Consider the following 144,179-nt stretch of genomic DNA (forward strand, 5'->3'; position numbering starts at 1 on the left):
AGCCTGAAGGTGAAATACTCAAGGTATGAGTCCCATCTTGTTTGTGAATGTTTGCACAGCCAACATTTGAAACCATACCCAATCAATTTGCTTCGAATTTCAAACTCGTGTGACTGCAGCACCCCGAGAAGAGGCACTGGCACCTCAGCCTCCGCCCGCCCTGGGACAAAGCCCTGGGGACGGGTCGGTCCGGCCCTCCCGCCGGTGCCGGTGTCCCCAGGAAGCGGCAGGGCCACCGTGGCCAAGGCACCACTGTGAGGGACAGGGCAATTTGCCTGGGCCTGGGGAGTGATCCCAGAGATATTATTTCAAAAATACCTGCAGCAGGAATAGTGTGGCCAGCAGGATCAAGGAAATGATTGTCCTGTTCTTGGCACTGGTGAGGGCACACCTCGAGTGTTGCATCCAGTTCTGGACCCCTCAGCTCAGGAAGGACCTTGAGGTGCTGGTGTGTGTCCAGAAAAAGGCAACGAAGTTTGGGAAGGGTCTGAAGCACAACTCCGATGAGGAGCTGATGAGGGGGCTCAGCCTGGAGAAAAGTAGGCTCAAGGGGGGACTTCATTGCTCTACAAGTACCTGAAAGGAGGTTGTAGAGGTCGAACTCTTCTCCTAGGCAACCAGTGAGTATACTCGAGTCTTAAACTATGCCAGTGGAGGCTTAGGTTGGACGCAGGAATAATTTCTTTCCAGAAAGGGTGATTAGACATTGGAATGGGCTGCCCAGGGAGGTAGTGGAGTCACCGTCCCTTGAGGTGTATAAGGACAGGCTGGACGTGGCCTTTAGTGCCAGGGTCTGGTTGACCCGGTGGTGGCTCGGTCTTAGGTTAGACTCGATAATCTGAGCTCTTTTCCAGCCTCAATGGCTCAGTAAATCTGCCCCACGGGGCCGGGCCGGGCCGCTGAGCGGGAGCGGCACCGCCAGCAGCCATCTCCGCCCGGCCCCGGGGTGGGCTGCGCGCCGCCCCGCCCGCAGAGCCTTCTGAAGGAGGGTGAGGGGGCGGGAGTGCCGGGAGCGGCGGCCGCCCCCTCTCTGCCGGGGGCGGGCAGGGTCCCCGCGAGGCCGCAGCCGGGCACACGGCGGGGCGGCCGCGCCGGGCCGCTCTGGGCCCTGAGCAGGTGGAGGTGCCGGTGCCCGCACCGCGCCCTGGGACGCGGCTCGCACCGTCCCGGCCGCTGCCGTGCGGCCGCTGGTGGATGTGTGCTGTGTTATTATTTGCTAGTAAGGAACACTCGCTCCCGGGGGAGGTGCGGGGCTGCGGGCAGCAGGGCGGCGCTGCGGGCCCGGCCCGAACCCTGCGGGCGTTGAGATGGGAGCGCCTCACCCGGGGGAGACCTGAGCCCTCCGCGACCCCAGTCGTGCAGCTGCAGCGGAGGTCACTGGGCTGTGAGAAGAGCTGCGACCCTTACACCAGGGGCTGTTAACGAGTTCGACCCTTCTTCTGCGAAATGCGTGGATTTAGATGGCACTTGGTCAATCCATTTTAGCGTGGTCAGGCATTGGAATAGGTTACCCGAGAAGGTGGTGGAGTCACCACCCGTAAGGCGTTTAAAAGACGATGTGGCCCTGGGTGATGTGGTTTAGAGGTGTCAGTGGCCGTGCTGGTTTGATGGTTGGACTGGACAATATAAAATGTCTCTTCCGAACCTGGTGATTCCAAGATTCCAGAATCAGCGTTGTTAACAAGTGTATCCACAGCACCTGTACGCACAGATCCACATCGCGGGTGCAGGTCACTTGGCTGACCCTTGGCAGTGACATTCTTTGGGACGCGGGGAACCAGGTGGGGAGCTGTGCTGCCGTGCCGAGCCTTTCTGCCAGCAAATATATTTGCCTTTGTTCCATTTATGTGGGTTTTGTATTGGTGTGCAGTGCAGCAAACTGCTGTTAGTCAGTCTCAGTGCAGTCAGGAGATACCAGGACTTCTGCCTGCTGCAGGCAATTGCCTGAAATAAAGACTACAGGATTTAAAGTGAATTAATTTTCCTGATATTTACTTCATAGCTAAACAAGTATCTTTTTATGAATGGAGGTGTTTCAAAAACACCTCCATAAAGTCTGGTATGTCAATATGTCTAAAATACTTAAAGCTTAAACATCAATCACTTTTTAAGAAAAAAAGCCAAGATTACACTGTCATGTGAGTACAGCTTGTTCTGAAGTTCTTGTTTATGGGAAGGTGTTCACACTTCTTCCTGACACTGCATCTTTTCCTTTATGAGAAAAAAATGCCCAGGTTTTGAATTAGGGTTTTAAAGCTTTCAACAAAGCTTTGAGGTTTTAAAGCTTTCAACAAAGTCACAGCTGGCATTTCATAAAATTATTCTCTTAATGTGTGGCATTTTATCTTGTTCCTTCCTAAAGTTTTCTTTCCTGTGTAATTGCTTAGGGCAGATGTGACTTTGTGGTATAACTTGCATTTTAAACTTGACAAGATTGCTGTCTGGTAATGATACCAGTTATTAAGCAAATAAAAACACCTAGAAGCTGAACATCCTTAATACATTATTGGGAGTACAGAATATCTTTCAGGATTTGGCAGTATTTGGAGAAGTACAGAAAACTGGACTTAATGATGCAAATGAGTTTTTAGAAGCAGTCATACAATAACATGGACATCACCTTTATATTTACCTTTTGTTTGTCAAATTCTGTTGATTAGGTAGTATCAAACAACTTTAATAGAGAGGGTTAATACGTAGATATTAACCCTCTCATATTCAGACAAATTTAGTGGTTTCTATGCATAAAATACTTAAAAATTGGAACTTGTTAGCCTAGCAATGAAATTAGATAATTGATGACACAATGGATTAATGTAATATTGGATAGGGAATATGCTTAGTTGAGGTTTGAGGTTTTTTAAACAGCGTTTAGATTACTGATGAAATGATTATTGGAAGGAAGAGGGAATATATTTTATTATAGACCATTTATTTTTGTGGGCCTTCTTGGCATTTCCGTCTTGTAACCTCTTCCTCTTGTGTGTTTTGCTTTGGTTTTTTACATGTGCAGCTTTTAACCTCTGTCAGTGACATGTACAGAAACCATAACATCAGCTTCAGTCTTTAAAAGAATTAAAAGTAGTCTGTTAGGATTTTTCTCTGGGATCAAAAGTAAAATTGTGTGGCTGAGCAGTGTCAGGGACGTTCTGAGTCTGATACCTGTGGGTTCAAAGCCAAAACTGGAAAACTCCATTAGTGTTACTGTATGAAACAGCATTTGATAAATGCCAGACTTTAAAAACTGATTTTTTAAAATTTTTCTAAAAACAGTGAGCAGTAGGTTTCTATTGATTTAATCATATGTATCTGTATATGTATATATGTACACACACAGTCTAAAATATTCTAATAAATGAAATGTTCATGTTGGAACAAGTCCCTTTGAGTTGGTGACATAGCAAAAAGACAAAATGTGGATGTGAACAGTTAACTTTTTTTTGGTAAACATTCCATTGTATTGGAATCTATAGAAAACAAAAATGTATTTCTGTTATAGAATTGGCACTTCCAAGTGTGAAGACTTGAGGGAACTAGGGCTGAGTTTGTGTGTTGCAGTTGAGTTAAAAGGAGCAGATGATGCACCTCTGGTACTGCTGTTCTTGCCAGAGGTAATTGGAAAGACAAATATAATCTTAGAATTTGAGCAGGAATATGAAAGGTGCTAAAAGATGCACATAAAGTATATTGAAATCATTTTACTCTCAGGATTTTAACCTAATAACATACTTTTACATCTGAAAACTGCAGAAATTGAGAAAGCTGAACTAGTATTCTTAAGGCTTTAATTTCTCAGGTAGAACAAAATATGTAACTTTTTAAATAACGAATCCTTGAGACATCTTTGTGATTTTTGTTTCTCCTTTTTACTTTCCAACCACCCAGGAATGTGCTGAAACAGACACTAGAAGGGTGCTAGAGATACAAGGTAAGTGCTGTATCTTAAAAAATTTAAACTTTTTAAGCAAGTTTTTTAAAGTACAGCTTCTGTGGTATTTTTTTAGTGAACAATGTATCCCTTTAAGTTGTGCTTAAGGTTTTATAATCCTGTTAAAATGGAAGCTTTTCCAGAAGATCTGTTCCTATACAAACAGAAATTTGGTTATGTGTAGTACTTGTATTACATAAACTTAAGAACAAGTTATTGTGATTTTATGCTTTGGCCTTTGATATGAGTGGGTTTTAATCACCTCTTAAGATTATGACTTAAATACTTGTATGCTGATTAAACAATATTTTCTCTTTTTAAAGGACTGTCATGCTTGCAAGCCTTCACGATGTTAGCTGTTTTCCAAATGTGAATAGTTTTGATATTAAAACTTTGGCCTGTAGAACATTTTGTTTACTTTTAACAGTTTTTCTGCAGTGACTCAGGCTTGTACCAACACAGCACATCCAGAGGGACTCCAGACCCTGTGTGGTTTGGTTACATCAATCCACTTACAGATGAGGAAAATTCTCTCTCGAAGGGAATCACCAAGGGCTTTTAATGGTTGCTGATAGTGCTGTTTCAGGAGGTGTGAGGAAGGGAAGTCAAGCAGCTTAGTAAAACAAGGAAGTTGGGTTATATTGACTAACACATTCTCACTTCTGGAACTGTGTGCTTCTGGAGTTAAGCTGGTTCCCTGAATGGTGAAAATTCTGATCCTGCCCTTCCCTCCTCATCTTCAGTGTGGGAAAAAGGGGGTGGGACAGGTTGCCTGATTTTCAGGATAACCAAGACTTAAAGCCTCTTGATAGTTTCCACTGAGGCCTCCTAGATGAACCAGAGCATTGGTTCCAGCTCTACAGAAAAAGCAGACACTGCACACGACTGTCATGGCTAAGAGCTGCTCCAGAGACTGGAAGAACAAGATGTACAGAACTGGATATACACAGAAGGGGGTATGTATCTGTAGCATTGATGTATTCCAACAAACCCCAGAACTGTGTTAGGCAAAAAATCCCAACTAGAAACACTTAAAGGTAGGGGAGCTTCCCCTAACCTGAAGGCAAGGTGTGTTTAGGGTTGTGTGCAGGCTCTATGAAGAGCAGGTTTGATTAGACTTGGCAAACCAGTTCACTTTGCATCCTCCTTTAGTAAATCTGCAGCCTTTGGTTCTTACTGTGAATAAATCTGCTGCTTTTTTAGCTGCATGTCCAAAAAAAAAGATGAACCACTGAAATTAAGACTGTTTGCACTTGACAGCCGTGAATGTTTCATGTTTGTTTTTCAAATGAAGAAATGCTTCTTCTTATTCCGTGTTGTGCTGTATTCCTAGCATTGTTTTTAAACATTTTTAGCACCTGAAGTTCAAGAGCCAGACTTGCTCAGTGTTAGTTACAGAAGACAACTTTTTTCAAACTTTCCTTCTGTGGCAGAGATTGATGTCTACCACAAAAATCTTCCATATCCTGAAACTCCAAAGCAAATGCACATTACAGAATTTATTGAAGTGTTCAGATTACTGTTATTAAATCCAGATGTTAATGTAACAGTTTTGCACTTGGGCAATAAACTAGATCTCTCTGATTGTTGACTCAGTAGAGAGTATTTTAAGATTTCATATTTGGTACTTGGCTTAAACATTAATTAAATGTTTGAAAAGGGGCTTTTACCTGGGCATGGTGCCAAGAACAACAAAGTGAGAGAGAAGTCCTAGTTACGCTCAGTTTTGATCTTTACACCAACTAGTGAAACACAAATTAACAAGACAAAAAATAAAGACACAAAGGAAACCCACTGGTTTTCTGTCTTTCTGAGTGAATTTATGACATAGGTAGTCCTGGTTACATACCTGAGAAGAACATGCAGTTGTGTTCATGTTTCCACATTTTGTGTCTAATACTAGAAGCCTGCTGGAAGGCTAGGGAACAGTTGCTGAAAACTTGTTTACAAATTCTAGAGACATTAAAATTAGTTTCTTAGTCATTCTTTAAAAGAGGTAGCTCATAAAAATTCAGCAGAGAAATTCATTTTAATGAGTTCAAATTGTTTGTGTATTAAGTCTAGTTAATACCCAAAAATGGTTCTTACATCTCATGTAGAGGCAAATTTCTCAATATTTCCTACACAAAAAAGGTAGAAGACACACAGAATTCCAGCTACTGAAGTTCTGTTTAATTACATTGCTGCAATGCTTAATTTTGTTCCCCATATTTTTAAAATTGAAAATGTATAGCTTGGTAAAGTTGCAATCCAGCAAAGCTTTAAGCATGTGTTTCTGACACTAAATAGGTTGCACAAAGCCGAACACACGCTTAAGGCTTTTCGTGATTTAGAACCACGTGTTAGTAAAGCTTTAGAAAGTAGTGTTGTGACACGGGCAGAGCAGTGTGTGTGACAGTGTGTCTGTGGTGGCTGTCTCCTTACAGTTCTTACTGCTGGTCCTCACTGCCCCTGCACACAGAACTGCACTGCTACAGGCGCAACTCTGTGTGCAGGCGCTGTCCTACATTGGCAGGGGTTCAGTGTAATTAGGGGTTTGTACTTGACTGTTGTCTAAGGGAACCCCTGATGTCACCCTTAATCTCATGTTGTGTTTTTAAAATGCTGCAAAGTGTTACCAGTCTTCTTGTACATTGTGCATTGGCCAACAAGGCATGTTCCCTTGTGCATGAGTGGCTGGAAGTGTGAAAGAAAGGAGTGTTTGTACTTTTGTAATCTTCCCTTGGAGCTCAGGCAGGTGAGGATCTCAGGATTGGTGTATTCTGAGAATGGAACTTGCTGAATATACTGAGATGGTTATACAGAAACTAATGGGGAGCTTCCTGTTCATTGAGGTTGGCCTGAATTCTACCATTTGTGTGTTTTTTAAGGAGTTTTTGAATGGACTAATAAATCTCTCTAAACTATTTTTGAGTGTATTTTTTCATCATAAATCACTTGGTACACTATTTTCTTTTAGGATTTCCTCTTTAAAAATAAAATTTTAAACATATTTGTCCATGGAAAGTACAACTAAGACAGGTACCAAAAAAGAAAAGCCTTAAGGTTTGGCTAATGTTTTTGCTAATGTTTTTCAGTATATAATTTAAATTTAATTAAAGACAAGTTACTGCTTTATTTTGCAGTCTTTATTATTTCTGAATTTTTATGGGTTAATTACAGTAATGCTTCTTTGTGTTAATGTCAAATAATACAGCAGCACTCAAATACAAAGTACTGAGCAAATACTGTCAGTTTTTGCAAAATATAAACACATAAGGTTATGGGAATTACAAGTCTTCCTATGTGAATCATGCCCTAAATAATTCTCTCTATATCTTTAGACAGTTTTAACAACTTTCTTTGCCTCTATGAATAACGGAGTGTAATTTGTGATTTCTTCTGGAATCAGATCTCCCCTCCTCTGCCAGATGTTCCACCCTTCCTCTGTTCTGCCAGTTAAACCATTTGATGACTCTTTTACCAGGTCCTGCATCAGAAGCCTAATTTTAAAAACTTGTCATGCAAAATTGATAAAAGAGAAAAGTGGAATCTCTTGGAACGGGTGAAATGCAGGTTGTGAGAACCTGCTCTGGCCCACAGTTCATCTTTGCTGTCCTGGCAATGCTGCAGGCAGGAGCACAGGTGGGAATGTGGAGCCAGCCCAGCCGTTGGACATGGGGGATGGGTAAAACACTGGGACTGCTCCCCTTTGCTGCAGAGTAAACCACACTCAGAGGAGACCCTTGGACACAGTTCTACACCAACTGTTCCTCAAATACCTGGGGCAGGTGGGGCCTGAGGGTGGTGCAGAAGAGAATTCCATAGCACCTCCCATCTGCCTTTGGGTTCTTGCCATCAGCAGTAGACTTTGGAAAGCCTAAGCCAAGCCTTGTGCTGGCTGAGGTCAAGAAAAGGTTATCAAGGAAGGATGGTATACAGAGCGTTTTTGATGGGTAAAGCTGAGTTGAGGTGATTTAGTGATAGATGGAGGATAGAAAAAATAGAGAATACAGGAATAGAAATCAGGAAAGTGGATATTGAAGTGATCTGGGGAAAAAATAACTATTGTCTGACACTAGAAAAAGAACAATGAAAATAAACCAAGAGAAAAAACTCCTTGGCTACAGTATTTATATCTGATACCAGATTATATTTTATGAATTTTTTTTTAAATCACATTATCAGTATTTTCCAACAGAGTTTCTAATAAAGCTTTGTAGTATCTTTTAAAAATATTTTGAGTGCTGCTCAAACTACAAGAACTACAGAAAGTAAATGTGTGACAGCTGCTAAGTGCAGAAATTTGTAATCTACTGTAAACAATTTTATGTTACCATCTATTTCTTACTTATTTTTAAACAAGCAGCTTTGTATGGAATGAAATATTGGAACACAATAGTTTAACAGATAAGACTTCTTTGAAATTGGCCTTAGGCAACATAAACTCTCCTGACCCAGAGTTTCTGCCCTATTAGTCTTTAGCTCATTTCAGTAGGGAAAATGGAATTCAAGTTCATTTTAGTTTTGGAGATCGTGAGAAATTGGTTCTTAAAGTACTGAGGGCATGGACTGTGGATTATAGCATTAACTGTTTGGAACATCAGAGTTTTCAGGCACCATACTAATAACATAGTTTCTCTGATTATTTTAGAATATGGGTGTTGATCTGGAGATAAGGCTTCATCAGTTATGATCTTGGATCTGTATTTATAAAGAAGCAATAAGTTATATTCCTTCCTGTGGTTTTACCCTGTTCCTTGTTAGAAGAAATGTGCTTCATTTGAAAAGTAAAAATTTGGCTTCTGTTAAGTGAAGAGTGTAATTTTGTCTTTATCAAATTATTTATTATGCTGTTAGTCATAGTACTGTGTGTGTGGTATATCTTCCTGCTTAATTTCCAGTGTTTAGGAGTCTCAGGGCTGGGATTTTGTGGTTTGTTGTGGGATTTTTCTTCCTGGAAGTCTGCTTAACTGTATGGAATTCAGCATTCTTTCAGTCTGCATCCTTGTTGTGTCTATTAAAAAAAACCCCGACTTTAATTCTTAGGAAGATGCTGTAAGGTGTAAATCTAGTAGAAGTAATAAATGACATTATAATATATCTGAAGATATAATTGCATTCAGATTGTGACCTTTTGTCACTGCTGTATAAAAATGAGGCCATGTAACACAATGTGGAATTAGAAGTAAGAAACGGGAAAGAATATTGTAGGTGAACTCTAAGCACTTGGTGTTAATCAGATAAAGAATGCACAGTGCATAGCTGCTGCTTGAGATGTACTGCAAGTTGATTTATATATTTTTAAATGAAACATTAATTGCTCACCTTCTAAGTTTTTCTGTTGTCCATTAGCAGATTAAATATTAAAAGTTTTGTTTTCAGAAGTTGGGACTAACAAATTGACTGGTTTCCATGGGAGCTAATTCAAGTTACTGTTTGCATTGTTAATACCTCAAAGTAGCTGTGTTGGTCCAAGTCAATATGCAGCAGAAGGTTTGTGAGAGAGAGATTTTCTTAGCTCTCCTAAGGTTGTGTGTAGGGACTGCTTAATTGGGGACCTTCTGTACATGTCACTGAATTTCAGCTCGAACATAATCATTGTGATTTTTGCAAGATCCCCTGAATTGAAGTTGCTTGTAATCCCTAATTACACTTACATTATTTTGAATTAATGTCTGATTAGCACCTAGTTTCTTGCTAAATGTAAATAGTATGTTAAATTCTGTCCAATAGAAGTTGATTGTATTTTTAAGACAAATTTAACACCAAATATTACAATAATAAAATAATTACCATAATTAATAACCAAATTACAATAATAAAACTTTGCTAATCTTTGTAAAGTGTGTAGATGTAAAAAGAAGCAAAGTATAGATTTTTCAAGAAATCTCATCTACTAGAAATGATTGTGCAATGTTGAGTCCTGCTTCTGATAGGAGGTAGAAAGCAGCACATTCAATGGGAGGCAGTCCTGCAGTTCCTTCCTCTTTGATTTGAATCCTTGTGCTTTCCTTGCTTTGTTCAATTCAAGGGCTTGGTTTGCAGGCAGTAAAATAAACAGAGTAGCACCTGCAGCTTAGTCATAAATGGGAACATCTCGCAGTATCCAAGCAAACAAATGAAATCATGGAGTCATCTAACCTTTCCTGAAATGCCTTAAGAGCTTTACCAACATTCATTTTTAAGATGGACCACTATTTTGGCTATCCAAGGTCTCTGAACACATAGAGGAATTGGGAAAGATTATGATCCAATTCATTGATTAAAGTTACTAATTATTGTCTGAGCTGTCAAGTACATTTATTATACAAAAACAAACTCTTGGGTTATGATTTTTTCCTGTGTTGGAAACTTCAATTACATAAATAGATTCTTCTGGCTACACTTTGCTGGCCACAGAAAATCATGGAGCACATGGGACCTTACTAATTCCTTTCACAAAGTTCTGTCATAGACCAGAAGAACTGAACTTGCTATTGAGCAGAATAATCTGAGTTGATGTCACAATTACTCAAACACTCCTGCAAAGCACTTAATATTAAAACTGAAATTAAGAACTTTGGGATTTTTGCTAATTGGAATTCAAGTAAGTTGCTTTGGAAGTCATATGTCACTATGTTTCATTGAAAAAAAAAGTTATTTCAATATATGGGTATTTATGAGGGTGAGAAACTAGGAGCCTCATTAGTTTGCAAACTACACTAATGCAAATAGCACCTGTTTGGTTGGTTTCTTTGTTTCTTTGCCATGCTAAATTTAGGTGTAAAACTGACCTTGTGTTGCTTTGTAAACTCAGCCTAAATGTATTTGTTGCCAGTGTTAATGTCAGGTTTTTAAATTAGACTATTAAAGCAAATTTAGTATATTGACAATCGACATCATCTTCACAGAATGAAAAATAGGAATGACATGTTTAGATTTTTCTTGCCATTTGCACACGACTTATTTCCATATGTACAGTAACATGTAAACAAGATACTACTTCATGTTTTGCCTATTTAGTTTTAAGTATTTTTATGAAGCTCTTTATTTTAATAGAACTAGTGAGGATATGTGCTATGACAGCTTTGTATTTATTTAATCAAGTGGAACCAGCTGAACCACTTAATGTTGCCTTAAGAAGAGCATTTTTTATTAAGAATGTCCACAGAAAAGATGAGATTAAATCAAATTATGCCTGCTCATATGATGATTAAAAGTAAAAAGTTGTTGAGGACTGTGCCTGAAGTCCTTCACTTACAACAAGTTATGGGTCAATGTTTTCTACACTTCAGGTATTGTGGCCAGAATTCTGGTTGCTGCTGAGTGCTCAGGCAGCAGCTCTTGGGGAAGATGGACTTAGCTGTAGATGAAATAAATCAAATCCTCTCATGATTTCAGAGTTTTCAGCACAAATCTTTGTGAGCTTTGCTGCAAACACTGCAAGTTAACACAGCATGGCTTCTGTTCTATGAAGCCTTGTGTCAGTAGAAGGTAAATTGAAAGCTGTCCTCGGTTATCAGGGTTGGTTAATGGATGTTTGCTTCCATGCTTGCATGCTGGGTCTTAAACAGCTCTCTAGAGATGAGCATCTCTTGTGCAGGGTGGAATAGCAGAGCAGCTCAGACTTCTTAAAAATGGAGGTTGTTGACTGTGTGTTACCTTTAAGAGGCAGATAATTTTAGACTTTACTTTTGGTTTAGTCCCTCAGACTGATTTATTGATTTTGGTGCACACTGCGGAGTTTCTCAGCTGTTTCTTAAAGGAAGGTGATATAGTTGACAGTTTTATATAATCAGTAAACAATTTAAACATCACTTCTGTCTGAAGGTATGGGTTGTGTTTCGGTCATGACTATTGTGCATATTGAACCTTTGCTTTCTATATTTAAAATATTTGTAAAAAGTTTAGCATTTTGAATAAGTTCTATTATTATAATTTTAAACCCCTTGAAATGTGAATGCAGAAGATAGTTGTAATATTTACTACTACTTAAAACATTTGTATGAAACCTTAAGGTATTTAAACACTAAGTTTTACAGCATTGCTATGAGGTAGATTCTTTCCAGTGAACGTTTACGTGTAGCCCAGATTTCACGAACTCTTGTTTGAACGGGTTAGTTTGAGAAGGCAGTAATGTGAGAAAAGAATAGATAAATCATCTCTATGGCCCTGCACAGCGACAGGGTAGGCTTTAGTTTCCCCACACTTTAATAGAGCTGTGGGAGGCTGCCTTTATTCCTCACAGCCCCACACTGCAGGGTAATTCATTTGCACTTAGCAGGGCTCAGCTCCCATTACCAATTACTGTGATTTTTTTTTCCTGCCTGGAGGTAGCAGTGGAGGGAATGTATCATCAAGGATTCTCCTGACTCATCCCCAGCCTCTGTCCAGGTACAAGTAATTCTCTATACGTTACCTCGTGAACAATGTGCATTTGCCACTGTAGCTTATTCATTTTTCATTTTTGGATCAGTCCAAAGACTTAAGATTTAAAGACTTCCTCTAAAGAACTAGTAAAGAGAATGTCAATGTAGCAATATGCAGAAGTGTTAAATGAGTTTCTGGAGGTCTTTTGGTGTCTGTTCAATAGTATTAATTTAGCTAGAGCAGACAGTTACAAAAATTCAATCTCAGTTATTTAATAAAAGTGGACATTTTTCTGCAGTATTGACCAGCCCAGTCCAGGAGGACTCTGTGCTCCTGGAAGAAACATTATTCCAGGTACTGGAACAGTGAGAAGCGTGACAGGACCTCAGTTTTGTCAGATACTTCTGCACAGTGTTTTTTAAAGAAATGAATAGTAATAGTGAGTTTTCATAATGCATAATCCAAGGTGATTACTCATGGTTAGTCAGCTGCTGATATTTCTCATCTTTTTCTGCTTTTGTATAATTACCTTCATAAAAATAACTGTATGATTTAAATCCTTATTGCCCTATGTTTGACCACAAAACTTAATTAATTAAGTTTATCCACACTGTGTTTTAACTATAAGATTGCAGTTTCTCTTTCAATATGGTAGTTGAATGTCAGTTTTCATGTCAAAGTTCCCGTGCTGCAGTAAGGTGGTGTCTGTAGGAAGGGTGTCAGCCCAGCAGAGGTGAGGCTGTGCCTGTCCCATCAGGGCAGCCCTTGCTGCGTTTCTGAGCTCCAGCAGCTGCTGTGGCTGGGCTGAGGAGTGTCACCCTCTGTGGAGCACAACCTGTCTGGAGTTGCTCCAGGAGCTGATGGAGATAGAGACTGCAGCCAAGCCATGATTTGTTTCTGTATTTCTCTTTACTCCTTGCTGATAGGCAGCATGCTGAGAGGAGCCATCCTTTAAAACCCTGCTTCTCTTCCTCTCCTTGGAGTGGGTGTTCCATCCCGAGGGCTTGTCTCCGGGAAGCTCCCGTAGCTTCCAATTCCCGGACTGTTCAGTGAGCTGAATGTTCCCGACTACTTTGTTTATGTTCAGCCCTGATGTGTGTTGATTCTTGGAAGAAAGGAGAGACTGAGCATTCCAAGGGTCTGACCACTGGACTGGACTAATTTGTAGCCTAGGAAGGAAGTTTTCTGTAGGCTTGTGGAGGCATAGGTAGGGTCTGCTGCATTCTGAAAGCACAGTCCTTGCCCTTCTTCATGAGAAGGGAAGGGGAATTGCCAGGTCAGTCTCAGATTGTGACTTCTCACATTCTCTCAGGTCATTAGTGCCCACTGCTGAAATAGAAGGAATATTTAAAACTATAACAGCCCCCAAAGTGCTTATTGGCCTCAGTGTCAGAAATCACTGTTTCCACTGCACAGATCACCAGGTCTTTCCAGGCACTGACAGGGAGGCTAAAAAGCTTAATGCAATGGCCTGCCTTGGCAGCTGGTAGTTAACCTGCTGGATCTCACACTTCTAAAGGATTTTTTTTAGTGTTTTCTGATACATTGAAGAAAAAGGTAAGAAAAACAAAACAAACCCAACGTTTTACATTTTGAGTATTCTCCCCACTAAAGATTCCAGTGTGTTACAAACTGCTAGAGTTTTAAATTTTGCTGAGTTTTATAAATAGAGAAACTGAGTGCTCATGTTCACACCATGATTCTGTAAATCCTGTAGCTGATATTGCTAATATCTGATGACTGTTAATTCAATACTGTACTGGGTACAGTGACCCAGGTTCCTTGCCGGTGTGAGTGAGTGAGTAGTGTTCATGTCAGCCAGTTGACTTGGCCAAAGCGTGAATGCATTGTCATTCTTGAACTGTTATTTTCCAGCAGATTGCTAAAATAAAAGCTGGTTTACTACTGAAGTGTCATCCAGATTTCAGAGCTTGTGCCAAATAAAATACCAGTTCTGGTGTCTCAAGTAGCAGGGAAGTATAAGATGATAAGATTTTTCCAAGGAAATACATTTTGTCTTTTGAAGATAAAATGTTTAAAAATAAAAGGAGCGTTTGTCTTCAGCAGTTAAGAAGATAGCAACCACCTACAATCTGTGAGAACACTTACATAAGGCTCATACATTGTACAGGAGTTCTGGTTTGGCAGTGCTGGAACACTGTTCCTATGTACTTGTCAGGGAAATGTGAACCGAAGCCTCCTAGCAGTACTGGTGCAGATTCTATTTTGATAATGTATTCTAAAGGCTAAGTAGGAAAATAATTTTTTTCTGGTTTTCACTTTACTACTCTTAAACATTTTGCTGAATTCTGTGTTAAAAAAAAAAACCCAGACCAGCTACCTGTAATCATTTAGGACTATTGGAACAATTGAGTAATGTGATTTTTAGTTTCTGGAAATAAGTTGGTATTATGCTTTCCAACAGTTCATAAGCAGAAATGGTTTTCATACCTAGCAGAGTGATGGCTCACACAACTTTAACTTCAGGTGTCTTAGTTGCAAGGAAGGAAGCGAAAACCCCTTGAGTGACAACTGATTTTTGTCAGATCAGCCTGCTATAAAAGGTGCTTTCTTGGATTATGTTAAGTAGAATATTGAAACTTTAGTAGAATGGATTTTTTTAAATTGTGTTTTGCTGTACACGTTTTAACTGTTGAGTTTCAGTTTTGTTATTAATATACTTTGTGTATAGGTCTGCTTCAATTCAGGGGTTACACAGATAATGGTTACCCTCTGTAAATGCAGATGGCAAATCTGGAATAATTCTTTGGGATTGAGGAGGCTTCAAACAAATGAGAAGGGGAGGCAAATTGTTATCTTTAATATAAAATGTGAGAGTATCATGGGCTTTCCATTCTAGATCAGAGGTTTCTCAGTTTTGCACATGGTTGCTGGATAAAGTGTTTATTGTACAGGGTTTGATTTTAAACAAGGTGAAGAAATGTTTTCTGCTACTCATTTTTGTGTTTGCATTGTTGATGTACAAACAGTTGGTTATATTAGAAACATCAGAATGAAAAGGCTTTTGAGGACTGAAAATAGATGGGAGACATTCTGCATATCTTTAGTTGAGTTTTATGTGAAGTAAAACACTGCTGGTTGTAGGCTGCACCTGATGCTAAAGCAGTTGTATTCATCTGGAGCAGTTAAAATGAATGTGCTAGAAAATGGTAATGGTTTATTATCATACATGCAGCAGTGTAAAAATACGTTTACAGAGATGTTTACAGATGTCTTTTGTCCTCATTTATTTCTTGTTTGTTTGTTTGTCAATATATTTATACAAGTTATTTTTAAGTTCCTACATTAGTTTTTTCAAGCTATAAGGAAAGCCTTATGGCAAAGGCAAACTATTAATGTCATGGATGCCAAGTTCAGGAGTTGTCTTCAGAAAGTTGAACAGCTGAATCAATTCTGTATTATATTCTAATAAAATGAGATAAAATAATCAAATTAATTGTTTATATTTTATTATTGCAAGTCTTGGATTTGTCATCTTTGTAATATTTTTTAGAAGTTCTGTTCGTTGATTCATTAAGGAGCTGTAAGAATCCTAGTGTATCTATGCCAGATGTTCATGATGTAGGTCATTGATTTTTTTTTTCCCCCTACAAAAAAAACCCTTGAAATGTTGAGGGATGTGTGTTTTCCTTTTTGGGGAAGGTTAAGAGAATTTATTGTTCTTAGCTCAGAAATATTTCTGTAGTCTGATACAGCAGCAGTTCATAAGTAATAACAAAAAGAAATGAGAGCAAAATGTGATTTGAGATATGGGTAAAGAATTCGAGGAATTTAGACTTTCTGGGAATTCTAGAGTGTCTTTTGTTCAAAGATTATGTAGCAATGTAGCAATAGGGTTGTTCTAGAGTTAAAGGATCACTTGAGAACATACCTGGGTTTTTAGCAGCCTAGCTAAAAGATTTAGGAAAAGGGAAGTGCGGTATCTGGGACTTTACTGTGAACTGGAAAGTTAAAAACTAGGGTTAGAGTTCTGCATTGGAGAACTTTGGATTTAGAGGTTTCCAAATTATGACATTCACGTACTGTATGAAACCACAATAAAAATAGGGTCCTGAGAGTCATTATCATCAGGAGAAGAAATTCTGTCTGAACCAGGTAGGCAGAGCATTCATACTGAGGTTACCCAGAGGTGGTGAAATCACCTGCTTTGGAGATTTTTCAGAAGCTGACAAGGCAAGTTCCTGAGAGCTGGTAATCCCATGAGACGGGGGGATGGACTAGATGACCTCCAGAAGGTCCCTTCCAACCTGATCTATTAATGTTCAAACCACAGGTCAAGCACATTTTGTGTGGGAAGTCAAACTTGTTTTGAATTGTGCTGCTGTGCTGCAATCAACATAATTTAATTGCATGCTGTGTTCTCAGTTGGATCTGGACAACAAACCCACATTTCTGTACATGCCTGAAACAAAAATTAAGAGACGGACATGTTACCAATTCCGCAGTGCATTGTAGATGTGGTGAAAGATGTGGTTCCATTCAAAGCATGTTTACTTATCTGTCACGGGGAAAAAAATTAGTCAAAGCTAACCTGCTGCATAACAAATGCTAAGCCTTAGAAAAAGTAGGTGTTTCTTTTAATTTCATCTGGTTTGAAAGCATGAATACAGCTCACGTGGCTTAATCTCTTTGAAAAGTGACTCCAAGGCAACTCATAACTAGTAAATTGTGGATAAAATGCTGTGAATATGAACAGAAAATCAGCTAAATTTTCAGTTAAATTCTGCTCTGAAGAGACCTGCTTGGTTAATAATGTACTTAATTTGTATGAGTGAGTGGGAGTTTGAGGAGAGTGTAATGTCAGGAAATCGAGTGAGAGCTGAGTAAATTATGCTTCTAGAAGCTAAGAACAAAGAAGAAAAATCTTGCATAACAGTAAGTTAATGTGTCTTCATTTAATGTGAAAGCTCCAGTTGGTAACTAGGGAAAATAATGAAAAATATGCACTTAACAATGATAATTGTTCTATTTAGGTGTATATCAAGCAGTACTTGCTTATATTTCTTATTTTTCAATTCACACTTTCTGAACATCATTCTCTACCCTTGTGTAGGCCATTCTTCAGTGGTCATGATAATTTTTTGTCATCTTGGTTTTTTAAATATCATGTTAACACTTGAAATATTTGGTATTGATCATTGAAACATATATTGCACTTTCAAAATTCTGAATACACACCCCAACACGTGGTGTTTATATTCAGAATATTTGAAGTTTAAGGCTGAGTATGGCAAGCAGTTGTGTTTCTTAAGAAAGATAATTTAAAATTAACAAAAAATCTCACAATAATAAGACATTTCCTCATTTTTGTGGATCTTTCTAAGTTGTTAGTATTCAATATCATTCAAATTTCCAAGAATCCAGGAATAGGATATAATTGACGTCCATATTGATTTATTGACATTTTAAAGACTTGATAGTTCTAAGGTATAAAAAGCCTGTACCAGTAATTCATACTTCTGCCTCTCCTTACTGTAGATTAAGTACTACACTAATGATAGAAAGGAAGGATATAGTAAATTGGGACTTTTTTCAACTATTTGATAAGTAGCTAGTGTGCGATAAAATTAATTTAAAAATATTCATGGCCAAAAGTCTTCCTTGCTGGAGAGACTGAGGATTAACTACTTCTGATATAGTCCTTTGGTGGTGTGAAGTCCTGTATAAATACTGACGTTGATTTGGGATCTGAAGGAGCATTGTGTAGGGCTTCAGAATATTAAAAGCCATTTGTACGTTAGCACAATATAATAATTCAGCATTCTCTGATAGAAGCCATTGTAAAAGGGATGTTGTGCTGATATGCGGGTGGGAACACGGGCTGGGGCACAGGAGCTTCTGGACATCCATCGTGAGGGCTAACACTGGGTGATGTTTGTCAGTGTGAGCGGAGAAACTGTCCTGCTTTCTGTTAAATTGCCTCTGAATCCATTCCCTGACTATATTTTTGCCAACCCCGTAATATTTGTGGGAAATCAGTAGGTAGTGTCCATAGCTCTAAAGCTGAATAGTGCGTGCGAAGGAACTGCCCAAAGCCCAGCTGTGAGGCAGAGCAGTGTCTGATGTTTGTCGGTGTTGCCGGAGCAGAGAGTGACCAGGGCCGCGTTGTTTCCGCAGAGCGCCGAGGCGTGCCCAGGATGGAGCCCGCGGGGCCGGCGGACGGCGAGGACGAGCCCGGGGCCCCGGCGCGGCTGGCGCCCAGCCCGCACAGCGAGGCCGTGGCGCACGAGCTGCGGGGGCTGTCGCTGCAGCCCAGCCCCTGCCTGCCGCCCCTCACCGAGCGCAAGAATGGTGAGTGACCGAGCGACGGAGTGCCCGGGGGCGCGGAGCCGCGGGAGGGGCCGGGCCGTGGCCGCGAGGGACTCGCCACGTCCAGGTGCTGCGGGATGTTGGGAAGTCGGTCCCGGGAGCTTCACCCGCCAGGGCAGCTCTTGGAGCAGCAGAAGGCACTCTGGAACCTAGAGTGGAGTTGAGGAGATTTTTAAGTTTTAGTTTAAAAACTAGGTTTTAGTTTTAAAACTACAGCTGGTGTATACTACAAGTATTGATGAAATATTTTTGAGAGTTGTATTATTATCAGACAAAAAGGGATAATTTTCAATAATGGAGTTTTTTTCTGTATAAATAATACATAATTAATGTTTTGCATTCTATCCTACAAATTTTAATTCAATATTAGAATACTTCTGGAAAATATATTTTTTCTTAGTTTCCTGTAAAACTAAAATGGATGAGGTAGGTATCTGTGTTCTGTGAAACCTCCAGGATCCAAACTATTACTCATCTATAAGTTCAGATTTAGTAATTTTGGTTAATTTTGTTAGAAACAATTTTTTGTAGAAATTATGAAAGTCAGAAGCAAATTTGTAAAAGTGAACTTTGAACTTGATGGATTTGCATTTCAAGTAGTTGTAGTAATTTAATATTTTTACTTTTTACCAAAAATTGGATATTTGCAAGAGTATTTTAGCATGTCACTACTTTATAAAATCTATAGCAATAAGAGATTGCAGTTCACAGAAATACTGTGGCACTTAAAAAAATTCTGAAATGTTTAAGGGTATTTTTGGTAGGATATTTTTACGCAGGAAGCATTATGCTTACTGTGAGCTCTGGTAGTGATCCTTTAAACCTTTTGTTTACTTGAATGAGTCTTTTGGCAGTAGTCCAGTAGGAGGCTGAACTGTTCTAGTGTTGTTCTGCAGTGTTGTTAAGCTGACTTGCACAAGTTAGTACAGAAACTGTGTTTCCAGCTTTTCCAATGTCACTGCAAGGGTAGGAGGCTTCTGCTCTGGTTTGGTTTTGTTTACCATGGAGGTAATCACAGCATGCCTGGGTGAGCCAGCAGCCACTGGAGCTGTTACTACCTTCTCCTTTTTCACATTTTCCTCCTCTCCCCTGCCCTCTGCCCCAGAGATCCCAGTCACAGAGCAAAGCAGGAGTAACAGTTCAGGTGGGCAGAGCTCGATGGATTTGCTGCAAATTCTCATGGTTAGCTTAAGCTCCAGTGGAATTATTGTCCCTTGAGTTTACAAAGGAACATTTATATGCTGTGCCAACTCTGTCAGAGTGGTTTTAACTTCCAGCAGAGGATCAATAACAAAACAGGTGGAGTGCATTAGGAGCTTAAGATGTTCTAGTCACTTATTACTTGCAGGTATTTACTCCCTGAACAAAGACAAATAGATAATTTTGGGAGGTGGATGTTGTATGTCAGTCTCCTGGACTGTCATAATTTTAGGGCTCTCCTATTTCATTTGAGCTGTTTTCAGGTTCATGGCTGTGGGCAATACTGTATTGCTAATGAAACTAATTTCAGGTTCTCATTAGTCTGCATATTTCTGGATAATTAGGCAGTACATACAGTGCATTGATCATGTAAGCATGTGCCCTGTGTATTGCAGTGGTTTTCCATGCCTGTCCTCTGGAGGCCAACTCTTGCTCCGCTTGCTAAAAAGCAGCCAAAGTTCTTATTTCATTGGTTCTGCTCTTCACACTTGTCACCTCCTGAGTGATGACAGAGATGTGTCTGTGATTCTGGCAGTCTCATGTCAGCCATGGGTGTACAGTCCCTCTCATGAGCAGTGGGCCTGCTCACATACACGGAGTTTGGGAAACAGGCTCTGCATTTGCATCCCTGCCTGAAGGATGCCGGGTTGGGTCCAGTATGTGCTTTTTAGGCAAGATGCTGTGTCCTTAGGAAGGACAGCTTGGAGGAAAAGTGACATGGATGAGGCTCTTGGGAAGCAGGAGGGAGGTGACTGATGCCTGGGTGTTGAGTTGGGCTGTGGTGGAGGAAGGCTGACAAGAGTAGCAGCAGCATGGCACGGCCCAAGTACCAGTCAGAACAATGTGCTGCCCACACACTGTACCACAGTTTCATGAGCTTCTGTCTGAGAGCCAGGAGGTGGCAAGGGAGGGAAGGATAGGCTGTCTGCTGCTGACAGCAGGAGGGTGGATGGGAATGATGCTGCCTGCAGCTTTCCAGCCTGCTGTTTCAGAGCCAAGTGATGGGAAGGGATTGCACATGTAGATACCATCAATAAAAGGAAGGAGTGCATGACCAAAGCTTTTTGCATGCTGAATTAATACTTTTCCAGAACTGGTGAGCATGCCACTTTGGCTGGAAGAGGAAGCTGTGAAGGGCTGGGTGTGAGGAGCCATGCAATCATTATTTCCAGGTACATGTAAAACAGAAAGCTCCTAGCTTGTGTATTACAGCAGTCTCTCTTGGCTCTACAGTGGCTTCCTTGACTATCTCATTGTGCCAAACTCTTCTCGTGACAGGGGCTACTAGTTTCTGAAAAAGAGACATATAAGTTGCTCTTGTGCAGTTATCATCCACAGGTGGGAGCCTGGTTATATTCTTGTAAAATGAGTGGATGAATGGCTGGCACCTGTCTGGGCCATTGACTGCCCTTCAGCTCTGCATTTTGGCCATAAATCCCGTCAGAAGGGGAGTGTGCCCATTCCCTGCCCTTTGGTGTGGGGAAGCAGTTCTGTTCCAGGCAGTGGGGGCTGTGAGGTGTCTGCTCCTCCAAACTCACAGCCAGCACAAGAACGGGATTGCCTCTGCTTCTCTTTAGGGCTGTGCATCATGAACTGCAGGAGGACAGAGAAGGTGGTGCTGTGCCTCCCATGGCTGGCAGCAACTGTTCTCCACCAGAATTGGGCTAATTCTCGGAGAACAACCAAGAGTCTTGGATATTTTGTAGGAAAAAAGTCTTGGGATAGTGAACATCTTAAAGTAAAAGCAAGACTGGTAAAATCTCAATTAGGAGAAAGTAGTGCCCCTGGCTGTGTAAGAACAGGGACACTCAGGAGCAGGGACCCCGAGGCACCGAAGGTCAGGTGAGAATTGCAGCTTCCTGTGGAGTTGGAGAGCTTGTGGGATACTGTGGAGAATTCAGGGCAAGATGGAGCACACACACATGCACACACACACACAAAACCCAACACAAACCCAAACAAAAACAAATACTCCAAATGGTGTATATTGAGTCCTCCTAAGGGACCAGTCGAGTCAGCTGGGAGACACAGTTCTTAAAATAACTGAATGAAATCCACATCCTACTTAACCTAATGGTATTATTTAAATAAATTTGATGATCCAAGGGATTTTTTCTGGCATCTAAGAGTTGTGGTGTATTAGTTTGCCTGTTATCTCTTATCTTCCACTCCCTCAGTATGTAGCACTGGTAATGTGCATTCTTGGCATAGTTTTATAGCCTCTGAACAAATTCTCAATCCTCTGTGCAATTAATAGATTTGAACTGCAAATTTGATATTAGAGAATCAGGTGAGATTTGGGACATTGTTCTTGCATCTGTGTATGACAGGTTTTTCTCCACTGCTCTGAGATCGGTGATTAGGTGTGTTTTTTCCTCTTGTAATGATATATAGGTAGATTACTGTGCTTAGGATTTATTTTCTTGAGAGAACTGGGAGAGTCACAGTGTAGAAGAGATGGCTAGTGGAAAGACTAGAAAACAACAAATGGAAAACTTAGTTCTGATTAAAGTAATAGCTTGGCATGGAATATAATTGAAAAATCATCTTAAATTCAGCAGTTTCATAATCACTGAAAGCAATGAGATCTGGAAAACAGCATGCAGATACTCTGATTAACAGCACCACCACCAACAATAACATCAACAAGCCAAACATAAAAATCCCCCACAAACCAGAACTCAAAGGAAGTGTATCATGAAAGGCCTATCTGGATAAAGAAGTGCACAATTTCTGTAAGCTTACAGTAGAAATGTGTGTGTGCATTTATAGTGTAGTCATAATGTGTGTGTGCAGTGGTGGTCCAGAGAGGCTGTGCAATCTCCACCCATGGAAATACTAAAAATCAGACTGGGCACTGTCCTGGGCAAGCCTGTTCCAGCTGACCCTGCTCCAGCAGGACTTGGGCCAGGGGATCTCAAGAGGCTGCTGCCAGCCTCAGTGATTCTGGGGTTTGTCTTTCCCTTAAGGTTTTAATAGCCCATGGAACATCCAATGCAAATATTCTGTTAAATAATCTTTTCTAAGAACATGCAGCATATTGTAATTAATATATATTTGTCTTTACGCTTTGGTTTTTTTGGTGGTGCTCTGTTTTTTGGAGGGAGTTTGTTTTTGGGGTTTTGTTTGGTTTTTTAACGTGTCAGTAGAAAAACCAGAAGTCCCTCGGTCTTCCTGTAAATATTTGAATGTCATCCTATCTGTTCCGAGAGGAGTGCGCAAACTGAGTAGGTAGTGATTTCCCACTAAGTCTGTCTTTGTCATTGGTACTGCCAGTTCCCACAATCCTAGCATTCCCAGGCCATCAGTCAGTGTCTACAAGGAACAATTTTCAAATATTAAAGCATGTGAAAAGACATACAAGCCAAAACTCAGAGATCTCTAGGGACTGTGACCTCTTAAATGGAATATATTCTGACATTTTCACAGGCTACATGAAAGAATTCCAGCAGGGTCATTCCATTTGGTAAACTTCTAAACAAACATTCCATCATTTTAGTTTGATTTATAGATATTATTTTTTTTAATTATCTGCTTATTGTGAAGAGATTAACACAGGAGACATGACCTGTGACTGACTCAATTGAAGGCATCTGGTATATGTGAAATCCTGTTTGAGGGCCTGGCATTTGAGTGATTACAGGAGATACAGAAAGCATGTTTTCCTTTAAAGAGATCACTTGATCAAACTGTCTTATTCTGACCTTTTCTCTTGAAATTCCTTGTGCACAACTAAATGCATAGCTAGAGAAGAATGTTAATTTTAAATTCCACTGTATAATTGTTTTAATTTGTTAGAACTAAGTCCTAACTGCAAATGTTGCCGTTGAAGTGTCAGTTTGTGACAGAGTCACTACAAGAAGGTAACATGGAGCAAGCAGAATTGGTAATTTGTATGCAGCACTTATTATATGCAACTTTTGCAAATCAGAGGTACCACAGTGGATGACTAAATATTGTTCTCTACAGGATATATATATGCAGTTAAATGTAGATTTGTATAGTTAACATATACAAAAATGCACATTTTTATGTACTTTATATACACATCTAAAAAACATTTATTAATTTAGATGTCTATATGGGTAAGACCAAATGGAAGATAGTTTTCATTTAAGAAGTGAACACTGCCAACATATGTCCTCCCTTAAAAGGAATTTGTGTGGGTTTTAGTGGGAGTAGAAGAACATGCAGACTTATAAATTTGACATCACTGTAAGCATTTGGTATTTTTCTGGGAAGGGTGACTGAGGTAGATGGTGCCCATTATTTGTCTTGTTTGGGTCTTTTTTGCCACAGTGGTGGAGAATATAGGCAGAACAGAAGTCCCCCAAAACAATTCCCCTTAATTAATAATTTGAAGTAATGTTCTTCATGTTTATAGAAGTAATAGAATAAATTATAATAGGGGTTGTGTAAACTGATGCCTTAGTTTGTGTAGTTAGAGCACTATTTTCCTATGTGAAGAAATTATTACACCATGATCGAGAACTAGATTATCCTAATACAATATAAAGCACCAAGATATTCATCAAGGTGTATGTAAAGCCAAGGTGAAATAGATATTTGACTAATTAGGTTTTATTCCCACTTGAAAATGTTATTGTGGTAGTGAAAGAGTTTAAACACCCAAGGGCATTTGGTTAGATTTTGTTTTTCTTTTTGGTCGGATTGCAAAGGAATGAGTTCCATATGATGTGAAGAGTTGGAATGTACTGTTAAAGCAATTGTTGCTTAGTTACTTGGTGTTTAATAAGGTTGTGAAGCAGCTCCCAGTCAGTGATGTCACTCAGCACATCACTGATGCTTCCCCCAGATAAGGGTTTGTTGTGATGGGCAGACAGGCAGGCACTGGGGAGGTACCTGGGGCTGCATGTACTCCTGTACTTTGGAATTTTGGTTAATATCTACTAGACACTTCCACCTTTTAAATAACACTTTTGCTGTGGGCTGAAGGTTGGCAGAACACTGGAGTCTGTGCTGCAGAAGAATGGAAGGAACAAGCACTGATGACCTTAGATGTAAAGCAAACATTTGTGAAAAACTTGTGCAATGCATTGCTCTTAAAATGAGATTCTGGTTTATGAAACTGACAGAAATGTTCCATTCTGAGGCCTCTTTCTTCATTTCACCCACTCTTATGCAATATATTCAACTTTAATTGAAATTCAAATAAGAGGTACTTCTGCCCTCTGAAAATAATGCAAATTCTAACAGATTTCATTTTCACTGAAACTAGGAGCTTGTTGTGTGTCTTTTACTTCACCTTCTGACTTGGATACACTGATGCAGTTTGTAACAGAGTTCAAACCTGTAACTGAAAAATACAGCATACAGGACTTAAGAATTTTTTTCAGCTGAAAGAGATACTTTGGTTTTTGTTGCTTGATAGAAACCAGTCTCTCAGCCACAAGTTTTGTTTCTAGGTCATTATAGGTTTCTCTGTGATTCTCAGTTTCATTTTGCTATTTGTAATGTTAAAAACAGCTCATTTGAAACAGGTACATGCTCAAATTGCAGAGGTTTTATGTTCAATGTTTAGTTTGGAAATGAATAGTTCTCTCTATTACAAAACATTCTCTATTTAAATAGTCAGTAGCAGAAAGAGAAGATGAAAAATTTGCAATTTGAAAAAGTTTTCTGCCTGTTTTTAACAATGCCATCAATTTCAAATGACAATCCAAATTCCAGCTCACTTTTAAACACTGATCACAAAATCATTTCAAACTCTGAGTGGAGTTGTAAGATCCCAAGCTTTTTCTGTCCCAAATTTATATTGTGTAATTCATGGGTCGTTCTGTTAACTGTATTACTGCTAAAATGAAGAGTCATCAAAGAACAAACATGTTGCTATTGTTTCACTGATACTTACTGTAGAGGGTTTTTTGGGGTAGGCCAAAATGGGTGATTTGAATGGGAAGGTATTAAGTTCCCACCTGTAAAGTCACAATTTCTTTTCAGAGAAATGTGGAATTAGGGTCCTTTAAAACCAACAACAAAAGTAACTGAAATACAAAGCAGTTTTTATCTGTCAAAACAATCTTCAAGGCAGATGCTGCCCAAACATAGGCAGTGTGTTCAATGTACCAGTGTGGGGGTAGGGGTTCTAATAATGACAGAATTTCTGCTATTTCATAAGAGCTTAAAAAATTACCATCAGATTTGAAAGTGCATGAGTAAATCTGAGAAGTCCTTGTGGTGCTTTAGCAGTCACAGGTAAGAACGTTTGTGAACTGTTCTAGAGGAGTTACAAATTACAAAAGAACGATATTGTTGCACACTCAACCAGTCAAACCAAGGTATCAGTTGAGCTTGGATTAAGGTATATTCAAGACTGCTGGGAAAACAAAAGGCTGTTGGAATAGGAATATTCTTTCATGATGTGAGAGATGAATGTTATTCTTCATGCAGGGATTTAAGAGAAACTTAGCCCTGAGCAGAATATCCAGATATTCTCCATATTCACAGTATAATTGAATCTGGAGCAGAACTATTTCCTTCTTCAAATGCATCTTTTCTTTGTCTTCATTTGTTATGTCTATCCTCACCCAACTATTCCATATTCTATAGCATTTATTGGCAATGGCAGTATTTGGTTACATGAAAAATACACTGCGTCATTTTGACCTTTCATCTCTCCTCGTCTGTACAAGAATTTTCTCATTCTTATTTTTCATAAATTCTATAATTCCTGCTTTTCTTACTAAAGATTTTGCATGTTACTGTTGAGATTTTGATCAGACTTCTTAAAGACCTTCTAAAATTGTCATCTCTGTGTTAAGCTTGTATTGATCTAAGAGGTGAAATTGAAGCAAAATAGGAGGTATAACTTCAAGTAGCTGAAGCATAAGCACATTGATCTGCTGTGGGGTGGCTACCCTTGGAAAGGGGGAGGAGTGGAGAGCACCAGCTCCTGGCTAAACTCATCTTTCTGAACCAGAGAAATGCTCCTGAAGGCTTGAACTGCTCCCACCCAGCTGCTGTTACTGTGGTCAGCTTTCACCTGAGCACTGGGCACTCTCAATTTATATAAAGCACTGTAGAGGGATAGGCATGGATAGAACTTCCTTCAGAAATATGGTGTTTGAAGAAAAATGCCTTCCTCTGGCTTCTTTAATTACACATTTCCTCATTAGAGCGTGAAATTTTTTAAATTTCAAAATACTGTTTTCTGAATCATTGGGAAATCAGTCCAGAGTGTGTGAAGTGCACTGTACCCTTTTCATAAAACAATTTGTGCTGTTATGTATTGTTACACTGTTAGAATATAATTCATCCATCCAAACAATTAACTTCTCTCTTGGTACAAGAAAAATGGGAAGTTATAATCATTTATATAATTTATATAATCATTTATATGTGTGTAATATTCTGTTTATTGACAGTGTCAGAGTTAATGGGTGTTTAAGTTTAAGCAGTATGTGTTTGTATTCTGCTTGTCTCAGTTTTTATTTTCTGAATATGTGGAGTTTCTCAACAGTAGTTTTGTTTCTTATGCACAGTAAGTGTTCAGGTGCAGGCAGTGAGGAAGTTAATTTGATTTATGAAGGAGCTTTTCCACAGTATTTTTTCCTTGTGTTCAGTAAAAATCACTGCAAAAGCAAATGTATTGGAATAGTCTGTAACTTGTATTTTAAGCGGAACATAATTTAAGCTGATAATTTTTATACAAATGATGTGCAGACAATGGATTTTTAGGCTGGGAGAGTGGCCTCAAATCATTCACGCTGCAAAGAGTTTTTTGCCTGTATTGTCAGCTCCTTACATGTCAAGAGGCTGCTGGAGCCTGGTGAGCTCACACCTCCTTGGAGTCTGCAGTTCTGAGCAGATCTAGGTCTCCCTTCTCCCAGCAGCAGGGAAATGGGAGAGGCTTCCAAATCCTGCTGGCTGGGCCAGGCAGCCTCACACCCCGTGTGTCACTGCCCTGGCAGTGCACTGTCAGGGTCAAGAGTCAGTGCTCAGTGACTGTCTTGTAGAAAGACCCAAAGAGGAAAAGATGAGTTTTTTTTCTAGTTTCCACTTTTAAAAATTCTGTTTCTGAATGTATATAGATATTTTCAAATCTGATTCTATGGAAGTGAAACATTTTTTCTGAATGGAGATGTCCTTTAGAATTTCAGGGTGAAGGATTTAAAATACAAAGTAGAGGCATGCAAAATGTGTGCAATGATAGCATTTTTAGGCCAAAGGGAAGGGAAAATACACCTGCCAGAGTTCCTAGTTGACATGTAGAGACTCTTTAACATTATGTATAGTTTCTTTTCTCTAAGTACAGGAAATTAAATGCAGACTCGTCTGCTGTTCCCTTACGGCCAATGCCAGGTAATTAGAGGGGATCCATTTCCCTGAAATCTTCCAGGTTGACACTGAAGTTGATGACTCATGTAAGATAAATGGGATATGCTGCAGAGAATGGCAGATCAGAAGCTGTGGGAGGAAATACTCCTGAAACTGTTGGGAATAATGAGATGTGTAACTAATGCAAAAAGGAAAATAATAAAGTACTCGGGGCTCAGATATTTACAACAAGGAACAGAGGCTCTCATACTGCAGGGAAAGGCATGGAAATAATCACTGGTTTTCCCAGTTACCTCTGCTAGATAAATGTCTCTGGAACCAGACCTGGGGTTGGGTGGGTGGGAAGATTCCCTGACATAACTATAACTTTTTCAAATGCCGCTGTGCAGCTTTGTTTACTGGTGAAATTTAATGAGGAATGAATGTGCCGGTCAGGCAAAGATGAAATATTTCTGCTGCCTGCAGCAGTGTTCCGAGGAGCGGGGGCAGGGAGAAGGAAGGGGGCAAAGGGAGCGAGACCTCAGCAGCAGTTTGTCTTAGGTATCAGCGAATGCTCTCCAGCAACTGCTGGATTTATTTTTAACCGCTTGACTCATTCTTTGTCAGATGATTGACCACCGAGCTGCACATTGAAACACCAATGTGCAGAGGAAGCGAGCGTAACTACGGGCACGGGGGGAGTGTCTGTCTGGGAAGAGAGGCGGGCGCTGGGAGTTGTGCTTCACATGCTCGGCGCCCGCGCTGGGAGTGGGCTGCGGGCTCGGAGCGGGCACAGCGAACCGAGCCGGGCCGGGCTGAGCGGGGCCGAGCCGAGCCGAGCCGGGGTGGGCTGAGCCGGGCCGAGCCGTCGGGGCAGCGCCATGGGCGGCGCGGCGGCGCCCGGGCTGCTGCCGTAGGAGTCCGCGGCGGGCCCCGTGCGGAGCGCGCTGCACCGCTGCCCACTGCGGCCTGCGTTTTTTCGGTGCTGGATGTTGCCATTCTAAAGGATTCCCACCATGATCGATAGCTCCAAGAAACAGCAGCAGGGCTTTTCCGAGATCTTACCTGCAGGAGATCTTAAGCCGCTGAAGGAGAAGGAATGCCTTGAGGTGAACAGCCAGAAAAGTCTCAAGGAAGGTCAGTCACTTGCTGGTTGGGGGCCAGAGAATGCAGAAGTCCTGGGCACATTCAGTTCACAGCATGCCTCATGTAATGCTCTAAGTCAGGAAGAGTTTTTGTGCATTAAATGAGGTACTGTTTTCCCTCTGGGAAAAAAAAAAAAAAAAACACCCAAAAAAAAAAACCCAAAAAAACCCAACCCTCTAAAAGTTGAATTGAAATTTTACCTGAGACTAGTAAAATAATGATGATGATAGCTTGATAGGAATTGTAGTATGAAGAAAAATGAGCAATCAAGTAGTCTTTTCAGGGTATCATTTAGTGCTGAATTAATGAAGGACTCTGAAATTGTCCTGTAAATATTGCACAAAGTGCTTCAAAATCTCTCTATTGAAAAAAATATAATGAAATAAACATCATGAAATATGGCATGTCAAAATAAAACCCCACATACCTTTAGTTATTAGACATATTACTGCCCCATTTTCAACAGTGCTTTTCTCAGGTCTTTTCTTTCTGTGGAATCCTGTTCTCCTGTTATACTTTAAATTAGATTTTATTCTGGTTTTGAGAAGTGCGCTTTTCATACCACATTTTTTCTTTTTAAATGATTGGATTTCAACTGGGCATGAAATTGATAAAATGCACGGGCATTAGTTTCTAAATAGCAATAGTCTGAGAATATTTGGAACATCATTTAAAGCTGACAAATAGAACTATACGAGATTCATTTAAAGCAATCTTTGTTAGGCTGAGGCAATGCTGCTGCTGAGACAGGGAAATGGTCTCACTCCTGGCAGGCAGGATTCTTCCCGCTGGCCTGGGTGAAGGAGAAGGAAGAGACCTCTGGAGGTCGGCTGCCAGCCCTGCCCAGAGCCACTGACACGGGTGGGAGTTAACACCAGGCTCCTGCAGCTCTGGGCTCAACTCCAGCTGCTTAATCAATAGGACACAAACTGTATTTGTAGTTGACAAAATTCCTGTTTACAGCACTCTGCTTTTTTCCTCCAGATATCTCTGGATTGTCTGGTGATTCAGAGATTTCTCCCTTGGTGTGGTGGCAAGAGTTCTATATGAGGTCCTGCCTTTCTCAGAATTTACATGCTGGGTTTGTTTGGGGGTTTTGTTCATTTATTTTTTAAATTTGGACCTTAATAATGTTTAAAATGGCAAAAAGCTAGCTCATATTCAGTATTAAATTCAGTACCTGACAGGTCAGTTTAAAACCCCCATTACTTAGCTTTAGGTTGGAGCTAGAGAGAACACTGATCTTTGTGCACTGTACTGGTGCTGAAGGTCTGATGGGGACTGAGAGGTTGAGTGTTGCTGCCGGGGGCAGTGGCTGAGAGCAGAACAGTTCTGCTTCCTTTGTGGCAGGAAAGCGCTGACTGGGAGACCGTGCCTGAAGGACAGGGCCAGCAGTGGCCTCTGGCTCGGGTGGTTTTGTCTCTCAACTCAGAACCAGCCCAGTTAAAGCCCTGCTGCTGCTGAGGCTCTGGGCACAGCAGCGAGAGAGAAGGAAGCCACGAGGGTCAGAGGGGTGGGCAGTGCTGTAGGAAACAAAACCTATCTGGGGTAAGCTACCAAGAAATAAAGGGCAGAAAAACATGGCAAAACGCAGCACGGTGGGTAGTGTAGGTGGGCTGATGAGTAACCACAGTAATGATTATCTGCAGGCCTCTTCAAGCATGTCAGTTATGGAGAAAGTGGATGAAAGAATGTACATTACAGTAATGATGGTCTGTCAGTGTAGCAAAAATCCTGCAATTATGGGATACTCTGCCAATCTAAATTCATTAATATTTTAGAGCTTAAATGATTCAGTGCATACAAGAAGATATGTTTTCCATAATCACTACCTTTGCTTCCTTTTCTGTGTTTTAGTACCTGTTCTCCATTTTCACTTTCCCCAGTGAATATTGCTTGTTCTTTTATCTCTCCCAAGTTTGGCAGTGTAATGATTAAAATAATGAACCTCTTCTTGAGAGTTTGATTGACTACAGGATCTCCTCTTCCAGCCTTTCCTCCTTCTAAACCTTAGAAAAACAATAATTTTCTTTCTTGTGGTATATAGAATGGATTATTGAAAACACTTCAAATCTTGATTTACATCCAGAGGGACTAAAACAGAGCTCCATGTTTCCAGTTTATAATGTTATGAAATATGTAGTTCAGATATTTTATAGATTTTTTTTAAATCAGTTGCAGGTATTAGTTTAATCCTATTTGAATAATACTACAGGTAACAGATTTTAATTTTTAAAAACACAAATTGTACGACAACTTATTTTACAGAACAGTATCTTCTAGATTAGCCTGTGCCATTCTGTCTCTCTTTTTTTGCCCTCCTCTTTTCTCCGCCTTTCTTCTTCCTTAAAATGATGTGGCTGGTTTTGCCACGTGAATTCTCAAACGTTTCTTCCTTAGGACACAATATACTTAAAAATATAATCTGTGAATGATAAAACTTGCAAAAATTAAAAATGTAATTATGTGGAGATCCAGTAATTCAAAAGGTGCCTTTGTTTCATAAGCTGCATTGCACAGGTTTGATAAATCTAAAAATCCTGAGATAGTGCAGTGCTTTTTTCAGCAATGAGTACCTTAAGAGAACTGCAAGGTGCAATTTTTTTTACTTCGTATTTCTTTATAAGAAAAGGGATTTTTGATGGAAACAAAAATAATAACACTGTCTTCAGCAAATTAAGGACATTAGCAGTTTAGACTGCAAAGCTGAATTTTTTTCGTTCCTTAGGCTATTGATACACATTATAGCATCCTGTAGCATGGGAGGAAATCCTCTTAATTACCCTATTTTCTTGTAAACAGCTCAGATACTATTGTTGCATATTGCCTTTTTTGTGAAAAAAGTTCTTGCTTTTATCTGTCTGATCAAAATTACCTTTTGTATGAGCAAGGAACAAAGATATTTTCTGTCTCTGAGGTCAACCACACAGTGCTAACTAAACAGCTTTTTCAGAAATTCCTGTACCATTGACTGTGCCTCCTGCAGCATCTTGTAGCACTGTCAAGTAAGCAACCAAAACATTTGGAAAATTCAAGTGAAAAGCCTTAAATGTGCATACAAGTTACTAAGGAATATTCAGTGTCATCAAACAGTGCATGTATTAGGACCTGGGAATATATCTGGACTGCAGATTGAAAGGTTTCCAACAGCACTGGAGAGCTGAGGAAGTCTTGTTTTATAGCCTGAATTGTTTCAGTATAAAGATGGATGAGCTGTATGACACTCTTGAAGACACAGTATTAAATTGGTGAAACAGCTCAGTCTGGTGCTTAGGTGGGGTTTAAAAGGAGGCTGAATCCCAGTTTGTTTGCACTGTATTTTTCATATCATAATCTGAGTTTCAAAGTTACCAGTTGCCTGCAGGCTACTCTAAAAAAAAAAACTAGCCAGGAAGGAAATTTTATTTCCACCTTGAAACACAATTTCTTTCCGGGATTTGTTATGCTTTTTAAATTTACTGGTTTGTGAGGAACTGGAGACTGGCAAGTGCTGGAAACAGGATACAGGGTGGAATGAGTGGATTTCTCAGGTGTGCACTGGAATTGTCTTCATGCTGCCTGAGTAACAGATAACCAGGTGTAGTCAGGAAGGACTTCTTCCCCTCATCCCTTGCAATCAAATCCATGTTGCATGAGAATTGTTTATTCAACAGACTTCCTGCTGTTGCTGGCATGTTGAGTATTGATGATACTCTTGACCTCTTCTTCTCTCCTGCCCTGGCATGATAAAGATTCTGCTCTTGGTTTACTTGGGTTGGTTGGTTTTTATAAAGAAAAAGCTCTAAGTTGTGTTATCTGTGTTCAGAGGTGTTTTTATGACCCCTTATCAGTGGTAGTCCATCAGGTATATTCCTTGAGACACAGATAATGAGAAAAATACTGGCAAAAAAAGTGTTTTCCTTTGTTAATAAAGGAAGCACTGTAAATTCTGTGTACTGATCCTGCAGGGCTGTGCTAAACTCTACCATAAACAGTCTCTTTAATGTCGTGGGATAATTGTATGTCGTAAATCAGCACTTACTCCGCAGAATTTTCTTCTTCAGTGTAGCACTTAATAATAAATATACTGTAAGACCATTATAATAAACACATGCTTAACTACTTCAATAAACCAAGACTACCATGTACTAATTTGATTTTGTATGTAATCTGTATACAGTTAGAAGATGATGGTGGCTAACCAAGAGCTTTTAAAAAACTTGCTATGGCATCTATAAGATTTCTTGAAGATTTTATAAAAGGATTAGCACTGCTGCTGCCAAGAGCCAGGAGTATTCCCATCCAGCCCTACCCTGCTTACTGCCAGCCTCTCTCTCGTGTTGGCGTTAGGAGTCACACAGCCCGAAGGGAGTGGGTATTGCTTCTTTCATGGTGCTGCCAGGCCAGAGCACAGACCTGACAGGAGGCACCTCTGCCAGTGTAAAAGCAGCAGAAGCAGCTGGGGGTGGAGCGAGGCACAGACCACTGGCTTTTCATTGGTAATCCTGTGTTAGATCACACTGAGTTATGAAACCACATTCTGAAACCACCGTCTGCTTTGCTGCTCTGCTGGGGGATTCTTCTGTCCTGTCACATCCAACACAACACGTGGGAGCCTCAGCCTCCAGCGCAGGATCCTCCCTAATGCAGCAACTTCCCCATCCTGGGATCAGCTGGACTCACCCACTGAGCATCTGCAGAGTCTGGAGCTGTCTGCAGCAGAGTTGACTCAGTTCCATTGCTCACATCCCCGTTTGCAGTCAGGCAGCTCAGGGGCAATCCACCTTCCTCTGGCTTCAATTAATGTGTAGTCTCCTGAGTTGGAGAATCTGCTTGGGTGTGCATTTTGTTTGCTGTGCCTCGGAATAGCATGGACAATGGAGGGGCTTGGCTGGAAATCATCTGTCACCATTCTATGTAATGCACTCCAAATTGTCACCAAGGTAGAATTTAAACTCAAGTTTCATGAGTCCCTTGACAGTACACTTTTTGGCTAATAGTAGTATTTGAGGAAATGCAGATTATTTTTTAAAAAATCAGAGGTCTGCACTAAGCAGAGTAATACTTGCAGATTTAGAAAATGTTATTGTTAATATACTTAAGTTACGCAATTTTACAGAAAATGGAAATATAAGCTTTAGTTTGTTGAGACTTCTCACCCAAGATGGTAATGATTTTTCTCATTTTAAAGATGTAAACAGAATAATGAAGAGTATAGATTTTGCTTTTTACATATCCATGCACATACATATATATATATATATAATTAATCCCAGCAGACATCCCAGTAATTCATTTGAAGGCTTGTGTATGTTCTGGTTGGTTTCTAAGCAACATGTTCCATAGCAATAGGATACAATACAGATTGTCCTATATCCTAGTCATTTAAGCCTCTCAGCTAATGATATTGTTCTAGTTCATATGTTTGTTTGCAATGTTGAGTTTACGTGCAGCTCTCTTTGCCATCTAGGTTTTCATTTTCTGCTTTCAGTGGATGCTGTTACTGCTGGAAGCACTCATCTGAGCATCAGCACTGGCTGCAGACAAAAGCTTTATATCACAGTGGTATCATTTGAGAGATTTGGAGGTTCTGCAGGGCTTCCCTCCAGAATTCTGGAGAGATGATCTGAAATGGCCCTCAGTAGTCTCCTCTCATGTACTTTATACTTATACAGTACATTTCTAAGCTGAAATGGAAGTACGACTGAATAATTGTTTAAAATGAATATGCAAAAGAGCTGCTTCAACTTTTCTTAATTTTTTTTGGATATAGTCTTAGCAGAAAAATCACTTATACAATAATGGAAAAAAAGAACATAAAATTATATAACAAGCAAGTAAGGGTTTTTTTAACAAAAGCAAAACTAAGTAAAATAGTGACTTTTTAAAATTATATCCTGGCATACATGGAAGTTTTGAAGGCATTCACCCAGTGATTGGATATGACTGATACCTTTTACAAGAGGAATTGGTGATAAATTATTTTTGTTTTAAAACTAAGAGTATTTAACATGCTCTATTACCATCTTCAGGCTGATGGGGAATGAGTACCACAATTTAAAATGCATTTTATCTTAAAATTCCATACAACTTACAATAATTTCCAACAAATTCAAGGTAGCTATTTTCATGGTTGTCTCACCTCTCCTTCTTTGACATGCCATATAAATGAAGTGAACATTATATTAACAAATTTCTTACTTTGGACTAGTGGAATGTGTAATACCATGTGCAAACTACCATATTCCATAACCTTCCTGAATTATGTACCTTGCATATCACCTGCTCTTCTTTTATTTGCTACACAAAATATACTTCCTACTATTTTTTTTTCTTTGCAGAACAAATATTAGTGGGGGAAAGTAACACTTTTTTAATAGATAGAGTACAATACTTCATCATAGAGTTGAGGGAGAAACAATCTCAGCTCAGGAGAAAGCAAAACCTATCTCTGGAAGATTAACATACATACAGTTATGGTGTAAGAAACTAGAGACTTCGGGATGTGAGCAGATGGGGTTTGGGGTGCAGGCAGCAATCAGGATGCACTGAGCACTCGCTGCTCAGGTTCTGCAGTTCTGGAGCTGCTGCCCTGTGAGGCTGGGCCACAGTTCCAGGGCAGAGGTGATGCTGGGATCACTCCTGGAGCTCACCTGCGCCCGGTGGAATTCTCTGCTCTGTGCACTGCCACACGCTGGTGACACATTTGCGTTAAGGGTACAGCTCCTTCTGTGCCCAGCCACACTGCCCGGTGCCACTGCAGCCTCTGCCCACTGTGCCCCAGCTCCAAGGGGCACCGGCTGCAGAAGAGCTGTTGGCAGCTGGCAGAAAGAAATGGAGCCTTTCAGTGCAACAGCTTTTCATTTAAAGGAAACGGCCGTGTTTCCAGCACTGTCTGTTTCCATGGCAGCCGGCCTAGCAGCCTGCACTGGAGTTTCTGCCGCTCTTGGAAATTTCCAAGGGGTTATGGAGGAATGCTGGACATTACATTCTCTCATTTCCACTTGCAGTTTTAAGTGTTTAAATAGGTAATATCTGTTGGATTTTAACTTCAAGAGAATAATGAGATTATTACATACAGAACATAAAAAAAATCATGATGTGTTGTTCTTCTTCTTGCTGCCATTTGAAAGTACTGTGTGGTGTCTGCTGGACTTGTGTCCATGGTGAAATGTTTGTTTCAGCTGTGTAATTGGGAAATGGCAACAACTATTTGCTGTTTTATAGTACCTTCTATAAAAAGATTAAAATTTGATCTTAAATTAATAGGCTATGTAGTGAACTATGTTAGATGTGGAATTATTAGTGCTGGAACTGTGCACAATATGTGTTCTGTTTTTTTTCAAGGCAAGAAGCAGTGGTGAAAGCTTGTCAATCAGCGTAGATAGCATTGTTCCTGCAGGACAACTATTGATTTATTTTTGGCCTCTTTACATTCCAGTGCTTGTGATTATGTAGTACTACTTTGAGACTGCTCTTCTGTAGGATACACGTTACAGATTCGTAATAGGAATCACTTGCTTAGCTCTGATAAAAGCTGTTTGTTGTGGGTGATTTAATAATACACTTTATTTCACTCTTTCTGCCACTCACAGCAAGTAAGATGCCCAGGGCGCTCTGTCTGCTGCCTTTCCAGGGTATACAGAACGTGCTGTGTCTCCTCAAGCGCCTGTTTGTGGCACTTCTGCTCTCACCCCCTCGCAGCGCTTCAGCAGGAGGAGCTGCTGGTTCTGGTTATCCTCAGTCTCTGCCCCTTTGGGGCACACTGTGTCTGAACCTGAGCAGGTCTCCTGGTGTGAGGCATTGGCTTTATAAAAGTTGCTGCTTTACAGAAATACACTTCCACATAACCAAGTGCATTGGTTAACAGATGAGCTCCCCTTTCTGCTCCATTCCCTGGCTCAGAAGTGTTGATTCCCTGGTGTGCTAACACTCAAAGGAGCTGGAAGAGTGGGAGCACCAGCCTCTGGCACTCAGCTTTTGTGCTGGCTAAACACTCTACCTCCAGTGCAGTCACAAGACTTCTGCTGACTCTGAGAGTCAGATAACCAGATGTTCTTACTGTGAGGAGGGATTATGCTGTTTTGTTTTGTCAGTTAGTATTAAATAAGCTATTCAAGCTTTAATGATCATTTTATTGACTTAAGAAAATACATGGAAATTTTGGAATCTCTCCACCTGGCGTTCAAGTGTTAAAATCGTATGCTTAGTTGAAAACAAAAAGGAATATCCTCCCTTCTCCCTCAGTCAAAGCAGGAATTGGACTGACCTCTCTGTGCATGGCTTTTATTCAGAAGCAGTTCACAGACAATTTTTAGAGTTGCAGTGGTGTGAAGGAGGATTGCTGCCAGATAATGTGAAGTGCAAAATATTTGTACTGTCTTTTAGCAACTACATTTGCTCAGTAGTGTTAACATTGCCCTTCTTTTGCACATGTACTTTAAATAGGAGGAACAGTATCAACAATGTAATAGTTTTATCAAAACATTTTAATATTTGTTAATGTTGTGCCTTCATTTTGGAGATCACTTATGATTTTAGACGTTATGTAGGTAACTCCCTGATTTTAAAAGTGTAAAAGTGAAAGGTAAACTATCTGGCAGCAAGCTGAATGGAGTTACTCTGATAAGAACCATCTGTAAAACACAGTGTTTGAGTAAATACCATTCCAAGGGCAACTTTGCTTTGTAGTACCTCCTTCTCCTGTCTTTTGAATTCTCCCTTCCCCACATTCCATGATGGTTTGTCTGTAAATTGTTCTTTAAAATAAAGGGATGGGGGAAAAACAAAAGGAAAAAAATTCCAAACCCTGACCCACACTAGAACAAGAGTAAAAGAAAAAAAAAAAATATATATATATATGTATGTGTGTGTGTGTTGTATTTGGGTAATGCTTCGGTGGTTTTTAGGGGTTTTTTGGTGTTTTTTTTGGTGGGGTTTTTTTTTGTTTTGTTGTTTTTTGTTTTGGTTTTTTTTGTTTGTTTTTTTGGGTTTTTTTTGTTTGTTTTGGGTTGTGGGGTTTTTTTTTTTTTTTTTTTTAGGCTCTGTCCTCTTATCTCATCCAGCTTTACTAGATTTACCACTTTGTGTGTTACCGACTGTTCTGGAAATCTCTTGCTGTATGGATTTCCATATATATGATAAGTCTGTATTAGCTTTAATTACATTAGATTTAAACCAACCTGTGTTCTGTTTTCTCACAGAAATAAATGAGCAATTCTTTGCCATAAGTGGAATTCTCATCTGGCTCATCCTTGCCTCTGAAGATAATTTTATTATATTTTCCTTATTGAAAACGTGTGATTCAGTTTCCATGGCTCCCATCCTCCTGTCAGGCTGGCTGTTCTTTGAGCCACTTTTTGTGAGTCCCCATTTCCTTCTGAGCTTTTCACAGACCTCACTCCTGTTCCCACACCAGGTTCCCCTCCAGTATAGAGAGACACGTGTCTGTACCTACAGAGACAAGGAAGGGTCACTCCTGACTGTGGTGTGGCCAGCTGCTCTGACACCCTGACCTGTAACCCTGTGTGCTCTGACTAGGTGAAGTTTTGCAACTCACAGACAGGCGTTTCTGTTTCTCCCTTATAAACAGCTCTGCTTTTTACTTTGTATCACTGTAGGGGCTGAAAGTATTTTGGATCCTCTAGATCCTTGTATCTCTTTTATTGAGATACCAATATTGGCTTTTTGTTCTGATGGATTTGCTTTGGAATAGCAAAACCTTTTTAGCTTTCCAACTTTAAAAAATAATGCATTTAGGGGTTTTATTCAAGATTGCTTTCTATTTGAAACTCTTCTTTAATAATGCGTTTGACTGCTCAATATTTATCTTTTTAAAAAGTGTAGATATAAAACACTTTTTCAACATTCGTTTTGGAGTTGATTGCAAAAGCAAACATCTGGTTTTCATCCAGCTTGGTTTCTGTTTAACCTCCTTGCTCTGGTCAAGTCAAAATCTTCAGTTATTATCTTATACCATCTTTCTAACTATGAGTCATCTCTTCTTTAGTATTCCCCCTGCAGTGCTTTCCTATTAGTCATGCTACAGGCTGTCCTTTTCTTATTATGTAATATATAAGTTCATGATATTTATTTAGTATGTGAATAACTACATGTTCTATATCTTCTATATCTCCAATTTTCTCACTGTTTCTATGACTTGTCCAGATACAGATGGGACAACTTCAAAATCTTCCCTTATTGCTTTGTAATGCCCAGTGTAGATGAACAGATGATGGGCAGACAATGTTATGTGAGACCAAAAGGTTTGTTACGTGTTTTTCTTAAAAAATGCTAAAGGTTCACACGTGAGCACATAAGGTTTATGTGCAGGTACATTCTTACTGTTCTTCTCTCCCTTTTGCTCTAGTCTCACTGCATATTCTCTTTTTACACTGTACATTGTTTAGGATATAGTTCCGTTTTTAGTCTTTCTGTAAAGCTTAAGCCAAATATCTGACCATAATTGAAGCCACAAATCATAGATACATTCCTAAACTATACAGTAGGGCTTCCCATCATTTATATTTAGAATAATGTTCAGTATAATATATTCAATAATCATGTTCTTTCCCACTTGTGACCACTAATATTGAAAGCACATCCCTAGCAATGCTTAGGTAGTTACAGCTGAACCAGCTCCACCTACAAAATGGGCTTTAGGAGAAAGCTTAGTGAAAAAAAATTGTAAAAGAAAATTGTAAAGTCTGAACAGATCTGCTGTGCCACAGCCCTGAAATGTTTGTATTTGAACTCTCAGTGTTTGTGTGATACAAGAAAATAATATCCTTGTTTTCAGGACTTGCTATTCCCGGTCTTAATGCTTTAGCCAGAAGAATATCCTTCCTGTACTGCAGAACAGGAAATAAGCTGGTTCCTTTCAAATTCTGGAAACAATGAACTTTGTCCTTAGCTTAATTTTTTAGAAATTACATTCATTTTGATGTTTTGGACAATGCATTAGCTTGTTTTGCTTCCTTGTGAAATACAATAGGAACAGCATACCATAATCATACACCCATAATAAGCTCTCAAGTCAGAATTTCAGCATGTAAATATTACATCTTTAATATACTTTGTCTCTTAATTGTCCCTTGTTCAGAAGATGAAATTTCACTTTGGGGTATTAGCTATATGTGTCAAAGAGATAATGAAGCACTATGATAAATTGATATAGAAACAAGGGGAAGGGAGGAGTAGAAGAAAGAAACAACTTTTTTTTTTTTCCCCTTGTTTTCCCCCCTGGCAACAAAAAGCCATAGTCTTTAAAAATATAAAACTTTTATGTCTACCTCTTCCCCCAGGTTTTGTGGTTTCTGGTGTAGTATTTAATATATGTCACACTGGTTGACACACAGGAATGTGTGGGAAACATTGTATTCAATGTCATGCAATGTAAGAAGTTACCTCTGAAGTTCTATAAGCTGTTTTTCCACATTTGAGAGTATTGGATTTATTCTGTCCTTTAAATAATGATGATAACACATATCTCATTCAAAAAAACCAACATTTTCTGATGTTCAGAGACAGAATAAGGTGTGTTCCTGATTGTAACACTTTTTTGTTGTTTTTAAATAACGCAGATAAAATTCTGCTTCTCTTCAGTTTCTTGTGTTTCAGCAAGGTTTAGTTAAACCTTGCTGAAAATCAGTCTTTATATTAAAAAAAAATTATAAAGTCTTTTAATGTAAAGACTGATTAAGAAATAGGTCTTTATATTTAAAAAAAAAAACTTTAAGAAGAAACAATCAGCAAGACACACACAGAGTTTTCTTCTAAAATGCTCTGCACAGTTCATTTCTATTTCAGCACAGTGAAGTCATGTAAGATTGGCTTAGGACATGCAGCAAGGCTCTGTAATCATTATGGGCTCCAGTTTATGGTTTAAACTCTTTCTACCTCACTGTTTTCTTGATGTAAGCTCAACACTCCTCATGAGGCCTGGCTGATAGGAAAAGTGGATGCACATGGGAAGTACAGTCCTGGCATCAGATGAGACTGAGAAGCAGCAAACTCCAATGAAAGTGGGGATGGAAGTAATCCCTGGGAACTGTTAATAGCAGCTGTTCCTAGGATGGCTCTTGGGGGGTTACTGTCAGCTCTGAACACACAGCAGAAAGTATTTCTAAGGTTGCATACTTGGTATCATTGGAATGGGGGTTTTGCACTTTATGAGGATCCGTGCTCACACAGGAACCAATGTTTTCTTTTGTCAGTACTTCAGCTGAGGCTGCAACAGAGACGGACACGAGAGCAGCTGGTGGACCAGGGCATCATGCCACGTAAGACTTATGTCTAGTAATTTGTATTTCTGTAGTGTTAATTATGAATTGAATATATAAAATGATGAAGACGAGCATTTCTGTGAGATCATGAAAAAGATGATCAGCATTTGAAAAGACTTGTGGGATCCTTTTGCTAACCTAAGTGAGCATGTAGTGAATTCACTGTGCTTACACCATGCTTCAGTTAACATAGCTGTTGTGATGAAAATGCAAGGATTTGTAGACATAGTCTGATTCTGCTTTTATTTTCTCTATTTAAATAATTATTACGAGTTTACTAAATAAACTGAATTACTTAAATAAGTTGACATTAATAATAAAAGCAGCAGTTTTTAAAGAGTAGAATGACAAAGGTTGCCAAACAAGTGAGGGGTGCACAGAAAACGTGGAGAATCTCTAAGTGAATAGCACTGAGATGGAGCACTCTGCAATTTATGTTATTGCTAGGTTTTTTTTTACTCTTTTTGGTTATTTAGAAGCTGGACATCATTCTAAGATGAACATTTAAGGCCTCTGCATTTTTCTATTTCATTTTTGAATCAACACATAGTTCTTAAGGGAAGGTCCAGTTCTCTCTAATAACAGGAAGTATGAGGTATGGACAGCCAGAAAATTCAGTGGAATAAATTAAATTAAATAGGTATTTTGGCATTCTAAACCTTACCTCACAAAATTTCCACTGTGGGACAGTTTTGATAAGTAAACAAACACCTTTGTAGATAGTGAAAAAGTTAACCATTACATGGTAATAATCTGTTAAAATCAAATATTCTAGGTATTCTATATAGGAGTATTGCTCATCTCTGCTAAACATGGTGTATACAACTAGCACAAATCAATTGTAATCCTGCAAACACAACTCTGAGGTGGTGTTAAACACCCATACACACATTCGGGTTAGCATATTTCTTTCAAAAATGACTTCCTGTCCATTTAACTCTTACTCTCCCTTCACAGCTTTGAAAAGTCCAGCTGCATTCCATGAGCAGATAAAGAGCCTGGAGCGAGCCAGGGTAAACCACTTTCTGTAAACTTGTGATTAACATCTGGAAATGGAGAGTCATTTTTGTGATACTGAATTCTCTGAGTACATGGAAAAATTCTTACCATTACAGTAATAATGTGTGCTTTTATTTTGGGAGAATTCATTAAAATAAAATATCAAATCTGAGAGGAACTTCTCTGAGCCTTCACAGATCAGTGAGGATTAAACTTATGGGGGGGGTTAAAACATATGGGGGGAGGTAACCTCCAGTTAAGGATTGGATACTTGGGAAAATTATGCTTGTGCAGTTTTTTCTGTGGCAAATCTATACTATTGTGATTATGTGGTGGTGTGGGATCCAATTCCCATCTTGTTTGGAGAAGTTGGAAATCCATCAGCCCTGTTTAAGTGCTAGGAAAAGAGAATAAAGCAAGAAAAACCCCTCTACTGCCTGTGTTCTGACAGTGCTACCCCCCAATGTGAATGAAACTGCAACTATTCATTGATTGGATGTGGGTGATTTGTCAAACTGCTTTGAGTTTTTAAGTGAACAGTAGCTAATGGTGTTTCCTCCTTTCTTTTAAGACTGAAAATTTCTTGAAGCACAAGATCCGGAGCAGGCCGGACCGCTCGGAGCTGGTCAGAATGCACATCCTGGAAGGTAAGTGCCAGCTCTGCTCAGAGCTGCTCACAGCAGGGACTTGCTTGTGCTCTCAGTTATCCTGCTGAATGACACTTTGATGGGAATTGTTTCTAAAGGTTTATCTGCTCTATTTCTCTGCTTCTGCAGTGTCTGTGGTAGTCTGTATTCCAAATCTGTATATTACCAGACAATCTGTGGCAGTGAAGGTATTCTCAGCAGTGTATTTGTTTGCTATTGCATATTGTTCTTGATTTGTAATGGTAATTATAGCATAGGGTCTGTACATGGAGTGTTTCTATTGCTTCCATGTCCTAAAATGACCTGACAGCCTTGTACTTTCCCCTGGCCCTAAAGAACCTTTAACAAATGTGACTGTTATCCTGTTACCTGTTATACTTGGCTGCTTTTGATATAAGTGGAATGGTTATTGCAAAGACAAGACAATGTTGTTTGTCATGAAATTGGGGAACAATTGGAACAATATTTGAATCAATATATCCTTTTAGAGACCTTTGCAGAGCCTTCACTACAGGCTACTCAGATGAAACTGAAGAGAGCTCGGTTGGCAGATGATCTGAATGAGAAGATTGCTCAGAGACCTGGCCCTATGGAACTGGTAGAGAAAAATATTCTTCCTGTAGACTCCAGTGTTAAAGAAGCCATTATAGGCAAGTAGAAGTCCCACAGCTTCTGTTTGTGATCTACGTGGCATTGTGGAAGATAACATATGCTAAGTTTCTTACTACTTACTCTTTCAGCTTCTGAGACCTAAACTTTGTTATCATTTAAATAAAGTAATCCCATTTTTACATGAAACTTTGAAAATACATTTTTGAAAATAAAAATCATTACAAAGTAATCAAACATCTGTAGCCATTGCTCAGCCTGTCGTAGGTGTCTGTGTGCACTCCACATCTGTTGAACGTACCTTTTAAACTCTTACTAAAACCACTTCTGCTCCACACTTGGTTTTATTGATTCCTTGAATATCATTTAATATGGCTCTCATATTAAAAAACAATAAATACTTAGGTACCATATGTTTAGACTGCTGAAAACTGATCATTTTCCAGCAATTAGCTGATTCTGCCATGAATGTCTAAATTCAATTTGTGCAATTAAAAAAACCATTGTTTCTTTTTCTGTAAACATTTTAGCAGTTGGACAAGAGAATTACCCTCAAGCTTTGGATGATTTTTCATTTGATGAAGACAGCAGTGATGCTTTATCACCAGATCAACCAGCCAGCCAAGAATCCCAGGGTTCAGCAGCTTCCCCTGGTGAGCCAAAAACAAGTGACTCACCCTCACCTGTAACCCCAAATGCTGCTACATCAACACAGGTACAGTTTTTAAATGTTAAAATCTTCACAGTATGGTTTTTGGTCTGGCACTGTAGAAGTGGGGCATGGTTTCACATGGAATGAATACATCTGCTGCTACAAAGGGGTATCTGGGAGTCTCTTTTCTGCTTGGGAGTGTATAGAGTAGAACCCTGGCTTAGCTGGTGGCAGTGATGAAATTCCCATAGGCTGCAGTGAAGCCATAAATTCCCTGAAAATTCATTACGACCCACAGAAGATCTGCAGCTTTCCCAGAAGTTGTTTAAAAGGTCATGGCCATGGTTTACTCCAGCTGTTATTGATTACTTAATGTCTGTCTTCCTTCTGGGCAAGGTCTTGAACTCATTTAGAATTAAACTTAGCTGAAACAACAGTTGACGTCAGTTCCATTATCTTCAGAAAGTCCATAAAAAAAATGTTTCCCACATAATTTAAATATTCTTTCCTATAGTTTTAAAATACTGCCTAAGGGATTTACTATTTAGGAAATCAAAATAACAGTTATGTTGATTTTTCTGAGGTTTTTAGTATTTTCTCAAGGTACTTAAAGGAAAGTAACTGTGTTGTGGCAGTTAAAATGTTACCTGCATAGCAGAGCATTTAAAAGTGTGAGGATTTAGAGAGCTGTGGATTTGCTCTTTACTGCAGAAAGTAATGCAGAAGGCAACTGTGAAATAAAGTAAAAAACAGATAGCTCTTGTTAATGCTCCAAAGACTATATTGTCTTTATGACCATGGACACTTGACAGCTGAGTGGCTCAGGATCTGGTATTACTCTCCTTGGTTTTCTCATTACCACAGTAGATAGAAAAAGTATTGTAAAGTTTATATGCAGAAACAATGCTGGACGCAAAGTACAGCACATCCATTTTATTTCATTGTACCCTAACATACAGATTAAGATAGGAGTTGGATTTCACATAGAGAAAACATAATTTGTGTGGAATAAATTGAAAACAAACCACATGAAATTAGATTCCTGAGTAAGGAATTAGTTTCCTAATGAAGAGTTAAATAAAAATACTCAAAGCAATACACGCCAAAAGCTTTTCAAGTAGGAAGCATTAGAGAGATCTGTGATTGCAGAAACAAAAAGGCACTTGAACTTGATTGAAAAAGTGCTTCAGATAGAACTTTAAGCCTTTGCTTATGGATTTCATGTCACATTACAGCCACTTCTGTGCACACATCTAAAATGAGAAGTTGTTCTTCTACAGAATAAAACAGATGCTCACCTTGTTGTTGTTCCTTTTGAATTAAAAAATAACAGCACAACAGGTCTCTACAGGAGACGTGTCTGGGAATGGCTCCTTTATTCTTTTAATTTCCTCTGATAAATTTTAAATTTTATTACAAAAAAAAATACAAAGAAAGTTTTGAATAAAGTGGAGTGCAGCTAGAGTTCTTTTCAAGGCTTCCTCCTCCGCACATTTCCAGCCATCAGAGGATGTAACATAATTTTGAGAACCTTCAGCTCTTGTTGACTGATGACCTAAAACTTGCTTTAACCGAGTGTACTTGCATCTGGTAAGGATTAGGCATTTTAGTCATACTCTAAACAGATCAAGTTGGGGTATTCACAATTCAGAAGATATTATATAGTTATCTTCAAAACAGCTAAAGAATTTTGCTTGATGGCACAAGAATGACTGTTTCCTTAATACAGTCTCTGCAGCTTGTTGACCTGCTAGATTCTTGTTGGCATCTAGCAGAAAAGGTACAGAAATCATATTATTTGGAAAAGGGATCTGTTAAAATTGAATAATGACTAGTTTATGAAGTAATCAAGTGAAGAAGTCAAGACCTGTTAAATCTAAGTTTTTGAATTTAGAAATAAATCATGTGCATGGTTCATTGCCTCATCTAACACTTGCAGGTAAAATTGGGAAGTCTGTAAAAAGCTTTGTGTGTAGGTTAGGATAATGACTAGTGTAAGGAAAATAAATTTACTGTCTGGCAAGAGGAAAATGTTTAACACCATGATTTTCACACAATGTGAAAAGAGGTAATTTGGGGTTTTGGTGGTGCTTTTTTTTTTCTTTTTTTCTGTTGTGCATGTACAGAAAATAACAGACACTGTGTAAGATTTCAGATCCTTTCCAGAGCAAACACTTTGAAACCTAGAGATAAAAATAGAGACATTTGTGTCTTTAGCCTGCCACCATAAACTGACAGGATCCCAGGACAGGCATGTGCACAGTGGCTAGGAGGGCATGGTAAATCTGTTCCTCTGTGTGGCTGCAGGACAGAGGGATCAAACCCACTATTCAGTTTTGCTGGGTTATGGGAAGGCAGCTGTAGTTGCCTCTTGGCAGCTGATGGTTGGGAACACAGTGGGATGTCTAAATGAAACACGAAGATAAAATGGAAATCCATTACAAATTAATTGTAAGCAAAAATCTGAGAGCTTTGTTCATGCAGACTGCACCTTGGGAACTGCTATCCTAGAAATACAAAAGAACCAGGACATGGAGTTGCAAAATGTGTATCAGGTCCTTTGTGGTACAATCTCACAGAAAAATACAGGAAAGTTACAGGAAGAAATGAAACAGAAAGAAGTACCTGTTGGACTTTATTATAATGCAAGTCTTGGAATTAATTTGGAAGAAAAAGGATGTTTACTGATAGGAATAAAAAGAAGGGGCTTTTATAAAAGTAACATTATACTAGGTGATCTAATTGCTTTCTTAAACAATGGAAGTGCAACTGATGTCATCTGGCTGGATTTATTACTGGAATATTAAACACTAGGAAAATGAGGATGGAGATTACCAGAAATGAGACAGAAAGAGGGAAGTCCTGGGCTGAAAGGAAGCTGGTACCAGTGCTCTGTGGGAGTTGATCTGGGACATTCTGGTTTCATGTTACTGTTAACAACCTTGACATAAGAACAGGTCACCTAACAAAAGTAGGAAGGCATAGTCAGCACACAGTTGGATTGTTATTATGCAAAAAGAACTGGTTGGCTTTTAGGAGACAAATGCAATTCCAATAGAATGAATAGTTCTTGGAAAGAAAAATACACAATGCCCCTCTTTCCCATGACAAAGAAATGTGGAAACCTGGGGACTCTTGACTCAAGAGAAAACTGAGGAGGAAGAGAGTTGGGACGCAGTGTTCAGCAGTGGAGTCAGGGAGCTGCTGTGGACATCTTCTGTAAAACTGCAAACCTGTCAGAAGAGATGATTCCAGTGGAAGTGCTAATGCCACTGTAAGGATGCAGTGAGACCCTACGTGGAATATCCTGTACATTTTCAGTTACTTATATCCAAGAAAGACTTAATGAAAACTGTTAGCACAGTTAACTGTAACAGGTAAAGATAATCAGAGAATGAAAAATCTATTTGTGAGAAAAGAGTAAAAATTTCTTTGTGTGTCTAGGAACACAAGGACTGAGATATGTTTATGTAGAGTCTATATTCCATCAGAGGGATATTCACCACAGGAGAAAATAATAAGGTTTCTTTGAGACTTAAAATCACAAACCAATTTCAGCACAATAAAAATTTAAGATGAGCAAAATATGGGTTTACACTTCTGCTGGCATAAGATACAGAAGAAATGCGCCTCCTGGAAGGTCAGAGGTGGGGTTCTGTGAAAATACCATAGGAAGGGTGAAAATACACCTGCTGTCCTGCTGCATGGTCATTCTGAAACAAGAAGTTTGTTTGCATGTGTTGAAGTTTGACCTTTATGAAATCATTGCTTTTCTGACTGTGGGTGGTAAGACTCTCCTTGTATGCACAAAAATCTGACTCCACAGACAAAAAATATTGAAGGCCTCAATTTTATAGTAATAAAGCAATGTATTCTTACCTAACAAAGAAGTCAAAGTAAGAAACCATTTTATTTTATTTTATTTGCTGTGTTTGAAGTGCGCCAAAATGTGCCCTTATAGAATACTTGTACACATGTGCAGGAGTTCGGTTTTCACCATTCCTCCAAAAAAGTATTTTGTGAATTTGACATGATAGTAAATTGCCTTAACTTTTTCACATTTTTTCCAGTTACTCAGGCGGTCGATGTTTTTAATGTTTCTCTTTTTCCTTATATTTTTTTAATACTAGTATCCACCTTTAACCTCTCCAGTTCCTGAATTCCTCAAAACTCCCTCTACAATTGAACAGCACGTGACTCGTTCCACTGCTGCAACCACCCTGACCACAACCACTGTATCTGCAGCAAAGCCTGGGCCAGCGTTAGTGAAGGTGGGTACCTGGAACTGTGGCCCCTGAGGACAACATTCTTCATCTGTGTCCCAAACACACAGCGCTGTGTTTAATGGAATACTACACAAGTAAACTTACAGTGCCTGAAGCTAAGAACAACTTCTGCTGCTGTTCAGGGGAGCATACTGGGCTGATGACTCAAAGCTTTTGTGTGTTAAGGTCAGCCAGTAGCCCAGAGACCAGCTCATTATTCCAAGAGGTCCTTACAGTACAGCTGACAAAAGTTTTCAGGCAGAAATCTGCATTACATTGCTATGGAAGTTTTTAAGAAACAAGGACAATAGGTTTTTGCAATACAGATTTTCTACTTTCTATCTGCGTACTAATGTAGTTTTGTATGGAGGATAGTTGAACAGAAAGAGTCACTGCATTCATAGTCCACTTGTAACCAAAGTGGTGAACAGCATTGCTCCTTTTCCACAACTATTTTCTTATTGTTTCATGTATGAGCAGAATGCATTGTGAGGGAGAAGTTACTGTATCCTTGTTGAAGATCAGAAGAACATACTCAATTCTCTTTTCTGCACTGACTTAGCCAGCAGCATTGAAAACCCTTTCAAATACAGTTAGAGAGGGATTTCCTTTAGATGTCCATAATGTTTCATTTCAGTAATTTCACTGTCTTCAGCTGTGTTAATGAATATATGTATGTAGACTTCTACTTACCTATGTGAAATTAACTCAGTTAAATGCACAAGGATGACCTCTGGCAGTCATTTTCTAACATAAATTTGGCTATATCCTTTGAAATGACTGGATATGTACCAGCTTACTTAATGCAGGACCTTAATTCAGATGTGCCCCAAAAGAGGCTATCTGTGTAGTGAACAGGCATGGATCAACACAGCATTTCTGCTTTGATACCTTCTGTATGATTAGGTAACTGCCTTCAATTTTTCCCTAAAAATAATTCCAAAGAGCTTGTAAAGGAAGAGAGTTTTACGACTTGAGCATTGCTAATGAAGATAGTGCTGCCTGTAATTTATAGAAGTGTCTGTCCATGCTTTTAGTCTAGACCTCTGAGTACCTCAGATGTTTACAGATGGAATTTAGAATACTGGCTTTTACTTCCACAAAATGCTAAAGTGGCTTTGAACTTACCTGCTTAAGAAGAATGCCTCTTTGCAATGACAGGTCATGACTAGTAGAATCCCTTAGCTGTGCCACCTTTAAAAAACCATTCACAAACTGAGATTTGATGACCCCTACTTGTGCAGGGGATAAGCCAGCTGGAGTATGTTAACCTTCCAAGGACGGCTCATTTGGGGATGTTTTCAAGGGCAATTGTTTTCAGCAGCTCTCTACAGTAAAAGTGCTCTGGTATGCTGCATCTCTGAGCCATGCATAACTGCTTTAAGTGACATCTCTTATGGTTTTGTTTCAATCTTTTCCATCCATAAACAGCAAAGCCACCCAAAGAACCCAAATGATAAACATCGGAGCAAGAAATGTAAAGAACCTAAGCCAAGGGTGAAAAAATTGAAGTATCATCAGTATATTCCACCTGATCAGAAAGGTGAGAAAAATGAGCCACAGATGGACTCCAACTATGCTCGTCTGCTACAACAGCAGCAACTGTTTTTGCAGCTGCAGATCCTGAGCCAACAGCAACAACACTACAACTACCAGACAATTCTACCTGCACTGCTGAAGTATGTGAAGCATTGTTTGTGTCCTTTTAAGAAAAAAACATACACATCAGTTATAGGCTTAGGGCTTTAGAAGTAAACATGGTTTGCAAACATTAAAGAGACAGCTGGAACCCAAGAAAACTTCACGTGGTATTATGCATCACTGTGGGTATTACTCATCATTTAACAAGGTGGTGAGGTTATTCTCTTGTTAAAATAATCCTGAAGTCTTAGAAGCCTTGAGGTGGTCCTAGTTATTTTTATGTGACATGGAAACAGAACATCTTAGCTATCAGATGTGTTTTTTCTGATCAAATGCATGTTTGAAAATCAAAAGCATTTGTGCAAAATCAAGAAAGTTTTGACACCATTTTCACTCAAATGTGAGATAGGTAAAGCAGGAGAGAAGCTTGCAGACTATGTCTTTAACAAAGACATGCACTATTCCTGTGGGTTTGTTTATTTTTCTTTACATCAAATTCACAAACCACATTCTTGCAGTTTACAAATAAGACATAACAGTCATTTTAAATTTGATAAGATCTGTGTGTTGTTTATAGCCTCATCTCTAATGCTTATAGGAGTTCCTCATTAGTACTGATCTTTAGCACTTTTAACAGTGAGAAGTACACTCACTGATTTATAGGTAGAAGCAGTCAAAAAATAAATGTTTAAAGAGTTGCCAGCATCCCATAACAAAACAAAAAATTGACTATCTGTGGAGTTTCACTCTCATCATGTAAGACCAATCCTTTCCTAGAAGTCCTTAAAGTGTAACATGCTACAGTCACACAAGCCTAAATTCAAATTGACTTCAGCTATTTTTTAATGAGTTTTCACTGAGTTCTTTTTCTTGAGCAAGTGAGGCTAGAAAAGTTAAAGCTACCATCTGTGGTTGTATTTATAATTACCATGTATCCTAACATTTGGACTGGCGATGTTTCTGCCTGCTTGCCCACGCTTCTTATGTTCCATTTACTGACATTTCAGAAACATTTCTTCATAAATCAGCTGAACAAAATAAAAGAGCTGACTTATGGTACCTAGTGTAAATGGTGCCATTTTAAATTTTTTACCATTACTTCGGAATCTTTGTATGAGATTCTTGAGTACAGCTGATAAAAATGCATCATCTTCAAAGTGAACTGCTTTATGTCAGTCCGTACTGTGTGTGAACATTGGACATCTATGGAAGGGTTGAACCACAGAGTTCAGTACTGGGGGGTGGTTACTGATGCCAGACAAAATTAACTAATTGCCCTGGCTGGTGATTAATTTGTGTAAACAGAGTTTGCAGTCCATAGTGTTCTTCAGAGATACCATGACAATAATCAGAACTATGAAGCATAAATTGGTATGCTTATCTGCAAAACCAAACCAAAATAGCAACATACTACTCTCTGTTTTCTTGTCTGTTTTGTTTTACTGAAAATATGTAATATGTGTTAAGCGTGGATTTGTAAAAAAAGTTAATTTGTTCATTAGCTTCACAGACATGAGATTCAGAATCACAGCCTCTTGATTGAAAACATAATATATTTAGCATTCTTGTCCCTCTTTCCTGTTACTTGAAGGCCACTGAATGACAAACAGAGCAACAATGGGAATTCACCACTGAATACTTTGAACAACAACAGTACACCAACATCAGCTGCCAGCTCACCAAGACAGAACAGCAGTGCTCCTAGCAGGAAACCAGGTCCTCTACCTTCAAGCTTGGATGACTTGAAGGTAAAAGATAAGAGGGATTTGTCCATTCTTGTGCATTACTGTAATTCATAATTTGTGAACTGTTACTGTTGAGAATATGCCTGGTGATCTGTACCAATGAAAACTGTTCTTTCCTCCTAATTGGGTAGAATAAGATTGTCCAAGTTTTCATACACAACTCTCCTGGAAATATTTGATTGCTCATATGCATATGTTCCAGAACTGACATTTCCTTCCCAAAAAATTAGAAGAGGAGGAATTTCAGACACATTGTATTGGTCACTGTGACACCTTGGGTAAGCTGTGAGGTTCACTTCATGTGAAGTTTCAGCTCAGACAGATTTAAACACAGGAGCAGTAATTTCCTCATGACAATTTCAGTGTATCAGTGAAGAGGTTTAGTTAAGCAATATAAATGAAAAGATGCCCTAATAAAAACATACTCTGAGAGGTCACTGCTATAAATAGAGACAGAAATAAGACTGTAAAGAGAGAACAGAAAAGATCTTACCAGAATTCAACACATCTGAAAATGAACACTAAATTCCAGAGTTTCCTGAAGTTAACTGTGTAGACTGTTCAGGTTGCACTATGAGGGCATTGCATAGGATCTTCTTCTTTCTGAAATACATGAGAAGGAATAAAGACTGTGAGGGACAAATCTGAAGCAGCGTGTGGGGGTTTAGGATTCAGCAGCTGTAGGAATGTGCCAAACTTCAGCAGCAGCGTAGGGACATCTAGTGGGCAATTAATTCCTTTCTCTTTGCCTTTACCAAGATTTGTGAGGGGCAGGAGGGAGATTTCTTTTAGATTTGAAGGGATAAAAAGAAGAAAATTCAGAAGATTGGATTCTCAAGACAGTAATATATTGTCCTAAGTTAAGCCAATCTTTTAATATGAAATAAGTCTATAAAATGCAATTCAAACAACAGCGTTTGAAATCAGTTTTCCAGTCTTTAAATTTTTAACTAAAAACTTAAAAAGATATTTAAGTTAATACCTGGAATTGTGCTTTGCAGTGATTAAAGCTGTTCAATTACCTATTTCTGCACAATTTATTGGTATTCCTGCTGATGTGGTAACACTAACATAAGCCTTCCTTGCAGACCTGCTGATGGTGGTTTTATCACTGACTCAGCTAAATCAGTTCTGAGTAAGAGTTCAGAAATGAATTTTTGAAAAAGAGAAAAATTAGAACACACTCTCAAGTGCAGGGGGTACCAGACTGGGGGAAATAGCTGAGTCATTGGCTAGGGAGTTATTTAACACAAAATTGCTGTGCATTTTAGAGACGTAAAATGTATTGCTGTGACTTTTCATCATTTCCAAATCCAAAATACCTCCAAGTTAAATTCTAGGCTGGCTGAGCACTGAAATACTACTGAGGTCACTAGCTTTTGTTGTGTTAGAGGTAGCTCTAATATGCAGGGAGCCCCAACCCTGCAGTTAGCTGTGGTGTATGTTTATGATAAACAGAAGTCATTCTTTGTGACTGCTTTTCTTTAACTGATATTTTGAAGCATAGAATCAATTTACTCAAAACATTTGCACTTTACTTTGTCTGTAAGTTTATTGGAAAAAACTGAGAACGTTTTTCTGTCAGAAAGTAATTTTGACTGCTTATACTGTTTTTGAAAAGGAAACACAGGTGGCACTTAGGGTGACTGGTTGCTAATTAGCAAGAGAGCCTTTTGTGTTTGATGGGTCTATTGAATCATCAGCTGACCTGATAAAGTTTCTCAGATCTCTCTGTCCTGATGGTGTAACAAAGGGGCTCAGTGTGCTGCTGTTCACTGCTTTTATCTGCACTGCTGCCATTGTCTGCTGGTTTGCTTCAGATGTTTTTAGCTCAGAACTGGAGCTGTAGGTGCATTTTTCCATGTTGAATATTTATGAAAAAACATCATCAGTTTGCTGCTATTCACTGTACAACTGAACACTGCTAAGATATTGGCCACTTAAACACTGAAGTAAGTAGGAGGTCAAGGAAATGTGTTTATAGATAATGCATGCTGTCAGAACCCAGAGGTTTAATAACTAGCAAATCTGCAAATGAAAATAATTTTCATTATTAAGATGTAATAAGAATGCATGTAAGTTTTAATATTTTCATTTTTTATTGTAGTGTTTTGTTTTATTTTATTTCAGGTAGCAGAGCTTAAAATGGAGTTGAAACTGAGGGGATTACCAGTGTCTGGAACAAAAACAGATCTTATTGAGCGTCTGAAAACCTATCAAGATCTTAACAACAATGGGGTTGCTACAAGTACCTCTGTCACAGTGACCACTTCTAGTGGGGCCACAGGTAACACTGGGGAAGTGACTGTGGCATTTCCTGTTACAACAGTAAATAAACCAGTGGTTAATACGACATCCAGCTTCCCTCCAGAAAAAACATCTACTGAACCTGGCAGCAAAGCAGTAAATACTGAAATCATCAGCTCTCCCCTGCCTATATCTCCCTCTCCCTCTGAACAGTCGAGTCTAAGCACAGATGATACGAGTATGGCAGACACTTTCCCAGAAATGACCATGATGTCACCATCCCAGTTCCTAAGTACTTCACCACTGAGAGCAAGCACAAACGAGGATAACCAGAATCGCAGCAGTGGAAGCATCTCAACCATGGAGTATGATGTAGCAGAAAAGGACCGCAAGCTTCAAGAAAAAGAAAAACAGATTGAAGAGCTCAAAAGAAAACTGGAACAAGAGCAAAAACTTGTGGAAGTATTGAAAATGCAACTTGAGGTTGAAAAAAGGGGACAACAGCAACAGTCTCAGACTTTTGGTAACTCAGCTGCTTTGGAACAGAAGCAGTTCAGTGCTGCTGTCAAAGATGAAACTGCTCCTGCTGACTGCTCAAGTACCAGTCAATCTGTACCTGTAGCCAGCCATTCCTTAGGACAGTCAGCGTACACCGCTGGCCAGAATCCAGTTGCCAAAAAGGCAGTTGTTATCAAGCAGGAGATACCTGTGGCCAAAGCTGAACCTCAGAATGCCATTTCTCAGTTTTATGTTAGTCCACAGAGGCAGCCACAAACTGCAGTTGTTGCCCAGCCTCAAGCTCTATTAACTGCCCAAGGAACTGCCCAGCTGCTCCTCCCACTGTCTATCCAGGCACCAAATGCTGCCACTGCAGTGCAGTTACCAGTTGGAAATATCAAGTTGCAGGTAAGGGTGTTTCTATTTTTTTATCACGTAACCTGCATTGCAGTATTTCATAACTTAGTGTAAATAGGTAAATGTGCTGCTTGTAAGATTAACTTAAAAATCAAGCTTAGCCTGTTTCTGCTTAAGGGAAACAGTAGAAAAGCTTGAGCTGATCTTGTAATACCTGCTTCTAATACTTGTTTCTTTGCAACTTCTGTTCCTAGATACTCTTTCCTGAAAAGCAATTGCCTTACCATGTACTGCCTCCATGCACAATTTGATTTAAAGTAGCATATACCATCATTTTGTTAACTGCAAATTGTAATAGAGAGCTACAGTCTCAGTGCTTTATTTTGAGATAGGCCTGTTTGCAAAACATATGTGAACTACCTTGTGTGGTGGTGCTTCAATATATTTAGAAATGTGGATGCCAGGTTGTAGAACTCTCCTGTGGACTTAGAAAAAGAAACCATGGTTATGCAAATATTATTTCTAGGCTGATTATAGGTAGTGAATAAATACAGCATAAACCAAGACAGGCTGTAAATACAGAGGTATAGAAGTAATCTGACCAAGCTGAATCAGTGTAACCTGTTGGTCTGAGGTAGAATTAAGCAGTAATGCACTTCCTAGTGGCATTGTTGGAACATCCCCTGCCACCCATCATGGCAGCAAAGTATTCTTCCAGCTGCAGTGTGTCCCTGGCTGTTGTGCATGCTGTGGGCCTAGGCTTGCTGCAAGCCTGTGCAGCAGTACATCCAGCAACCTTTATGAGGGGTGGAAAGTTCTGGTGAGGATCTGCACCCAGTCTGCAGTGCAAGAACTGTTCCTAGAAGCTACAACCAGATCTCCACCTGAATTGTTCTAAAATCCTGCTAGAATTCTGTAACAACCTTAAGCAGCTTGTCCTGGTATTTTACTTTACCTATACTCCAGAAAGTTTTCCGCTATCACTTAAAATTGTTTTTCATGAGGTTAGACACACTTCTTGCCTTTCACTGGCCATTAAAAATGACCATGGTCTTAAAAGCAACCTTTTTCTTGCATTATCAGTTTTCTCTTCTGATTACTCAAGCCAGCTCTTACAGTCCTTTCTTACTGATATCTGCTCTCTCTGTCCCCTTTTATTTTTAGCATGTCCACTGGGCTCTCTCCAGTTTGTCTTTGTCTTAAACTCTGTTGGCAAAATAAACATCACCTTTTAGCTGGGAACTCCTCAGTACCAAACATAGTAACAGTTTGGTTTCCTGTACAGTTCCCACTCATCCCTCCCGAATACATGTTACTGCTATTCTGCATAAGGTGTGCAATAGATTTTTACATTATGTAACTTACTGTGAGATACAAATAATTCAAATATGTTATCTTCATCCTTTAGGCTCAATCACAAGCTGGAATACAGACCCCATCACAAATACCTGCTCCTATTTCTTCCTCTGGCCTGGTGCAGACAGCACCTCAGATGCATGCTCCACAATCAAAACAAAATACCATCACGCAGCACGCACTTGATCAGACCCAACAAATCAGAAAGGTTTGTGGATAGCAATAAACATTAAGATAAATAGTTGTATAATCTAGTTCTAGGCAGTGCTTTTAGAATCTTTTATGTGTCATCTGTGTTATATACAAGTGATCAAGTCACCTAACATCGGTACCATATTTTTCTGTGTGATACAATGGGCTTGTAACTCCTTCTTTTTCCAAAATTTTAGTCTGTGCAGGACTTTATTTTTCAGTTGCAGATAAATACATTGTCTAAAGACGTTTTATCTTAATGGTACACTTAAGGCATGACTCTTACTACATCCTTCCTCATGCTTGGCACAAGCGGTGTGTACCAGGTATATTCCAGTCAGTTTCTCTTTATTTGCCACTGGATCTAAATGGGAGATTCTCATAGGCAGTTCTTAAGTAAAAGCTTTTACTTATGACTTCAAAGATTTATTCCTTTATAGAAGTTAATTCTGGTTTTCTGGCTTTCCTTGTTGATTTCATCCCTCCTTATGAAGAAAGCTATGGACTCAGATCCTGAGGATGGTAATTCCAGTGAGTCAAAACCCTACCATACCTCTTCCTAAGGAATGCAGGGTATGATTCAGAGATCCTTCTCTTCCTGTCTACCAAAAACAGTCAGCTCTGTAATGTCCCATTCCAACACATGTTCCTCAGCAGTGGATGTACAGTTGTGACTGCCACTCCAGTCATGTTCATATGGGAACTGATACCAACCCATCAGCACCAGTCATCACAAAAGAAAAGGTTTTCTCCTCCTCTAAGCCTCTTCTAGACTAACCTCTATTATTAGGAACATGGAGATTAGTTTTGGACCTTTATTGCATCCTTATCAGTGGACAGCAAGGTTTTTCAACCTGCCCCTAGGGACACATAATTCAGAAACAACTCAAATTCCAAGATGAAGAGGGTCATTTTTACAGTGTATTATGTAACTGTTATATCTCAGCCTTTGAAGTTCTTATTTCAGTTTACAAAAGTGCGTCATTAACCCCATGCTCTCCTGTGATTTGGGGATTGTACCTGAGCAATGTGACCTTATCTGCCCTCTGCTTGGGCTCTTGTTGCAGATAAGAACTTACCTTAGAAGATGTATGATTGTGCTTTGCCATTCTCTAGAGAGCTGGGTAATAAAGGGGGTCAACAGCTAAAGGAGCATCAATACTCTTCAGACTGCTTGTTCAGTCTGTTTAATTTCATGGACATTGAGGTTATCCTCCAGAAGTCAAAACTGAGATACATCCAAAAAGCAGATTTAGTGCAGATTCTCTGGGATTTGGTGAGGGGCTAATCTTACCTTGTTAATGAAACAGGTCCTATAGAGAAATTTTCCAATCATCCTGAGGCATGTACTTGTACCAGAGACTGGCATCTTGCTGCCATTGCTGCCTCCAAGTTCCTTAAAATATCTGTAGGACATAACCAAGATCTGTACCCTCCAGCTCTCCCCTCTATTCAGATCAGTTGTCATGAAGACCACAGTTCCCAGCAGAGTTTGCAGCCTGCTATTGCACTGGTTTTTACATCAAAATGAAAATATTGATGTGATACAACAGATCAGGACATGCCTCATGCATTCAGCATTAGATCTACCTCTCTCCATCCATGACCTAAGATTTGTCACCTTTGTCATAAAGGTATTTGGGAGTGATACTGAATTTAAAACAGCCTTACGTGCTCATGCATTCATAGCTTCTCTTCATCTCCTTTTGACTCAAAAGTATGAGAAACAGGATACTGCTGGGAATCATTTGCAATGAGTATGTGCACTGCCAGTTGAAGAAATAGTTTCATATACCTGTAACCAAACTTATAGTTGATAACCTGTGTTCATCACTTCTAGCTTTTGCCTCTCCCTCAATCCTCATAGATACCTGTAGTTACTTTCCAAAAAAAATTAGAATTATATGGCACAGACAAACCATTCTGTCTTAAAACTGGCAGGAGAGGGCAAATGTGGATATATGTACAGTTTGTATCAGGTCAGGAATAAGCTCATTTGTCTAGACTGTCCACTAGATGGGGACATCATGGATATGCTATTGAACTGTTCCATACACTTTCCTTGTGCTTCCTTGAAAATTGCAGGAAAATGTTTTTAGTAATGAGTGATGAATGAAAGTATGTCAGAGCACAAAGTTTCTCTCAGAAACTAACTGTTCTGAATCTAGAAGTTATTCAGTTTAAAGGAAAAATCAGTATAAATAACATCCACTTAATAGGAAATTTAAGCAAGCAAGTATTTTAGAAAAAAAGTTCTTATATTTCATTAATGTAATATATCCAATGTTACCTTTTTCTTTTTTTTTTTTTAAATAAAAAAACCACAATCTGAGACTGATCTGTTAATCCTTTTCAGGTTTTTCCACCTGCCACATCAAATGCAGTATTTTCCTATCAGACTGCACCAGTTTCAACACCTTCACAACCTTTTATTAATAAAACATCAAACTCTAACATTCACCCTGGTGGTAATCAGGTCCCTTCTGTGCAGAATGGACCTGCTGCTCCCAACAAGGTAAGGCTATCCCAACAGTCTTCCATAAAGTTCAGGTTTATATTATTATTCTTATATAACATGTGACTGTTTACATAACGCACTTCACTCAAGGAAGAATGTTTTGTAGATTTTAATAATGCTGATATGTGCATGTGTGTTAGAGAGGGAGAAAGAAACTTATTTTATCCCTCTGGTTACGCTAATACATGGATTGATGTGACAAAATACAATAATCTGTAGAGCTTGATCCTGAATTCACTAAATTACATTATTTAGTCATTATTTTGTTATTTTACACAGCCTGGGTCTCCATCTCAAGCCCAGCCTTACATTGTTCAGCAACCTCTCTTCAACAACACAGTGTCCAAGACAAAAGATCCTCCTCGTTACGAAGAGGCCATAAAACAGACCCGCAGTATTCAGCCATCACACCGTGAGGTACTTGTTTTCTTTAGTCTGTTATAAACAAAGCTTTTCTCTACAATTACCAAAACCATTGCTTGTTTTAGGTTTTGATTTTTTTGGTTTGGTGTCAAGATTTTCTAACATACCCTGTCACTAGTTTCATAACTGTGTTTAACTACAGCACTCCTGTTTCATTATTCTTTTATTGAAGCAGCATATATGTAAGTAAGTCTTAGAGTTCCCAGTTGGTGATCCATCTAATTGGGATAATGCTGCTGTTGCTACTAACAGTAACTAGCCTTCAGATGACTTGTTTTGAGAATGTGTGATACCCAGACCTCACACTTAAGAGAGGAAATATGTTTGTATTTTCCAAAGTGAGTAAACTTGAGGAGAATCTGTGTGAATGTGTTTACACACACAGGCAAACATGAGCATAGGTGCTTGCTTAAAAAGAGTCTGCATTGAGTGATCTTGGTGAATAATCCTATGTAGTGCTTTGCCAGTATGAGTAATAATGGTTATTCCTAATTTTGTGCGTTTCAGAACTATCCCAGAAGATAAAACCCTGTAGCTCCTTGTGTTGGTTGGGTTTTTGTGGTGGCAGATCACAGGCACAGCTATGGGTGTCTAATGCCCTTTCCTGTGTCCTTGGCATGTGCAGGACATCCCCACAGTGAGGGCACACAGGTTGTCTTAGGTCACTCTATCACTACCAGTCAGCCAGGGGTTCTCTGCTAGATCTCCTGATGACAAATCATTTCCCATCCCTGGAGCATAAGCAATGGTTTAAAACACTTCTCCAGACCTTCATGAAAGTCTCCACTTTTTCTAGACTTTTTGAATGAGTGGGTTTGTAGGGGGTTTTCTTACCTTTTGCTTAAGGTTCAGTTATTTAGGGGATGGCTGTTTAGAACAAAGATGAGCAGTTCCTGAAAGCTTATTCCCCCCTTTAAAATATAAAAGAACATAAATCTACAAATTGGGGAAAAAACCCAGAGATACCTAATAAAATGCATCTTACGTGATGGACATTCACAGGCTATTTTTGAGAGACAGTAGAGCAGGGTTTGCAACCCCGAAGTGCTGCAGTTATTATTATGCTGGTACAAAATGGGGTTAGTAACTCTCCAAATATGTAGCTTCCTGCACCACTCTCTTAGGCTGCCTTCATGAAGTCTTTGTCATGCTTTTTCTATTTCCCTATGTACTAAAACCAACTACAGAGACTGCAAATATCTCTCCAAAGTATCTGTTTCCTAGATAGACAATTTCATATTAAGGATTTCAGTCTTTATTATAGGTTAGTACTTACATACTGTTGATAGAAACTAGGAACAATGAGCGTAGGAAAAAATACCATATGGAAGAGAAATAACCCTGTTCTCCTGCACTACAGATTTCCAGTGCACACAGTCAGCAGATGGATGATCTTTTTGATATTCTCATCAAGAGTGGAGGTAAGCTCACTGACAGCTGTATGATGTAAAGATTTAAAACCTGGTAATAAAAACGCGCTGCTATAATCAAATGAGAATTCTTTTAGGAATAGGAGTTAGAATCTATCTAGCCTGAATGAAGCTAAATTTCTGGAAGTTTGCTTAGTTCCTTATTAAAGAAAACAGTTGCCAAAACACATACAGTCAACCTGCTGTGGAACTTCATGCTTGCAAATTAGCTCAGGCAGACCTTTACAATAATCTCTACAGCATTCAAATGATTAAAATAACACCTTAGGTTGGCACAGACATACTTTATCAAAATTGGAAATTTGAGCAAGTCCATAACATGTTTATTGAAATTATAGAAAGAATAGAATAAAGTAAGAGTTAAAGCATGTTGATAGTAAAATTTCATTAAATATAACCATGTGTTATCAACTATAAACATCAAAGATACATTACTGGGAAAAGTGTGCATGAACTACATGGAGACGTGAATGAATAACAACTTTATGTCAGTTAAAATAAGGGAGCTATCAGAAAGGCATTGATATAACTAAAGTAATAAACAGAGTAGCTCAGCAGGAAGGAGGCTTTCACCCATAATTATGCTTAGTAGCCTAAGAGGCCATTACAATGGTGGGAAATGTTGTGGTGTCAAGTGTTTCAATTAATGGAATGGTTTGTAACTGCTGTCATATAAGGATCTTGACAGGAGCAAATGTCAGGGCAGAGGGACTGGTTCTAGGCAACTGGAAGACTAGCTGTATTCTAAACATCAGAGTATTTTTTTCTTTTTCAAAGCAAATTGCAAGGTCACCTGCAGAAAATGTGAGTAGACTGAGATAAGTAACTTGAGTACTCAACAACTCAAGCTAAATTAGTGATCATCTTTATGAAAAAAACAAAGTAAAGCATTCAGGGCTGTTGCACTTAATGTAAGTAAGCTCTGCACTGAAAAATGTTTCATTTACTAATGTACTTCAGAAGAGTGAGAAGGATGTGGGTTTTTGCTTGGAAAACCAGCAGAAAATATATTGTCAGGTATATTTTTTCTGCTAGGAACATCACTTGTGCTAGAGGATTTATTTGCGTATTTGTCTGTCTTGTTCTTTGGCTTCATTCATATCTAAGAATAAACAAGTTATTTCCCCTTATTGTTACTGCCACTGTCTTATATGGGACTTCTTGATAGAAGTGTAGTTTTAGATTCTAGAATTGGGAATAAATGCTTCCTAATCACATCATTTCATCTCATGGCCTCTTAATTAACCAATGTGGACAGTACTAAACAGGGATGAAACTGGAAATTGGTTTGGGTACTCTTCTCTAGACAAGAAAATGTGTTGGTTCCATAATTATTTCAGTTAACGATAAGAACAATAAATGTGAAGGAGGTTAAGGTAACATCTAGAGACACGTTCCTTTTTTCATCAATACTAATTGGCCGAGCTATCACTGAAAGCAGAACTTTGTGACTTCTTAAAAATACCCTGTTGTTCATGGAGGCCATGCCAGAGTCTGACGTATGTGAATATGAGTGGAGCATCAAAGTGACTGTTAGTGCACTTAATTCACTGTGGATGCATCCCAAAGTGGGCTGGAGTTTCTAAGTATGAGGACATTATGTCATCAGCTGTTTGAATTCAACAGTGCAGTTTTTTTATTACAGAGATTTCCCTTCCAATAAAAGAAGAACCATCTCCCATATCTAAAATGAGACCAGTAACAGCCAACATCACTACAATGCCAGTGAACACAGTGATATCCCGTCCACCTCCGCAGATCCAGATGGCCCCTCCTCCTGTGTCCTTAGAACCAACAACCAGCTTGTCTATAAGTTTGGAAAACCAACTTGAAGCCCTCTTGGATGGAACTTTACCATCAGGTAATGAAATTCCTCAACTGACAAGTAGTAATGAGGACAGAGAGTCATTTTCTTTAATTGAAGACCTCCAGAATGATCTGCTTAATCACTCCAGCATTTTAGATCACTCTCATTCACCCATGGAAACATCTGACCCACAGTTTACTACTAATAATTCTTGTCTGTCTCTTGACCTTCCCGATACAAATTTGGACAATATGGAATGGCTGGACATTACAATGCCCAGCTCCTCATCTGGACTCACCCCTCTCAGTTCTGCTGCCCCGAGTGTGTTTTCCACTGACTTTTTAGATCCACAAGATCTACAGTTGCACTGGGATTAAGCTATAGCCAATGAGAACACGACCTGCAAGTCTCTTTACAGCAGAGGTCCATAATTATACCATTCTGATTGCAGTTAACATAAACTAAGACAGTAATGTTTGCAAGAACAAATGCTTGAAGCTAATTCCTTATTGATTTCCAAGTTTACAACAGTGAATCACTTTATGCACCTATCAGTAATGCAGATCAGGGCCCTCTGAAAGCTGTATTTCACAAGTCAAGAAAGGATGATTGTACTTCGTGATTAAAAGTACCCCAAGGTAAATGCATCACAAATATTTAAGAAAGAAGTTACGTCTCTGACTTTGTAATGCTTAAATGAGCAAAACAACATGACTAAACTTAGAGTGAGATGTCAGTTCTCTGTATTGACCCAGTGAGCAAATGTCTGGGGGAGGGGAGATATCACTGCACTTCATTGTTCCTGTGGAAAGCCTGAGCCAGGTTCAGAACTAATTGTGAGGGCAAAGGCAAGTAGAAGCACTGGCTGGTTCAGTGAAATTTCATATATCTAGTCTCTTAATTTGTTCAAATTGTTTTTATATTTTGCTTTTGTGGATTTTAAAACACTTCCCCCATTCTTTAATCATGAGGGAGGAATTTAACTGCATCCAAAGGGATATTAAGTGTAACTGCAAGAAATCCACTGTAGCTAATGCCAGGTAATATTGAGAACACTGAATTTTCTATAGCAATGCTCTGGATTTAATAGCTAGGTTTTAATGTGTATATCAGACAGTTATTTGTATACTCTTTTAACTTTATATAGCTTATTTTTGTGAACAGAGGGGAACACAGTGGTCTTCAAACAAGAGATTATTATAATGGAAGTAAATATCCTATTTTGCTTTGTGTTTGAGGATATTTGTTAGATCATTGAATCCAGTATCTCAGCATACTAGAAAAGTTTGAGGAAGTAGAAAAGTTCAATTAATAGTGTTGTATACTACAGTCCTGCAAGCATCTATGCAAGAATAATCCCAATGCCCTCAATAAAAGATGTTTGTAGGACGAGATCAAGCTGCAGGGGACAGTGCTGACAGGACAACCATAATTTCATAATGAACACTCTCTGTTGAACAGCTTTGTCTGCCACTACATAACATCAGGGAAACCAACAGAGAAGCTGCTCAGTGTGAATCCTAAACACCAGGATCAGAATGTACTGTTTGTGATAAGAAGGCATATGCATATCTGAAACAAAGAATAGCAAAAATTAAGGTCTTACCTCACAGCACAGCAAGTGAATTTTTTTTTTGTTTGTTTTAAAGCCCTTAGTTGTTGTTTTCAGAGTCTATTTTGAAAGCAGTTAGAAAAACAAAAAATTCAAGTAGAACGAATATACTTTGACATTCTATGGTTGTCTCTCAGGTAATAGCTGTTAAATGTTGCCATAGATTGATGGAGGCTAATAATCAAACACAAAATTGGAATTTCCTATTAGGGAATTCCTAAATTAAGATAAAAGGAAACACTTCCCGTTTCCTGAAATGGGGAAATATTGTATGTTTTCTAGTCTGAAAACTGATTTCATTGCATGGTTCTTTCCTCACCAGCAAGTTTCAAAAATAAAGTTTTGTAGGATTGAATGAAAAAATGCCCCAAAGCTTTTGCCTACTTCTTAGAATAATGATACGTATCAAAGAAATACTGAAAACAGTAAGTAGCTGTTAATTCACTTAGCAACCTTCACCACATTTTTCGAAAAGAAAAACACAACACAATCATGTTAACATCAAACAAATACTTTTGTCAGAAAATGTTATGGAATTAACTGAAAATTTGCATCTCCAGCTATAATGCAGTCTGGTTTACTGATATGACAGAATTCCATTGGCTTCAAATAAAATAATGGATTACATCAGTGATTCAGAGTTTGAACTGATACCATATGTTTGCATCATATCAATTACAGCACTTTAAATCATTATGTATCTTCACTGGTTTTACTGGCCAAGAATTACTGTAATATGAAACTAAGTACAAGAAAACAATCTTTGGAGATTTTCACTACACGCAGTTGAAAGACATAATTCCTTATTCCTTCTTGCTGTGCCTACAATACTTGAGTACAATATTACATGTGGACTGTCTGCCTTAAGCTTTGATGGTATAGGACTTTTCAATAACAGTGAGCACTTAACATTCAACTTTTTGCATTCCTGTTCATCATCCTATCTTGGGAGCTGATACTTTGAGATACGAAGTGCCCTCGGCTGTTACGAGAATAAGAATCAAGGACTGATAGGAACAGCTCTGAATGAAATTTAGTGTTCTGCAGTACTGTCAGTTTATTATGTGTGATACACCAGACATCATACAATACATGTGTGGTTAGTTATCCCTTTTTTGACCCTGCCTCCTGATTAAATGAGAGGCAAGTAAATTAATTTTTAGAGGACAAATTAACCTAGAGCAACTGTACTGTCATTTTTGATGTGCATGTAAATAGAGCTTGAAACTGGCAAAGTCATCTTGCTACAAAATTACCCTTATTGGCAGTGTAGAATGTTAATTAATCCATAGGAATCTTTGTGCAAAAATAAACCCAAACAGTAGAGATGTCTTGTTTTCAGTACGGTATAGCTTTCTGCTCTGAACGTCTATTTGAAAAAAAAATAAATTAAGGGATCATTTTAGTTTCTGAAGTACAAATATTCTAGTGTAGGGAATGTGTGATTACTTTCCTGTACATTTCAGAATTATGTATTAAACCTTATATAAAATGGTTTGCTTTAGACTTTGTTCTGAAATGTGATATGTTTGCCATAGTTGTGTATGCCTGTTTATGGCAGAAATAGGTTTTGCTTAGACTTTTGTGTGTGCATGTTTTACATGAAAATTTTTGTAGCACAGATACATCTTAGAAATTTAATCACGACTGTGCAGTTTGACTGCACAGAACTGAATCTTTCTCATTAAGAGAACAGTTGCAAAGGAATGCACTGGCACTAAATTTGCCATTTAATGGCTGCAGTATACTAACAGAATGCATCCTATCAAATGTGGTGTTAGTGGGTCCTTCAAAATAATTAAGAATACCTTTTAATCAGTATGAAAATCAGAAGTTGGTTGTTTACACATCTAGACAGAGAGAGCTCAGACAATGTTTTACTAGGCTCCTGTTGCTCAAGAGGAGTCACATCCTGCGTTCAGTAGAGAAACAGAATTTACTGTGCACTTCTAGTGCCCTTCAGCATCAGTTACAGCAAGGAAGTTCACAGGCAAAATTTTGTTTAACATTGAAAATAGTTAAAAAAGCATTGTCATACTCTCTCTGACAATAAAATTAAATTATGGCAGTTGTTCTCTACAGAAATTTAAAATGTAATCCAGCAATGTGGGCTTGCAGACCTGCAGAATCAGAACTTCAAAAAGCTGAGGCCACAGCTTTTAGAAATGATCACTACTTAATACTGACATTTATTTCCCAGGTATTTCTAAATTCACCAACAAGAGTCATGTTCAGAGAAGATGGTGATCCAAACAGAAGTGTCAGCATTAAACTTTTCTGTTAGATAATCTCAAACATTCAGGTGCCTCAAAAGTGTAGGCACTGTAATCAGAACACAAGCACAAGCTGCTGAACTATTTTCAAGGCAGAGAAACTGCAGTTACAGGATACATTGAACTGGAAGGGCATTATGTAACCAAAACACAGGAAAGTTCACCGATGTAAACAATTATTATTTGGATGGCATCTTAAGTGTATTATTAAAGCAAACTCTATTAAAACTGGAAAAAAAAAATCTTCCACTTATCTCTAGTAAATGTTCTGTTGAAACTCTTGGTATTGTGGTCTATGAAAGCACCTTTCAGTGACTTCTAGACCATACCCCAGAAGGTATTTCATGTGAGATCCGTGAAATTGAGTTACATGTAGTATATACATGGCCAATGAAGAGCATCCATAAAACCTGAAATAATCTCAAATATTCCTTTTATACCAGTTTGCTAGGAATAAAGTGCAAAAAAGAGACACCTACATCATTCTGTAGTGTCCAATACTGAATATAAATTGTTTTTAAGTTAAAAGTGCATAAATGTATTTGTAGAAATCTAGCCAAAAAAAAGCCATTCTAGCTATGAGAGCAAATTCTCAAAAAAAGCAGGGAATGGTTAATAACTATATAATCACACTATTTTTATAAAATTATACAGCTCAGATATTCAAAAGACAGCCTAAAATAAATTATAATAATATAAAAATTTAAATAGGAACCAAAGCATTGCCATTTATATTGCCAAAGGAGGCACTTTGTATTTTAAAACATAGGAAATTAAGTCCCCAAAAGTGTTATCCATACTTTTTTAAAATTAAGGATGTAGATATTTTCAAAGCTGTTTTTGATGTTTAACAGTACAGATTTGTTTTTGTTGTTTGAGAAATTTGTAGTAACTAATAGCACAGGCTTTTTTTCCAGATAGGATTTTCTTCACAGTACTGCTTGCAGTAGAAATAACGCTAACCCTAGTAGTAGGTGTTTTTCTTCTTATTTTCATATTCATAATTATGTCTTAGCATCTCATTTTGTGAAAAGAAGAAGATAAACACCTGTCTCTGGGGCCCTCTTCATTTAAGCACTACTTTACTAAATGCAAATTATGGCAATCAGGGCGTCAGTTTATGTATTGCCTTTCTAGAACCATGATGCCTTTGTATTTGCTGTTTGCACCCCTAAAATCAATTCCATATGTTTGAATGCCATATGTTTTGCACATTGTACTGTATATATGTAATGCATACTGTATTTTTATATGTGTACTACATTTATCAAATATTTTGTACATAGTGGCAATATTGTAGCTACTGAGGAAATGTTTGATATTTCAGCATTTTTGCTAAGTGTCTCAAATAAAAAAGGAAAACTGTGTTCATTTGTCCATGGTTACTACTTAAAATGAAAATATCATTCTGACTTTTATGAGTCTGATACATTTGGCCTATGTTCTAAGTACCTTTCTCACAGAAAGGAGTAAGAATGAATCTGCACCCCCAAAGAATTATGGTTTGCCTTTAAAATCAGATCCAAAATCTGTAAGAACAGAGACTTCCTGTACCCTTGAAGTTTAGGTGTGGATTTCCATTATTTTTAGCAATTTTTTTATAGAGCATCATTTACTCATAGAATGGCCTGGGTTGCAATGGACCTTAAAGTTCATCTTGTTCCCTGCCCTGGGCAGGGACACCTTCCACTATCCCAGCTTGCTCCAAACCCCATAGAACCTGGCCTTGGACACTGCCAGGGATGGGGCAGCCACAGCTTCTCTGAGTGACTCAATCCAGTATCTCAGCACCCTCACAGTAAAGAACTTCTAATACCCAATCCAAACTTACTGTCTTTCAGTTTGAATCCCTTCCCCCTTGTCTTCTCACTGCAAACCTCTTGTAATGCACTTTAATACATGACTTTCCCAAATTCTTCCAAGGTTTTCAAGTTGTGTTGGGTTGTGAGATTTTGTATTTTTGATTTGCATTCTGCTCAGCTTCTGGAACACCTGAATGAATTTTTTCAGGAGTATGAGCTACGAGCTGTTTGCACAAGCTTCTTTTAAAGATGAAGCTTTTTCATTTAAATATTTAGTGTTACACTTCCCTTTGTGAAGGCAGTCCTGTACTAATCACCCACCCTTTCCTCATTAAAGTCTGTTCTACACTGATGACATCAGAAGTTTTGATATTTGGCCAAATATTAAAAACTCCATAAAGTAGTAAGTAGTAATTGATTAAAACTGAAAAAAATTAAAAATTACTAATAAACACTGTAAATTTCATATAATACCTTTTCTCTGTGAACTTTAACCATTGTAAAAGTTTGCAGGCTGTATGTGCCACAAACTTACTTTTGATATCATACACCAAACACAAATACTGCAAAACAAGTGCAGCACTTTTTGACCATGTATTTGTGCATTAAAGAAATTACAGCTGGAGTATAACAGAGATAAAGCACTTGTTTTGGTGCCAGCTGACAGTCTGGGGTTGGATTGTTTTACAGTGACAAAATATAAACACATAACCTTCTTTCACAAGCTGTATTCATATTACTATTTGATGTAAACACAAAACAAGGCTTGATAAAACTTGAGATTGAGTGAACTTTTTCCACAGACTAAACCTTGATTTTCAATAAAAAACTCAATTTATTCAAACATGCTCTACAGATGGCCATCAGCACATTTGTCTTTACTCTTCAATGCCATTTGCTCCTGCCTATTGGCTTGTTGCTTATTGTACAGCTGTTGCTAGAGGGACATATTTCTTAAAGAGTATTTGTAGTGTCTCAAGTAGCAGATGTTTCCTTGATGGCAAAGAAGTCACATGCATTTCCCCACACCTCAAAGTATAGTCTGCAACTTTACCAAGACATTCCTAACGCAAAATCAAAGTAACAAATTAGAGCTTCTGAGAGCCAACAGCCAGGGCTTGGGTTTTTTTTTCTTCAAGTGTTTACCCATAAATGAAATGAGAAACTCTAAGATAAATACTTCCCTTCATGCAAAAAAATTACCTGTGAGTCTCCAGTCTTCTGTGCAGAAAAAGGACTGCAGGGCCATTCTGCCATCTACTGCATCATTCTTGAACCTTTCAACCCACAAGTGCTGTGGATTAGAAACTAAAATAGTGAACAGAAACAATCTTACATACAGCTAAGATAAAGCCAAAGCTCAAGTAGCTGCAACTGAGGAGCATTCCAGCTCCTCAGCATCCCATAGCAAGTCTTTATAAAACTCAATTGCACCAAATCTACATAAATCGAATTGTTCCCCTGTATGTATCTCAGAAGAGTCAGGGAATGTGTTGAAAGGCCTTGTTTTGCACATGGAAACAGACACCAAAGCCTCTCCTAAAACAACTCCTCCATCTCATATGTGTGAGGCTAAGGAAAGAAAGAAAGAAAAAAAACCAACTGGTGATTATTTCTCCATCCAACAAAATCACTGACAGTGTCTTTTCAGCACTGGAGTCCTCTAAGACGTCCTTTTTGCAAAGCCACGTTGTGTTCAAAAGAAGCTTGTGTCAGAAGAGAACAGCCCGTAACGCACAAGGAGGATTCAGCATGGAGGAAGGGCTTCAACACCCAGCTTTAACACAAGGGTAAGGGCCAGCGTAAAAGACACTTCCAAACAAAAGTATCCAGACACCTAAAGGCAATTACAGTTTTTTAAAATCACGTTAACTTTATAATTATAAAAACTATTGCGATAAATCAGCTCACCGTTAAACAACACTTCGTTTAGACAGAAACAGTTTCTCCAGACACACTAAGGAAGTTAGGCTCACAGTAGACAAATTTTTTAAACCTTATCAAGCATTTCCTCTTAATCTGGTTAGAAGATCTTTATGAATTCAAATTGAAGTTTCTGTCTCCCCATACAGTTAAGGAAGAACCTGATCAATAGAAGTTGATTTACCATTAAATACTATTCCCAATGCCAAGCAAATACATTTATTACAATGTACTGTATTTGAAGACATAAAACCCACATGAATTCCACCAACAATTCAAACAGCCCTTGCACTCACCACAAAATTACCTCTCAGCTCACAAGGATCCAAAACCATTAATAAACACAGATGTGAGCTGCACAGGAACTGTGATGACAAGTTACAACTGGCAAGTATGGCACATAAAAGAGCATATTTTGTAATAAGCAAGTAGGCCAGAAATGGCATATCATCAGTCAAACATGAACGATTAAAACTGAACTCCTTTCTGCTGCCAGCTTGGTAATACTAAGAGGAACTCCTTCAGCCAGGGGAGATAAGTGGCTCTCTGAGGTCACCCTGTTCATAAACATTTCAGGTGTGAGAGTTGAGGGAGGCAGCTTCCACTCGTACACACCATCACACTTTGAAATGCTGCAGTGATTACACTGACAAGACAAAAGCAGAATACAACAGTGCTATTCTCATTTCCCAGCTTTCCATAGTCCAGATGAGAGCATGTGATGAACAAGACTAGCAGATAAATGCCAGCAAGCATTCAGATTGCCAGGCCATCAGTCATGCCCATAGGGACTAGAAACCAGGTCACTTTCAGGGCAGCTTATCCAAGGCAGAAGCAAACACACTTAACAAGGGCTGACTTATCCAGTAAGGTAATTTAAATTAAACACTTTTCACTGCAGGCCAAGCTAATTAAAATCACTCTGTTTAAATACAGGCAGGCATAGAGTAATCACAGACAAACAAACAAATTATAAGTTTTAAAGAACTAAAATATTTTCATACATTCAAGGCATCAAGCATGACTTTCCAAGATGAGAGTTCAAAGAACATTCCAAAAGGATACATAAGTATTTCCCTCCTCACGGCAGGGTGGTTCAACTAGACGACCTTTGAAGGTCTCTTCCAAGCCAAGTTATTTTGGTTCTGTATCAACCTTGTAACACACCTGCATTGCAGCACTACCGAATCAGTACTCTGATCTCAACAATGGCACCTCTGTAATATGTTCACATGCTTCTTCCACAAGGAAACCAAAACCACACCAAAAGGAATATAAAACTTGGATATCAAGCAACAGTTTCATGGAGAATTTAAACAGACCTCCACAATGCATTCAATGAAAACTAAAACCTTTGTTTTCACATCACATTTGTAAAAATCTAGGAGATCCCGTCTAGAATGTATCTAGTATCTTTTCTGCAATTCACAACACTGAGTTTTTTGAGGGAACAGCTACCAGGCAGCAACTGTGTTTAATTTAGTATTTACCATTTAGTTATCCAAACGTTTTGCATTCCTGCTTCTCTTCTTGGAGGAGGAAAATTTTAATCCCGCTTTTTTCTCCCTCTCTAAGCCGTGCTGGCCCGCTGTGAAGCAGCCTCTCGAGTGCCGTCTCCGGGTACCGCACCCTCACAGCCCCGGGGCGGACGCTGCAGAGGGCGCTGCCCTCGGAACGCCTCCATAGCCGGAGGGGACGCTCCTGGCAGCTCAGGGGACGCTCAGGGAGAGCGAGAGCCAGAACAGACCGGGAGCGGCGGCAGTCCCGGTCCGTCCCTCCCTCCCTCCCGTTCCGGCCCGTCAGACGCCGCCGCGCCCTCAGCGCCTGAGGGCCGCGCGCCCCCGGCAGGTGGCAACCCAGGCGCGCGCGAGGGCGGGCCGTGGGCGGGCGGGCGGGAGTGGCGCCAGCGATAGAAGGGCGTCAGGAAGCTCCCTTAACGCAGGCGCGGTGGCCAAGTGGTAAGGCGTCGGTCTCGTAAACCGAAGATCACGGGTTCGAACCCCGTCCGTGCCTTGGCGTGTCCGCGCTGGCGGGAGCTCTCCTCCTCCTTTTTAGGGGAAGGCGGAGCCCCGGCCCGGCGGCCGCAGCCGGGACCCTGCACGGAGCGTGCGGGCATGGCGGCTCCGCAGAGCTCCGGCCGCCGGAGCGCAGCCCAGCAACAGTAGAGCCACGCCCCCGGGCGGGTCCCCGCTCCCCCGGGCGCAGGTACCCAGCCACGGGTCTCGCAGCGGCGGCAGCGGCTCCTCCCGCTCCAGCAAAGGGTTTTGGTGAATGTCGTGCCAGCCCTGCCTCCACCTCGGTCATTCCTGTCCATGCTTCAGCGGCTGCAGGACGGCCCTTCTGAAATCTGCAGGAATAGAACAGTTTTTCTTAATTTATTCTTGCAGCCTAATCCTGCTTTCAAGAGATCCTCAGGTCAGCCTGAAGAAACAAAACATGGTTTGAAATGTGAAAGGCCAAGGTGACTGCTGAGGCCCAGTGGAAGTCATGCCAAACGCCTTTTCTACACAGCACTATTGAGGCAAGTGCTGGTGCCTACCTTATCATGCAGTCATTCCTGGGAGGAACAAGTGGAGCCTCTGCAGGGTCTTGTTTGAAGAGATCCTCCAGCTCCTTCAAATTCTTGTTTGAAGAGAGCTCTCTCCAGAGGCTGCAGCTATCAAAATCATCCTGTAATCCTCCAGGTCCCTTTCATTGGTTCACCCCCACCCTGCCACCATGTAAGTATTTATTAATTTGGTTCTTTCTTCTGATTAGTAAACCATAAGGTTTCTTCATTGTATCACCAACCACTTAGAAGAATTATTTGCAATCTGATTAGTGTGTACTTTACATTTTCTATTTTCTAATAAAAAAAAACCTCCCTGTGACACTGAAAATGGGTAAGGAAAGGGTGCAGTGGTTACACTCACAGGGGCCCAGCAGTGCTCCCCTTCTCCAGGTAAAACAAACACTGGTGCTTTGCTGATCCAGCAGCACCGTAAGTGGCCAGGAGGTCCAACTCAGTGACCTGACAGGACCAGGCACCAAACCCGCCCACACAGTTAAGGGTTGACAGCACTGAAACACATACTAACAGTGTAAATAGGAAGAGAATTACTCATTGAAGGAAATCTTTATTGATTCATGTTTGACATTTACTTACCATTTGAAATTTTACTGACCGCTATGTCCACACGATCAATTTTGTTCTCTGCCTGACAAATCTTCTTCTCATATTCTGCACCATTGTTGTCGGGAATATAAACTGTATATTTGTTGTATGAACAGAAATAAATGTCCTTAACTATTTACACTTTTTTGTAAATATTCTTAGATATTTTTACTTAGCGATACAAAGGACAGTGAGGTACATCCATGTCCCTGAAACTACTTTCATAGGAGGGTTGTAAAAACTAAATGCAAAAAATCAAATTCAAGGACAAAGCACATATCTGATAAATACTGCTTTTTGTTTACTACAGTCTCAGGGAGGGTGAAGATGAGCCACCTTGCCACTGATGAGTAATGCTTTCATAAATTCATGCTTGTTTTTTAGAAATAATATATTTCTAGGACAAAGCCAGGTATGCATAAGGGCTGTGGCTGTGTCTCACCCTCTTAACAATGGTTTGAGGCCTGTGAGCCTGTGTTAGATGACACAGAAATCAGATAACACAAAGCCTGTTTTTCCACAGTTTGCAGACAGAACTTATATTTTGTTGAGTAACATTGCTGAACTTTTAGCATGATGAACAATGTTGCTAAGTAACATTTCAAGACATGTCCTGTGGTTATCTACTTGAAATTAATTTTGTAATTAGAAAACTATCTGTGCACTCAAAGCCTAGGAGAAACTTGTGCAGCCCGGAAACAGTTACTCCAGCAGCAGTTAAGAGGTAGAAATAATTAACATATCACACGGGGCTACTGCCGCAATGGATTATGTTAAACCTTTTTTCAGTGTTGCTCTATTTACCTTCAACTTTCTTCTTTTTAGACAACACAATACCCAAATTTAAAAATCTCTCCTTTTAGGCCAGGTTTTCTACACCTTTAATCACCTTTGCTACAATCCCCCCAATCCTCTCCAGATGCTGCATATCACTGCTGAAGCGAGCAGCCAGCGAGGCTCAGCAGCAGCGCTCAGAGCGGGCATTTCCGCACAGCAGGGCTCCCAGGGAGCCCCAGAGCCGGGCGGGAATGTGCATCACACACGATGGCCCAGCAAAGGCCGGGCTGCCATCGCCACCGTGCCCAGAGGGGCTGCCATGGCACCACAGCACACGGCTCACCACGCTGAGCACTGACGGGCACACTCGGCCCTGTCCCCAGACCAGACCGGGGGATGTGAAATTTAAACCCCAAACTTCCTCTGTGCCCACACGCTTGGCAGCCCCGCAGCCCCGCAGCCCCGGCTCCCAAGGGCACTGGCAGCTCACTGTGGCACCCGGGCACAGAGGGTGAACCAACAGCCGGGGCTGGGGAATGCCAGGGCAGAATTTGTACTACAGTCATGTGAAATAAGTCCTCTCCATAACCCAGTTTCTATCATTACATAATTAAAAAAAAAAAAAAAATCCCTTGCACTGTGCAGTGTTATTGGTGAATGCAGAAGGTGAAGCAAATTTAATTTTATTTATTTTTTTTTTTTTCTTTTTTGTCGCTATAACTGCCTCTTGCTGCCTTTTAAATTCAATTTTAGTTGTGACAACCAGTATGACCAACAGAGGACAGCACATCCATTTCTTTTAATCATTAAAAGATCCTGAGCTGGAAGCTGCCATTCAGTTTTTCACTCAGGAAATGAGAGTGACAGGCAGAGTGGAGCAGTGTGCCATAAGTAAGCCAGCCAGATTAAAAAGGCCTTTTTGCAATTAACTAGAGCTGTTTTGAATTCCAGGAGATTACTTAAAGTAAATCTACTTCTAACCAGGCATTATTACTAACGAAACACTGTGGGTGCATGTCGGTGAAACCTGTGTCTGTATTTTGACACAATTGTTTACTGAGCACTGCAATAACAGTTAAAACACACTTAGGAGTAAAAGCACACCCAGGAGTGTCAGGTGAACTCAGCTAATTCCCCTTCAAAGCTGCAGACAGACAAGGTGTCTGTAACCAAGTTTTGATTAAATGTGAGTGTTCATAAAACACTGAAGTGAAGCCAACTCTACTGTTTTTATTGCATTTGATTTGGGGGCAGAGAAGACTGCAAGTCATAATGAAATTCAAAGAACAAACTCAAGGATTTCATGTGGCTGAGGGGAATTTCATTAAGGAAATCCAATTAACCTGCAAGAGTTGCACACATTGAAATCTATTATCTTCTCCCAAAAGCTGGCTTTGTGGTTTTTATAGCAACCTTTGCTATTCCTGGATAAATAATGCTTTATTACAAATGCACTGACATCTTTATATAATTAAGATTATAATAACATCTTCTTTTTTTTGTTTCTGCTTTGCAAACATTCAATTCTGCTTCCTATGAAACATATCAAATATGTTTTTAAAGAAGATATGAGTCAAGACATAATGGGTGTTAGACACTAGCACAAAGCAAACAGAGATTTAGGAGACACATGAGGAATAATGTGGCTCCTGACAGTGTGTGGGTCTGCGTTTGTCGGTCAGGGCCTGATCCTGTGAATTGCTGAACTGAATTAATTAAGAGCCTAAGATACCATTAAATCCACGGGGACTAACAGTGCTCAGCAGTACTCGGTGTTAAAGCCCTTAAACAAAAGCCAACCTACAAATTCCGATTCATGCGAGTAACAATATTGCACACATCTACAGTGGGGACATGAATTATTCACATCAGTGTAGCATGAAAGATGCAAACGGCAAAAGCCTGTTTAAAATAACACACAAACACTCAGTGTTCTGTGATATGTGGGAGGGTTATCATTTGGCCCGTTTTTCACTCATATGCATATTCCTTTTATTTGCTGTGTGCATAGGTCTGATATGAGGATGTGGAGAAAATAAATACAGAAGATAGACATCTAATAAACATTATTAGAAAATGAGGAAAGGAGGTTACTGATTAGCATTCTTCCCATATAAAACTATTAGATTGTATCGGAGAAATGTGAGTTAAGTGTTTTACCGTTCTTTTTTTTAACCATTATCTGATCAGAGAAGCATGAAAAGCACTTTATTGCCTTTTTTTTTTTATCCCTGTGCCAGGAGCCCTCTGCAGGAAGTGAAGCTGAATTTCACAAATCTTCCCTTTCTGACGTCTCCCGAATTTCTAGGAATACCCCTTCCCTGTTACTATATTTGGTGGTAGTTTCTAGGAAAAAAAATAATTTTCGGACGATCTTGGACTCACCACACCTCCTCGCAGAAGACTGTGCGCCCCGGGTCTCCTGGCACGGCCCCCGCGGAGTTGAGGAGCTCACGGCTGGGGCTCACAACTCCCGGCGCAGACTGCACGTCTTTGTAGCACTGTTGGAGGAATGAGCATGGAGAAGGAGTGGGAAGGGGAGAGGTGTCTTTGTGGTAACAATGAGTGAATCTTCTCTAGTTTTTTTTTTTTTTTTTTTTTTTTTTTTTTTCCTTGGCTCCTCTTTTTTGGTTTTTTTTTTTTTTTTTTTGGGGTTTTTTTTTTTTTTTTTTTTTTTTTTTTTCTCCCTGCACTTTTTTTTCCCCCTTTTTTTTTTCAAGGAAGAGGATCTTAATGAAAGAAAAAAAACCCTCTGGGATTTTTTTTCCTCTCCGCTTCCCCCCTCTCCCCCTCCCCTTGATGTGGCCTCTTGTTTAGCTTGTGGCGTGACCGTGATGAAGAAATGTTTCAGGGCGCCTGGCAGAGTGATCTTTTTATGTAATGAGTCAGGATTTTGCCAACGGAAGGAGCCGGCTTGGAGCGAGGACCGGAGGGCTGTCTCCTTTCAAGAACGGGGACCTGCCCGGCCAGCGGCTGCCTGTGCGCGGGATCCCCGCTCGCTGCGGGCGCTGATCCATTCCCGGTCCCGGCTCTCCGGGGCACCGCTGCGGGCACTGACAAGTGGTGAGTTGCGCTCTCCCTCCGCGCTCCCGCTCCGCGCCTCCCGCCCGCCCGCGGGGAGCAGCGCGGCCCCGCGACGTCCCCGCCGAGGCCGCAGGTGCGGCCGCCGCCCCGCGCCCCCTTCACCTGCCGCAGGCCGCGGAGGGTGCGCGCCGGGCGGGGCGCCGGGCCCGCCGCGCCCCGCGGGGAACGGGCGGTTCGCCGCTGTGCCGGCACCCTCGGGAGCTACAGGTGCCCGCTCCCCACGGTGTCCGCTCCCCACGGTGTCCGCTCCCCACGGTGTCCGGCCACCGGCCCCGTCCCGCTGCCTCCGCGTGGCTTCTGCGGCGACTTTCGCCAGGCACAAATAACTGCAAATGCGCGTGCGAACCGTCTGATCAGGTCGTGTGCAAGCCAGAAAAACCTCCTAAATCATCACAGCGTAACGTGTGATTAATAAATCACACATAAATAAGTCAGTTAAAATGTATGGTCTGTAGAAAGAGGAATTATTTAAACATTTCTACTTAGCCGGAATTTCCATCAACTTCTCTGCGTTTTCCTTTCAGGATGTATTTGGGGATTATAAGGCAGTTCAGCTAGGACAGCATTCTTCAGCTCCACATTTTGATTATCAAAAATAGAATGAATGTAATAGTGGCTTTTCAAGGACAGCAATTACTATCTTTTAAAGTAACTGACAGCATTAACCTACTTCAGCCATCCAAGTGTAAACTATAATGTTTTTTAAAATGAATTTTATATAGAATCTCTGTTGGGATTATAAAGTGAAGATTTGGAATATATGTTCCTTTAGTCTGTGAATTTCTACTTTTCCTCTCATCTTTGAAGGATTTTATGAAACATAATATTGAGGGTAGTAAGATGATGATGTAGAGCTGAATACTTGAGACTGTAATTGTTAGTAGGAAGAGACCTGTTTTCAAGTAAAGTGAAAATAATTTGTAGTTTATTGTACAAATAACAAATTTAGAAAAATGACAGATATTTCTCTATAATGTGTCAACTTTAGTCTGAAATACAGTGAAACAGATAAATAATAACTTGTTATATACTTTGAGAAGAAATCTTAGATATTTTGAGTGCTGGGTCTAATAACTTATTCTGTGTCATTTTATAGACACTTAGAAAAGGTGCTTCTTACCTGCTTGATAAATAGTTCATAAAATATTAATAAAATCAATTAGTATCTGTTAGCAATTCCTGCTGTCCAGAAAGTGAAGGAGGATGTATTGTGACTGGGCTATAACGTTCTCTTTTGATTAGTCTGAAAATTACCCACTCCATAAGCAATGACTCAGTTGATTTGGCATATCTTACAAAGATACTTTACTTACAAATTGAATCTTGGAAGGCTGTGGTTCCAGAGTCGGGGTTTTGGGGGCGAGATGAGCTTATGTTTTATCCAACTGGCCCACAAAGTCCCGCTTTTGGTGGTCACTTTGTTCTGCAAAAGAAAACAGCACATTATGGCTCTTACACTGGACAGTAAACTTAGTAGTAAACTTCTGCTGCACTTAGTAAAGGGCTATTATGCACTTTAAATAGATAATCATGTTCTAGCTTTAATGTTGTCTTCAGCAATAAAAAAGTGGATAGAAAATAAAATAATTCTGAAAGTTAAACGGAGAAGTTTTCTAACTGTTGGTGGTGTTTTTCTCTTAAAAAAACAGCAAAAGCTGAAGAAAAAGTCACCTTTCAAAGGGTGGTCATGCAATACAGGTGAATTGGGAGAAAAGACAGTTCCCAGAAAAGAGAGGCAGTTTAAACCTTGAAAAAATCTTTTAAACCCTGGTAGCATTTGTATTGTCAATCCCCGCCTCTTTTTTTTTGTTCACAACATATTCATTATAACGTATCTCTTGAACGTTCCTTTCTGTGTGTCTGTGTGTGTCCACATGTGCATGGTCTTTATCTGTGATTCAATTTAAAGACTGCTGATTTTTGTACTGGTAAAAGTTGTGGAATTTATTATTGTGAGTAAGGCAGGGTAAACCTGTTTAAGTTCATGTTACTATTTACATTTTTGTATCAATATCCTGAATAACTGAAGTATTATTTTTACTTAAAAGTTACACAGCTGTACTTTCCTCATGGGATTCTAGAAAGTGTTGAAAACACTGGTAGAGGTACTGAACTTTCTCGTGGTTCCAACTATACTGCACAGATATTTAACAGTAAATGAACACATGATACAAATTGTAATTTTTACAATGTTTCAGCATATTCACATAACATATATGCGGGAGCTCAGCTGGTGTAAAGGTGTCTGGCATAGTTTTGACATTTAATGCCAGCTAATCAATCACCTGCTTAAGCTACACATAAACATCCAGACATTCACATTGTGATCACATTGTCACTGCAGTCAGGTTAATTTTAAGAGTTGACCTATACAGACTGAATCAATTTGACTATTTCAAAAAGGCCTGGAAATTCAGCTGAAGTGAGACAGTGATACACTGTGAAAGCAAAGTTGTTGGCATGTGATTTATCTGATGACTACATGCAGGATCTGTACATTTATGCAAATGAATATCAGGATGAGTTATCAAGATTTTTCTATAGAATTCTCACATTTTACATTTTTTAGCAATATAATTGCAACAAAAGTGAAATAGGACGTATCCAAACATCAGTGCAACAAATTCCTCACTTGTTTAAGACTGAAATCTGATTTGGAGGAGCTTAGATTAAATAATAACTGTGGTGCTAATATGCTTTTTAGTTACTATTTTCCATTACAATAATACTGTTCAGAAGCAGCATTTATGAAAGATTAATTTTTCATAAGCCAATTAAGTTAAAAATGTAACTGTAGAAATTTTTTATTTTTGACTTATACTAGAGTAAATTAGTACTTAGTTTGTGAATACATTCCAGACTTGTCCAATCTTCCTAGCTGTCAGATTTGGATTGGTTTAATTCCTGTGGTTGCTTCTCTAGTATTCTGAGAATGTAAGAGCAGAGAATTAGAGATGAGAAAGTGGATCAATGTGAGGATCTTGCTTTAAGGGAAAAGAGAAACATATCCAAACATCAGCAAAGATCAGCTCTGCTCTGCTGAAATACCACAGTTGCTTCTTACCAACTGTTACTTAAAAGCTCTTAAATTAAAACGTAATTTTGTGCAGCTACTTCCAGTAAGATGTAAAGATCACACTTTGTTAATCATCTATTTTTAGATTATTTTTTAAAATAGATTCTATCTGGCTCTCTACTGAGGATATATAAAATTCACTTGCATTGCTTCTAGCACCAATAACCTAGCTATAGAATTAATACACTACTTAAATGATTAATAAGCAGTGTTAAAGACCACAGTTACGCTTCCGTAGGCCTCCCTCATACAATATTTTTATTCACATTTTTTTTCCCATCAATAAGCTTACAGAAAGAGCTCCTGTTTGTCTCTGGTGTGCAGTAGAACCAACAGCACATATATAACCAACAGCAGCATCTATATCTGCTGCTATAGATATCATGTGTATATTTTAATCTTTAAATGTATGTTCATTTTGTATGTTTTACTTAAATTAATGATGATTAGACAAAACATTGATAGATTTTCTAAACATCTGTGTTATAAAAATTTGATCTCTTTCCCTCACACTGGTTTTCCCAGCAGGTTTGCGTGCAGCTTGGGGTGCTGGCCTCAGAGCTGAGACTCCTGAAGTGCACTGTGTATCCACAGTATTAATAATTCAATATCTGGGATCAATCTATCTTGCTATTTGATATGAAAAAAAGAAATTTACAGAAGATAAAAAGTAGATGGTCTGTTTGTAATAAAAATTTAAATTTTCTTCAGATAAAAATGTAATTAATTATTGAAATAAAAATATTTAGAAATATCAACCCCAATTATTTATTACATTTATAATTTACGAAATTGAATGTCCTACTAGCTATCTTTCTATTTAGAATAAATTTAAAACTACATTTTCAGAATGACTTTTCTACATTTTTAAGCAAACCTTTAAAAAACCAGCTCACAAACACACTGAATCAGCAGAGGATTACTAAATGACCTAATCTGTTTACTTTTGAAATTTTATTGAAAGCAGTGAAAAGATCAGGATCTCCACCAGATCCTGTGGCATGGTTTGGAGGTTGCTCTGGGGCCTGTGTTTTCTGAAGCAAGGCCTCAACCTTTGACACCTCCTGATCCTGTGTTGCAACAGAAAAGTTTTGTGACTCCGCTCTGATCCAGACGCAGAAAAAGAGACGGAGAGATAACGACCCCAAGTTTGGAAACTCATGACCTGGAACAATTAAAATTTTTGCCTTACTAAAGGCTGCAGAATCAGTTGTCCTTTCCTAGGAAGTTATCCAGAGTTTTCCAGGGCAAGAACACAGACCCTCAAGGTGTGGTTTTTAAACTGTGCCTTGTTCTTTGCTCCCTGCTGCAGTCTTACACACCAGCACTGCTTCCCTGCGGAGAACCTGGACCTCCTGCCACAAGAAAGGTCTATGCAAACACAAACCAGTCTGTTCAGGCGTATTTTCTAAAGACATCACTCAGAAGATCATTTTACCTGCCCTGGAAATTGTATTTAGAAGCCTATGTAGCAAAAACAAAACAAAGTGGATTTTTGTAGGTGGGTTTAAAAGATTTGGGGAAAAACCACTGCTGTCACCTGGAAGCTGCACCTGTAGTGGAAGACATGGTAGAAAAGTGGTTCACACCACGTGGCTTGAGCTTCTGGTGGAATCAATGAATTTAAAGCATCATTTGCCCAATTCACAGTGCACATCAGTTAATAACTACACTAATCCCTTGCTGCAATGCCATATGCTATTCTCAGTCAAACAGTGCAAACATGTAGAGAATTTGGTAAAGGTATAAACATGGAAAAAAGAAACAAAGAACCAGGGGGTTTTGCCTGTTGTCAAAATGCCCAAATAGTTCCTGTTTACAAGGTTTGGGGGCAAGGACATTGATTCTCTATTCCAGTGTGAATGGATAGGCTTTATTCAGCTTGGGAATTTTTTTCAGGACCTTTCTTACAACACCTACAGAGTAAATAAAGATAATATCAACAGCAATAAAGGCCCATGCATTAGTAAGGTAACTGGCTTTGTGAGGTAGCTGACAGGACTACACGTTAGCAGTTGGTTCCAGGAGGTTACCCCTGATCTCTGACTCCCTGTTGGATACAAGGCTCTTGAATTACCAACACTTTTTTAAAATATTGGAATCATACTTCTCTACACATAGGCTCCAGGGTTTTGTTGGGTTTTTTTCCTGTTTGGAGCATACCTACTCCTAGCTCATCTCAAAAGAAGTCTTAAAAATTTGAGTCCTATGTGATTTCCTAGTATGCTGAATACTTACATTGTTAATATAAATGAAAAACTTTTAAATAAAACTATTTTGATATTTTCAGTTAATACTGTTAATTTTAATTTAGCTGTTATTTGGGGAGACTACAATTCAACAGTATAAAGTAGTATTGATGCATTTTTGCTATTTGAAATATCTCAGCTTCAGTCAGACAGTCCAAATCTTTTACTGCAATCATGGCCTTTCTATATGAATACATATAAAATAGTATCTAGACTATTAAAAAAATTACTAATTTTTAAAGTAAAGATTTTCATTTGCAGGTCAGGACAAGAATTAAAACAGAATGCCCCCCCCCCCCCCCCCCCCCAAAAAAAAAATAAAATGTGTTTTGTCATCTACAAGGCATGTATTGGCAAGGCAAGGTTGTAGGACAAGGTGAGAAAAATAATTTCAGGATGTTTCAGGACTGGCCCACATGCATCAGGAAAAATTAAGTGAATGCAGTAATTGTACTGAAAGGGCATTTCTAGATGTTACACATTGCTGCTGTTAAAAATTTCTGGTTTATGGTCAGCAAAATCTGGCTTTCTGCTTTGATGCTGCTGTTGTTTGTATTAAAGCTTTTTTTTGTAATCAAAGGCCTATTTCAAATCACACAAAGCACACACACCTCTGTCAGTAGGTGCCTGGATGCTGCTCTAAGTCAGAAGTATCTCCACTGAATTCACTGGATTTACATCCATAAGAAATGCAAGTGAGATCATGTTTAAATTTCTGGAACCTGAGAAAATAATTTATTTAATTTTTCATATTTTAACATGATCAAAGGGCAAATGTATTACCCAGAACATAGTATTAAATAACCTGAAAAATTGCTTTTTTTCTAACAATATTATTGTTATATTTTATGCTTTGTACTAAAAGAATCTGTGAAGAACATGCCTGTTAGGTGCTACTCAGTGTGGATTGTTTTAAAATAGTAAATTTTCATTTGGCATGGCAATTGAATGGGCAAAACTTAAAGTTCAAATGTGCTACCTGTTTTACTAATGATATTATAAACATGGATAATTCAGCCTACTAAATTTGGATTCCACTCTGTATTTTCACTCTGACTGGTCCTTCTGTATGTATAGAAAACTGCCCAGACTGTTCATTGGAAAATATAGTAAAATTGTTTAAAAAGATGTTCTATAATTCTATTATGTATAATTTTCTTCTGTAAACTAATGTTCACTCTGTCACTGAAGTATCCTTAAAAATGAGAAATGCAGGTCAACAGTTAATTATGGTTATCCTGGGGTTTTGTTTTGGTTTTTTTTTTTTCTTTTGGAGAGCTGAAAGAAGAAAAATTGTCCTGTATTGTCTGGGCTTCATGCAAAATGTATTTTGCTTCCCAATAATAGTATTTCTAAGATAGCTGCCTCAAAATTCACTTTGTTGCATGGATAGAACCATTTTCTACATCCAGAGCTAATGAATTAGAGGATCCTTGAAAAACTACAGTTTTACTATCCAGTGGACTAACAGAAAATGATGAAATCCTGAGGTATTGTTGAAAAGTTGTTCTAACTTAAAAATCTTTTCTTTATAGTTTCATTCTTGATGTTCCACAGCATTCACCACATCCTGCATGGCTTTTAACCGCAGGGAAAATGAGGGACTTTTGGGGGCAGATGTGTTTCCATTACACTATCATAATGCCCCTAAAAATCCTTATTGCTCTTGCAGTGTTCTTCTGTATTGCTGGGCCTGGTGAGAACTACTTGAAGACCTAGCTTATAAATACAGCTTTTCTCTAAAAACACTTTAAAAACACCACTGAGTTTTGTTTTATTTTGTTTGTCTTATATTATTTTTAGTTGTGTTTACTGTTGCTTAAAATATAAATGGCAAGATATGCAACCACCTGTTGGTAAATAAATGTCATAAGTCATAAATCCAAGAGACATGCTGATAACTGCATGGGATTATGAAGAGGGGTCTGGTTTGGCTTAAGAGTGAGAGCTTAATTTTTTTGGTACAACTAACTTGTTTTTTACATAAGAATTTAGCATTTTGTATCTAAAAATATGACAGATATTTTGCAAGCTAACTCAAATGACTGCTGTAAGTGAGCCACTGCTTTTGGAAACACACATCAGGCCATTTATGAAATTCATAGATCTGTTCAGTACATTTATTTAAAAGCACCGAAATATTAAAATCGTGGTTTTATACAGTCTCAAAATAAAATTATGATTATACCTGAAGAAGACGTTGTGGGTTGTCAGGTATTCTATGCTCACTCAACTCAGAAGGTCTTTGTGTGGCCATACCTCTTGCTGAGGCTTCTGAGGAAGTCACAGTCCATTGGGAATGCAGTCCTGCCCTGTGGCTCCTCGCATGAAGGGAGAGATGGCCAGGGATCTCCCAGGCACAGTTTATTCCTGCTGGGTGGCAGGTTCCCCTGGAGCCTGCAGTCTTACAGTTCTGGAAGGAGAAGGCAGAACACACACATGTAAACATGGTTTGTTGTTTTCTTGGTCTTGCAGAGCAATACATCATCAGTTTGACATGTGCAGTGCTGGTAACATTTATTTCAGTAGCTGAGTGTGGGGCACACACAATACTGTCACTGCTTTGTGTTAAATGTACTCTTGACTTCACTGACTCGCTTAACAGAAATTATAGATGGTGTCGCATGGTCCCTCTGACAGGGTCTGCTAATATCTTTAAATACCCTTCAAAATATTTGGTGACACAGGAAAGAAACTAACTGGGTGGATTCACCATAGCAGTTTAATATAAAAGTTTAATCTCCAGGGAGATGCTTTTCTTCATTCTCCTGTAGGAATGGGTCTTATTTTTCACGCAGCAAAATCTTACAGGTCAAGTCACGTCCTACAGGTCACAAAGCAGGCTTGCTGATATGACTGAGGCTCAGAACTTGTGCTGCGCAGAGAAATAGTACAGAAACAAGAAAACTCCTTTCTAGAAGGACAGAATGAGCAGTGTTGAACAATTTTGTATTCACAGGTCAAAAGGCTGGAATATGTCCTTCAACATAAAACACTGCAAGATGCAACAGCATTTCAAATTAATGTATAGACAGAGAATAGAAAACAGTCATTACATTAATTTGAAATTTTCACATCAATATTTCAGTGCTCCTATTTGGACTACTGATCACAAGATGATCCCTAGCACCTTCTGACATAAATGGAAGGTATAACACAGACTGGCTTGAGGCTTTTCCAGCCTTTATAATTACAGTTACATACAAGGTATGAAACCAATAGAGCTATTAATATTATGTTTTTATTCTAAACATGCCAAGTACCAAGGTGTATGTTCAGCATTCTTTTTATTTCCAAATGACACTCGTAGACTCTGCATCTAATGGAAATTTTTTTTAAAAAAAGCACACAACAGCAAATAGCATATAACTGTCATTTTGTTTTACGCATTTTTATCACTGAAGAATAAGCATTAGAAAATGAGAATCAAGCATAAGGTTTGAGATGTGTACTTAAATTTCTGAATTCAAATACGTGCTTCAAATTGTTTAAGTATTTAAATAATTTTGGTATGAAACAGTATGTCACAAAAATCTTTGGATATGATATAGCCTCAGAGGAAGGACTGCAAAACTCGTCTGTAAAACTGTCCACTGCAGCTAACAGCACATTGGGAATAGGCTGTAAGTAGGTTTCAGTGTCAAACATTTTGTAAAAGATAGTATTTTTTCTCTGTTTGTCTTCTTAAATATTAGCAAAGCAAAAATTTCTATTAGCCTCTTCTTAGAGATTTTAGTTTCTTTTAATTATAGGGCCAAGAGACATTAACTGAAACAAACAAATTGCTCTAAAACCTAGAACAGTAGCAAGTAGGTAATTTTTCAAATAGAATTTCCACAGTGGAAAAGATATTAGTGTATTTGTTATATGCCAAGAAATGAGTAATATGAGAATATTTTGATTCTTTTACAAAATGGAAGAGCATTAACAGCATTTTAGGTTTTTATTATATATAAAATTCTTGATTACCAACAGTCTCCTAATAGAGAAACAAAAATAGAAGAAAGGACATGCAAAGGACATTACCAAATTAAGATAATGTCAGTTCTGTTCCAGCCCATTCTGAGGGGTCCCTGTGCAGCTCCTGTGCTGTCACCTGTGGGGAGGTGACTCCAGAGCCAGGCTTCGAGCGCAGGCAGCAGCTCCGGGCTGTGGCACAAGGAGGCTGCTCAGGAAAGCTCGGATAAAGCCACCTCATTCCACAGTGGGCTAGAGAAAGAGGTGGGAAAGGGAAGTATTGTAGCAAAGGGAGTAGCAACTGCAAGAGAGAAACCACTACTCACATGCTGTAAATAAGTCTATAGAATAAATATAGAATGTAGAATAATATATAAAATATAGAATAAAGCAGCAGAATGTGGCCAGAAGTAAAGGGGAAGGAAGGATTCATCACAGCCTGCAATGGAGCTTTTCATTGAATGCTTAGTTATGGAAGCAGAAGTGCATAAAAAATAAGCTCCAGGAATAAATGGTCACTACTGCACTTCTCAATTATATTAAACTGCTTCAGACTTTGTTAATTTGTTGCTATTTATGGCTGATTAAATATGTGCAAATGCTTTTATTTTTCCTTAACTTTTGAGTGCATACAATTTTATTCCCATATTTAAATATTTAGTGCCAAGATTCTGACTAAAGCAGATCTTTATCATTGTATTATCAACAAGTGCAAATGTCAGTTATGAAGTCCATGTCTGACATAATTTCAGCTATAGCTGGAAAAAAAGTGTGTACATACACTTTAGCAACACAAGGAATCAATGAAAGGGAATAAAAATCATTAAAAGAAACCACATATTTTATAATAATACTTTCATCAAGATATGACCTATTTTATACTTAAGAAATTAAAATAGAAGCTGAAATGTTTGGAGATGATGAATTTATTCAGTAGTTAGACTTAACGGGTGAGATTACCCAATAAATAATTTACTGAAAAACTGGAATTCTTAACCAGAATTAGTTTTGTTGACTACTGGGGCTTGGGTTGTTCTTTTTTTAAGGAGAAGCCACTTCAAAATTTTCCTTACTTTTCCAATGACAGATTGTATTTTGTATATTCCCTTAAAAACAAAATCAACAGCCTTGCTGTGACTACCATCTGAGACTTTTGGAGCTCTCAGCTGTGAGAACAATGTAAATACCAAACAAGATTGCAGCAGGTTAATTTTTATTCAGAGGAAAGAATAAGATCTTCCTGTATAAATCCAGGGAATCTGTGCTAGTCCTTTTTGAAGTGCTGACCTAATCCATAACAAAATTATCCCATGACTGCAGTTGGCAATATTGAGAACTGAGTGAGCCCACAAGATTCCCAAACTGTAGTCTGAATCAAATGTGGACTTTGTGATATAATCTGGGCTCATACTCAAATAGTCTACCTTCAGTATTTTGATAATTCATATAAAATCTTATTTTATGGATTTATTCTAACTTGTACAAGAATGTCACCATTTTATTCTTTTAAGACTCTGTGTGTGTCTAAAACAAAAAAGGAAACAAATCCTTTCTTCAAACATACTTGAAATGAAAACATATCCAGAGTTCTGGTTCCAGTCTGAGCATCGGGAGGTGAATGTTTCAGCAGGAGGTTCTGGATTCAAGGTCTAGGCCCTGATTTGCCCTCTGGCCAGTGACAGGGAGGTGCCAAATGCCCTGACTGGGGCCCAGGTGAGGTCAGGTGGCATGTGCCAGCACTTCACCTGCCAGAAGGAGCAATACAGCTGTCACCCAATTCCAGAATGTGTTTTGGTCTGGAATATCGGCTCTGGTCTTAAACACTGTATCTTTCTGTACCAGCTCCATTCCTACCTCCTCCTTTCCAGATTATCTAGTTAATAAACAGAAAGTTCCAAGAAGTCAAAAAACCCACCCAAAAGCAGAGGTAGGTACAGAGCCACAGCTGCAATTTCCTGATAAGAGCCTTGCAAACATCCCGGAGGGGGCTGTGTGAGTGGAAAAATGACACCAATTAGGCTGCTCTGGCCTCTGGATTTTCATGTAAAGCAGGACCCGGCCATGCCTGCAGTGTCCCAAAGGCCACCTTTACCAGGCAGTCACACCACAGCGTGGAGGCAGTGTCCCAAAGGCCACCTTTAGCAGGCAGTCACACCGCAGTGCGCAGGCAGTGTCCCCCCAAAGGCCACCTTTAGCAGGCTGTCACAGCACACCGCAGTGTGCAGGCAGTGTCCCCCCAAAGGCCACCCAAAGGCCAGCAGGCTGTCACAGCACCCCGCAGAGCCGGCCCGGGGCCTGGAGCACCCCGGTCCCTCCTGCAGGGCCGCCCTGCGCCTCTGTCCTTTGTGCTGCAGCGGCGGCTGCTCAGCAGGCACAGCGCGCTGCACTTCTGTCGCTGCTATTTTAGCATTTCACTGATTTTTTCTCAGACGTCACCCACAAGATAGCAAGAGATGGTGAACTACTACATCTTGAGTTTCATCTCAACCAACTCCCAAAGAGAATTTCCTTTATAACTGTTAATAATGGAACTGAAAAACTGCCTACAACTCTGGTTGGCAAACAAAACAGTCATGCTTTAATGACACAGTTTTAACTGATTTCTCTAGGAGTTAATACCAGCAGAGTATTTATATATTATAAGAGTATTATATATTATTCTTTATAATACTTTTATATAGATATATATACTCTTTATTATATAAAGAGTATTCTATATTATATATATCCTTGAATAGCAAATCCACAGAGTATATTACAATTCCTGTAATAGCAAGTTTTATCTCATTGCACCAAAAAACCCCAAAAAACCCTTTCTAATGAAGCACATTATCGGGTGGTATTGACATTATTATATATTTTCATCTTTTTATGGAGACCAGAAGAATATATTTTCCTATTCTGCCTACAGAACACTTGAAGATAATTAAGTATTTTATGCTAAAGGACCAGAGTATTGCAGTATTACAGCAGAAACATTGAGTTTTAGATATATTTGGGAGACAGGGACTTTGTTTCTGTTCTGTATGATGATTCTGCATCTCCCAGTCCTGATGTATGCATTTAACACTCAGGTGTTAAAAGGTTGGAAAGAACAAATAATAAATTCAAGGTGCTGTACCTGATTTTGGAATATTTTTTAGGATGTAAATAATTATTGCCAGTCTTTAGCATCAGGAATACAGAAAAATTTGGGCTGAGAAAAGGCATGGGAACAAAAAAATAGAAGAGTAAAGCAAAGTTTCTAGACTTCAGGCCACTTGCCAGCTGCTCCTTACAACAACTTTCAATTCTGCTTCTTGCTTTGACTGTAGCAAAAAGATAAACATTTTCTTGTTGCAAGTTAACAAACACAGCCATGCGTGACAATTTGATAAGGGGTATTATGAGTTGTATCAGGAGTTTATTAGTTTGAGCAAGAGATAAACATGGTAGAAAGTTCTGATGTGCTGCTGAAAAATGAAAAATGACTGGTCAATGCCAAAAACAGTTCTGCTGAAAAAAGGGTTTCTATTCTTAGTGACTGGAGCTTTCATTGCTACAGACAATTTTTCTTTCTGTTTGTAGTAAATTCCTCAATGTGTCTGTCTCCTTTGTAAACTTACACCGCTGCTCTGTGGGTCTGTATTTTCAGGTGGTACAGATATAGCAGTCTGAATTCTACACTCACAAGAAAATCTGTTAGTCATGGCACAACAGGCAGAATTTGGTTTAGTGATGTAGTCTTTTCTGCTTGTGTCTTTTCAAATTAACTGTAGATGTTGAGATCTTGTCTCCATGTTTTTGTCTGTTGTAGTTATTGAAAACTAAATACAGTGTATTAAAGTATTCTTTGATTTAGCACTTGCCTAATTAAATTCTTGCCTGATTATTTTTCTGATGTAGGCATACATGCCTTACAACAAACTGATAGTGTTTGACTCTTGATGTTGTCACCAAATCTGTATTTGAACTAAGATCTGCCAAAACAAATATTAAAAATCCTGCCATACATCCCAAATGGCACTTTTAGTTTCCTTTTTGTAAGGCAATGCAGTATAATATAAACAAGGAGAAACAAAGAGATAACACAGCAATGTAGGATCAGAGTTTACTGGCAAAACCTGGATGTGGGTATATTAATCACAGATGATAAAAACTTAATCCTAGATTGCAGGAAGAGATCCTACACTGTAATGACTTTTTTTGTATCATTTATTTTATCCAACAATTATTTTAGGAAATTTTGGGGTTTTTTTCCCTTACAGAAGTAACCATACTATTCTATAGTCCCTTTCCCCCACTAAGACAGACTTTAAGGCACCGTTGACATTTGTGGTATGCCAATTTTTATGGCTCTAGAGAAATAATAATAACACATCTAGGAGAAAATTCTGACATTTTGTCTGGCAAATGTTGTTACACTTTGTCAAAGGCATAAGAACTTATTTTAATATCCTGTCTCACAATATGGGGTAAAAGGGACAAGAAAATTAGGATAAGATCAAATGTACATGTTAGCAAGATGTGATCAGTGACCAGTCAGGTAATATTTTCAGTTATTTGCAAGACTTCAATGATTCCCAGATGCTTGAAGTAGGGCAAGGGTAAGGACTAGGAACTTCTGGATTTGATGGTTGCTTGGCACTGTGGAATGTAGGTACCTTTGCCCATTGTATAAGAACTGTGTCCTTTGCCTTGGCTTCCCACTGGGAGCTCATGACTGAATACACTGACAGTCTTTTAGGACTTCTTCCTCCTTGACTGAGGGCACAGTCATGGGAGATGCATGTGCAGGATGTTTATGGGAAAGAATAAAAAGTTTTACAGCAACTGAAGGCTTATGACAGTGTCACACATGCAGATATTTGGTGAAAGTAAACACACTCCTGTCTGTTTTGAAGGAGAAAGAGCAAGGGCTTTTCCCCCCTCTGTTTTCTTAGACACTAAATCACATTCTGCTAAAAGGCAGACATTGTTTATGTGCAGATTCTTGGCTTTCTTGAAAATATTAAATTTTCTTGGTAGCATATTAATTCACCATATTAATATTAGTGAACTATGGGTTACTATTTTTGAAGTTGAGCTACTCTGAGGCTAATAGCACAGAAGTATTGCTATTGGCATGTTAGATATTTTCAATTTACTAAATAAGTTCAGTAATTTAATTAATTGTTTTTCACTCAGTTATTTATGAAATTCACATATTTAGTGGCTTATTCTGGCTTCCTCTGATTCTCCAGTCTAGAATTTTAAAACTTAGACAACAAACCAGACAGTGATATACATGTAAATTCAGGGGTGGGATATGGCCTTTATAAAACAGGGCACTAAAATTAGAGGTCTCTTGATACAGGAGACAGTTCCACTATTTAAAAACTGGTGCTAAGAGCAGTTCTAAGATTCAGAATGTGAGCAGTCTAAGACGGTCTGTAATGTGTACATTTCAATTTAAGTCTTTTGTGAAGTTAAAAGCTTCTTGCAGTGCAATGAAATTCCTCCAAAGGGTGTGTTATTTAACAGCAGTAGATGTTTGTGTTGTGACAATCAGCAGATATCTGTTTTGTCAAAGTCTGTGTTGTGATAATCAGCAGGTAACACATCTTACGAAACTACTGTACCTTGACTGTGGCATGAAGAAAGCAGGATACTAATGGATCGTTATGGGAATTTATGCAGGCCTGCATCATAAATAGCAGGCTGTGAGAATGCAGGAATAAGGAGAAATGTCCCAGATGAGCTGAGTGGCTGCCTACAGGAGCATCACACTGCTTAAAGAATGAACAGTCTTTCAGCTTCACACCAACTTAGCTGAGGGTATTTCCTAAGATGAATAGATCACATATGGCAAGCACAGAAAACAGACAGATAGATTTGTCTTCTGAAGTTTAAGATTATTTTGCTTAGTCTGTGCTGTAAGGAGCTAATAAAATGAAGATAAAATGGAAGAGAATATTGTTTGATAATATTTGTCTTAGATTGGGTCTGACAGATTCAATGTTTAGGGTAGAATAAAGCACATATATCATAAAAGATCACTTATCTAGCACTTTAGACTCATTTTCCTGTCTAAAGCAGATTTTTTTTACTTTTTAAATCAGGTTCTGTTACATTAGGTTGGGTGTCACACATCATTGCAAAAGTAATCTACAAAGGCACTTCAAGAACCCCTTCATTTAAAACAATAGGCCAGCAGGGGATTTTTTTGTTTATTTGTTTATTTTTTTGGAGGATGCATATTGGAAGTAGGCCCTGATTCTGAAACTCCTCCTTTCAGTACATGTTGTAGGGAATTTGGAGGAGGGGAAACTGTTCTGAAGTAATGGCTCTTAGGTGGTGCACCAGGAGCACTGCACAGGAATTCATCCCAACAAGCTCTGATGTTTATCTCTGCTCAGATATGTACCTCATCTGCTCTTACATCATGTATTCCAGTTGTGATTAGAATTACATAGAGTTCCTTCTGAATTTTAAAAATAATATAGTATGAATTAGGAATCCTCACAGATTATTATGAAACAGACATAAATCTTGCAATATATAAATTGCAAGAAATAAATAGCACCTTTGATGCAAAGGTGCTATTTAGTTGTACTTGTAGCCTTACCTTGTACAACCCCAAATATAATTTGATCTTCTGCATTTAAAACTGTACATTTCCATACTGAATTTGTTTTAATAAGAGATGTGTTAGTTAGGCATTGCTAAACACATATTATGTTCCTGAGTAATAGTTCAGTATTTATTACTGCAGTAAAAGAGCTCCAAGACACAAGAATGGGATAGCAGAAAGAGGATCTTCCCAAATCCATGCAACCCAAGTACTGTCAAAATCATTCTCTAAGTATGTGCTGCTTCAGTATGTGGTTTTTAATCATTAAAAAGTGCAGTCTTTTGTAACTTGAAGATAAGGACTTTAATGAGAATTTTTGTGAATGTATTACTTTCCTGTTACAATACTTGGAAGACTTTGTTAATCCTGTGTCCCCTAAACCAGGACATCCTAGTAAAGCAGCAAATGGAATGTAACAATGAATGGAACTGAAAGAATATAGTCCTCCTCTATGGAGAAAAAATACTACAGAGCCGACTGGTAAGTTCTTTACAGAGGAGTATAAACTGAGGAGAGTATTAGAAAGCATTCCTACAGAGCATGACTAGTTTAATTCTTAGTGAAGTAACAAATTTTAAAAATTTAATAAATCTTTATTAAGTGATTTTTGATAATATGGGAAGTACATCATGTGTAGTCCTATAAATGAAATATCTATTCCTACTTGTTTTTTAGATTTACAGCCATATAGATTGTTAGCCAAGGTCTAAATGTAAGTGATTAAAATAATGAGCAAACATTTCAGAATGCAGGTATCTGGTTCTGCCTCACAGCAACATATGGTCATTTAAGGAGCAAGGCCTAACCAGTATCTATTTAGTTATATACAGATATATAGATATATATACACTTATGGTTTGCATTAGGAGGTGCAAAGGAAATACGTCTTTTCTATAAAACCCACATTTTAATGTTTGTAGGGTGACTTAACAGCTTAACATCCCTAAGGATGGTGTCTGGTTTTGTAGGAAAGTCCAGATTCAGAGTAGAATCTTTCAAAACTCAGCAAATTCCTCTTTGAGTCCGACCTACCTCAGAGGCTTATCATGTGAGAGGATGAATAACTCTTTGACAGTACCATTACTCTTCACTGATAGATAGTCCTCATCATGGTCCCTAGATTTTAGGGACCATGATGAACTTACTCCAAAGTAAGGAGGGATTAATTATCCTTAACGTCACTAGGTTCCTTAGAGGATTAAAAAAATGAAAATCAGCACATTATTTTTCTTACATACAAGATCAGAAGAAATCCTGAGAAAAGGGGTATTCTAATATTGTCTCATTGTGGCTGCCTCTTCTATATATGGCACCACTTTATAAACTGCACAAATCTATTCCTGCAACCTACAGATACTCTTAAATGACAAAATAAAATTGAGCATGAATATAGAAAACATAATGCATTTATCATGCAGAAATAATTTCCACCTATAAACATATTCTAAATTGAATTAGACAAGGCTAATATCACATTAAAAAAAATAAAGCAGCTAGACATTTAACTCACAGGAAGTAACATGATCAAAGATAAAGTCTAAATGACAAAACAGTCAGTAATTGTCTCCGTAAAATTACTGGCAGTAAGATTTTTATGTCATTACTATCATATTGGTAAAACTTTCTACAGTATAAAAGTATACATTAAACATTTTGTGTTGTAAAAATCCCTGTGGTATGAGTCATAAAAAACCCCAGCAGAAACAGGTGTCTCTATTACCTGACATCTCTACAAGACTTTGAAATCAGAAACTGATCTGCACAACCATAAGTTTAGCATGCTTTTAAATAAGTAGATTTGTGAGACCATTTTACTTCTAATTAAATACAGCAAAATATTATTTTGACAGAACATTTTCTTCTGAGTCCCTATTTCTATATTTCACCCTAAAAATCACTTTTATAAATTACAAGTGTCACATAGATCAGTGTGAATTAAAAACCAAATCTCAATCTATAATAAGAGTCTTGATTTGAATAGGCTGTTTTGCTTTTAAATCAACTGGAAACCCAGACAAAATTCCCTTTAACATATGCAGTGTGCCTAAGCTGATTTTGGTTTCATTTCAACACAGCAAATAGTACTGGTGACAGGCAATAACATGAAACTCGAGAGATTTTGGCCGTGATTCTTGCAGAATCTGGAGAATTAGTAAGTCTGAAGTATGTGAAACCAGTACAAAAGTGAAGGAATTATCCATGCTAACTGTTTCATGCCTAATTATTTACCAAAGTGAAACATTTTTGCTATATTTATAAAACTAAAATCCCAATTCATACAACTGTACTGAACAGGAAGGGTCCCTCTCCTATTAAATGCAGAATGATTAAACATTGGAGACTGGAAATTCTGGTTGATAAAAATGGCTGGTGCCTGTCCCAGAGGAGGTTCTCTCTGGAACACAGACTCTGATAGCTGGATTAACACACTGAATAAATAAGAATGATGACTTTTTAGATATTACTGCTGGCAATTTCTTTGTACTCATTCCTCTGGAATACTCCTGGAATATTGGTTTTTGAGGAGAGGACACAACAAATTAACCCTAAATCCTATGCTTAATTCCACATTTAAACAGGCTCCTTTGCTGCAGTGGGAGTTGCCACTGCAATGAGAAATTGTGTGTGTGAGGGCAGTGTCCCATGGATGTGTGTCTGTACATCTCTTCACACCTAACACTGCCTGGGCCAGGCTGTGACCTTAGGCTACAAGGAGATTGCTTGACTTTCATATAAAAAAGCATGTTGCATGATAACTGGAAAATTATTTTTGCATTATTTCAGTAGTTGGACCAAATAAAGAGCTGTTGTGATATAATCCCAGAGAAAAATCTCAAGTACTTGCTTTGAGCTGCAGAACACTGTCAAATGAGTAGCATAATCCAGAAATCATCTAGGAAAACTGCATTTTGTCCTTAAAACTTACATTCAAAAATATCGCTTGTAGGTGTTATTTCACATTTTGCACAACAAATATGTTTCATTAATACAAGTGTACATTTTCACTCAATATTTACACTCTTCATACGCACCCATCATTAATGTTACTCTTACTCCCTATTGTAGAATGGATTTTTACCTGTAGCATAAGGTTTATCCATAAGCAACTGTTTGACTATAATAAATAATGTAAAAATCACATTTTCAAACAATTACCTACATGAATCACTAGTGGTTAGTGACAGAAAACAATGTGCTTATAGTTTGCTGTAAGATTTTTCAGTACTTGGATTGAAGTTTTCTGGCAAAATCTTCACTGCCTTTAATTAATTGTGATAACCACTTATTCACCAAAACAGAGTACACATACACAGTTCCATCAGAATTCCTCAAGTCTTTACCAGCATGGACAAATTGCAATAGAAAATCTTTTAAGGATTTACTGGAAAAGGCAAACTCAGTTGTTAGCCTAAGAGTCTGTCCTAAAATGCAATAGTTTAGTTAAAATATATAGGAGAAGCCCTCATGGTGCTCTCTGCACTTGACTGCAGCCAATACTATTAATCCTCTAATGTCATAAATACTGTAGGAAAGACATGCTAATAAAAAAGACAGCACTGACACCATTTATCATGTGTAGGAGTATATAAATAATGCAGAAATCTCTCTTGCTTTTACAAGAAAATCACCTTTACAACAGTTTTCTGAAGAATTGACTATAATTTCACTGCAAAAATATTTATACTCTGAAAAGTATTTTTAAATAACCACATGACTTTAATTCTCATTGTTATATCTGTCAGCTTTTAATGAAAGACTTATGGATGTGTTATTAGTGTTCCTGCTATCTGTTCTGTTTGTAGGAAGGTTTGATTTAATAATGAAATCTGCTCCATTTGAAAAATGCATTTCAGCCTAATGTGAGAGCTTTGTAAGCCTGGATTGGTTCGATATGTAAAATGACTTATAGTTGGGAAAAATGGGTTTTCTCCTAATTAAGACACATTACAATGAGATTGTTCAAATCAACTACTGCTAACAAAAATGCCCAAGTTACATATATTTAGAAAAGATTTAGCAAATAGCTGTTCTCTGATACAAGCCTACTGCAGAGCACTCTGTAGGGAATCCCACTCTGTGGAATTTAAAGGCACTGGTGGAATTTACAGAGTCCATACACCGCATTCCTAAAATGTTGATAAAGACTGAGTTTCAGTTACTTACATCAAATTTTTAAAGGTTGTCAAAATAAATACTGCAAGGTAAAACTCAGAAAAATGCAGCATTGTTTTTACCATAATCTCTATTTTCCAGGTATTTGTAAAATTGAGTTGTTCAGCCCATTTCCTATTATGAAGAAATCCTTTATAATTTTGAGTAATGGATTGTGGCAATACCCATTAAGAAGGAGACAATAAGTATACCGATGGCTTTGGCTCCAAAATCTAAATCCTAAACCTGTATAACATTGTAGAAGTAGTTTTTATTTATTATATATAAAGTGTTATTCTTCCCTGTGCAAACTGTGCTTTTGCAAGGAGCCCTGTAATCTTCATTGAACGTAATTCAGTGATGGAATTCTACAGAGGAACAGGACTGCCTGGATACAAAGCATGTAGAACTGAGGAATTTTTATTCTTTTTACTAAGCAGAAAATAAATAAAAGTATATTTTGCTATAGTTTTACAATTCTTGTGGGAAAATTTTGAAAAAATCTAAATTTTGTCACAATCCTTGTTTTGCTTTTTCTTTTCTTATGGGTAAAATATTCTATTCTGTTATTTAAAGCCGTGTTGAAAAGTGAGGTGATTCATGTCTGTACAAGTGTCAGGATTATGTATATTCTGTATATTTAGATATTCATAATGAGCATAACTTTGGAATGAGAATAAAATATGAATTAAATACTTTTCCCAATACAAACTGTACAGATTTTTGAAAGACTTTATAATCCTCACAAAACTTCTAGGGCCCACTTTTGTCTGCGGCAGACACCTTCTGGCACATGCACTGATTATATGAATAGATGCTAGTGAATAAAACATCTCTAGCTAATAGTACCAAAGATATAATTTATAGCAGCAATGGAACTTGCTGTATGTACTGCTATGGATTATAATTTTCATTGTATGACTTTTTTATTTCAACCACAACTCAACAGGACGGCAAAGGAAAGTGTGAATACACATAAATGTGAGATGTTGTGACTAAGCGCAGGAGTGTAACAATGGGAAATTTTTCCTACAAATCATCTCTTTGCATGAAGCTTTAAATGTATTTCCTCCACAGAACTCAAACCATCCCCCTGATGTAATATTGAAGTGAGTGGCCTGTCTGTGTATGTACGTTACATCACCGTTCCTTATAACTGCTTTGTATGATACACAACTGCACAGAAAGGAGTTTGCTGTGACCCCACCCCTGCAGTTCCCACAAAAGCTACCACTGAAACCCTCAAATGCCTGCCAGAAATCTCAGCACTGAGAATTCTAAGGAATTTGCCAGTATGGTTGTAAAAGAAGCCAAGAGGATCATCAGTTACATACAATGATTACATTTTTGCCTGCTGATATTAATCCATTTTTAAAAAGAAATGGAAACAATATGTGTTTTACTTTTCTCATGCTTGTGACTGCAAATTCCAGTTAAAAAGTGATGATTTAGGTTACAGCTTTTGTACTTCCATTTTCTCCTTCAATTTGTCAAATGCAGTGAGAGCACTAAAAAAAGGAGAGAAGAATAGAGGTGGCAAGGCTTCTAAATATAACCAAGATTGTTTATGTCAATGAGCTCTGCAAAAGGATAGTGTGTTTATGTGACTGTCTCAGTGAGTTGGTTTGCAATGCTCATTTATGCTGTGCATCCCTTATTGTTCATATTTCACAGGCCTTTTTTTCCCAAGGCTCTAAACATACATATCAAAAGTTTAATTATTAACTCAGTTTAGAAATTCAAGTATTGAAGGCGACTGATTCTGTCAAGTCAATATTTACTATTACAAGAAGGATTGGATTTCATGTTATGCCTCCAGATCTTACATCCAGAATTGTCCACCTACCAAACTGTGATAAGTGTTCATGTGTTTGGATTTAAGTGCTTAGATCCCATGGAAGAGCAATCAGGAAAATTACTAAAAATTTCTCAAGGATAACTCAGATGTTGAACATAAAACCCCCTCACATTTCATGTTACAATTCTCCTCACTACCATTTCTCAGGAATGTTCTGATTCATCCCTGTGGAACACGTTGTGTGCTGCAGTTTAACTTTGTATTTCTGTCATGGTACCAGCCATGTGCCAAACCAGCGATTTCCTACAGCCCGCGAGTTGCTCGCTCCTAAGCCAAACGTGTCCTGTCTGCTCCCATCCCTGCTGTCTGTCAGAATTGTAATTTTTTGTAAGATAAGAAAATCCCACTTTTACCACTGGAGAGCCAGGCTGCTTAGGTCACAAGATTCTCCTGGCTTAATCCTTGCGTATGAATCATGAACTTTCCCTAATAAGTACCGGCATTCTTCAGATGATCAAGCTAGCTTACGAAGGCTTCCAGAGCTTTCCACATTAATTATCACCATGTTTAAAGGATCCAAAGTAGCAGCTAATTGAGAATTATTAAGACTGTAAGTTGTTTATTCTTACTTTTCCTTTGTGTCCTCTATTCCGTACTCTTATTTGGGTTGATGTTGTAAATGGCAATAATACAACTCAGTTAAAAGAGAACAACATATGAAAAGGATTATGAAAAATATAAATTGAACTGAAAATCAGCTATATGAAAAATTGGAAACAAATTTGCTTGCTCTCTACACTACAATGGGTCAAAAGTAAGCTATACATGACCACAATTTTTGTTCAGAAAAAGCTTTTTTCTCACACTAATTATCAGGAAATTGTAAGATAACCAATCTAACAGTAAGCCTCTACTCTGGAAATAAATGACTTCTGCAACTTTTGCAGAAGCACACAAACTATTGAGAAGTCATAGTAAATACTATGTGATTAAGTAAGTATTCTGTTAGAAATAAATAAGATAGTGACTTTTAAAAGAAAAAGAAACTATTTTTTAACTTTTGAAAGTGGAACAGAACATTCATTCTGAGTACAGAGTACAGATTCAGAGTACAGAAAATTGCTGAAATAAGTCTGGACTTCTAAGTACTTTCAGTCTGGAAACTTGATGATCATGGGCACCTCAGGAAAAGATTTATATTCTTGCACTAAATTCAGATACTAAGTCTAGTAAAAGTAGAACAATTAAAAGCCTATTATGTTTAGCTACCAAAAATATATTTTTTTATCCCAGGATAAGTGTATCTAAATAAAGATCTAAAGTAAATTCCTCAAACACTATTTTAAGTGTGGCACAGCATGATAGGAAAAAAGTGTATTTTATATTTGGGAAAAATAAGAATATTTGTACTTAACTGGCAGTTAATTAACAACATGCATAGGTGGATCAATTATATATGTATGAATAAAAGGACACACCCAAGTCATAGTCAAAAACCCTTTGGGAACTTCTGTGAAGACAGCAAATATTTTTACAATAGCAGTGATTAAGCCTGAAAATAAAAGGAGAAAGCCCTGAAAGGAACACAGAAGTGAGTCAAAATCATTAGTGGTTGCTCTCATATTTATCATCCAAAGTGAGTCAAAATCGGCAGGCATTACTCTCTTATTTATCACTATATAAACTGTACTGTAAGAATGCAGAGAAGAGGAAATAAAGAAACAAGATTAAAAGAGCAAATCCATCTTTAATATTATTTCCAAAGAAAGAGTATTTGAGAAGAGTACTGAAATTTGAGAAGAGTACTACTAAAGAAGCATTAAATAGAAAGTTCTTCTTTAAGCACTCAAATAAGATCTGAAAAAGAACTAAAACCAGTGGAATAACATTCTAGTTTATGTTTTCCAGACAAATCCTTTGAAATTAAATTCAGATAAATACTGTATGCAGATATTTACAAATTTTTAAAATGCATAAAAATATCATAAAAGTTCAGTATAGACCTTTTTTGAGGCATAATTCAGTTGAATTGACATACTTGAACAAGTGAGAAGCTGAACATTAGTCTTGCTTCAAAGGACTTGCATAATTCAGCACCCAGGTTCAGGACCTGACTAAGTAATACCTGATTCAATAAATTATTTGAAGACACAGGGTACTGAGCATTGAATTTAATGTTTGCTATGTCTGTAAACAGATAAACAGAATCCTGCTCCAGAATTAAGGTGTCTCTGCAGAAAAAGAAACACTTTCTAGTTCTAGTAACTGTTTTCCTGACAGAATACAGTATACAGAAATCAGACAGAAAATCTAGCATCTGTGGGTAGAGATCTATGCCATCCCTGTCTCAAAAACCCATTATTTGTTAAGGATAAGCTCAAGTAACTTAAGTAAGAGCTACACAGAGATAATCAATATTTCTGCTAAAAAAGTTACTGAATTTTTTCCAGACTTAGTGAAAAACACTGCAGAGTCTTATAAACACTTCATAGCATCATGCAAAAACTTAAATTAAAATTTTAGGCTACCACTGTGCTGAATGTTTAGAGGAGAAGTTTAAAGTTCTCCAGAAGCTGTTCTGTTTGATTATTAACTCTTTTTGTCCTGTTCTTCACTACCTCTGAAAATATTTTGGGGTTTTTTTTATGGAAGGGAATCTGCAGAAACTGTTTCACAATTCATATTAAAAAAACTCCAACTCTAAAGCTATGCTTTCAACAAAACACACCATAACATCTTAACCTAATAAAGTACTGCCCTACTTTCGGATTCACAGACTTCCAGAAAGGAATAGAAATATTTTACTTTGGCACTGGGGCAAAATTACTTCCTAAGGGAAAAAAATTTAAAAAGTTACCTTATCTTGGTACTCCTTTCAATCCTAGAAACTGCAGAACCAGACTGTTTTGAGACGTGACAATGTACACGATGCAGATCAGTAATGGGAGCCACACTGAATTGCTGCTCTACAATGGCATTAAGTAATCGGAAAGGACGAAAAGAGAAACATTTCCAATGCTGGTTTTTTTCCTTTGGATGAAATGAGTCTATGTAGAGTTACAAAAATGAACTAAAATTATAAGGCCAGAGTACAGGCATGGCATGATCCTAAGAAGAATCTGTTTCTATCTTCCATATGCTGTACAAACACAAAAATAATGATGGATCTGAGCAAAATTACTTTCTATTTATGAAAATTATTAATAAAACTATATTGTGATAGCATTAAAAGCAACAATGAAAAAAAAGGTAAGTATATAGCAAAAAGCAAGATGGTTTTGAATGCCAGACAATTATACAATTATTTCCTAAAACTTCTATCAGTTACTACTAAGTGTGTCATTCTTTGTGGCTCATCTTTGCACAGAGAGCTCCATCACTGATCCAGTGCAGATTGTTGATTAATTCTTCATATTCTCTGTGTATGACTATATTAAAGTATAGGAAAGTAAAGATACGCAGGGTTTACACCATCTTTCTTTTCAGTCAGCAGTTACTTCTCTTATTGGTTTTGTTTAATCTCTCAAAGGGACAAGAGAAGGAGAACAATAGATTTTCTCTGAAAAATGCTACTCGTAATATATGATATCTACTTCCAAGTATTAAATTCAATTTAATATATGCAGTGATCAATAGATATGAACTTCATGGGGCAGTGGGGCAGTAAGGCTACAGCAATTAAACTCTATCATAAGTCACAAGGACTGCTGGTAGCTGTTCTCCTTCTACCCTAAGGGTTTTCTCTTGCTTGATATACCAGTAGATTTACATTATAAACCTGATTTTTTCTTATGCATGTAATATATTTTAATATAAAAGTTCAGCAACGGCAATTGCATCAGTTTAACATTTATCTTTTCTTCATGATCTTCATTTATCTACCTTATTTATTATCAGATAATGCATAAGTATATGTATAAGGTTCCTAGCACATTACATTACTGCTTATGATTTAAAAGCAAATGAGTTAATTTTTTCTTCGTAACAAAGAATGCAGTATGTTATTTTTATGTACCACTAGGAGAAAACTGATAAAGAGGAAATGAAGCAGGGGAACAGAAAAACAAAGTGAGAAATGAAATCCAAGTTTCTAATGCAACGATGTAATGCCAAGAAACTGCTCCAGAGAAAATGAGTAACTGCCAGCTTTTCTACCTGTTGCCAAGAAAATGTTGCTGTGTTCACTGATCCTGTAATTAAACTGAGTGTGTTCTGAAACAACTTCTTCTGAATTGTGCCATCTTCTGTGAAGGGGGAGAGAGCTTCATTCCTATAATACACCAATAGAAAGATGGTTCTTCTCTAAAAAATTAGGTAGAAGAGCAAGCTTGGTTTAATCATGTACACACATTCTTTAAAGAAAAAAAGTAACATTTGGAAAGAGAAATCTTATTGTCTACAGACCTTTGGAGGGAAGCACAGAACTGTAACTTGTATCATTCAAAATACTTATGTGCAGGGCAAAAAGTTTTAATAGCTAGCCTTTAATATCCTACAAAAACAGCAGTCTTGATGACTTCTGCTGTTTTATCAACATTTTAAAATATGACTTATTAATTGTAGTGTCTTATAGCAATTTCTTGCTGGGATTTTTAATAAATTTAAGTTATTGCTATTACCCATGCTGGTCAAGGTATTTGTATACAAGTATGTCAATAAACCAGATCATACCAGTATAATTCTGTTGCCACATTTTATCTTGTTCAGCCCAATGTTGGTTAACCAAGATTTCATAAAGGCTGACTATTCTCTTCACCTCTACTATGGTCCTCTGGGATCTTCTGGTAAAGCTTTATTGTACTTTGCACAGCTTTTCTGCATTCCTCATGCTTTTACACCTGATGAGTGAATGAAATGTTGCCTTTTCTTAGCTGAGTCATTCTTTGCTCTGTGGCTCGCTGTGCTAGGCAGGACAATGGCCCTCTCAGACATCTGTCACACAGAAGCACTGAACAGCTGGGATTGGAAGAGACCCCTGGAGATTGTGCAGTCCAATGTCCCTGCTGAAGAAGGTTCACCTAGAGCAGATTGCTAGGATCACATCTTTATTGGATCAAGATATGTCTGGATCAGCTAATAAAAGTGTCAGAAAGCCCTGGATTCCAAAACAGTTCCCCAGTCCTTTTCCTCACATACAGTGGTAACAACTGTCTGAACGTGCAGGCTGACAGGTTCACTCTGGAGCAAGAGCTGGGCAGAGCCGGCACCCACACTCTGCTTCGTTTGCAGGAGAGTTGCTTTGTTTTAATTCCCTGTTGGCTTGTTTAGTTGAGGAGTAACAGATCAGAGTAATTCACCAGACAGAAAACTCTGCTACTAATCTACCTCCAAGACAAACCTCAGAAGCAGAGCCAGGTCACTCTTACTTTCCTGGCTTGCATCAGTCCTGCTCTCTCTTACTGATATCAGCATTATCCACTGACTTCAGTGGACATGAATATGCCCAGGTGGTCTATTGCTGATCATTGCTTCTAATCAGCTAATTAATTTTTGTTCTTCTAAGCCAAGCTTTGGACAGTTAGTGGAGAATGAACAGTTAGCTCCTGGTGCTGATTCATTGTTACCTGTTCTTTCTCAAGCTGTCAGCATGGATTCCAAATACATCTCTTCACATTTTCACTGCTGAGCAGTTCCACTTGCAATGGACCAAGAAGCAAGTGGTTTCCCCGTTTGATAACGTTATGAATACTTTTCAACCACTACTAAATATGCAGCAAGAGTAACACAAATGTGTGTATGTATTTAGACTTGCTGCAAGAAAGGCCAGAAGGTGGATGCACAGTTATATTGCACCTGTTCAAAGGAGACCACATTCCATAAATACTGGGTTTTCAGCAGCCTTTCCAGTTGCCATCTGGAGAGCTAATAAAGCTGGTTAGCAGGCAGAGCTCAGCTTCTGGGAGCTGTTGCTTGTTGCAGTGCTCTCACCCTCCCTTTGTGCCTCTGTCCTCGTGCCTGCCCTGCCAGCGGGGCTCACTGCACACTCGCAGGGATACGTGTGAGAAGGCAGCGTCTTTGCAGAGGTGACATCAGCAGCACAAAGCAGCTTGTGTGAGATGCGACATCTCACTACTCGCACAAGGTTCTTAATCACAGAATTTGGAGGGAAATTAAATCTGGCACACAGCCCTTAATGTTGCCAATGTATGACCTAGATTGCATTTCCGTAGATGGTTTATGAGAATGTTATTTGAGAGATTTTGCAAAAGGGTTATTAAAATTAAAATATACAACTGCCTATCCCTCATTTACAAGAGCTGCTACCCTGTTGTAGAGGGAAATCCAACTTGATTAACTTGGTTTGTTGTTCACAAACCCACCCTCACTTCCTGCTTATCTTCTGGATGAAAGCAAATTATTTTTCTTAGTTTATTTTACATTTTTTAAATTTTTATACTTAAGTGAAAGAGAGACTAGTTGGATTCCTGCATAAAAGTAGTATTTGCAGTTAAGTTACAGGAAAATTCACCTTTCTTTGTAGTCTGCAATAGTAAAAGACATCTAATTTGATCAAGTGCATTTAAAATGGGTTTGTTTCTTAATTTTTCCTCTTAACCTTATATTGTCTTTAACATGCCTAACTACCCTTTACAACTCCAACAGGATAATGCTGTAGCAGATTTGTGTTCTGCTGTCTCCTTCCTTTTTGACCATCCCCCACAAAACTAAATTTCATGTTATCCTATTATTAACCATTTTTAAATCTTCCACTTTTTTAACAAGTACATTATTAATTGCATCATTATTATTAAAATATGTTTCTAATATTGCTAATCTTCAAAATAGTTTAAAAATCCACAATCAGTTCATGCCTAAAATCCTTTGCAATAATACTGTCATGTGAAAACTCTTCTTTCTATTCCAATGTACAGAAGCAAAACCTTTACAGCTGCACATGGCTTTAAGAAATAACACCTTGAACTTTTTATTTATGACATGTCTGGATAATTCAGTCAAGCTCTGCAACAGGTGAAATTGTCTCTGAGACTGAAGGTCACACCAAGCTCTTTTAGAGCCATGAAGACATTAAATCATCTTTTTGTGAGGCAGATTGCATACTTGCCATTATTTTACTGGTCTTATGGGATAAAATTAATTTGCAGGGAGTTTTGGATTTCTTTTTAACATCAATCTACAAACTATAAAAACTAAAGTGGTTTTTCTCTATGGATATTTATTTTATGTATCACTACATGCACCATTTGGAATGTAACAGTAAGAAGTGCTTTTTATGTACTTAAACCTATTAGTTTATGAGAAAAGATTTGACACAGAGTGTATAGGTTAGTTCTGTTGCTTACTTAACTGCACTGATTGCAAAATGCTGAACTGAAACCAGCTCACACAGGATTTGTTTTAATTTCTCCCTGTTGGAAGAAATAAAACAGATAATTCGATCCAAATTCCAATGCTGTGCTCTGAGTTTTACATGCCATCTAAAATGTACTAATACTGCCAAAAAATGAAACACTGAATGTTCTTCTATTTATTCTCCATGTATCACTTTCTCATTTTGGGAATCAGGCTCTGAAGTGCTGGCAATTGAAATAATCTGAACCATGAGTTTTGAAAGCTCTTCCTTAATATAGACCTTGATTACCTTTGTGGGTGGTGTTTCTTTGTACCTACTTGAAAAAAGAAATTTTTTTTTGTCCCACCTACAACTCCCTTATTATTAATAAAGCTTCAGATAGAAGGCTGTGTTTTTCTCCCTAGATTTCCTGATAAATATGAAAAATTAATTTCATCTGTTTAGAAAGATGAATAGGCTTCAATTATGAGAAAGTAATATTGGCACACATTTTTGTTGGTCCTGAGTTGTAAGGGATTAACTATTTCATTTATAAAGATTTCTGGGCTATTACAAGTAAACACTTTGCTCAATGGATTTAGATGACAATTTACTAAGTAAATCTGCAGGCTTGTTCAATTACATTTTAGAATGAATTTAGAGTGAAACAAGGATGAGAAATTCTTTCTGGACAGTGCAAAAGAAAAGGTCTTTCCTTTTTTAGTTCATACCACATATGCATATTTTACACAGGCTTTCTAAAGAGGACTCTGCCAGCATAAAATACTAATTGGAAGACTTTCTCAGAGCTTTCTATCTTTGTAAGAAAAAAAGGCAGAAGAAGTAGGACCATTACTATCATGATTTGGGGGAACTGATTTTTTGTAGATATGCCAATAAAATTGTTCATCTAAATCTGCACTGTCTGTAGAGTCTGGGGAAAGATGGAAGGCAGAAAAGCTGCCTTCCAGAAGTGGCTGCTTCTTCACAGGAAAAAACCTTTAAGGGGCCATTCCCTGGGAACTGAGTCTTCAGGAACTCCAGAGTAACTAGCTGAGACTGAACGGCCAATCTTTAAAAAGGTGGAGTGAGAACATTGTTACAGAAGATATACAAACTTAATCTCTCAGTTGAGCAAGGATAACAATCAGCTTGCAGAAATTACCTGTAAACTGGTCCATCAGAAATGGATGTTTGAATACAACACATAGCTCTGAAATTAATACTGGTTTTTGGTGGTTTTTTTAAATTGGCAATTCCCTAGAAACACTCCTACAGAACGCAGACAGCTGCAAACCAAATGTAAGCCTGTAGGCAGTAGGCCAATTTGTATGGTGTAGCACATCATGCAGCACTGAAGACTTTCACATCAACAACATTGCTACTAGGGAAATTTTTTGTAAGCATAATGGTAGCAAAAAATTATTTTAAACTAACTCTAACTCTTTAAATTTGCAGCTAAATGCAGGTTTCATCTGAATGTGTGTAGGGTAGTGTCATTTCACCTCCCTCCAAAAGTCACATAAAGGATGCATCTTGACTTACCAAAAAAATTGCTGAGAAGTTTAGAATTACATTCTTCACAAGTGAGAAATGTTTCTTAACCTTAACTTTTAAACTTTTTCATTAGGAAAATACATAAGATACATAACAGGCCACAGTACAACTGTGATTTTAAATCCACACATCCATATAAATAAATGCAACCAAAATTATTGGTAACAGTAACACCATGTTTTCGCAGTGCAAAGCTTGTGCCCAGAAGTTTAGAAATCTCATATTAATACTGTAAAACATTCAAATGGCACTACTCATCTTTACAGCCACATTCTTAGTCTGTTTTGGACTGCTGCCTTCAAACTCTGCATGGTCTTAAAGAGCAATTTTCATTATCTAAGTTCCTCTAAGAATGGCACTTCCTTTCCAGTGCTTTGGCACTTTAGGGCTACTGTTGTTTGGCTTTAAATCACAAAGCTAAGAGTGTCTCAAATATTCTATGGCATTATTTTATCAATAAATATTATCAAAGTCTATATGCCAGGAATCCAGCAAATCTGCTTTTAAGCACCAATATATCTCTGAAGCCTTAGGTGTTATTTCTGAAAATTATATGCCTGCATGACAATAACATTATTTTAGGATGCACCACCTTCTGAAGGTAGCCCCAGTACGATTCAAGAAAATAATTGTGATTACTGATGTATACACACTAAAAGGTACCCAACTATTCTAACCTTCTCCAGCTGTATCCATTTAAACAAGTTCCTTTTCAGCTTTCAGACAACACAGCCACTTCCCTCTTGATATTACCTCCCTGCTTTTGTGAACTTCTGACACTTTTCTTTCTGTTCTATTTTCCTCTCAACAAAAGCAGCTCCTTCACTCTGTTTAATTAAAGGAGAATGCTGTGACTAACACAGTGCATGAGCTTAACAACATCCTCAGAAACATCAATTTCAAGAACTCTTATATGTTAATTTGATAATACACTAATTTTTAAGCATATTGCACACATTCATGGACAAATAAGATTTCTATTAAGATAATGGATTGAACTACATGATGTGAAAATTGCAAACAGGAGGGAGGGAGCAGTAATGGCCACTGTCCATCATTAGACAAGGTAGAGGCAAGATGCCCTTGAAGTACAGAAAAACACAAAATAATAATAGGACAGGTGGAGAAACAGGGCAGATAAACAGGCTTGTGGCAGAAGAGCAAGAGATACCTCATGGTATTTAGCACAGCAGTTACTTCAAAGTAGCCTGGATATGTCAAGGGGCATAAAACCTGAGATTATGTAGTACTCCAGTCCTGGAAGCCTTCTGAACCCAAATGCTTCATTTCCTCCTGAACTGTGTGGGTTGGTATAGACAACACAATTATTTGCCTAAGAACAGGATAAACTACAGGGCACAGATGAGCTTGTGGAGCAGCTCAGGTTTCTGACATTTCCTAGTGCCAAGCAAGTACCTGGGAATCACCTTGCTAAATTCATGAAGGTGTAAAACTCTTCCTGCTGCTCTGAGAGATAGAGATAGAAAAATGTGTCAAAAATCATCCTTTAATATGCAAATACTAGTTCGCTGAAAAGGTAAGATAATAAAAGTTTATAGGGATTCACAATTGCTCCAGGAGTTCTTTGAACTACAGTGAGTAACTCGAACTGGTTTTTTAAGCAGGATGTCAGTATTTCTCAGTAAGCATTCCTGATTAGAGTCATGGCTTTGTTTTATTTTTATTTTTTTAAATTTTTTGACCTTTTCTATCTGGGACAACATATTTGTGCTTTGTGAGCTTCCAAGGATGAAGGTTTTATTTCTTTTTTTCTTTCTCCCAATTCTTGTGTGAGTAGGACAAATTCTTTGGGAATGAATAGAAGCTATTTGGCCTGCAAAACTTATCCTTTTTTGGTTCTATCTTTCTCCCATGATGTCATGCAGTTATTTTTCTGAATGACTTCAATGTCTTTGCCTCAACAAGTTTGCTATTTTATAATTATTATTGTACTTTTCATCTTTTTAAAATGAAAGCTCCACCTTTTCATTAAAAAAAAACCCTCAAAACCTACAACAAAAAAAAAGTCCCAAACAAAATAATTTTCTTTTCTTTTTTTGCCCTTTTGGTTCATCATAATATCTGGGAATTGTCTTGTAAGGAATATACAAGATGGTAAGTACTACATGTGTCCTGCAAATATAAACTCCTGCTATAATTTTTGTATTGAGAATCTCTGATAACATCAAGCTGACTGTAAATAATTAGTAGGACTCATATAATTTTAATCTTGGGTTTTCAATATGTGATTGTCAATGCCTCTCTACTCCATTCTAATATTTAATGATGATAGTATATTACATTTGATACAATTATATTAGTAGGAATTTTTTTAAAATTCCCACCCACTCCCTCAAAACAAATTAATAAAATTTCCTAAAGGAAGGGATTCAACAGAAAGGAAATTATAAAAGAATTATAAATATTTCTGTAAAAGATTATGTGATAATTGGAAATGTACAGACATCTCCCTCTCATCTGGCTTCAGAAGGGGACAAATTCCAGATTGCTAAAATGGAATTTGTCAGTGTAGAGTTTGGAACAGTTAAGTGGGATAACAAACCTGAATCTGATAAGAAAATAATTTGTGACACTGACTACCTTTCCTGCCTAGCTTCTTGGTAAAACAAATTTGTATAATCTGATTGTTGGCCTGTCACTGCTAAAATAAGTACCAAGTGTTTCCTGAGAAGTTTGAGGAAAAGCACTGTGATCCCAGCACAGCATTTTTTCTCTCCCAGTGAGAATTTATAACAGGATCTTGTCTCTTGGGAGTACACTGGATTTAAGAGGCTACTGTGTACACATTCTGGTACTTCAGGGTGGATACAGCCGGAAAAAACCCAGCCCAGGTGTGTGTGCCAGCAGCAGTTCTGACCTAGGGGACAGAGGTGTCCTTTCCACTGCACTTCCCAGGGATGGCTGCTCCTCAAGAGGAGATGACACTCACGGGACTCAGGGACACTCTCATGGCCATGGACTACAGCAGTGTGGAAAAGAACTCCCCTGGGAACAACACCAATGACTGCACAAATCTGTCCTGAAGATCTCTGATGTACCCTGTAACATTGCTTCAAATATGGCACATGTTATTTATATAATACTTTAAATCCCCACAAATATTCAGTTTTCTTGGCTTATTTCTCCTTTATTCACTCAAGTCCCTGACATACCACAGCTGTTCAAAGACTCACTTTCATATCTTAAAAATTAATTCAAAACCACACATAGTCACATATTTTTTGTTGTTTCTCACTGTCTGAAAGGCTTATGAAACTAAAATATAACCATTATGAATTTTAATCTATTTTGACATTGAAGAATATATTCTTCTATCCAATTGATTACTGCCAAAATTATATACCTTTCAAAGTCCTTGAACTAGCTTTTAGATCAGAACAATTTGAAATAAAAATATCTGAATTAAACACTCCACAAAATCCTGAGTAATTTCAGAAGTTTTAAACATGACTTCTAGTTCATTTTCCACAGTCCCAAATCACACGTACACAACAAAGCCCCTCAGTTAGAACTTCTGCTTTCTGAAACTTTTTATACACCTCTGTTATGTGCTGTGCCTTTATTTGTATTATCTCACTGTGCATTTATAATACAGCAGGTAAAAGTAAGAGGAGCTGGTAATAAAACATGAGAAATAAAATATTTGTGATTCTCTAATGTTCTTCAATAAATCTCTAGGAAAAGCCCAGAAGAAATCCACATTAGAAAGCCACACAGAAAAGCTGTCAAGGACTCAGAATAGGCAAAAAAAAGAACCAGAAAACCTAGTCAAACAAATATTTGCACTATGGGAATGTGGTGAGTCTCTCTCTCTGGTTATCAAGATAAATTACATTGTAACTGCCATTTCTCTCATTCTCCAAGTTTTCAATGAAATTCAGCTGGTTAAAATCTAACCTTTCCAATCAAAGCTCAGACTGTGGTCTCCATGAGACAGAAGTTGTTCTATGAAATAACTGCAATTATTTTTGGGTGGTTTTTTGTTGCTGTTGTTATATTTTGTTTTGTTTTGGTTTTTGGTTTTTGTTTTTGTTTTTTTTTAATTCATGCACTTTCATTGCCACTCATGCAAAAAAGAAAACATCCCATTCTCCAAGGGAAAACATAAGGAATAGAATTCAACACTTACACTATTTTTATTCATTTATAAGTCATGCTTTTGGCAGCAATGCATGGGATTGTCTATGTATTTCTTTTTTCACTAAATTGAGACATCCTGCTTTATATTTATTATTATTTATATTCTTCATATTTAAAATACAACTGTCCTCCTCACTACCATAAACTACCATTAACATACAAAAAACCTGCTTCATTTTTTATTGGAATATATATCAAACTATTTGAATACTTATATTGTGGAGTAGGGAGACCATGGAATAATTACTCACTAATTGGAATGTTTAAAAAGAAAAACAAAAGCAAAAAAAAACTACTTAATTTTCTGTCTCTTTAGTTATAATTTTCTAATAGATTGCCTGTACAGATCAACTGATATAAAGGAGAAATTATTAACTTCTTTTGAAGTAACATTATGTAAAAGTAATTTCATATTTTTAAATTATAAATAATTTTGCTGTTTTCAGGAAATGCAGTATTACTGAAAAGATGTTTAAAAAAAGGGTGGATCTAATAGATAAGATGCAAGAGATGCAGCAAACTCACTGGAGTTTAATTATGGCACTGATGTATCAGAAAACAAGTTATCCAAAATATTTTGAGTTATGAGAAAAATAGGATTTTCCAAAGAAACTGACAGGAACTGAGAAGCTTTTTAGCACAACTGGAGAGTCTTCTTGGCAGACAAGCCTAATATTGAGGAGCATTCTAGAATCCCTGCACAAGCTTAAAGATTCAATTGGCTCAGGAGAAAAAGATAATCAACATAAAAGAATTGTTTACATGTAGATTATTTCATTCTAGGTATTATCTTTATGCCAATAAAAATGAAAGCATAAAATAACAAGTACCTGGAGTTAAAAGAAGTGATTTTTGGGGCCTTATTCTCTCCTTTGTGACACTTGTCATGCATGTTCATTTGTGTGCAAACTTAAGTTAAATGAAGATTTTGTACTCAGTATTTCTAACAAAAATTTGCATCCATTTTTGACAGATACTGGAGACAGCACAAAGTGAGAGGTGATTTCTTGATTTCCCTTTGCAAGCTCCACTTGTAGCTTTACATATGCACTTGTGTGTGCTTATGAGATGACTGGAATTTTGTTGCTCGAGATTTATTTCACCGCACAGTTTTGTATGAGTGATGAAGCTCTGCTCTCAGCTTAAAACATAACCATCTACACTGCTTAGTCATAGTGCAGTCAGGAACCCAATATTTAAACGGACTAATCATAAAAAATTAGTCAACAAAAATCTTAAAGATGATAAAGACTTGAGAAAGACATTAAACTGATGTTCCCAGTGAATTATTTCTTTTATAAAAATGCTTTTTTCAAGCATCTGGATTCTTAAATAAATCCAAAATTACTTACAAGTTCTGTAAAATTAAAATCATTATTCTCCATACTTATTTAATAACTACTACAAGGAGTGACAGGAATTACAGAGAGCAGAATTAATGCTAAATCATTGAAAATAATTCATTTATACATACAGTAACTCATGAAAGGTGGTTCATACATAAAGTTGTTCTGTAAAGAAAAATCTCTAACTGACAAAGCAAGTTCAGAATATTTGCAATTCAGTAGTTTTGCAGAATTCCTTGGACAGAACACATCCTTTAAACCATTAAAATCAGGTTTATGTCTCTTAACTCTTAGCAGCAGGTGAAAAGGTTGAGTAACTGCAAACACTTTGTAACCATTAACTGCTGGTAATATCAAATAAGGCCAACCTTTCACACACTACTTTTTTCATGCTAGCCACATCCAAAATTTAGGTTCATAACCTTTTATGCTAATTCCTCAGGATAATGACTGGGAAGGGAATTTACAGTCCAGTGCTGAGCAAGTGAAATAAAGCTGCTATTTGTTAAATTTTAACACACAGACCCATGACCTGCAATGACCACAAATTCCTTTGGTTCTGCAGCCCTGGAATGGGACAGCTGAGCTGCAGAGCTGACAGATGAATTGAACTCTGGAACCAAGAAATTCACCTACCTGGGCTCTCCAGCTGTGGTCAAACACTTCAGAGACAGTTATGATAAGTCTTAAGATGTCACCCCTTTCACTAACTTTGTATCATCCTCAAGCCCCAGTAAATGGAACTGCCTTCCTGAGCCAGTTGGGTTCAGCTGAATTACCTTCTACAGCAGTTAAAGATTTCTCAATTTATTATGTCAGAATATCTTCAGTCCAGTCACACTGAGACCTATGAGGGGACAGAGTGTATCCAACAGCTCATCATATGCACATGCTTCATGTGGAGAGAAGTTATGGAAATAATCTGAAATAAAATTATCAAAGATTTCACTGTTTAATTCTAGCAAGCAGAGATCATACCAGGAGTTATGCCCAAAAGGGTTAAAACTTGGTTAAATATGTAGATTTTTCACAGAAATAACAAAAAGCACATGCTCAACAGGCAGGTCACTTTCCTGCCAACATCAAATCTCAATTCCAAGCCTTTGGGTCATTCCAGTATTTCAAAGAATAAAGTTGCCAGACCTTTTTTTTTTCAGTAAGGACAATACAGAACACACATCCCTAGCTTACTTAAAAAAAAAAAAATTGAAGATATTTACCATGTTTACTAAGTCGTTTCTTTGGATTTTGTGTGTTTGTTTGTTTCAAGGATTGCTATGGTATTCAGTTACCCTAACTACATTTCAGACTATCTCATGTGAATATTGGGTTGAGCAGCATAACTTCTAGGAGTACTCATTTAGAATTTGTAGACATTTGGACTGAGTGCCAAAACATTAATTCTGCAGAATCTGAAGTTTAAAATTTCTTTCAATTATACTCTTCCTATGCAAGAAATATATTTAACTTTACAAGATACAAACAGATATAATGTACACTGATATAAAATTAGAACACTTACAATTGCCTCTTAATAATTCTTCCTTCTCAGTACTCTTTCAATTTCTAAAGAGTTTTTAACACAATGAGTTTTAGCTAATAAGTTCATATGTCCAATAGTCTGGGAAAATCTAAGTAAAGCAATTTAATTTGAAAATGCTCAACATGACAGAGAAAGTGGGGATCACGGAGCTAATGCAACGCAATTCCTTAGGCACTAACATTAGAGGCTTCCCTTGTCTCTGGTCACACATTCTTATTCCCTCCCCTCCAAACCAGCATGTCCTGACATGATGCTGGTCAGAAAGACCCTGCTCATCTTTTTAAGTAAGCTCAAGGAGTGAAGCAAGCAAGATGTTATCCTTACAAAAAAGGGAATTCTCTTCTGCCAGTTCGCTTCCCTGAACTGGTATAACAGCGAGGTAGGAATATGAAGCCAGGATCAAGATGACCATTTCTGTCTGGACCTTTACTGTGTGCAAGTCAAAAATAACAGATAGTGCTACTTGAAACAACAGCAGGGGAAAAAAAAGATGTGGCTTTTGAAGCCACAACTTCTGAAGCTGAAATTTTGCTTCCAAGCTTCTAGCCTTCTATGTGTCTATTAGTTTTTCTCTTGTTTCTGATTCATAATCAGTCTGAGATTCTTTTGCTTAGAGAAGTATTGGCTATATCTTAAGATTTATATAAACCAGCTGCTGGCTTTGAAAATCACCTTTTTACTTAGAAGTTATGTGGTGTGATAATGCTCACTTTTCACATTTTATTCTACTCTAACACCTCTTACATACTCTGCTCATAAGAAGCAGTGAGGTGAATAAGTATTGTACGAAATAGAGAATGGCACCAGTACAGCTTGTAGGTAAAATACTCAGAACTGTTAAGAAACAACCTTTGAAAAAGCATCTGTGCCAATGTGGGAAATCTATCTGTGTGCAAAGCAGGGATCGTGGTTGTGGTTATGAAACTGCTGTATCATTAAATATCTCAGAGGATGTGAAATCAGCCATATGCTGTCAGGGCTGAGTCATCCATGTCTCAGACATGGGGCTGTGGTAAATGTCCCACCCTAGCAGCTCCCAGTTAAGAGGGAGCATAAAAGGACAATGGGGTGTCTGAGCCACACAACCACAAATTCACCCAAACTCTTCCTGCAAACCAGGGTCTTAAGCTACAGATTTCCCCCAAATTTGAAAGGAAGATCAACACCTACAACCCCTGAAAGCTAAAGCATTTGAGAAATGCTATGAATCACAGAAAGAAAAAAAACTTGTGCATGGAGAAAGAACAGTGAGGTGTGCTTTGCTAACTAAGGGCCAAGCCAAATGAGAAGGAAACTGGCTTCGGAACTGTGACACAGACATGTATGCAACATAATTTAGCAAAGTTCTGTACAGAAGTGGATGGCACAGAGTGCACAGACTATGCCCAAAACAACATTAGAACCAAGGAAGGGAAGTATACACAGTATAGCCAGTGTTTTCTCAGCTGTATGATAGATGCCAGCTAATACAAAGAATCATTGATTTTATGAAAATTTTACACCTGTGCTTGTCTCCCTCAACTATCACATCTTTCTATAAACCTTGAATGCATAAAAGGGGGGCAAAAGGAAAAGCTGTGCTTAATCTTTCAGAGAATGTAGCAACACAGCTGTCAGTGCTCATCCTTGGGTCTGCGGCACAAGTGCAAGCTGCCAGCAAAGTCTCACATTTACCAAGGAATCAAAGACAAATACTCTGACTGGAAACTGAACCAGAGAGAAATCTGCTTTCCACTTACATCAAACAAAGCTTAAAGGTATGTGGGCTTCAAGAGAAAGGGTGGAAACAAAGCAATCCTGTCCATTTGCATCTGACTGGACATTATGAAGCCTGTGACAAGCCTGTTTCTTGTCACTACTGCATCAGCTGAAATTTGCAGGTCAGTTGTCAAATTTTCACTTTCAATAAAAGTTAACCTAATTATGATTATTTTAGCAAACCTTCCATGCATTCATAGCTACAAATGACTCTTTGCTACAAAGATGCTCTTCATTAAGTAATTTTTACAAAATTTGTGCTGGTACTTGTCTCTTCTTCCTATGGTTTTAGCCAAACGCCAGAGGAAGATTTCCTACCTGAGACACATACTTGTTCCCAATGAAATCTATATTCTTCCCTATATTGTAAAATTACACCCAAGCTACTAAACTGGAATTTCAAGCCATTTTTATATATACCAAAAATAGGGTCAGGACAACATTCAGAGTAGTTTCCTTGACATTACAGGTAACTAATTCTGTCCTTGGCTTCTTTACTCATAAGAATAATTTATTTGTAAGATAGCAATTTGCATTTTTAGTGTTTTCAATGCCTCTTCATTATTATGAATTTCTTATTTGTCTGTAGGAAAAATGTATGAGAATGTATTGTGGTTGTCTTCTTTTTTTCTGGGTGGAGAACCACAAGCAAGAACTTTGGAAATCACACATTAGCACAACATTCAAGTCAAACCATGTCCAAACAGCTCTGGCTGCCTGCACTTCAAAGCACTGGCAAAGCCCCACACAGTGTTCTTCCAAGGTTTGCTTGATTGCCATAGTGGTGAATCATGACCATAAAAGAAGCTGTGTGAATGTTGGTTGGGTTTTTTCTCTCCATGCAGGAAACAATAAAACATTAATAAAGAAGTGAGGTCAAAAGAGAACTATAGAACTGTTCTTCAGTGAGATCTAAGTGGCCGGGTTTTTTTTCCACCTGGGACACCCAGTCAAAACATTTGTTATTGAAGATCTCACTATGACTCACATGTTAAAATTCCAGATACAGATTTAACTCAGTCCTAACTCTGACGAACAAAACCTGAAACATTTTGTATCAATAAATCTGACAGAGTTTGGTGTAAGTCACTTCTGAGCATTCTAGCTTGGTTTGGGTTTATTACTCAGAAAAAAATTAAAGTATGGCAAAATTTATGTCACTTAGCTCATAGAAAATTTAATGTTTTGCAAAATTAGACATCAAATCTAATGAAGGAAGCATTAACATACATTATGAATTTGCATTGCCACAAATCCTGATACAGAGATTATGAAATGTTTGTATTTTCTTTTGAAAAATATTTCAAGTTTAATAAAAGATCGGCATGTCCTCCAAAAAATTGCTCATCTGTCCAAATTTTCAAAAGCAAACCAAACTTTCAACTGTACAGCAAATCCTGTAAAATCTTGCTTAGTACAATACTTCTCGAGAAATATTTCCTCTATGGCATTTCAATTTTTTTTTTTTTCTTGCAGATAAAAACCTGATTTATTATTTCAGTTATATAAGGGAACACACTTATTTCAGTGTAGGATAGGATACAGTCTAGAAAATCTTTATATGAAAGAAATATTTTTTTAAAAAAAGCGATTATGTAATTGAATGTAAACCCCATTAAATTACAAATAAATAATTATATAATTCAAATAGCTAAGACCTGTAATTAATACTCTAAATAGTACAGAATGCATTCTAATTTCTTTTCTCTTTATGAGTATCTACTAGAGGAAACATTTGAATTGGAGGCTTGAATCTCAAGGGAGAAGAACATGGAAAAGCAAAACTGAGTGAAATATGAAGTTCGGATATCTTTTGGAACTCTGTACCCATGTAGAAAATATCCCCTCACTTCAGGATGTCAAAGGCAACATCTAAGATTATTCACTGAATTACCACTTATGTATACCGAAAGCACACAGCAACAGTACAACAGCAGTTGCTGTGTACTGACTTTCAAAAAATCGATCTTTAAGGATAATCAGTCAAGTATGAAAATAGCAGGAAATTTAAGACTTCTGTACAGTATTAAATATTACCCATTCAACTGGCAGTCCTACTCAAAAACCTGGTTTTACTTAATAATTTTTAAACTAAGCATTAAGCTAATAAACAGCTTTCAGTAGATAAATTTTACAGCTTTAGCTCTTGTCTAAATTAAGAATATTGAAATTTAAATAACATAAAAATGTAAAAGTAAAGCTGTAACATTCCAAATAAAAGACTTCCTATTTCCAGTGAACATATATCTGTACGAAATGTGATTGCTGTTGACAGGGGCTGATGAGAGCCACTGGAATCAGCATTAATTTACAATTGTTTCAAACATACATAATACACAACATTATGCCAAATTCAGATGAGAACAGTAAAGCTCCTTTACAAAATACAGCTATGTTTAGCAATTTCCATTAAGTTGGTTTTTGGCACCAGAAAGATTCCTATGATCCAATTTCCACCTGCTTATTGGCTTTATATACCATCCAAAGTAAAGTACCAAATGGGAAACTGCTAAGTAAAAAGTAACAAAACACGAGGTTTTTAACAGTTTGCCATGTGTATGACATTATTTCTCCACTTAATTTACGAAAAATAATTAGAGTTTAGGAAAGTGATGGAGACTGTGAACATTACAGCTCTTTAGGGAAATGAGAGTTAGGAGACCAGCTGATTGATTTCCTGAAAATTTATAGCAGCAAACAAATAATCACAAACATTTATTAGAGTTACTATATAAACCCCCATATTTTTATATCCTGTGTGTGGGTTTCACATAATTACGAATACAAGAGTCAACAATGCAACACCAGATAATGCAGACACAAATGTTAGATTCCAAGTCCTGGATCTTTTTTAAACAGACGGCTTCCTAATGGTTTTGTTTATTGAAATAAAATTCCACTTGAGCTTTTCAGGGGAAAATAGTTTAACTGAACCGTATTTAATAATTTCTAATTGTGTATATGCAAAATAGCTCATACACAAAAAGCTAATGTGCAGTAAGTTAGGAGACTTCACGCTGCAAATGTGACAAGATTGGCAAGTGCAACAATGGCAAATTTATAACATTTCAAATCAAAAATTTCCTCAGGAGGTAAAACATCTTAAAATTCCATGGGGAAACACACTGGCAACTGCCCCTTATGTGCAGCCTTTCAAAAAACTTTATCTCAGTCTCTTTCAACCTCCCAAGAAATGTCAATAATCAAATCCATTCAAGCCACTTCAATTGCATCTGTTTGCACAAGGTTTGAACTCTAACTTGTGTGAAGTTGATTTGGTTACCAAAATCTCATTAAATACTGCTGTTTATTGATTCAGTCATCTCAAACATCTATTGGTTTACATAGGCCTGTGCAAAAGTAAAATTCTCAGCCCTGAATACCTTTGGTTCGAGTGTCTTTTCTATAAAATTGGTCTTTTAATTAAAATGCATTTAATAACACACAGTATGTACTTACTGTATACAAAGTCTCTAAAGACTTTGAATTCTGCACTACAGAATTTTTAAATTGAGGTCAAAGAAATTACAGTGTGATTTTGGGAAAGAAGCAAAAGTTTTCAGGAAGGTCAAACCAGTGAATCTTTGGAAACCCTGGCCTTATTAATGTCCTAATTAGGTCATCCTGAAATAAAAAGTAGCTTTTTACATCACCCGGCTCTTCTGCAAATAAAGATGATATTTTATTAATTACCACTCATTTTTTTATACATTTTCATGGAATCACAGAATATCCTGTGCTGGAAGGGACACACAAGGATCATTGAGTCCAAGTCCTGGCCCTGCACAGGACACTCCAATAATCCCACCATGCTCCTGAGAGCATTGCGCAAACACTTCTTGAACTCCTAAGCACCGTACTGTATAGGAAAATTTGCTATCTACTTCAAAATTATTTTAAATAGGTGGTTTAAATACACTTTTCCTGCCTGCTGTCTTCCACCAAAGGGAAAGCTTGCTATTTAAAATCACCCAGACATTTTAACCACAGTCACATTTTGATGTGTACCTTTGTCCTAAGGGACTTGTCATATAAAAGTAGTGAATTATCAATCACAAAGTTCAGCTCTGTTGCATATAATCAATCACTCATAAAATCCAAATAATTCAATGTTAGCATTGTTTGAAGATTAGTCTGATTGCTTTTAGTGTAATGGTAATTGCTCATCTAAGATGCAGCAATTCCTTTAGCAGAGATAATTCCTACAATTCAGTTTGCAGCATCTTCATATTCCCTCATCTTGGAAAAAGTCCTGATCCCATTTATGTGATCTACACATAGAAACTAATTAAAGATTGCTTTAAAAAAATTTAAAAGGTATTTGTAGTTTTACTTTATATCAAGAAATCTACTCTTTGTACATTTAAGGAGAAAGAACCTCAAACTGAAGTAAGCCTGTTTCATGGTGTTTCAATACTGCAATTCCATTAGTCTTAGTCACACTTGTTTTTCCTATTCCCCCTTTCTTGGTCTCCAAGGCTTCATAAGGTGGTCAAGTCACTCCTCATGCACACTCATTTTCCAACAATGCCTTGTGTCCCATTGTCACACGAGGGCCCAACAGCCCCTAAGAAAGATTCCTCTAGAAGTTCTTGTGGTACTAAAGCTACGTGCATGTCTGCACACTGCTACTTCAGGGCAAGGGAAATAATGTGAAAACTAACAATTGTTCACCTTTTAAATTGAGAGCACTGTATTCACTAGGCCTCCACAAGCTTTTAATAAGAAGTGTTAATTATGTTATTTCTGTTTATAAAGGTGATTTTCTGTCACAGCAATCTAAGAATGCAACTTGGAAAAAAGTCAGTTGAAGGTCAGGAAGCTGTAAATACTAAAGTTAATTCGCACAAATGTCCCTCTTTTACTGCACACATTCAACATTGATATCACAGCAAAATATTTTCAAACTTTACACTGTAAATTGAAAAAAAAAGTATAAATGACATGCATGGTTCAACTTGGCTAAATTATTTTGGATCAAATTAAGCTCAAGTTCAAGTGTGAGGTGCTTCTATTACAGAGCTGGATACTGCACTTATGCACTGCATATATTACATGAAGAGTTATATCCTAAGCAAATTAAAAATATTTTTTATTGTTTGCAACCTTTCTTTGTGAGTCCCAGAGTCTTTTTCTCTACACTCAAAGAACTGTCTGCATAAATAATGTATTTTATGAGTGTCTACTCTGCATGGTTTTTAAATCCCAGACATTTTCAAGCCACCTTCATAAGCCCTCTCCTGGAGATATCTGGCTCACCAGCAATGTGCATAGTTGGCAGAATGTACATGGCCTTTAAAAAAAAATCAACATTTAGTTTTTGCTTAGATGCCGTAATAAGTCCAAACACAGCACAAGAGAAAACACTGTACTAGAATAAAATGAAAGAAAAACTTTGTTGAAACTTTAAAAAAAAATTGAATGTGAAATTAATGTTAAAATTTTCATTCAAGAAATAAAACTATAAGGACACAAAGAGAGCATACATGGAAGTTGAAAAGAAAAAAATTGAAGCATGCTTTCTTCTTCGCTATGCTCTGTTTCCATACAAACTCAAAAGCAAAAATTATAATTAGATTATTGAAACAAACAAACAAAAATCCAAATTCAATTTACTCCCATTTGTAACGCAATCAGAGCATTACAAATAAGTGGCCTGAATCTTAGAGTCCTGGTCTATCTGTTAGGGAAGAGGGAATGCACTGGATATGAACTGAAATTAGCATGTCACAACACAGGCAACAGGACAAACCTTTCTATTTGTGCTTACGTGAAACTCCACCAGGAAAATACTTAAAGAGAACTGCAGCAGATACTAAATGTCACTGGAAAGTATTTTTGTGTATTTATTCGAGGAAATTAAAAAAAGTTTGTGCCTTTTCCTACAAATATCAAGATGAAAAGGCTGTGTTGTCCCACAGACCTCCATTTCTACACAAATACACAAATATTATCCAAGAAAACCTAGACTATGATTTCAAAGAACAGCTATTCTTATTGTTCTCTTACTTCATTTCCCTTGCCTCCTCCCAGTACTGCATAATTCCTGTGTAGCATTCAAGCTGCATAAAAACCAGTTTCTGTGTAGCAGAGTAACTGCCCAGGTTAGGTTTTCAATGAATATTTATCCGTGGGGCCTCGGGCACGCTTTCAGTGCCTACTGTTGTGAAGACATCTCAAAAAATAAGAGTTTGTCTTTTTTGCCTAAGGCAACTGCTCAGAACAAACTTCTCTAAGAAATCTCTTACACAGTAATTAACTTCCAAATTCAGAAAGCCTTGGTACACATTGTTCAAACTAAAGTCATCACCGAATGAACACACATTTCTAACTCCATGCTCTGAGCTGAGGGTTTACAATACCAGGAAAAGCTGCCTTGCAGGTCTTTTCAGGACAAGGTGGTGCGGGGCAGGGAGTGAGATCACTGCATAAACTAAGATTCTATAAAACAACACCATCCCTATGCATCAAATTAGAATATAGAATAACAGAGTTTAGTTAAATAACACAGTTTAGCTAAAACACTGCTGAGGCACAGGGAAGGTGATAGGACCAAGACACAAAAACATAGTATTTCACATATTTTCTGCAGACAGATCCTGGAAAGGTTTCAGAAAGAACAAATGAGGCAGAATATTTAAGTGTGCATGGTCATATTGGTCAAATGAAATTGAAGAAAACTGTCATACCTGATTTTGTCAAAGACTTTACAATAGGTGTAAAATAAATTAATTCACCATGTACTGCTTTCATGGAAAAAATTCACATAATCCTGAGTAAATAAGAACTAAATTCATTTAAGTACTGATTCTTTTAATATGCAATAATGCCACACATGAAAATAAAATATACTTATGGAGCTTAACTGAATTCAGTCTCAGAGAAACATCAGATATGTAACTATCCCTTCCATTTCAGAGATGGAGAAACCAGAGACACAGAAGGGTTAAAGTGTGCTGCCCAATGGCACGCTGAAAGCTGGTGGCTAAGCTGATGGTGACAAAAATCAGATTATCCAGCACCATCCTACCAGGGAAAAAAATTATCTGTCTCATAAATAACAGAGCAGCTCAGAAGTGTTTCTCCACTTTGCCAACATTGTGGATAAATGTTGGCAGTGTAAATGTGTGGAATTTGGCATAGAGCCTCTTTCCTTACAATGTGTCATTCATCCTCATTTTTAGCAATTCAGTGGCTGTTCCTTTTAGGTGGCTATTAAAGGGAAGAAAAACAGAACAAAACCAGACAATAGAACACACTTATATTACACTAATGAAACATAAGTTAAGTAGAACATCCTCTAGTAAGTTTGTAGCATTAAAACAACTCTACAGTGACCATCAGATTAAGTGTTGGAGCTGATCTAACCCTGGGATATACTGGAATATTAATTTTTCTGGTTTGATTTTGTTGTAAAAATGTGAAATTCATTGTGATATGATTTTATCGTACATTGAAAGAAGTGCCAATAAAATTGACAGAGCAATTACTCTATGTAGAGCTAGCAAAGATAGGAAATACTGTAGTGTTTCCCCTTACAATGCTGTAGATCTTCACAGCTTCCCTGAAGAACCATCCTCAACTAAAAACTTTAGCCGAATACACTATTAAATTCACATTTACAAAACACTTTAAATTTCTGCAGGCTGACTCAATGTTGAGTATCCCAGCCATAGCCACTTACATACAGTTCCAACAATGAAGGATTTCTGTCTTTTGAGAATAAGATTATGTCACAAGAATAAGAAGCACTGTGAAGGCAAGTAAGAGCTCCCTTAAATTGTATTATATTGTACACTAAGTTTGAAAATACATTTGTGAACTGTTCTGGTTATTTTGTATGCTGCTGTATAATCCTCAACAGAGCAGTGGAAATACAAATAAACTAAAAGAAAAATTCATTATCCATATTTGTTATAAAATCTCAAGTAAATACATAGAGAAACAAAAATCAAAATGCTTGCAGATTCCCACCAACCATGAATTTCAGTGTTAAACTTGTGATAAACAACCCAAATCACTCTATGAAGAATCACTTTCATTTCAGACAGATGATTTCTGAATCTTTTTAGCTTCCAGTTAGAATATAATATTCAGTAGCACGTATGCCATAAGAATTGGGTGCTGTACAAGGGAACTCATACAGCTGCTCAAATTCCCAAGCCTTGCATTTGTAGCTCCCACTCAACTCAGTGCTAAAAGGAAAAAAAAGAGCATGAAAGGTGCGAGACAGTTGCAGGCACGTGAGAGTGAGCTGGATCACAGAAACACATGAACTGGCATGTCTGAGTATGACTAAGTGCCAAGCAGTTCTGCAGTGATTTAAACAGGGCTCAAACTTCAGGAAATGAAGGGGGAGTGGGAGACTGTGCTTTTGAATGTGGCATAATATTATTTAATCACTAAGCCATTACCTTCTTCTAATGAAACATAAGTAAAGCACTCATGTTTTCAACTCAAGTGTGTCAATTCTCCATTTGTTCTTCTGTTTGGATATTCTGAATTTTACAAAGGCTGTTAAGTCCCTGCCTTGGTTTTATTATTAAGCAGATACTGTGTAGCTATCATTACGGATGCTTTAACTTATTTATATTACCTATTTTTTCCATTCCAAATTCCAGTAGTAATTTCAGTTACCTGAAACCCAGCCAGAGCATGCTAAAATGGATCCACCCAACCAGAGGGATCTCTGTCACATTTCAGATTTTCTCTCAGGATCATTCACATTTATTTCTATTCCACAGAAAAAAAAGTCTGGAACATGGCAGCACTCTCAGTTTTTTATCTACAATAATAACTCTGTGCTGCTTACACTAAAAGCTTTGAAAATTCAGTGTGATGGGGTTTTTTTTTAGTTTGAACATGGATAGATCTTAGTAAGGCTCTCCTAATCTATAGAGTAAACACTGATGTCTGGTAGGTTCAGAATACAAAGCAAGAGCACCAATGGAAAATACATAAAAGTGACAAGTCCTGCAAACTTTTCTGATCTACTACAAGTACTTGCATTTACATCTCACTACAGTAAAAATTTCTACTTTCTGTTTTGCTAGGTTAGACTACATTAAACTTGACAAGGAACTCACTTCTCTTAGAAGATACTTAAAAATCATCTGACCTTTTTGCCAGACTGAACTCTAAATCTATGTGAGATGCAAATACATTTCAGCATTAAGAAAAAAGGACAAACCCCCAAGTTTCCTGCAAATGAGTTAGCTGGCACTTACGTTACTCACAACATTAGACAAGTGTCAGCTTCATGTTGTTTTTTCCCAGAAGTTTCTACAGTTGGATTGTTAGCAAACATAACTCCAGTCAGATTTATGGGCCAGAAAGATCACTTACTCTGTTCTGTTTCCCACAGTACTGAGATGCCAATGCTTGGCCTTATTCTTCCTGTGCATATCATACACACATCTGCACTCGTTCCATACTCCCATCTAGAGCTAGACAACACATTTCTGAATCTTATTTTTAGAATGTGCCTTGCAATACCACCAAGACTTCACAAGACTAGGATGCAATAGAAATGGAATATTCTCTTCAAAGACTGCTCAGACAAACATGTATTTTTACAGTGATGTCTTTCTCAGCAAAATCTGCTCACAGTCTCAGTAATTATCTATAAACTGAAAAACTAAGCTGAAAGCTGAAAAACCTAAAGTTTATACAGCATCTTCCAACTGTCTCAAAGAAACATACAGATAGTAAACCTACCAGGAATGTTTGATAAGAAAATATTTTTCATCTTTACAAACTAAAATTAAATGATTAAATGAGGTGCCAGAGTTCTTCTTAAGGATGTAAAAAGAATCAAGTAAAGGAATTTGGACAATACAAACCATTTTGTTCCTTTTCCTGTGTCTATTTGACTAAAAATTCGTGTACTGTTTGCTAACATAAAACAAAGTAGGTTCTTGTAAGGGTTTGTGATATAAATTCCATAGTATTGGCATTTAATAGAAAAGCTGTGCAAACAAGTAGCAGTAACCTTAGAGCTTGCTGCATGCACTATTATTGCATGTTAAACAGTAATGTCAGTGACTATGAATTAGTTGTCCCTGACAATGACAAGACACGTAAAATCTTCCCCAGGGTGAAACATCTATATCCTGTGGTCCAGCTGAGTGCTCAACACTTCCAGGCAGTGTTGATAGAGTTGCATGCTATCCAACAAGACGGGAAAACAATTTCACCTTTTTTTCACTCTAGTGTCACATTTGTCAAAGGGCATTCCTGTATGAAATCTTACCTGCACAAGACTTTTCAGTTCTGTTCAAGAAACCTTAAGTGTGAAGACACAGACAAGAGTTCAACAACTGACTAATTAACTTCTCATGTTTACTGATAACTTCTGTTCATTTTCTTTCAACTATTGTGAGATTTTTTTGGGGTTTGAGTTAGCTCTTCAGCTTCCAAGCAAAACACTTGCAGTTTTCTGTAGCTTTTATCATGTTTGACAATGTACAATTCTCAGACTGTTAGATGAGCTGTTTGTCAGTCCCCCCAGCCTTCCTGCTTGCAGGAATCTTTTTGCACTGGTGGCAGCCTGGCTGGACACAATCCTTGCAGTATGTTAAACAGTCATCATGCCAGATTATTCATCTTCCACTTCCCATAAATATTCTGCACGTGGAAATGCAGTGCTCTACCCATGAACACACTGAGATTACACAGGTTGCCTGAGTCATACAACAGCCAGTGAGAGGTAAAGAGACTCCAATTTTAAACACAGTGATAATTTCAGTCCTTGCAGAGAGAAACAATGTGAAACCTATTTGTCAAAATGTGTAATGGAGCAATAAATACTGATTACAGTTCACAAATCTACCTTAAACTGTGTGACTACATTTGAAATGGTACTCCATGTTCAATTCACAGCAGAATTTGTATTATAATTTACTCCCAAAAGGTAAAATACACACAAGCAAAACTCTACGTAATGCAAATTTTCAATATTTTTCAAAGTTTTTTACTGCATTTTTAAATGCTATGTTTATGTGTGTGCCTGCTTTTCAGAAATGTATTCAAGAAATAAGAAAGTGTTTGGTTTATTTAACATAAGCAAGCATTTTGTATAGAGAAATAGATGAGAATGTGATAGCCACCTTTAAACTTGTTGTGCATTACCTTGAACTGTTGAGATATGCTTGGGATGGAAGGCAGGGAAGTACCTTTATTTAAGAAAGTGGAATTCAGAACTTATCACAATTCTTGTCTGGTCTGAACTCCTGTAGAAGCAGAACCCAGAACTTTCCAAATTCCTTCTATGAACTGAGAAAACATCTACACTAGATCGAAAAGCATTGACTGACAGAAAATCTGTTTCACCAAAATACATGGGCCTGAGTGCTTGTTTTGGCAAGCCAGAATAAGAAAGTCTGTGCTTATTAAGATCCTGGGACCCATGCACAAAAACTTCTAGCTCTTGCTCATAACACACACACCCTAAGATTAGGCATCATATACCCAAAATCCCAGACAAGGTCCCTTCAAATATGAGTTTGTACACTCAACAATCTTTGAAAATTGCCAGACTATGCTGGGAATCCTCTCAGCACACTGAAGCCATTTTTTGGCATGAAAAATAGTGCACTGTCCTCAGAAAATGCTACTTTTTACTGCTGCTTATTAGACCGACGTTATATGTTGGAGTAGCAATTTCAGATGCATGTCTTTTACGGATTATTTCCAAGGCAAAAAAAGCTCCACCTGCTAATATTTGAGTGCAACTAGTATGGAAATATATTAAATTGAACATCATTCTGTTCTTTAGTCTTCTTAGAAATCCAAGTTTTGTAAGAGTTTGTATAGCTGCTACTATATTTTTTTCAGGTTAAACTACATTAATTTAGATTTTAGTATGAACTAGTACTCATACTGTCATCATAAGGGTTTCAAAATATCTTTCAGAATGTTTGTAAGGAAAAGAGGTATTTGCTAAAACCATCACTCTAAAATGTTTTCATATTCAGTTTATATTTAGTCTAATTCTTCTAGTTCTTTTTTCAAAAAAACAAAAAGAAGGCATAAAAAGACCCAAAGGTATTAAACAAGTGATTCTGCCACTAAATCTCCTTTTTACTTTAGACACATCCTCATCCTAAATTTCATATTAGACATTAATTAAATGAACAATTACATTTTAAACTCCTGTTCTTGGACATGATTAAAACCAAAGGTGTGAGTCTCAAAAATTCTTCCGCGCATAATTACAAATATCCATTAGAAATTATTATTAAGATGTTGTAAACACTTTAGAACACCTTAAAGTTCCACCCTCTACAAGACAGAAGAATTTACTTCAATTAAGGAACCAATGAATGAAGGACTAAAAATACAGTGATCTGTTCTATGAGAATGGAATATTAAACATTTCAAGCAACACCTCATTTACCTCCTAAAATTTGCCAGTTCCCATTAACTTCTTCACAGACTCATCACTTAGTACTACCACCCTTTAATCTGTTATAGTAACAATTACTGTAAAAGCCCAGGGGACTATGGCACAACCCAGCAGAAAGGGTTATCAGTCTATGGGTGAGGGAGTCCAGTATTACTGAGGGGAAATTCTCTGGCAGATCATCTCTTTGCAACACTGCATTATTCATTGAAGACAACATGCTCAGCACAGGAGCAAACAACTGAACTATTATTTCCACTTTCAGCAGTTCTACACCATTGTAGCAAGTTTCTGATGGTAACTGGCAGCTTCTCAACAGCACATCCAAAATTGGATAACTGAAATTAAATCGAGCATATGAAAGAATTGGAAGGAAAGGCTGAAGCAGAGACCTTTTCTAAACAGAATGGAGGGTCAATTTTATATTGCTGTGGCAATGTTAGCAAACATGTATCAGTTATTTATTGCAAATGAGGCAAGCAACTTCCCCTAATGCAAAAATTTTAAATTGTAGACACATGCATATGCTTGGAACAGACTTATTTTTGAAGTAAGAAGTATCCTACAATTAAGTCACCTAACATCTAAAAAAAAAAAAAAAAAAGAACAAACTAAAAAAACCCACCCCTGAGTATATACATGAACTAAACATGTTCAGTCATCTTTAAACATTCTAAGTTTAAAACCCCATCTGAAAGAAATATTCAAAGTTATAATACATATTTAGAATCAAATAAAATAGCCATTCTTACCTCAGTAACAGTGCAAAGCTTTTTGAAGCTAATAAAAGGAATTGCTAATTTAAAAAGTTTTCTTTTAAGCAATCATCTTTAATACAATTGTATTTTCAGTCATTTGATGGGTTGAAAACAGGTCACAGATTAGGGTTCAAGTGTCTCAGCACAGCAACAACCTCCAGACGTTCATGTTCAGCTGCACACCACTACCTGCCCCATCATACAGGGTCACTCTGGTAATAAACCACAACATTGTTTGCAAAACTTGCAGACTGTTGACTGCTTGTGTACAAATACAGCTATCAGCTCTTTTCAGAAATTAATATACATGCAGGGAAATCTAACTTTTCCCAGTTTGGCTGAATGCTTTCTGTACTGCATTTCTGAATATATGTGTTCCATATGAGTTTGCCTTGAGCTGGGACCAACCTGTGATCTGCTACAGCACTCAAGGAAGCACATGGCTGCCAATAATTACTCTGGTGGAAAAAAACATACTTTTAAATTAGCTTCCTGCATACCTATTGCAGCAAAAAGAACACCCTAAATATGTATACATTGACCCTATAAAATTCAGTCTAACTCACCATCTATTGCTCCTCATCCAATGAACATGTAGCAATATATCTGTAAAGCATGTAGCAGTATATCTGTAAAGCACACATGCAGTATTAGTTTAGTGTAAGTTTAAAGCTGTAACAGTACAATACAAACAAGAAAATGTTTATTCATTTACTAAATGTACTGTGGAGTAACTTGAGGAATCTTCTTCAATGTACACATCTGCTCAGCTGGCAGTAGTCTAAACACATCGGAAGCCAAGAACTTTTGATTGTCAGGAGTCTTTATGCTCTGACTCTGAATCACAGAGGACATTTTTGTCTGCATTACATTTACTATGATTTAAAGACAGTGAACACATCCAGGGTACCAGACATTTTCTGGGCACCATGACAGAACTCAAAAATTTAAAGAAAGAAAGAATTACAACATTTACTTTTTCCCACAATCACCAGAAGTTTTAGCTTTCTATCTCTCTCTTGGTTTCACCACTGGGTCCATCATAAAATTTAAGTCTCCATCTAAATCATCTGAAGCTTTTAACTTTTTGCTCCAAACCATAAGCTCAAATCTGAGACCACAAACAGGCCACTGCACTCACAGCAATCTTAATTTCATATAAGATTCATTCAGTCTCTTACCTGTCCCCACTCAAATCCATGCTTTAGGTATACCCTTCCCTTAATCTACATGACAATTATCTCTATTTCTCATATACCAGCATTCCTAATCCCGTGCTGCAATCCTGGGCATTTTGACTCATAACACTTCTCACCCGTAAATACTTGAGATGAATTTGGAAATTATTATTTCAAATACAGTTTTGGTGTGTTTTCTGAGGTGAACAATGAAGTACTCCATCACCACAGATAAATTACCAGTCAAGTCTAAGTTCCAGCCAAATAAGCCAATTCTTGTTGCTGTGCAGTGGCAGGATTTCAGCTCACCTCCCTCACGTTTCTCCACACCATTTTGTCACATTCTGCCATGTTCAGGCCTACACTTCCAAGTGTCCTTTTTTTTAAACACATACAAAATTCCCTCATTTTCTCAAGACAATTCCTCAATTCCTCCAACGCCTACTTCCAGCACTTCTGTACATTGTTGCTTGTTACTTCCTACACCTCCTCAGCGTCCCCCCAGCTCCGTCCCCTCCGAGCTAGCGGTGAGGACTGGCCGCTCCGGACCCTGCCCCGAGCAGGAACGCGGGGAACCCACCGCCACAGCACAGCCGCTGCACGGCTGCTGAGGAAAATGTTCCACGTCAGCACTACCGAGGGCAAGGTCATGCCGGCTCCTTCAGACAGTCGCAAGGCAAAAGCACAACTCAGGGCGGCTGCAGCCCCCAGCCCCATACGGCCCGCGGGGAGGGGAGGGGCGGCGGCCGCGCTCTCCTGAGGGGAGCGGGGCACCCGAGGGCGGGAGGCGCCGGTACCACGTTCTCAGGCACACGGCGGAGCTCGGGGCTGTCCGGTGCAGGGCCAGGAGCTGGACTCGACGATCCTCAGGATATTCTGTGATTCACTGACCTCTGGAGTCAGTAACAGCACAAACCCCCAGTGACCAGGAAGCCCCAGAGCCATCACAACTAGTGATGACAGCTTTGCTTTCCCAAAACAAATTCTATGCACATATTTTAAACATACATTATGAAATAAATGTGGATCTAATTTAAGCTACATTCTTTCCCTTCTAGAATTAATGGTTTCATTTAAGGCGCAGGGAAGCGGACCAAACCCCACACAACAGCGGGGTCTGGTGCAGGATGAGTGGCGTCAGTCCCTGCTTTGGACCCTGACCTCCGACACTCATCCACCCACATTTAGTGTCAGAAATATTACAGCCCCATCCAGCAAAGTTTAGTAGCTTATCCAGGTGTCAACTGGTAAAATCAAACATACATAAAGACTAGGGCATGCACGAACCCCCTTTTCTTAAGCGGTATTAATTACCGATAGAGATCAATAATATCCAGCTTGTGAAAATGACACCTGAGAGGATTTGCATAGAAATAGTGGGTATAGCTGTTAACCTTTGCAGTGTAGACAAGTATGCATGTAGCCTATTCTGAAGAAACAAATTTTAAGAGACTGAATTGTAAAGTCATTAAGACTTACATTTTCCCTGCAGGTATGTAAGCATTGCTGCTCAAGAGTGAAGATCCTAACGGCCTCAGAGTACAGACTTCAGCTGGATTCTCTGCGACACTGTGGCCCTTTGTGTCTCTTGAGCAGCTAATTCCTTGCCCCTTAACCTGTACTTCTGACAATCCCCTTAAATGCTTCTGTACCCTTTCGTCATCATGACTCAAGCTCTGTCCCAAATCATGCTAAACTAGTTCTTTAGGATATACAGTTACTAACTCCCTCCAACATTTGGATAGAACACTATGTCATTTACGCGAATCACCTCCACAAGAGATGAAGACTCCATTTGACTGTACTAGGTGTTGCACATATTCTGAGAACTAAATTTACAATTGTTTTGGACACTCAAGATGAAAGTGAATTTAAGTATTTAGTTCCAAGGTCATGAGTCTTAGGGAAGAAAAGTCTCTGGATTCTGGAGAGCAGACGAGTTCAGTTATTCATTTTCCCTTGCATCACTAATAGCAAGTCTTCTTTCCCACATTTTAATGTGAGAATGTGATGATAGAGCTGCTATTAAATAATTTAACTATAGTACTTCTGGGAGTATTCTAAGGCTAGAAATGCAACATTTCACATTTAACATCTTGAAATTATTTTTTCCCTTTGCAATGCAAATTGACAATCATTTAAAAACCCATGAATTATGACATACCTTCAAACAGGTTATTCCACATTTAATAGACAGTGGTTCCCACTCTAGTGTAAATACAATGTAATGAAGCCTTTTTAATATTCCACTCTTCCACAGAAATGGTTCTGAATGTGCTGATTTGTAGAATTCTTTTGTTTTCACCCCTCCAAGGGAAACACATAGCAATTTAAATCTTATGACAATAGGCTTGCTTTTCTTGGTTACATTTCACAAATATCTTGAAAATAGTTCATGGAACAAAACGGTCTGCTACTCACAGGATGACAAAAAATTGTTATATTAGGAAGAAGGAAAACAAAAAAAAAAAAGATCTCACTCAAACCATTTCAGATGCTAATAAATAAAAACAAAACCAGTTCCTAAGAAAATGTCTTTAATTTTCATGTTATGGAAATACATATTTTGGTTTTATTTCCATGATACAAAAATTTAAATATCAAACATTTTCTGAAATCTACCAATGCAGATCTTTTTTTAAACAAATAAAGGGCTGGTGCAGTTAGCAGGTTCATCACATTTACCAAAAAACATTTTTTACAGAATCAAGATTTAAAAGTGGGAACAACAGATGTGAAAACAAAGAAAAACTACCTCCCGCCAGGAAATTAATGTTTGAGAAACTTTTAAGTTAAGTTTTTTGAAAGGGTAGGTATGTGTAAGGCTGTATTTAGATGAATACCACCTGCACTGGGGGTGGGGGTAGAGAACAGAAATTCAAAAAATGTTCCTGGATAAAGTAACAGGTAGAAAGCAGTAAGTGAAACTGCAGCTCTACCTGTTTCCAGAATGCTGACAGCATACTGAAGCTGCCTGAAAAAATAGTTAAATATTAGGAGAGCTGTGGTAACTCCCCAAGCAAAGGAAACAGCCTAGCACAAAATCACGGAGTGCCAGTTCTTGTACAGTTCATAGCCAGCATGCCAAAGGAGATGACCAAAGGACACTGAATCTTGCTTCTCAAACCTAACATCAGTTACAACAGCAAGGATTTCACAGGATCAACGACAAGTCATATACTAGGTGATGTACACATGAGTAAAATTGACAGTGATTGTTCAAGAAACAGTTTAAAATAATTAAACTGATTTTCAGGACACATACTTTGTTAACACCACTTTATTTAAATAAAGTATGGCTTCCAAGAGGTGTATTCTCTCAACTGCTTTCAATGAATTCCACTTTTTAAGGCAGTTGTTTTCTACCATGTTTCAGGGACCTCAAAAATTCCAGTGGAACTAGTTGTGAGGCTTCCTAGAAGACAGAATTATGGAATAAAAATTACATCAAACATTTTTTTTTTATATGATGCAGTCTTCAGTTTCAAGAAGAACTTGGAATGTAATGGAGTAAGTTACTGCTAGAAGCAACAACTTTCAGGAAAAGAATTTCAGTTCTGTTCAGGCCTAGAACATTTCCAAACAGAACAGAAAACCATGTGCATTAACATGGTTCTAGCACTTACCTGCTGGAACTTGTTCTGTCTTGATCTTTTTCAACTTTTTGGCTCTCTTCTTACCATCTGGAAGGGACTCTGCACAGGAGTCTGTCTGATCATTTTCTGGATCTTGGCCTTCTCCCTCTTCCATATCATCAGAAACAGTTTCCTCCTCAATAGGACTCATGCTTCTCTTTCCCACTGTACTAGTACCTGTAAAACTGCAACACAGAAGGAAGATGATTGTGAAAAAGTCAAGAGTAACTATTACATAAGTACACATTGTTGTGCATCTATTAAATGCTTATGAATGTAGAAGAATAAACTGTCCTAAGTGGTGTACCATGAAATTACACTATCTGAAAGATTTGGCTTAACTACAAAATTCCTTAAATTTGCTATCTAACCCGATCTTATGTAGATCAAGGTATTCATTTTCTGTACTACTGATGTCTCAGACTTAGCTGCTATTCTGATGAGATCACTCACCTGAAATGTATTTAAATCAGTTCTCTATCCCTGCACAGTTTTACATGTTATTCTCATAGCTATGCAAGCTCTTTAAAGCACTGTCAATAGACACCAAATCATGCACAACTGAAGCCTTAAAACCACACACTGAAATTGAAGGAGTCAACATGCTAACTTCACCTCTCTCCTGGAACTACAGGTAGTTATAAAAGCGTTTATATATAAAGGTAGAGAAAATCATCAAGCTCCATAAATAAACTTTAAATCTGGCTTTCAAGTGTAGAGTCCTATTATTCATGGGGTCAGTAAAAGCGCACAAAAACTTGCACACTCATTTCATCAGTAGCATTGGAATGAAGTCTGACTAACAGTATAAAGATGAACTCAGAGCTCCACTCCATTCAGCACACACTGAAATAACCTTGTGTAGGCTTTTATTCCACTGAAATGCTATTGTTAAATTTCCTTAGAAGACAAATGACAATATTAAAATCAAATTAGCATGAGTATAAAACAGAATGAGGTAGCAAAGGGGCTAATTAAAAACCAGTTCCCATTATGAACTTCTAGATATGTAAACACCAGCTACTTAAATGTCTAATATAATGCTTTTAGAACAACCAATTTTAAAAAGGGTAGGTTTAGATTTATGAACTTTTATTTTTTAATTAGAACTACACAACATGGCTGTATGCATCTAAGCCCTGTTCCATTCTGTGAGCTAAATAAATATTAATACTAAGTTATAAACCAAAACTTTACAAGGAATTTTTTTTCTTTTTAATCAATAGCAGTGAATTCAAGTGTTTCAATAAGGTTTCAGCTAAAGGAAGAACTGTTAAATTTTGCAGTATACTTTTGGCTTTGAAATGGAATTTTTTCAGCTGAACATTTTGCAACTTAAAACAGAGTCTGTCTGGGATGTCCAAAGGCAATAAACAAAGATGAAACATATGATTACATCTCATGCTCTTACATCCACTTTAGGAGCACAAACACCATTTACTTTGACGAATAGCTGGTTTTTCCTCCAAACATTCACACACAGAAGGCCTTCTTGCATGATTTCTTACAAATCATCATTTTGAGTCATACCACAACCACCACCAATAAAAAGCTGGATAGAACTGTTAATCCTATGTACACACGTTGAGATTGCAAAACAGGCAAAAACTAGGGTTGGACAGAAAAAATGTCTAGGGAAGAAGGAGCATTAGGAAATGAAAACCTACTATTTTTTAAAAATACAGTTTAGAAAAGCCTGTAAGAATTCTACTTTGGGGAAAGCCATTCTGAAAAATACATTAGGAAGAAAAAACTCAGGAACCATAAATCATGATCCCAGGATTTCTTCAGCACATGGCTCTCAGAAGGGAACTTGCACTCACTGTAGGAAGAAGATTCCTTCTTGAATGGTCTTATGGCTGAATTTAATTTTTTCCAACATAAGACTCTTGTGAAGTTATTGCAAATAAAGAGAAAAGTTCTTGACCTTCAGTGCACATTTAGCTGGGTATCAAAGAATAACATTAAAATTAATTTTAGGCCTTATGGTCCTCCTGCAGATACCTTACAGGGAAAAAAACAGCCCAACACCAAAAAGTGGAAGCACAAAATATGAAATAAACATATTTTATAATGAAGAACCATTATTCTTCCAAATAATTTTATTTTCTATTCATTTATTGATTGCATGGCTTCTAGAGGAGAAAGGGTTCATTTTGTTATGTCTTGTTCTTCTTTAATCTTATATAAGATTAAAGATTAGAGCAACATAATTTCTGCACTTAGTAATAAACGAGTATGGTTGCATATATGAGTTAGAGCACTACTCAAAGTTCAGTTTTCTAATTATACCAGTTATTTTGGATGTGTCCACATATCTGCCTCAACTTCCCCATTCAGCTGAGAAACAACTGAAAAAAGTTAAAGATTTGAACATAGTAATAGTTTTCAGTCATTGCCCAATGCAGACAGATTTCATTTATGATCCTTATGACCATGCAGAGACACAGATTTACACCATCCTCTAACCACATAACACTTAGGTTTCAAAACACACCTGTACATCAGCTATTCAGGCAATAACTCTATTTTCTAGAGAATATATTTCAAGACATACTAAACAGTAGCAATCCAACTAGTACTATGGTAATTAAATTGAAAGAATCAGCAAGTGGAGGGGAGCAAAAAGTAGGAAAACAATTCTGATGTAGCATTTAACATTTTCTGTTTTGGAAAAGCATGTCTGAGTTTTCAAAGAAACACTTCATCACAACAAGGTATTTGTAATTGGCCTGGATATACGAGGACCTACAATTTCAAATAAATTTAATTTACACAAAACTACAAGTTCTCTTGACACTTGAAACAACATCAAGGTGTGGGAATAGATACTGATCCACCATAAAAATCAGTTATTTCAGCTGAAGAGCAGGTGAACTCACCTAAAATAACACTACATGCAGGAACACTATAATAACTTACTTGCAATATTTGTTACCTATACCTTTAATACCTCAGCTTTTGCAAATCCTATTCTTTACTGGGTAATAAACCACTATAAACAATCATTTCTGTAATAAACCGAAAGAATCATCATCAATAAACCAAGCAGCAACACTTGCACATTTCAAAAATTAGATAATCGTTGGCAAAATGAAGACATTCAAGGAAGTGGTGCTACAAACAGCACCCTGAATTGACAGAAGATGCAGCACTCATAGTTTTAGGCAGAATACTGCATCCCTTCCTTGTACTTCATACGAGTCTTCTGTCATTGCCCTTACTCTACTCTTTCCAGATGATGATCAGGAGAGTAAGTACAAATAGAGCAGGGTACCTAGTTTTCCATAGAGCATACCCTATTTGACTTTTCCTGCTATGGTTTAACACTGTTTTGCTAAGGCAAAGCTCTTAAAGCCATGCATTTAACAGTCATGGCAGAGCTGGCAGGCAGTCATTTGCTAAGCACAACATAGCCAGTTCCATCTGTTTCCTATGTGTGTTCTGAATAGCAAGAGATTTGGACAAGGGGATCTTATTTACTACTTGAAGTTTTGTCAAATGCAGCAGTTTTTCATCTACTTCTCCATCTTACATTAATAATTAGACATATTTCCATGGAAATTGATTTTTATATTTAAGGGTAGTATTAATTTATATGCTAGGGATACATAGTAATTATAAATAATTTTACCTTGTGACTGCTATTAATGCTATTAAACTTTATTTTCTGAAGAGAAATTCCTCTACAATACAGAACTACAGTTTTATCAACAAGACAAGAATTATAAAACCTTTGTTTGCATATTTATCAATCTGTCAATTTAAGACAAAAGTTCCTTACAAGAAATACTCAACAACTTGCTTACTGAATGAAAAAGTAACGAGGACACATTGTCATCATGGAGACAAACAGCTATCCTGCAGCTGTGCTCCTTGGCAGAAGCTGATGCAGCAAGCTTATTAAATAATAAATAAATAAAGGATGTAGTAACATGAAGCTATTATAAGGGATCAGCTGCTGGATACATCACAGTGCTGAGTGCTCAGTTAGATATGACTTCAACTAATCTGGATAAATATACCTGCACACATATATATTTGTCCTGATTGTTTATATAAATACTGATATTATATTTTATATCAAAGTTATTGTATATAATAGATAAAACTGAAATATTTTATATACCTTTAGATATAAATATTTTTATATACCTTTTCTGGAAAAGAATGATTTCACTCAAGATGAACTCTAAGACCATGGTTTGCAGTTCCACATTCTATCTAAACAGATTATACTTCAGAGGAAGCATTTACAAAATATAAGTTGACAAAAGAATTAAATATAACTGGTAAAAAATAAAAATAAATTAAGAAAAAAATGTCAAAAGACCTGCATGAGAGGCAATGTGGGACAGAACCAAATCACTTTATTAATGGAATAATAAGAGAACAAAAAATTATGTAACATGAATTACAAGAGATCTGTCAACAAAATAAAGGCTGCTATCCAAGGCTGTCACGATGTTGATCACATGAAAACAAAAACCTACTTCTTGTAGAATTTTACAACACTAGCTGAAGAAATATATTTAAAATTTTCAAGGAGAGTAAGTACTTAAGACAACCAACTCACTGGAGTATGGCAAACTTTTAGGGAAAAAAATGTACTGAAAATTTTGTTCAGCAATTTTCCAAATGACACATTTGTGGTGGATCTTAAACTTCTTTGCAAGACAACAGCAAATCAGCTTTCTGCATTTCCTGTTCTTCGTGAGCTGCCATCATTACCATCTGCCTGGAGCCTGTGAGGTACCCAAACTCCAGCATTCATTGAGAGGAGACACTTCCTCTGGCAGAAACAAAACTAGAACTTAGTGTTTCTTTGCAGCAAACTCAAGGTGTAGTAAGTATTTCCAGACTACTTAATAGTCTACCACCTTAGTTACAGAGCTAAGCCTTAGCCACGTACAGGCTGGTGCCAGGAGCATCCTTAAAGCTCCTCATCTCCTCACAGCACGGACTCCCCAGGATCCCCGAGTACAACAGCTCCATTAAACTAACTTCATTTGATACGGATTGTATCATCATTCCTCCATATGTTTTTTTGAATCAAACATGTCTATAACACATCTAGAATTCCCACCATGACAAAAGCCATGAACATCTGACAGCTTGCCAAAATACACACCTGCAAAATCATGAGGTCATGAGAAGAACAGAACAAGTTTAGTGAATTTGTTACATGTCAGATTAACATTTACAGGAAGATACAATGAGAACTAGAACTTAATTTCCAAGAAAGATAAAGCAGAAATACTTCAGCACTGGTTTTATGACCACCAAATTTACTTTGTGTTACCACAGGGCAAAGAGGAGAAGGAGACAAAACCCCCCAAAAACAAACCAAAACATCTGCTTAGAGAAATGTAACTTACACACTCCACTCAAACTTATTCTCATATAGAATTCATAGAACTGGGGGGACAGTGCAGGAGAAAGGAGGGGGAAGAATGGCAATAACTTGATAGGTTACTTATACAATTATATTAACAATAAAAATCTCTTCACATGCTCAGTTACACAGATGACTGAGAAAGAAGCTGCCTGTTACCATCACACCCAAAACCTGTCACTAATGTCAGCGGATAAATATGGAACAAGAAATACACACAGCAAAATAGGGAACATGTCCTGACTTAATTTTGTCCTTAAATAATGAACTAAAGCCCTTTTCAAGTTTTACACTGAAAACTTAAAGCCTTGCAAGTATCATCATTTGCTATCCTATTTCTGAAGCATAAGGACAACTTCACCAGGACAGCTCTAGAAGAGAATTTATACCATTCTTTGTGGCACTACTATCACTATGGAAAGTCAGCCCAAAACCAACATGGTCTTTAAAAGGATATATGATGACAACTAAGTGTCCACATGACACAGCCATTCACAAGTGTCATACGACTAAAAAAAAGAATTTTGAAATTTTGGTTATAAGAAACGATGCTACTACATCAAGCTCAGAAGCTGTGATATGACCTGCCCTCAAGTCCCAGCATTTAAAAGTTTGTCTGATCACATTCGTGATGAAAAGTCCCTCTGCTCCTTTACCTATCATCTTTTGACAGCTGATGTACTGCTGCTGATTTATACGCCAAGAAATACATACAGAAAAAAGGTCCTGTATTAGTTAAGAACTACCTGAAAATTGCTAGATTTTGGACAGAAATGCAGTAAGAGCACGAGCTGGCAGCGCAGACATCTCACCTGTTAACACAGTAGTATCGACTCTGGGAAACGTAAGGTGTGCACTGGGTTTTTAACCTCTTCCTCTCCATCTCCTTCCAACTATCTTCTGTACATTTTCTCTTGGCCTGTTTCTCTTCATGTTTTTTCTCCACATATTCTGCATATGTCTGGATCCTATAACTTTCAGCATACCGGCTGGTGTTTACAGCTATGGAGGAGGAGAATGATATTATATACAAAACACTTAAATGACAGCATGCCCTCTACTGAAATAGCTTATTTTGAAAAGCAGAAGGCTGCAAGTTATTTGTTCTGTTCATAAAACAATTTCTAGTTCCATTGTTAGCAATTAAAAAAAACAAAACAAACCCAAAATGCCATATTCTCTAGAAGTCACAATGTCAAACTAGATGCTCAAAGCTCTTCTCAAAGTCAGACTTTGTGCAAAAAGAGTTAAATCTACTTAAGACATTTCTTTTAAATTAGAAACGATCAATTCTTCAGTCGTAACCCTCTTCCAGATTGCTTGTTGGCAAGAAAAGATTTCCTGGATTTTTTCCCTTTTAGTCTCATTACTTAACCCAGCAGGTTTATTTTGCAAGCCTGCCAGGAAAAGACGACATTTGCAAAGCCTTTGCCAAAACTCTGTTTGATTGCTGTGAAACATAAGCTTATTTGAGCTGCATTTTTGGTTGCACAAGATATCCATGGAAGAAGCACTTAACTAACAGCCAGCTGTTCCATCCTTGTATCTTTCTATTGTCTGATCTCCCTTTAACCAAAAAACACTTCAAGTTCAAGGTAGAAACATTTCTGTCAATTTGAAGCACTTTAAAACTGAAGAAAAAAAACTTTCACTGCCTCCACTCAGTAACAATTTAACAACATTCCTTCAAGTCTCAGCATCTTCTCAGCTCTCAGCCTTTAGTCTGTGAGCCAAACTCTGGCCTGATGCCATCCCTGTAACAGATGAATCAGCAAATTAAACTGACTGTCAACTGGTGTCTTCTGCTGCTTTCAGCCTAGCGCTCTGAAAGAAAGTATTGTAAACCAACCAGTAAACCAGTTTAAATGTAAACAAAGCAAAACAAACCCCCTTCCAACCTCAGATTGTTTTTCTGCACATTTTAAAATACTGCAATTGTAGCGGGACAAAAATCCTGATTGTATTATGTACTTCCAATTTTTTAGAGCCATTTCAGATGCATATCCCACTTCGGGATTCTAGCTGAGCTGTTCTAAATACAGGTATTCTGTGCTACCTCTGGTGCAAGCACTAGAGAGGCAAGCTCCAACACCAAATTTCAGAAAAGGTGAGGAAGATGGGTGGATATGGCTTTTTCTCCTCTTTCAGGATGGATCATCCATTTTGTATCTTTGCTGTGTAACAGTGAAATGAGATATCTACAATACCTGCCATGGTACATAAATGCTGCAGTTGCAGCGTACGTAAGACCAGGCAAGAGTTCTGATAATTTTAATCCCAAGTACAGACAGCAGTAGTTATGATTAACAGCCCCATGAGATAGTTGCACTAACCAACAAGTGTCAGACATACCTCCTTTCATCCCCCTTATATTTGTTTTGAACAGCAAAGTTACAGGGTCTGTTTGCAAGAAGTAGGACAATATTTATTGCCCATGAAGTTATGAGGCAGGCATCATGAATGAATTAATAAGGCTCACTGGAGTTTACTGCATGCCAGCCAACATTCCTTGGGGTAAAATTTGTTTAGTTAAACTCAAGCATGTTTTTACTCGCTAAAATCAAGCACAAATTTACCATGGATCATCTGATACATACTCATTTGTTAAAACACAATAACATTATTTGTTTTGCTACAAGATATGAGCCAAAGTTATGGGTCTGCCATTTAATTCCCTGATAAACTCAGCCCTTTCTTAAGGAAGAAAAACAAATAATTTGAGGCTAAATATAATTCTAAAATAAATCTGTGCAAGAGTCAGTATTTTTGTACAAAGTCAACCCTACTTTCTTAAAATAAGGCATGTATTTTACAGCAATCCATTCATATGGCACATACACACACAAATATATGTATATACATATATAGCATATATATTTAATATAAAATGTTACATGCTGAATATTTTGTTTCATCATTGAAAAACTGAAATGAAGCCATATGGAGAAGTCTAAGGAGCCACAGAGATAAAACAAGCTTGCAATAGCAGCTCCTTGTAGGAGTTTAATACATTTTCTCTGATGCTTTTTTGATGGATGCTGTCCATATTGCCAAACAAAGCAAATACAGTTAGGTTGTTCTGCACTCCCAACAAAATAAATGCTCTGCTAGAATGCTCTGTGAATTCCAAAAAACTAAAGAGAACTCAGGGGGACTATTTGATTATTTCTTTAAATTGTAAGAGATGAGACAAATCTTTCTGTGAGAAACCTGACCTAGTAACCAACATCACATGGCTGCATTTCACATTAATTGCAGCCCTAAAGTTTCTGTCTCATAGCAGAATAACAGTAATTGCAAATTGTTTTGGGAAAAGCATTTCTAGAGGATGGCACCTTCCCTCGTTATTAGGGAAGACATCAAACAGGCTGACTGTCATTGAGTGGTCCAAGAGGAAGGTGTACAAAAATACCCTTTTGTCAAGTCCTTGCTTTTATGCAGAGCAACATCCTGACAGATGGCCACTGACAATATTAAGCCTCTTAATAAAAAGACAAATATGTTGGTGAGCTGTGTAGATAAAAGAAAAGCCACTATATATAAATACAATAAACACACAGAGCTATACAGATTAAGGCTGCAATACTAAACACTTAAGCTTATGAAATACTTCAGTAAAATTTCACTTATGAAGCCTTTAAGTGACCTTTGTATCGATGCTGCATTAACCTTATCTGATCATGATTTACTTAAAACATGAGACCACTGCCTCAGCCAGAGCAACAGTGTGCAATTAGTCAGTAGCTAAGGTGGTATTTTCTTTTACCCTCAATACTCACCATATTGTTCCACAGCCTTATTTACTGACTACTAGGGCTATTCATGCCACATGTAACAATCCAGA

The 144,179-nt window shown here is 37.9% G+C and overlaps 3 protein-coding genes, 1 long non-coding RNA gene and 1 other non-coding gene across 15 annotated transcripts in view; 3 read left to right on the forward strand and 2 right to left on the reverse strand.

Moving 5' to 3' along the window:
- The first annotated feature begins 1,423 nt into the window (after positions 1–1,423).
- MRTFB (myocardin related transcription factor B) lies at positions 1,424–68,113 on the forward strand. 3 transcript variants are annotated; one of them, XM_041462223.1, is made up of 17 exons: positions 1,584–1,781; positions 3,886–3,928; positions 18,398–18,571; positions 41,407–41,472; positions 42,433–42,488; positions 43,046–43,121; positions 43,610–43,771; positions 44,261–44,445; positions 48,513–48,653; positions 50,079–50,326; positions 51,880–52,036; positions 54,164–55,186; positions 56,544–56,699; positions 59,040–59,198; positions 59,481–59,618; positions 60,985–61,045; positions 62,700–68,113. In XM_041462223.1, exons 3-17 carry the CDS (start codon positions 18,418–18,420, stop codon positions 63,236–63,238), a joined length of 3,321 nt encoding a protein of 1,106 aa, XP_041318157.1. In that variant the 5' UTR covers positions 1,584–1,781; positions 3,886–3,928; positions 18,398–18,417; the 3' UTR covers positions 63,239–68,113. The 3 variants fall into 3 exon arrangements, with proteins under 3 accessions (XP_041318159.1, XP_041318157.1, XP_041318158.1); XM_041462225.1 differs by lacking the exon at positions 56,544–56,699 and having other exon boundaries at positions 1,424–1,781; XM_041462224.1 differs by lacking the exons at positions 1,584–1,781; positions 3,886–3,928; positions 18,398–18,571 and adding an exon at positions 28,487–29,203.
- Positions 45,279–89,241, reverse strand: LOC121350695. Its single transcript, XR_005954689.1, has 8 exons — positions 86,838–89,241; positions 78,800–85,224; positions 76,788–76,903; positions 73,617–73,718; positions 73,011–73,127; positions 69,752–72,818; positions 52,527–52,636; positions 45,279–47,615 (listed from the first exon to the last, which is right to left on the reverse strand). It is a non-coding gene; the product is annotated as an uncharacterized LOC121350695 (long non-coding RNA).
- TRNAT-CGU lies at positions 72,413–72,484 on the forward strand. Its single transcript has one exon. It is a non-coding gene; the product is annotated as a tRNA-Thr (tRNA).
- Positions 76,826–104,122, forward strand: LOC121350694. Of its 5 annotated transcripts, none has more exons than XM_041462227.1 (3): positions 76,826–76,957; positions 77,220–77,465; positions 103,332–104,122. In XM_041462227.1, the coding sequence occupies exons 1-3, from the start codon at positions 76,915–76,917 to the stop codon at positions 103,340–103,342; spliced, it is 300 nt and encodes a 99-aa protein (XP_041318161.1). In that variant the 5' UTR covers positions 76,826–76,914; the 3' UTR covers positions 103,343–104,122. The 5 variants fall into 5 exon arrangements, 2 of the variants coding, with proteins under 2 accessions (XP_041318161.1, XP_041318160.1); XM_041462226.1 differs by lacking the exon at positions 103,332–104,122 and adding an exon at positions 102,196–103,325; XR_005954688.1 differs by lacking the exon at positions 76,826–76,957 and adding an exon at positions 93,745–93,840 and having other exon boundaries at positions 77,088–77,465.
- Positions 104,123–133,825: 29,703 nt separating this feature from the next.
- The window catches only part of PARN (poly(A)-specific ribonuclease), a 44,792-nt gene continuing 34,438 nt past the window's right edge, over positions 133,826–144,179 (reverse strand). For all 5 annotated transcript variants that reach the window (XM_041462690.1, XM_041462689.1, XM_041462691.1 and 2 more), the window contains 3 exons: positions 141,148–141,337; positions 134,932–135,125; positions 133,826–134,720 (listed from right to left, as the gene is read on the reverse strand). In XM_041462690.1, coding sequence (XP_041318624.1) covers positions 134,668–134,720; positions 134,932–135,125; positions 141,148–141,337 — 437 coding nt within the window. In that variant the 3' untranslated portion in view covers positions 133,826–134,667. The remainder of the gene's footprint in view (positions 134,721–134,931; positions 135,126–141,147; positions 141,338–144,179) is intronic.

The sequence above is a fragment of the Pyrgilauda ruficollis genome, unplaced genomic scaffold, assembly GCF_017590135.1.
Source record: "Pyrgilauda ruficollis isolate IOZ18807 unplaced genomic scaffold, ASM1759013v1 scaffold16, whole genome shotgun sequence".
NCBI classification, from domain to species: domain Eukaryota; kingdom Metazoa; phylum Chordata; class Aves; order Passeriformes; family Passeridae; genus Pyrgilauda; species Pyrgilauda ruficollis.

Bases quoted from the DNA above. Each gene is read 5' to 3' on its own strand.
- MRTFB (XM_041462223.1), top strand. From the start codon at position 18,418: ATGGAGCCCGCGGGGCCGGCGGACGGCGAGGACGAGCCCGGGGCCCCG. The intron at 52,037-54,163 runs GTAAAAGATAAG...ATTTTATTTCAG, and splicing joins CAAGCTTGGATGACTTGAAG to GTAGCAGAGCTTAAAATGGA. The intron at 59,199-59,480 runs GTAAGGCTATCC...TATTTTACACAG, and splicing joins GACCTGCTGCTCCCAACAAG to CCTGGGTCTCCATCTCAAGC.
- LOC121350694 (XM_041462226.1), top strand. From the start codon at position 76,915: ATGAGCATGGAGAAGGAGTGGGAAGGGGAGAGGTGTCTTTGTG. The intron at 76,958-77,219 runs GTAACAATGAGT...CCTCTTGTTTAG, and splicing joins AGGGGAGAGGTGTCTTTGTG to CTTGTGGCGTGACCGTGATG. The intron at 77,466-102,195 runs GTGAGTTGCGCT...TTTCAATCCTAG, and splicing joins GCTGCGGGCACTGACAAGTG to AAACTGCAGAACCAGACTGT.